Source organism: Mesoplodon bidens, assembly GCF_964165515.1.
Source record: "Mesoplodon bidens genome assembly, chromosome: 5".
Lineage (NCBI taxonomy): Eukaryota > Metazoa > Chordata > Mammalia > Artiodactyla > Ziphiidae > Mesoplodon > Mesoplodon bidens.
In genome coordinates this window covers 2,574,110-2,714,335 of record NC_138161.1, presented here as the reverse complement: position 1 = coordinate 2,714,335, position 140,226 = coordinate 2,574,110, and the positions used below count along the sequence as shown (strand labels likewise).

At 50.0% G+C, this 140,226-nt stretch overlaps 3 protein-coding genes across 9 annotated transcripts; all 3 read left to right on the top strand.

Moving 5' to 3' along the window:
• Positions 1–19,796: 19,796 nt before the first annotated feature.
• Positions 19,797–111,575, top strand: TRAPPC10 (trafficking protein particle complex subunit 10). Of its 6 annotated transcripts, none has more exons than XM_081235854.1 (24): positions 19,797–20,005; positions 49,492–49,573; positions 53,202–53,337; positions 61,867–62,063; positions 64,342–64,533; positions 66,185–66,380; positions 68,555–68,666; positions 71,128–71,375; positions 79,279–79,425; positions 80,031–80,145; positions 81,129–81,205; positions 81,984–82,075; positions 84,381–84,521; positions 84,827–84,939; positions 87,448–87,962; positions 88,784–88,925; positions 90,367–90,525; positions 91,343–91,572; positions 98,834–98,934; positions 100,047–100,173; positions 101,227–101,397; positions 104,923–105,100; positions 107,781–107,975; positions 108,271–111,575. In XM_081235854.1, the coding sequence occupies exons 1-24, from the start codon at positions 19,939–19,941 to the stop codon at positions 108,507–108,509; spliced, it is 3,972 nt and encodes a 1,323-aa protein (XP_081091980.1). In that variant the 5' UTR covers positions 19,797–19,938; the 3' UTR covers positions 108,510–111,575. The 6 variants fall into 6 exon arrangements, with proteins under 6 accessions (XP_081091980.1, XP_081091978.1, XP_081091975.1 ...); XM_081235853.1 differs by lacking the exon at positions 64,342–64,533 and adding an exon at positions 21,582–21,676 and having other exon boundaries at positions 19,964–20,005; XM_081235852.1 differs by lacking the exon at positions 64,342–64,533 and having other exon boundaries at positions 91,466–91,572.
• A 675-nt stretch (positions 111,576–112,250) lies between these two features.
• Positions 112,251–127,687, top strand: PWP2 (PWP2 small subunit processome component). 2 transcript variants are annotated; one of them, XR_014015971.1, is made up of 22 exons: positions 112,251–112,330; positions 113,856–113,968; positions 115,069–115,163; positions 115,434–115,533; positions 116,368–116,511; positions 117,397–117,532; positions 117,708–117,925; positions 118,226–118,369; positions 118,978–119,048; positions 119,400–119,536; positions 119,883–120,031; positions 120,189–120,336; positions 120,584–120,734; positions 121,371–121,551; positions 122,580–122,727; positions 123,306–123,414; positions 123,956–124,021; positions 124,521–124,739; positions 124,893–125,043; positions 125,170–125,244; positions 125,406–126,007; positions 126,935–127,687. XR_014015971.1 is itself a non-coding variant. In XM_081235611.1 (21 exons), exons 1-21 carry the CDS (start codon positions 112,313–112,315, stop codon positions 125,581–125,583), a joined length of 2,751 nt encoding a protein of 916 aa, XP_081091737.1. In that variant the 5' UTR covers positions 112,251–112,312; the 3' UTR covers positions 125,584–126,915. The 2 variants fall into 2 exon arrangements, 1 of the variants encoding a protein (XP_081091737.1); XM_081235611.1 differs by lacking the exon at positions 126,935–127,687 and having other exon boundaries at positions 125,406–126,915.
• Positions 127,688–129,455: 1,768 nt separating this feature from the next.
• Positions 129,456–138,917, top strand: GATD3 (glutamine amidotransferase class 1 domain containing 3). The gene is made up of 7 exons (XM_081234224.1): positions 129,456–129,700; positions 129,897–129,949; positions 131,366–131,479; positions 132,389–132,508; positions 134,843–134,935; positions 137,102–137,258; positions 138,395–138,917. The coding sequence occupies exons 1-7, from the start codon at positions 129,527–129,529 to the stop codon at positions 138,521–138,523; spliced, it is 840 nt and encodes a 279-aa protein (XP_081090350.1). The 5' UTR covers positions 129,456–129,526; the 3' UTR covers positions 138,524–138,917.
• The last annotated feature ends 1,309 nt before the right edge of the window (positions 138,918–140,226 follow it).

The following is a 140,226-nucleotide window of genomic DNA, read 5'->3' as shown; positions in this document are numbered from 1 at the left end:
TCCTTTTAACTTATCTGTGTCTTTATATATATATATATATATATGTATATATATATATATTTTTTTTTTTTTCTGTATGCGGGCCTCTCACTGTTGTGGCCTCTCCCGTTGCGGAGCACAGGCTCCGGACGCGCAGGCTAAGCGGCCATGGCTCACGGGCCCAGCCGCTCCGCGGCATGTGGGATCTTCCCGGACCGGGGCACGAACCCATGTCCCCTGCATCGGCAGGCGGACTCTCAACCACTGCGCCACCAGGGAAGCCCTCTTTCTCATTTTTACCCCCAAAGTCACTGTTGCTCTTTCAGAGAGTTCCCGCTTGCCCGGATTTCCCCGCACCTGCAGCTTCTGGGGTCCTCGGCCCTCTTTCATCTTAGGACCCCACTCTGGGCTCATTCTCCTCGAAACAAACCTTTGGGAACTTCCTTGAGTGGGTCCGGTGGTACTAAACGTCTCAATTTTAGCTTTTCTGTAAATGTCTTTATCTCATCCTGGTTTTGAAATGGGAGTTTAGCTGTGTGATAATTACAAGGCATCATTGCTTTCTCTCAGTATTTTAAGACATTTTCCACTTTTCTTGCCGGGAGGTCGGCAGACGGGATCTTATCATCCCCCCGCCCCCCTCACCGGTTGCTAATCCGTCCTTTCTCTCTGTCTGATCTAAAATTCTCCCTGCTCTTTGTCTTCGCTGTCTGTAGCAGCACTAGAATATGTCTGAGCATGAATTTATTTTTATCTGGCTTGACTTGAAATTTGACTTGCCCCTTGCATCTGAGAATATAGTCTTCTATCAGTTCTAGAAATTTCTCAGCCATCATCGTGCTTCACATATTGCCTCTGTCCCGTTCCCTCTCGCTTTCTCTCTGCAGCTCCAGCCAGGTGTGCTATACCTGCCTTTCCATCCCCAGGTCTCAGACCCTCTTTCTCGTGCTCCACCTCTGTGTCTCTCTGCACTGCATTAGGGGCATTTCTGTCCATCTGTTGATTTGCACATTCTCTCAGCAGCCGCATCTAATCTGCTCTGTAAACTGTCCACCGAGTCTTAAAATTTACATTTTCATCACTATGTTTTTTTAAAAGAGAAAAAACACTTCTCTTTTTCATACAGTATCATGTTTCCGCCTTGTGCTTTTGCTGTTCTTTCAACACTGGAAACATTTTGTACCCACGAAACCACGAGTGGCTAAAAGCCCCAGAGTCCCTGAGTTCTGGAAATACCCGTCCTCACCCAGCACACGCAGGGCCAGGCCACCCTCTGGGGAGGTACCGCCTTTCTTTGATTATGAGGCCACTGGCATGAGGAGCGCTAAGTGACCGGAGGTGGCCATAGCTTTCTTTCTGTGCAATACTTAGTGTATCCCCCACGGAGCATCCTCCACGTTTCCCCCAAACCGGAACCTCTAATCCAACAGGATCTAAGGTCGCAGGGATGAGAAGCACGCATTTTGCAAGTGGGTTTCTGGGATCGATGGTGAGAGGACCCAACCCTACCCCCCACCATGGGTCCCCGATGGCGTATTACTGGGGAGTCTGGTTATGGGGAGACATTACTGAACATTCCGCTATTGGCTAAATACATAGACCGTGTCCTGGAGCTTAATGCCCTAGCCCCGCAGTCGCTGAGCTTTGGCTCTGCACGGCCGTTTTCTGAGGCTGGCTGCCCTGGGGGATGGGGAACCAGTGACAGAGCAGTGGTCTCTGTGGCCACAGCTCTTCTGCTGTGAAGGGAGTTCCCGGTCTGAGGCTGTGACGCGTGAGGTCTCCTGACTGTGAGCTCGGCACTTCAGGAACCCCTGGATAGCGGTGCGGGCCCAGGCCCTGGGGGCGGGGAGCAAGCCCCTGGCCGGAGCTGATGTCACCTCTGGTGGCGATGACTCACTGCCCTCTCCAGTGTGGATGGAGGTCTCCTGTCACCAATCTACCGCCAACTGGCTGGTTGGGCTCCTTGGGAAAAAGACCAGTGTCATGGGGTCAGCATCAGAGCCTTCTGCTGGCAGGTTGGACATTCGGCCACATCATCCCCGGAGAGCGGGTGCACGAGCTGTCTCGTGCAGTGGCCAGTGAGTGAGATGCTGACACCTGCCCGATGGCCCGATGAGCCATCTGTCCACCTGGGTTTTCTCTGCGATGGATGTTCTCTGTGGACGTTGGCGGGACACAAAGATCCACACGTTTTGTGCCACCCCCTTAGACCAATCCACTTTCCCTAAGGCATCCCATGGGTGCCTTTCCCCCAAACCTTCTGGATCTGGTTTTCTGATTTTGCTGCTTCCAGGCAACTGAGGAGTGAGCCAAGCCATTCATCGCTGCCCAGCAGTCCTCCCATGGCATCACCTCAAGCCACCTCTCCCTCTGTCCAAAGGCATGGCACAGTGATCTCTCTAATCTCTGCCCACTGGCCTTCGGGGCTACCTGCGTGGGCTGGGGTGCAGTCGTTGTGCATACTCCTTTGGCGCCATCATACCAGGCTGAGCCACTCATGAATCAGACCTAGGATGCTCCCTGTAGTAGCGTCTTAGGACTTACAGGACACCCCCAAGGGGCAAGGTGTGGCCGAGAGGGAGGTGTCAGGGTGACAGAGGTGACACGAGGGGCGGGACCACGGTCTGTGTAACTTCTTCGTGCTCAGGCTTGATACCAAACATCCCATTTCCATCTTGGGACAGATGCTGCTGTTGCACCTGCCCATCCTATGACCCAGTGGTTTGAGAGCACCTAGCTTGGGAAGGACAGTTCCAATCACACCTGACATCCCATGCTGAGGCCATCAGGATGTACCAGGACCCAAGACCTGCTTTGCAAACAGTGTTTAGTTCCCTAATGCAGAAGGCATGGCATCACTCCAGAATCCTAGGGTCCTGGGCTGCGAAGTTCCTGTGGGGCTGTTCCCGCTGCCACCAGGGAGCTGAGTTTGGTGGAAGCATCCTCGACCACCATACTGGCCGTGGAGGGCGGCCCCCTGAGCTTCTCTGCGATGGCAGTGCCCCACGCTACTGCATCCCCTCTGCCTTAGTGGAGTGGGGGGGACCTCTGACCTTCCTCAGAACACTAGTCAGATGGCAGGTTCTCCAACCGCACGTGTGAATCTGCTAGAACTCTTCCCCTCCTGAGCCTCCAGGGCCCTCCTCCACACCCTGCCCAGGCAGTGCTGGCATTTCCACGTGCTACAGGGCGTCACCATGGCCACGCCCCAGGGCGGCCCGTCCACAGCACGTCAGGAGCACCCCAGTCACCCCACCCGGCATGCGAGTGATCCCGAGCTCTGGGCCAGAGCGCCCGGCTCCGCAGCCTCTTCCCTACCCGGCCTTACGCTCTGCACCCCCGCCCCTACCGTCCAGTCCCCTAAGGACCACTCCCACGCAGGAGCCAGACGCCGCACCGAAGTGCACAGAGCCTGCGTTCCCCTGCTCAGGCTAGGCTCAGGTTCCCCTGCTCAGGCTCAGGCCTGGCCCTCGTGGCTGTTCTGGAATCAAGGACTGGTGGCAGCTGGGGGATGCCTGACTCAGGGAAGGCCTCTGCAGGTCTCCAGGGAAGGGGGGATGCTCTCCTTCATACGGGAGAGGGAGGCTGCTTTGCCGGCCCAGAGCTTGGGGCAACTTGGAGTTCACGACTTGCAGGCAGGTCTGGTAAGCTTTTCCCTCCTGAGTCTCGGGGTCCCATTCCCACCCCATGCCTTGTCCTCAGCACAGGAGACCCATCAGAGTCGCATGGCTAGATCGCCTTGAGGCTGTGCCTCTCTCGTGATTCAGGTGACCACAACCATCCCAGTGTTCCCGAGACTGTCCTGCTTCTAGCCCTGAGAGTCCCACATCCTCGGAAACAAACGCCTCGGTCACGGGCAGTTAGTCACCTGGGCCCGATTTTCAGGACAGGCCAATTACAAGTGGGGTGACTGACTGTCCAGGGACAGAACCCGAGCACCCCGCTGAGGGCCCGGGCCAGTGCGCTGCCTGAAACCAGAACTGGCCGGAACCATCGTCATTTAACTCAGGGAAACATCTCATCACTAACACTATGTTCAAATAAGGGGAACCCGAGGACCCCAAGAGTAAGTAGTAGGTGGTTTCATTGACTTTAAAAATGCCGAATTAAGAATTAACAAATGTACAGGGAGTGAGACTGGCTAGTTCAGGAACCGAGGTTAGATTCACCTGGGGGACTCGACTGTCCCGGGCGCAGCGGTCCTCTCTCTCACTCGTAACCTGGTTTGCCAGCAAAGACTGAGGAGTCGTTTGGGGACACGGATGGAGCGAGGACTAACACAGTGGCCAGTGGCCTGGAGGGGGAGCCACGTCCCGCAGCCACCCAGGGCCTCCCTGGCACCCAGCGGGCGCGTCCGTGGCCACACAACCCACTTAGGGGGTGGCCCAGACTAATGGCCACTTAACAATGCATGACCTCGGCTCCGGCCAGGTGCTGGGTGGTGCTGGGAGGATCGATCCCTGAGGTCTCTCCAGAGGGCCCTGGAATCAGCGTCTACTCCACCTCCTGCCCGCCTTCCCTTCGCCGGCCCCCCCACCCCCCCTCCTCGGGGCAAATGCTGCCGCCCTGAGCTTTGTCACCGGCTTCTCTCATCTCAGGGGTGTCTGCCGAGCGAGTGGGTTTTAGGGTCTGCACGGGCACACGGCCCCAGGACGGACCCCGGGCTGCCAGGGCTGAGGCTGCTGTTTGGCCCGTTTCCCATCCCCCGCCCCCTGCGGCTCCCAGCAAGTCCCAGCCTCAGCTTAGGCTGCAGGGTCTGGCTCTGGCAATCCTGCAAGGCGCCCGGGTATGGGACACCGTGTGGCTGGGGGTTGCAGCTCCCAGGCCGGGGACGGAGGCTCCTCTCAGGTAGGAGATGTCTCTGTGTGTCTCGGCTTTCAGAGCGGCCCCTCCGGTCTGGGTCCAGCCTTCTCTTGCAGGACTTTGCCGTGACCAGCGCAGCCCAGAGCACCCTGCCGTCCCCTCGCGGCCCCAGCCAGCCACGCTCTGCACCCAAGCCCAGCAGGTGGCGCTTTGTCTGAGTACTCAGTCGTCACAGAGCAGAGCCCGCTCTCACGGCGTTCGCTGTGAGTGATAGGAACCCTGACAGTGGCCTAAACAAGGAGCGAGTCATTTGCCCACAGTGAGAACAGAGCCAGGTCCGGGCTGGCCTGCTCTGCCGCTTGACAAGGTCAGGGCCAGCGCGTTGTGTGTGCAGCCGGCGCAGGCTGGAGGGTAGCTGGACACAGGCACGCTTGGCCTGGCAGCGTCCACGGCAGAGGCCGTGACAGGCTGTGGGGTGTCAGCCGACCATCTCCCCAACGTGCACGGCCACCCAGCACCTGTGTTCTCAGGAGGGCTGCCTGGAGGGAGTCTTAAGAGCCCAAAGCCCCCTAGGCTGAACCTCCACTGGTGGAAGTGAGTCCTGAGCAAACTGGCTGGCGAGGAATTTGGGGAGTGAGGGGCCCGTGGGCCCAGGACCCCCCAGTGAGTGACAGCAGGAAGTGAAAGCTGCCTGAGAACGGCGGGCGCAGCGGTTGCCGTGGTTACCATACATCCGCTGCCCGGACGCAGGGCCCGCGCCCCTGAGGAAGGGGCCTGCCTGCTTTTAGAGACAGTCCTTAAGACATCGCTTTGTTATAAAGAACCTCAAACCCACCCAGTGTTATTGAGTGGGATGTCTGTCTGCGTGTAAAGTTCAGATGAGAAGAATCACTCCATTTCCAGGAGGGCTCTTAAATGAGAGGAAAGGTTAAATACAGTCGATCCAGTTTTTCTGAGCAGTTAGTGCACTCGCCCTATAACCCAGCACGCGTGCAGAGGCCCCAGTCTCCCAGGGCCTGTCTACCCGTGTCTCCTTCCCCTACTCCCCGTGGACAGGCAGGCCCGGCGGCCACACACCTCCTCTGAGCAGCTGGCGGTCTGATCCGGTGGTGCTGAAGGCCCTGCCATTTTGATGGACACCTGGCTGCACTTACCCCTTCCACCAGCATTTGCACGTGAGGCCAGTTTCCCACCCTGTCACCCACTCAGTGTGTTGTCAGACTGGATTTTTGCCAGTTTGATGGGTGTGAGACAACAGAAAATGTATATTGGGCTCTGTCCTGGGTTCATGGAACAGAGCTCCTGAAACCCTTGTAAATTCCCAAGTGACAAGAACAACAGAAGCATCTTTTGTCCCACTGAGGTGACTCTGGGTGGCTCCTGGATGGGGGCAGGTCAGCAGAAAGACCGATCCAGGATGAGCGCCTTGGGGCTTACAGCGCTGCCTCCCGTCCTCTTAAGGACGGAGGGGGCTGGAAATGGAGTTAATAATCGGTCACACCGATGTGACGAAGCCTCCTAAAATCCCACCGGTGTGGGTCTGGAGAGCTTCCAGTTTGGTGGACACATCCACATAATTGGAGAGTAATGCACCCCAACTCCCCGGGGGTGGAAGCCCCTGCACTCAGAACCCTCCCAGACCTCGCCCTGTGTATCTCTTCATCTGGGTTTTCATCTATGTCCTTTATCATATCCTTTAATAAACTGGTAAATGAAAATAAGTGTTTCCCTGAGTTCTGTGAGCCACTCTAGCAAATTATTTGGACCCAGGAGGGGGTCACGGAAACTTTCAGTTGGTGGCCAAGTTGGGCAAAAGCTATGGGTAACCTGAGGACCTACTTCTTACAAACTGGTGTGGGGGTGGTTCGTGTCTTCACCTCTTTTTATTGGGTTATTCTTTTTCTTCTTGATTTGTAGGAGTTCTTTATATATTATCTATTAGGAAGATTAGCCCTTTATGATATATGTTACCATTTTTTTTCCAGCTTGTCTTTTATCTTTTGACTTTGCTTATGATATTTTTTCCCAGGCATATGTTTTTATTTTTACCCAAATTCATCAACATTTTATTTTTTGGTCTCTGGATTTTGACACATATTAGAAAGGCCTTCTTCACTCCAGGGTCATAAAGAAATTTGTTGTGTTTTCTTCTAATGATTTCGTGGTTTCACTTTCTATGTGTACATTTGTAAAAATTCATTCATTCATTTTTTGCTGCATTGGTTCTTTGTTGCTGCACACAGGCTTTCTCTAGTTGTGGCGAGCGGGGGCTCCTCTTCGTTGTGGCGCATGGGCTTCTCATTGCAGTGGCTTCTCTTATTGTGGAGCACGGGCTCTAGGCAGGCAGGCTTCGGTAGTTGTGGCACATGGGCTCAGTAGTTGTGGCTCACGGGCTCTAGAGCACAGGCTCAGTAGTTGTGGCGCTCGGGCTTAGTTGCTCCACGGCATGTGGGATCTTCCGGGACCAGGGATCAAACGGAATCCCTGGCGGATTCTTAACCATTGCACCACCAGGGAAGTCCCTTCTACATGTAAATTTTTGATCTCCCTGAGGCGAGGATTTAATCTGATCTTTTTCTACTTGGGTACTTATATGTCCCAACATAATTTATTAAATGTCTGTCTGTTTGATGACTCTTTTTCAAATATCTGATAAGCCTCCCAGAAGCTCTATAAGATTGGTATTGATTCTATTTGATAATAGATCCAAAATGATACAATGGAGATAAGAGCTATTTTGTCAGTGTCTGGGATTCAATTAGATACATGTATGTAAATCCCTTAGCACACAGTAACTGCTAATAGATGGTATTTTTAAAAATCACTGCACTCAATGAGAATCACTCTGAGACACAGAATCACAGGATCAGCCCGGGTGGTGTGGTGACCACAGGGCAGCAGGCAGATAAGTGAACAGGAAAGTCTTCTTGCTTGTAGTGTTGCACTAATTCAGCCCTGTTGCTGAAAACAGTTATAAAAGGAACAGGAGTACAACCTGTACTTCTGTATTCAGTGCCTCTCAGTCTCTCCTTATACCTACAAATGATTTTCATTAAGTCCATTTTTTTTACCTTTTGATTTGAAATTCCAACTTTATCACATACTAAATCCCCATACGTATTTGGGTCTATTTCTGATTTTCTAATTTTGTTCCACTGCTCTGTGGGTAGCACATAGTCCCTCGCACTCGTTTTCGTTATTAAGGCTTCGTGGAACGCTTTACAAGGGTGCTTTAGGGTTTGCTCGTTACTCTTCTTTACAGGGTTTTCCTGGCTGTCCTCTTTGTTTAGTTTTCATATTATTTTTTTGAAATCAGCTTTTCTAGAAGCAGAGAAACAAGCTTGTTGGTACTTTTAATTATAAAGCTTACATTAAATTTAGAAGTCAATTTAGGGAGAATTGGCATATCCACGATGTTGAGTTGTCCCGGCCAAGAGCATGCAAGTCAACTTTGGGTCTTTGAAGGTTTTTCTCATACATATTTCGCACATTCCTTGTTACAGGTATTCACAGATACTTTATCTTTTTTGTTGTTGCTATTGTGAGGTTCTCTCTCCCATATCTTCTATACGGTACACACACACACACACACACACACACACACACACACAATCTGCTGATCACTATAGACATATATGAAGTCTACTGTATATTAACACAATATTAATTAATTTTAATATATTATTAATTTTAATATATTTTAATTTATTTGGGGGGAGCTTTTTTTTTAACTTGCTCCAGTTTATTTTATTCTTTTGTCTGCATTGGGTCTTCATTGCTGTGCGCGGGCTCTAGGTGCGCGGGCTTCAGTAGTTGTGGCACGTGGGCTCAGTAGTTGTGGCTCACAGGCTCTAGAGTGCAGGCTCAGTAGTTGTGGCGCACAAGCTTAGCCATTCTGCGGCATGTGGGATCTTCCCGGACCCGGGCTCGAACTCATGTCCCCTGTATTGGCAGGTGGACTCTTAACCACTGCACCACCAGGGAAGCCCTTATTTTAATTTTAAAAGAAATTTGCTAAACTCTCTTATTATTCGTGCTCATTTAAAATGGATTGTTTATTGAATCTGATTTCCAAAATAGTGATCGTTTTTATGCCTCTAATTTCTTTCTCTTGCCTGATGGTGCTGATGATGGGGATCTAGTTCAGTGTTACACAGGGGTAATGGTATTGAGGATTCCTGTCCTGTTTCTGACTTTAATGGGAGTAAGTCCAGAGTCTCCTCATTACATACAGTGCTGAGTTTGGGGCTGGTATTTATATGAGTACAATGTTATACATGTTGCTAAGTTAAGGAAGAATCCATCAATTCCTATCTTATGAAGCATTTTTTTAAAAATTCAAGAATGACTGATGAATTTAGGAAATGTGTTTTCTGAATTAATAGAGATAATCATAAGGGTTTCATCCTTAAATCTATTAATATGATGGGTTATATGAATAGATTTTCTAATATTAACTTGCTTTTTCACTTTTGCTTCGAACTCTACTTGGTAATAGATTATTCTTTAAGAGTTGATGGATCGGACTTCCCTGGTGGCAGAGTGGTTATGAGTCTGCCTGCCAATGCAGGGGACACGGGTTCGAACCCTGGTCGGGGAGGATTGCACATGCCGCGGAGCCACTAAGCCTGTGCGCCACAACTACTGAGCCTGCGCTCTAGAGCCAGCGAGCCACAACTACTGAGCCCGTGTGCCACAACTACTGAAGCCTGCACACCTAGAGCCTGTGCTCCGCAGCAAGAGAAGCCACCACAATGAAAAGCCCGTGCACCACAATGAAGAGCAGCCTCTGCTCGCTGCAACTAGAGAAAGCCCGTGAATATCAATGAAGACCCAACGCAGGCATAAATAAATTAATTTTAAAAAAGAGAGTTGATGGATCTTATTTGCTAATATTTTATTTAAGCATTGACATTTGTAAGTTACACTGATTTCTAGATTTCTCTTTGTGTGCAGTCTTCATCAGGTTTTGGCATCAATAGTATACTACTTCAGTTAAACAAAGTTGTAAGTTTTCCTTCTTTGTCTATGTTATGGAGTAGTTTAAAGATGGGTAGACTTTCCCTGCGAAACTGTCTGATTGGGTGGGATTTTGGGGTGGGTCTTAAACTACTTTTTCTATTTCTTTTTTTTTGTTTGTTTTTCTTGGGTTTTTTTTTTTTTTTCGGTACGCGGGCCTCCCACTGCTGTGGCCTCTCCCGTTGCGGAGCACAGGCTCCGGACACGCAGGCTCAGCGGCCATGGCTCACAGGCCCAGCCGCTCCGCAGCATGTGGGATCTTCCCGGACCGGGGCACGAACCCGTGTCCCCTGCATCGGCAGGCGGACTCTCAACCACTGCGCCACCAGGGAAGCCCACTTTTTCTATTTCTTATTTGGAAATTATCTGTTTGGTCTTCCTATGTTTATGAGTCAATTTTTTCCTAGAAAATTAAATTTCATCTTGGTTTAAATTTTATTTTAAACAAATATTGCTTAAATTAATTAGTACAAATTAGTCATTTAAATTAAAGACATTTTTTGTCCCTGTGGTTATTTCTCACCTTGTCATTTTTATTTTGTGTATTTGTACTTTCTCTCCCCTTTTCCTTCACCCAATCAGCTAGTCACTTACTTATTTTGTCCAAAGTGCCAGATTATTTCTTTCTACAGCTTTCTATTTTCTCACCTCTTTTGTCTTTATTAACTCCTTCCTTTTTTTAAAAAAAAAAATCCTTATTGAAGTATAATTGCTTTACAATGTTGTGTTAGTTTCTGCTGTATAACAAAGTGAATCAGCTATATGTATACATATATCCCCACATCCCCTCCCTCTTGCGTCTCCCTCTCACCCTCCTTATCCCACCCCTCTAGATGGTCACAAACCACGGAGCTGATCTCCCCGTGCGATGCAGCTGCTTCCCACTAGCTATCTGTTTTATATTTGGTAGTGTATATATGTCCGTGCCACTCTCTCACTTTGTCACAGCTTACCCTTCCCCCTCCTCGTGTCCTCAAGTCCATTCTCTACGTCTGCATCTTTGTTCCTGTCCTGCCCCTAGGTTCATCAGTACCATTTTTTTTTAGATTCCATATATATGTGTTAGCATACGGTATTTGTCTTTCTCTTTCTGACTTACTTCACTCTGTATGACAGACTCTAGGTCCATCCACCTCATTATAAATAACTCATTTTCATTATTTTCTATGGCTGAGTAATATTCCATTGTATATATGTGCCACATCTTCTTTACCCCATTCATCTGTTGATGGACACTTAGGTTGCTTCCATGTCCTGGCTATTGTAAATAGAGCTGCAATGAACATTTTGGTACACGTCTCTTTTTGAATTATGGTGTTCTCAGGGTATATGCCCAGTAGTGGGATTGCTGGGTCGTATGGTAGTTCTATTTTTCGTTTTTTAAGGAACCTCCATACTATTCTCCATAGTGGCTGTACCAATTCACATTCCCACCAACAGTGCAAGAGGGTTCCATTTTCTCCACACCCTCTCCAGCATTTATTGTTTGTAGATTTTTTGACGATGGCCATTCTGACCAGTGTGAGGTGATACCTCATTGTAGTTTTGATTTGCATTTCTCTAATGATTAGTGATGTTGAGCATCCTTTCATCTGTTGGCAATCTGTGTATCTTCTTTGGTAACTCCTTCCTTCTCTCCTATCAGTTATTTTCGTTTTCCATTTACTAATCTTTTAATTCAGTGATGAATTCATTTGTTTTCATTCTTCCTCTTTTAAAAATTGATATATTTGAATTTAAGGCGATGTGTTTTCCATGAAGCACTGCTCACAGGTCCTAACATGTAGTGCTTTCATTATCTTTGATTTCTAGGCATTGTGCAGTTGGCTTTATATTTGCCCCTTGACCCAAGTTGTTTAGGAAAAAAATTGTAGATTTCCAAGTAGGATGCCTTTTCTGTTTCCTTATTTTGTTATCAATTTCTGGTATTATTGCATTATGGTCATCAGAAAATCTTGTATTTTCCTACAGTTTGGAAAGTTATTGAGGTTTTCTCTGTGGCTAAGTATATGGTCGGCATTTGTGAATGTTCCAGGGCCACGTGGAGAGGGGGTGCCTGTCCCTGTAGCTATGCTGGAAATGCCTCCCTCACGTCCACCTTACCGATCATCTTGTTGGGCTGTGAATATGGTTGCATTTGCAGTGGTTCTGCCATGGACTAAGAGGTAGAGTCAACGCCCCTCTTACCAACAGAGCCAGCCTTTCTCTGTGTCTCCTGACATGAGGATGTATCTTTTTGGGGGTATTTTCTGGCCATGCCGCGGCATGTGGGATCTTAGTTCCCTGACCAGGGATGGAACCTGTGCCCCCTAGAGTGGAAGCATGGAGTCTTAACCACTGGGCCGCCAGGGCAGTCCCTGAGGCTGTATCTTAAACAACGGTCTACTCCTTTCCTCCATGCACTAGCCTTGAAGAAAGAACATGCTCTGTCTGAGGTTTCTGGGAGGACAGCGTATCTTCCTTCCCCCTCGCCATCTTATCTGGCTGCCTGGGTCTGTAGAAATCTCTGCAAAGGAAGGGCAGGGGCGAGGAGGAGCCAGGGGTCAAAGGTGGCCGCTGGGCCTGGGGAAGCAGCCCTGGGGCCCACATAGCAGCAAGGACCCCAGAGACAACAGCGAGCCCCTCACTCAGAAAACCTACCTGGGGCCCCTGTGCCAGCTGCGGCAAGAGCAGGGCAGACACTGGCGAGCTCACCACCGACACTATGTGGGCCCAGCTCTGTCGCCTTCTGTCACCTTTGTTCTGGAGCTCCTGGCCTGTCCGGTCAGGGACAGCTGGCAGAGACATGAGGGCGGCCAGGCCATGCCAACTGCCAGGCCTCCTTCAGGGCCATGGTCCTCAAATATTGCTTCCACATTCATTAAAGGATTCAAGGGTAAAAAGGGTTTTCTATTTATTAAGTACTCTTGATGTTCAAAACAAAGCATTTGGGGACTTCCCTGGTGGTTCAGTGGTTAGAACTCCGTGCTTCCACTGCTGCGGGCATGGGTTCGATCTCTGGTCAGGGAACTAAGATCCCACAAGCTGCAAGGCCAGAAAAAAATTTTTTTAAATTAAAAAAAAAAACATTTATTATGCGTGATTTTTCTGAGCCAGCCAAGTTCCTGGTCAGCACACTAAACATGTAACATTTAGGTAGTCGACGAATCACTGCTTTTCAGTGACCAGGCCATGGATGCGTCTATTTCAGACTTTAGAGAAGGATGCCTCCTTCATGACATGGATCAGGCTGCGTCTTAGGTCAGGTCGGGTGTGAACCAGACTTGGTGCAGGTGAGTTTTCTTTGTCGGTGGCCCCAGAAAGAGGAGGAAGAGCGTGGGGCGGGGGCAAGGGCCAGGCGCGCGACGGTGACTGTCCTTGAGCTCACTGTCTCCGTGGGCTCGACCCGCCACCAGGCCCGCTCGGGAGCCGTGCACCCCACACTGTGAGGTTTGCACATTGATCCCCCAACTCATTGACGGAGGGCCTGGTGGTGTCAGTTTCCCACCACTTCCTGCTCAGGCTGCTCTGGAGGCCCCAGCGGGTCCTGGAGGTAGGACCTTACCCGTGCCAGGGCCGCCTAGCTGCAGTTGAATCAGAGCGAGCTGCGGGCATGGGGCCTCGGGCACCCTACGTGTCTGCTGGAGTCTGAGTCACGCCGCAGGCCACTGTGACCGGACGATTACCGGGGAAGAGACACACCCGGAGATCTGGGTTAGCTGACCCCGCCCTTCCTGCTTATGCCCATGGAGCTTGGTGTCTTTGGAGGCTGGCATTCTGGGCGGCTTGGCCTTCCCGCCCACCACTCTCTTCTGCCCCCAGCCCCCGATATTAGGTGTGCCAGTAGCTGGCACAAGAGCCACTAGCCCTGCTCCCACAGCTGACTTCTGACACCGGGGAAGAGGGCGGCCCCCTGGGCTGGAGAACAGCCCAAGCAGGTGGAGGGAGGACATGTGGGGACCTCCTGCACGGTGGTCATTCCGGCCTCTGCCTCCTGTCCGCATCCGGCAGAGACCCAGGTGAGGGACAGGAGGTGTGGGCACGGAAAGGCCTCTTGGGGGATAACCTCAGCTTGAAAGGAGAGGGCGAGAATCCAGGCTGTCAGAAAGCCAAGAAAGAAGCAACTGAGCTAAAAATAGAAGCACTGAACAGAATGTCCGGAAATGGCATCCACAGTGCCAGGTTTGATTTCATTATTGCTAATTATTTAAGTCACATTATGCAGAATAAAACCTGGGAAGAGGATACTGTGTCTATACAAACAAACACGGAAAGTGATGCACAAAGCCAGTAACAGCGAACAGTGAACTGAGCCTATTATTGAGACTAAGAGGAGGGCAGGTGGGCTGGGGCTTCCGCCCGGCTTGTCCCCCAGCTCTGTCCTTCAACCCGCTGTGCCTCGGGTTCCTCCTGTGTAAAATGGGACGAGGTGAGGCACCACCACCCCGAGCTGTGGCTTCCGGGAGCTCCCGAGCAACACTCACCGTGTTCCCCGAGAGGCCCAGCACCGGGGGCTGTTCTCTGAGCTGCCACCGGGCAAGCACTTCCTCTGTCTGTTCCTCCACTTCCCCATCTGTGAAATGGAGATAGGAATACCTGTCTCAAGGATTCTGAGGGAATTAATTGCATAGCACACATGTTTTGGAGGGGAAAATTCTATCACAATTCCTGCTTTCAGCTGAGAAAATTGAGGCTCAGGAAAAGGGAAGAATGATTTGGAATCCAAGTATCCTGCTCAGAATCAGCTACCTAGCCAGCGGTGCAGTACGGCTCTGTTCTTTTTTGTACACGGTCGGGCTCCTTACAGACAAGTGGAAATGCAGATAAGGTGGAAAAAGGGCGAGGAAGTCACCGCCAGGGCAAGACAGTTTGATGCATTTCCGTCCAATCTCTTTTGAAATAGTTTTTCTTTTTCTTTTTTTACTTTTATGTAGTGGTGGTCATATCACACCTTCATGTTTGTTAAAGACTTTTTTTTTTAGCTTTTTAAAAGCCAATGTTTTTTTGTTTGTTTGTTTTTTGCGGTACGCAGGTCTCTCACTGTTGTGGCCTCTCCCGTTGCGGAGCACAGGCTCCGGACGCGTAGGCTCAGCGGCCATGGCTCACAGGCCTAGCCGCTCCACGGCATGTGGGATCTTCCTGGACTGGGGCACAAACCCGTGTCCCCTGTCCCCTGCATCAGCAGGCGGACTCTCAACCACTGCGTCACCAGGGCAGCCCTAATGTTTATTCCTTTTAAAATGCTCCAGAGACTTTAAAAAGGTCCAAAGGCCTTAAAGATATCCAGGTTTCAGATAACAGGCAGGTGCTGACTGTTGGTTTCTCTGTTGCTAAACCCTCAGTTTCAACCTGTTCAATTCTATCCCTCCACGATTCTTCCAGCTGGGGAGTGGTGGATTCCTCTGACTTTCAGCATACTTCATCCAAGGTACCACGCCAATAAGGAGGGGAAAAACAGTGCTGGTAGCAATCATCGTCATGGCAAGGAAAGTTTTATGATCCAGGAATCCACTTTTACAATTAACATTTTACAATTACAATTAACAATTAACATTATACGATTTTCCAGACTATCATAAACACCTTCTAAACACTATTTTGATGGTGACATAATTGTTCATCAAATAAACACAGCATAATTTATGTAACATAGTCATTTTTATTTATTTTCATTGTTTTCCATTTTTGGCTACTGCCAACAACGCTGCCACCTGTGTTTTTATCCATAAAGGTTTGGGAGAGACTGTTTCCTTAAACAGATCTAGAAATGGAATTGTTGGGTCAGAGGATGAAAGGGTGCTACTGCTGTTTAAAAAGGTGGCATCTCAGAGAACCCACCGAGGCAGAGATCCCACTGTCCAGGTGTTAGGCTGCCTGCTTTCCCACACCCTCACCTTCCTCAGCCTCTCCCCACCCCCAACCAAGTTTTTATTAATTTAGTAGAAAAAAAGTTTATATGGCATTTCCTCTATGACTCAAGAAGGAGATTATTTCTCCACATAATTATTACTACTCCTATTTCCCTTTTGTGGACTATTTGCTCCCCTGAGGCTACCATTTAGGGAAGGCTTGGTGAAATGTAAGGAAGCACCTGCCCCAGAGGGTCAGGACCACTCTGCCTTGCCCTGCCAAGTGCTGCCCATGGCGATTTTCCTGAACATCTGGTGAACAAAGGAGGTGCAGTTAGAGGAGCTGGCATGCTGTAGAATGGTAAAAGCAATACACAGTTTACCTGGTGGATTCTTTGGAAACTCGTGTGTTACATCTTGAAAGTCAGTTGAGTTTATCAAACTTCTATTTTGAGACCATGTAGATTCATACGCAGTTGTATGTAGAGCTCCCATGCACCCTTTATGTAATAGGGAAAAACAAATCTGACTTCATACTGGATCCTTCCTTTACTTTAATCTTTATGTTCTATTGCTTTTGCTGCAAGTTAATCAGTAAAGGGATGTTGCCTATAACTTAAGGTAAACATAATGGCCCATCTCTGGGAACCCTGCCTCCCATGCCTGAGCTCAAGCAAAAATACCTTTTCTTCAGTTCACCAGAAACACCCTGACCAGGCCCACCTGTAAATGGCTGCAGGAAAGCAGAAATTGACACATCCCCTCTGGGAGTCTGGCTGAAACCAGGAAATATTTGCAACAACTTAAGGCCTTTATAACTTTACCTCCTCACCTCCCCCTCTTTGCTCTATAAAAGAAACTAGCATCCAAACCTGGGCAAGACACTTTGGGACACTAGTCCACCCTCTCCTCTGTCTGCTGGCTTTCCCAATAAAGTCGCTATTCCTGCCCCAACACCTCATCTCTCGATTTATTGGCCTGTGTGCGGCAAGCAGTACAAGCTTGGACTTGGTAACATTTACCCAGGTTCCCCCAGTGGCAGCGTCTTGTAAAACTCTAGCGCAATATCACATCCGGATGCCGACACTGGTGCCGTCCAGACTCACAACATTCCATGCACACAAGGTCCCTCCTGCTGCCCTTTGACAGCCACATCCATTCCCTCATTACCCCCACACACCCCTTACCCCTTGGCAACCAATAAACTGTTCTCCACATCTATAATTTTTTCACTTCAAGACTGTTCCATAAATGGAATCATATAATATATAACCTTTGGGGGTTAGAGTTTTTTCTTTTTTCTTCTTTTAAAAAATTTTTTGGCTGCGTTGGGTCTTTGTTGCTGTGCGCGGGCTTTCTCTAGTTGCGGTGAGTGGGGGCTACTCTTCGTTGCGGTGCACGGGCTTCTCATTGCAGTGGCTTCTCTTGTTGCAGAGCATGGGCTCTAGGTGCACGGGCTTCGTAGCTGCAGCACGCAGGCTCAGTAGTTGCGGCATGCAGGTAAGTAGTTGTGGCTCACGGGCTTAGTTGCTCCGCAGCATGTGGGATCTTCCCAGACCAGGGATCGAACCCATGTCCCCTGCATTGGCAGGCGGATTCTTAACCACTGCACCACTAGGGAAGTCCTAGAGTTTTTTCATTCAGCATAATTCTGTCAAGATCCATCCAGGTGGTTGTGTGTATCAATAGTTCAGTCTTTTTTGTTGCTGCATGGTCTTTCACAGTGCTGATGGACCACACATTGTTTAACCAGTCACCCGTCAAAGGACACCTGGGCGGTTTCCAGTTTCAGCTACCAGTAATAAACCTGCTGTGAACATGTGCTGGATCACTTTTGGTTTTAGCACAGCCCTCTGTGGAGAGGGCCTGAGCAGTGGAGCAGAGAAAGCCCAGGGGGGCGTCCCCTTAGACAAAGCATCTGCAATATCCCAATACATAATTGAACAGGCTCTCTGCAGCCTGAAGACAATGTAATGGGCTACCAGGAAAGACCATTTGGGCTCAAGTTCCAGCAGCCTTTAAAAAAACAAATGCTGTCTCAGCAGAAAAGGATCTGAAAGAGAGAAGAATGGACATCGATGAATAGAAATAGCATCATTTTCACCAATATTGAAAGGAATTGCTAAACCAGTATGTATGCTGAATTCAAGCATTTTCTAAATTCCCATGTGAAAAAAAAAATCTCTGATAGGTCTGCTGGGGGGAAAAATAGCCCAGGAGTCCCCTTACTGCCCTTGAGCCAGAGTGTTGCCTGGTATAGAGCGGAAGAGCTTTGACCTCCCCTTCCCTCCATCCAGAAAGAAAATTCTTCCAAACAAGAATTGGCCAGTGGGGCCAGGCCACAGCACTGCTGTGAAGGAAGAATTGTTAGCGTCTGTCTTCTCAGAGTCTCTCTGGACTTAGTTCTCTGTTAGAATAGACTAAAGACGTGGAGACCTGGCCTTGGAGTCTACGTTTGGGATCTTCTGTTTCATATTTTATTTTTGTTATTTGAGTAGATGTGAAGCGATATGTCGTGGTCACTTTAATTTGCGTTTCCTGGATACCTAATGGATGCTGAGCATCTTTTCATGTGATAACTGGCCATTCGTGGTGGTCCTCTCTCTCTTTTACCTTTTTTTTTTTTTTTATTTTGGCCTCACCGCGTGGCATGCGGGATCTAGTTCCCTCACCAAGGAATGAACCCGTGCCCCCTGCATTGGGAGCGTGAAGTCTTAACCACTGGACCGCCAGGGAAGTCCCTCTTCGTAGGTATTCTACTGAGGTTTTCCTGAGTCTCTCGATCTGTAAGAATTCGATGCTTTCCATCAAATTTGTGGATTTCTGCCCTCTTCTCACTGTCTTCCTGGTAAGCCCTGTGGACCCTCATCCAGTGAGTGCTGAGCACAGCTGAGGCTGAGCCTTACACTGAGCCCCACGCAGACTTCTGCCTCTCATCCGTACCTCCTGCTCTGCTGCCCTGCCTTACAGGCTCCAGCTGTCCTAGACCCTGACCTCTGCCTGCTCACCCAGCCTCAAAGCACAGCGCTGCACTGTGCACACATTTAGCAGCTGTGTTCACACTCAAACTGTTTCACATACATTTACCTTATTTCATTTGTAAAAGTTACCCCAAACCTACTTTCCTTGCATAAGAAATGTACATGCAGTTAAGATAAGGTTTTATTTTGTGGCATTCCCAGAAGGTGCCTACTCCGTGGAAGGCCCTGTGTGGCTGGGTATTGGGGGTGGGGACATAAGTAAAAGATAGCCCCTAGTTCAAGAATTTTACAGTGTCACGGAGACAGGAAACTAGTCTTGTGGCAATGCAGAGAAAGGTGGTTGCTTCCAACCGCGGGGCAGAGTTTGTGGGAGTCGGCCTCCCAGGTGCACCTTGAGGAGGACCGTGGTGCTGGAGAGTCTAGGTTGTACTGAGAAGGTATATAATCTTGTTCTACTTCACGGCAGCAATATTACTTCATAAAACCAATGTAACGAGAAACACAAGACCAAGAGTGTTGCAAGGGTTAACTGCCATTCGACTCAGTGGTGGGAATTAACCCGGTGTCCTAATGATTCCCCGGAGGCATCAGGCCTCTGGTAGAAAGAACAATGCTAGGCTATGGGCGGCAGTACCACACAGGTGAGAAATGGACACGCTCGTGTCCACCTGCTGATGTCAGTGACTCCCGGGGTCCATGTGTCGGTGTCAGCGACCCCCAGGTGGTCCCCCTGTCCGGATGTCTGAGACCCCAGGGTGGTCCCCGTCTCGGCACGCGGCTGTCAGCGACCCCCGGGTGGTTCCACGGGCCCCGGGTCAGCGACCGCCGGGGCCGTCCTCGACGTCGGGAACTCCTGCGGGCGATACTTGTGGGCGCCCCGCGGCGAGTCCCGGCTGCCCTCCCCACGCCAGCCCTGTCCGCCCGAGGGCGCCGGCCTGGGGGGCGGCTCCCGGCCGTCCAGTCCCTACGGTAAGGGACCCACAGCGGCCCACGTCCGGCCCAGGTGGACTTCGGCCCCGAGGCGCGGAAGATACTTCCGCCGACACTCGCGCAGCCTGGACCGCCTTTCCGTCGGAGGAGCGCGTCCGCGCGGCGGAAAGGCCTCCCCTTTAAGGCGCGCGCCCCGGAAGCGGTACCACCGCGCGCCGGCACCGGAAGCGGATGCGGCCGGCGGGAGGCGACGGCGGGCGGCCGGCTAGGGAACTACCTCGAGCGGCCGGGCGGGCGTCGCAGTCGCGGTTGCGGCGCCGCTTAGGCTCGGGCTGGCCCGGCGCGGCCTCGGGCTGCCCATGGGGCGCAGGAGGCCGGGCCGGTGACGCCGGACGCCCATGGACGCCTCTGAGGAGCCGGTGCCGCCGGTGATCTACACCATGGAGAACAAGCCCATCGTCACCTGTGAGTGCCCGGCGGCGCGGGGCGGGGGGGGGCGGCAGCCGCGGCGTGCAGCCTGGCCCAGGTCGCCGGCCCCCGCGCTCCCGGCCGGGCCGCTTCCTGGAATGGAGGTGTGGCCGGGGCGGCGGCTGCGGCGGGGCTCTGACCCCGCGGGCGACCTCCGGCCTCCCCGGGGCCGACCTCGTATCTCTCTCTCCTGGAGGCGACCTCTGACCTCCTCAGGGACGCTCTTCAGGTTGTCCGGCTGCAGTTGGACAGCGCCCGGGGCGGGCCCCGAGGGGGCCCCCCTGTGCGCCCCGTCCGGCTGCAGGCTCGGCAGCTCGCCCCGCGCGGGCCGGTCCTAACCGGCGGGGACGGTCTCCTCCAGGCGCACTGTTTCCTCTGGTCGCGCAGAGGGTCTCCCGGCTCTCGGTTGCGAACGTGGACGAAGTTTGCGTGCGGTTGTCGTGTTTGTTAGGAGACGGGGGTTTGAACTCAGTCACGTGTTAAGTAGTGGAAGACGCAGGAGACCCGTCGGCCGTGCCCAGCTGCACTTGCCTGGGCACAGCGGCTCTGCCGGGCCGGGACCGCGACCCAGGGCTCTTCCCCGCAGGCCGCTCAGGCACTTCCGAGACGCTGGCACAGAGCAGAAACCCATTTCACAGATGAGGCTGCAAAGGTTCGGTGAGCTCATCCACGCTCTGGACCACTGGACTGGTGCCTCTTCATTTTGAGTGTCGGGTTTTGTTTTTTGTTTTTTTTTTGGCGCCGCATGTACGCATCCACAAAGGAATTGTTTTTCTGTTACAGAAAATTTTCCTCTAATTTTTACAGCCATAACTTCGGAATTAAATACGTTCAGAAACACCGAGCTTATGGAAAGTGTTGAAATGTTGGCTGACATTTTGATGACTTGCAGACAGGTGTTTCAGACTATTAGGATTTTTGACCTCTGACAGTGTTCTTATGTTCAGTTAATTTTTTCAGATGGTCTCCCACACTTTGAAAGGTAGCACTCTTTCTACAGCAACATCTAGCCAGGCACTTAGGCCTTAGTAGGTGGTTCTGTAGGTCTTGAGCCCTCTCTTGTTTCTTTCTCTCTTTCTTTTTCTTTTCTTCTTCTTCTTTTTTTTTTTTTTTTTTTTTGATTAATGGATACTCTCCTTGTATGCTTTCTCTTGTCAGATCCCTGAGAAATTGTATATTTAAAGTTGAAGTCTGTTGCTTTATCTTCAGCTGATAAACTTTCTCAGGGAAATGGACGGTGTCACATCTAAATTTGGACACTTGCATAGTTCGAAGCTGTTTTCTCTTTTCACCAGGACAGCTGCAAGTCTTGCTCAAGACTACACCTTTAGTCGAGAGAACAGGTGTGTGTAGAGCTGATCTGGAGGCCCTGCAGTTAATTCCCAGGTGCTTTCTGTACCCTCAGGGAAGAGGAGCCAGGCTCGGGGTGGTCTTCCTCGGGGTGGTCTTCCTGTTAGGTTTCAGTGTCTTCCAGACGCTGGAGACTCCTCCCCACGTGCCCTGCACACTGAGTGCTGGATCAGTACTGCCTGGAGAAACATTAACAAGTCTAGTTATATCTCATACCCCTTAGGTTACATCTCGTAGCAGTGTTTCTATGGGCGTTATGTAAATACATATCTGAAGAGAAAGTTCAACCTTGGGTTGGGTTCAACCTTGACTAAACAGGTAAATCGTTAGCCTAGTAGTGTTTGAGATATGGGTCTAGTGTTTAGTTTCATACCCACATGCATGACAGACAGCTAAAGGATAGTTTCCTTTCCTACAGATTTATTGTAAAAGCTATGTTGGTGGAGGTTTTTCTGGTGTTTAAAACTGTTGTCTGTACTGATGGTATCTCTGTTTTAAAAGGAACAACCATTCATTCATTGGAGTCTCAGAAAAGAAAGTGGCTTCAGTAAACTTTCAGAGAAAGTTACCTTGAAAATTTAAAAAGATCCCTTTAAAAGTTAAAGATTTTTTAAGTTTTAGGAAGGCTGACTTCATTTTGGTGTGTCTGGGACTGAAGCTGCAGTAAAGCACTTGCTGTCCTGGTTTCACGTTATACTTTCTTTATCTTGTTCCATTCTTTCAGCTGCACATGTGTTGAAGGGAGCCACTACTGTAAGCAATGTAGACAAAGGTAGTAGGAAAATTGCTTTAAAAAAATCCATCTGGAGGCTTTGCTGTTGTGTACATAGCTCCTTTAGTATGCAGCATTTTAGTTTTCAGAAGTCTGTTTAATACTTATCCAGCCATTGCACCCTGAGGAGGTCTGTGTTTGTTCATTGTAAAGTGAGAGCAGAGTTTGTGCTCGTTTTCATAGGATTTAGAACGTTTTACTTTGAGTGAAAGCGAATTGTGCATCAGCCTTTCTGAGAAGAATGTAGAATGTTACCAGTTCAGGTAAACTTAGGAACTGTTCATTTGTGGCCATGAGAAGAGTGGAAAGTCCCCAGAGATTAGGGGTAAACAGAATACATCATTCCTTGAAAACCTTGCTAAATTATTTTAATAATATTCTGAAGGTACCTAAGAGCCTTTAGTCCGTAATTAAAATTTCCCGAAGCTGCTGCCTAACTGCTTCTGGTGCAGAGTGACTACCTCTGTGGAGGATCTGCTTAGACTCCAGGCCTGGTGAAGCTTCTGAATACTGGAGGATGTGTCTGAAATGCACAGGGATGTCCACCGAGCAGTCTGCGGTACTAGTGGTGTGATGACATTGGACGATGAATCACCTGGTCATAGCAATGTGAATACCTGTAGTATAACTGACTAATCATGAAAGATGCACAGTGAAACTGAAACAAATCCAGCAGATCCATTTGATCTAAATTTAAGTTAGAGCTTAGATTTTTTTTTTTTCAACCACTGGAACAGTTCTCTGCTTTGGAATAAAGACTGAGGTTTCTGATCCAAGGGTATGTTAGGAAAGAGATGTTCCTTTTCCAGCTATCTCATTTAGCAGACAAAGCTATTGTAATTCCACTGATTTGTGGCTTTTCTTTATTGGCTGTTGGTATCCTATCTAAGATAGCACATAACTATCAACGTGGAATTGTGTAGTGTCTGAAAAACAACAGTGTTCATTTGAATGATCCGTTCTCACCCACTCACATCAGATGGTGCTGCTTTAATTTTTCTCAATCTCTATATTTAGGGTTCCGGATCTGACATTATGAATTTTCAAAGGGGGGAAAAGGCAACAAAACTGAGCAGATCCGTAATGCTTTTTACCTGGTTGGGTTTTGTTTTTTACCCCCTGTAGGTTAAAGTTTTTAAATTTGTACATTGCAGTTTTCTATCAAGCGTGAAAGTATGGTGCTTGTGATTTAACCACTCTCCGTTTCATTGCCAGAAAAGTAACTTAAAATGTCCTCTTTTTAAACTGATAAACATAAATGCAGGTCTTGGTCCATATTGAATCCTTAAGCCAGTAGGGAATCAGCTATTGAGAAGTGGCAGAAACATTTCTCCTTAGGAAACCCCAGTTCCATGGGGTGTACTTGGAGGGCAGGGACTGAGGCATTAGTACCTGTACTTCCCTTGATTTAGAAATCACTTCAGACTTCCCTGGTGGTCCAGTGGTTAAGAATCTGTCTGCCAGTTCAGGGGACACGGGTTGGATCCCTGGTCTGGGAAGATCCCACATGCCACAGAGCATCTAAGCCCGTGCGCCACACCTACTGAGCCCGTGCTCTAGAGCCCAGGAGCCACAACTACTGAAGCCCACGTGCTTAGAGCCCATGCTCCACAGCAAGAGAAACCACCACAGTGAGAAGCCCGCGCACCGCAACAAAGAGTAGCCCCTGCTCGCTGCAACTAGAGGAAGCCTGCGTGTAGCAACGAAGACCCAACACAGCCAAAAATAAAAATAAATAAATAAATATTTTTAAAAAAAAGAAGAAGAAGAAATCGCTTCTACCTGTGCGTGGTTAGAAACAGGCAGGACTTACTGTGTGACTACTTCCTCATCTGTGAAATAGGGACGGGTGGTACCAGTCCCAGAGGGTTGATATGGGGATTGAATGAATATGTGTAAAGCATGCAGTAGAGTGATGAATGTGCAAAAAGAATGTTAGCTACTCAGGAGAGACTTCTCAGTTTTCTCTGTTCACGGTGGCCTTAGTGTCTTCAGTAATTTTTTCATGGCACCTCTAGGCTAAAAAGAATATTTAATAATTCCATTTATTAAGTAGTTAGGTTCAAATAATTTTATTAAGTATTATGTCCTAACAGTAGTTATTTGAAAAAAAATACACATAAATTGGAAGAAAATTTTTATTTCATTCTTAGATAACCACAGTAACATATTAGGGATGGTTGCACCTGTTGGGCACTGCACAACTTCTCTAACCTGGGAATCAGATTGGACGCTGCTGCTTTGTTTATTTGACAGTGGTGTGGGGGGGTGATTCTTGGCCTTTTATTACAGCAGTTACCCTGTTTTGTGATGATAATGATGTCATTGAAAGAACTGTAGCACGATGTAGTATTGAAGCTGATTAACTCAGCTGGGGCCTGGGACATCTTCAGTATTGCTGTTTCCCCTCAAAAATTTGGAACATCCTTTGGGCCCTCTCTGGGTTTGCTGCGGCACCCTGAAGCACCTGGGCACACATTTGGGAACCCCCATGTTACTAGTATGTTAGCCCAACTCTAGGGTGGATTCAATTGAACCAATAATTCAGAAGTGAAAATCTTCCTTTTCCACTTGAACGTCAGCTCATGTGCCTGATGAACAAGGTGTGTTTCTGAAGAGGTTCTAGTAAAGTTTGGTTTATGCAAATGAGAGGCAGGGGTCTGACTGTCTTTTTTAATTTAGGCACTGATGCATCTCTGAAGTAATCAAGCATGGCAGTCGTAACACATGAGCCGGTCTTTCCCTAGAAAGGACTGACAGCGTGGTGGTTGGTCCGCACAACAGGAGGTGGGAAAGGCCACCTTGGTTACCTTTTATGGAAAAGGCCAGTGACTTACTGAAGAATTGTTCTGTCTAAAGAAACTGTTTTGCCAGTTGACGGAGTGGAGTCTCTTTTCACATGGATTGCACAACTTGGTGCGTGGTCTCCCAGGGGCTCCCTGTTGATCTCCGGGCCCTCTGCTGTGGCCTGGGGCCTTCGGATCTAGATGACAGACCGCGGGCCGGGGACTGCGCAGCCTCCGGTTCTCCCGATCACCGCTCTCTCTCACAGTCTCCCTGCTGGCGTTTGCCCGCAGCCTCCTGGGCTTTCTCTCCTCCCTTTGTATCACCTTTCCTTCTGTCTTTCCTCCCTTCTGCCCCCGCCTGCAATCAAGTCGTTCCTTTGGAACTGCTCTGAACGTGAATTTTAAATGTATTCACAGTATTTTGCACTTAGAGAATATTCGGTTTTTAAATTTAAAATTGATGACCTTGTAGTCATTCCCAACTTTTTTTCTCTCACAACTGACATTCAGTCTACCAGCAAATAGCATTCTGTCTTTGAATTGATCTAGAATTCAGCCCCTTTTCCCCACCTTCACTGCTGCTCCCCCAAACCCCGGCCCCCTTCATCTCTCCCTGGGACCCCAGCAGCCTCCCAGCTGGCCACGCCATTTCCATCCTGGCCCTTGAAGCTCGTTCTGTCTGGGGTTGAAGGCAGTCTCTCTAAGAGAGAAGTACAGCATGTAATTCCTCTGCTCAGGCCCCTCCAGGGGGCCACCCACCTTCTCAGCGTAATATTCCAGACCTTCCCATGGGCTCTGAGACCCTCTGTGGCCTACCGCCCCCTGGCCCCAACACTGGCCTCCTGGCTGTGCCTTTAACCACTCGGTCCCTGCAGCCCCTGTTCCCGTGGTGCCCGCATTGCTTTCCTGACCCCCTGGGTGCTTCCCTCCTGCTCCCTGGGCTGCTCACGTGCCACTTCCCAGGCCTGCTTAGGGTTTGGCATCGCTTCGACTTTATTCAGTCTTATTGGCTCAGCACCCCCATGATAGAACATTTGTTTTTTCATGGTTGATGGTTTCTCTTCACCCCTAACCCAGGCTGCCCGCACACTAGAATGTGAGGTTCAGAATTGCGGGAACTTTATCTTTTATGATCACTGCTGTGTTTCTGGTACCTGGACGATGCTGAGCATGTAGTTGGTGCTCAGTACATATTTGTTGAAGAAATCAAATCAATAAATGAGTAAACATTACTGTAAAGGGAAAACTGTGTTATATGTCATTGAATGCTTTCATAAGGTAGGCGCTTTTGATGGTGTAAAGTTATTTTCTTTAAATATGCGTCTTCATCAAGATCATTTTGTAGAATTTGAATCCTGATCACTCAAACTTGTTTTTAGGTAAACTGCTATGCACTTAGTTTTTTTTTTTTTTTTTTTTTCTCTTTTTGATAGTGGGACATTCTCTGTTTGGAGTTTTTGAATTGAGGAAATACATGTTAATCCAGTAAAAGAAAAGCTCAGTGGTATGGTAGGGACCATAATCTTTGAAATGGTCCTTCTGAGTTGTGTTCAGATATGTTTTCTTTACTATAAGTCAATAGAAATTTAACTATGACCAAAACAAAGCATTCTCGGGTCGATGATTCAGCTTCTGCTGTGGAACATTTAGGATTGAGGGACTGTCAACCTGGCATTTGGATGAAGCCTTGAAAGAAGATATAGCTGTAACTTCGAAATGAAACTTTAACCTTAAATGTGTATAAATAAAAGCAGGAATACATTTTCATTATAAAGAATGGAATCTAGAAGTGTCATTGCTGGGTCAGAAGGGGGAGCAGTTTCAATTTTGAAACCTGCCCCCGAATCACCCTGTGAAAAAGCTATCCTCTGAGATATACCCTGCCCCACTGGGTGGGAGTCATCTTTTTAATTTTTGCCAATCTGATGGATGGCTTTTTCTGAACAGCTTTATTAAGAGCTCTAATCTACATACTATAAAATTAATATCCATTGTACATGCACAATCCTCTGACTGTTAGTAAATATTCAGAGTTGCGCAGCCATCACTGTAATTCAGTTCTAGAACATTTCCATCACCCCAAGAACTTGTTAGCGGTCAATCTCTGCTCCTATCCCCAGGCATAGGCAGCCACTAATTTGCTTTCTGTCCCTATAAATTTGCATTTTCTAGACATTTCAAAGAAGTGAATCACGTAATATGCTGTCTTCTGTCCGGCTTCTTTCACTCTGCAGTGTTTCTGAGGTTCATCCGTGTTGCACCAACTATAATTTGCTCCTTTTTTATTGCTGACTAGTATTCCACTGTGTGGATGGACCACATCTGGTTTATCCATTCACCAGTTGATGGACATTTGGATCATTTCCAACTTTTTGTCATGAGTAATGCTGCTCTGTACGTTTGCATGAGTTGTAAGGTTTCACTGTATTTTCTTGATACATGTCCTTTATCAGATAGATGATTTGCAAATATTTGGTCCTGATCTTTGGTTGTCTTTCAGTTAATGTATTTTGAAGTACGAACATTTTAAATTTCGATGAAATCCAGTTACCAATTTTTTTTTCTATGGATTGTACTTTGGATATCATACCTGAGAACTCTTTGCCCAGCCCAAGGCCATCAGAGTTGTTTTGGTGTTATATACCTGACAATTAATGAGGTTCTTTTTATGTGTTTACTCGTGCTTGGACCTCTTCTGAATTGCCTGTTCATCTGGCTTTACTTTGACATATGAGAAGTATGGCCAAAAACATACCTAAAAGATGAATTGATAAAGCACTAAGAAAGATGTACATTCTATTTTTGTATTTTATACCATATGTATTAGTTTTCTAGAGCTGCTGTAACAAATTACCAGAAACTGGATGGCTTGAAACAACAGAAATTTATTCTCTCACAGTTCTGGAGACCAGAAGTTGAAAATCAGAGTATCAGCAAGGCTGTACTCCCTCCCAAGGCTTTGTGGCGGGGGAGCGGGGTGGGAATCCTTTCTTGCCTCTTTCCAGCTCCCAGAAATCCTTGGCATTCCTTGGCTTGTAGCCACATCACTCCAGTCTCTGCCTTGTCTTCACAGGGCTCTCTCTTTCCCTGTGTTTTCCCTTCTGTCTCTTATCTGACCTGACAAGTGACCTCTTGTCATTGGATTTAGGTCCCATCCATATATGATCTGGAATGATCTTATTTGAGAGCCTGAGCTTAATCACATCTGTAAAGACCTTTTCCAAATAAGGTTCATTCTCAGGTTCTGGGACGTCAAGACGTGGACAGATCTTTTGGGCGCCCTGTTCAGCTCCTTCATCACAGTGTCTGCATTGGCATTCAGGTGCACGTTGGCTGGCATCCATCGTGTGGCTTTGGTTTTACATCACTTCTCCTGTCCTTGGAGCCTTGTCCTCACTGTGCTCCTGATGAAGGAGCAATTCCCTGGTATCTGGAATTTGGGGCTTGAGACGTTGATACGAGGTGGGATGATCGCTTAGGAAAAGATGAGCGTTTTCTGCAATCTCTCTTTCCCTCTTTTTTCCCCTGGGGAAATAAATGCTTTTGTCTTCCTGCACAAGTGTTACATGGTGTGTCATTCCTCAATATTATTTTAGGCCTTTGTTTGCAAAATTTTTTAAAAAGTGAGCAGAGAAATTATGAAGAAACTGACAGTAGGCTTAGACGTTGGTTTCACCACGGAGTGGGATATGTTTGGAAGTTTTCTTATTTTTAACAGATCTGTTTAGTGTTTGGAAGTTGTTGCATAAGTTTCAGAGCTGAAATTTTAGGTAGAGCCTCGGAACTAACAATAATCCCTGTGGTAACAATTTTTACTACATCCGTAGCTCACTGTTTGTAGGCACTCTTAGTCTGGCTGGGTCGGCTCAGAAGTTTCTAGGCATTGAGGTGCACGGTGGGAAGGGCCGTCAGGTCATTTTGAAGTTGAAGACCCGAGGGCCAATTTCGCTGTGCCTGACCAGGACCACTCAGTGTTTGGGAGCGCGTCGAGGACCGGCAGCAAGGTGGCGCCTCCTCCTCCCCCACCACCTTACTTAGGGGTCGGGGTGTCAGACACTGCCCGCCCACACGGAAGGCGGGATTGTCCCTAAAATTACCCCTGAGAGAAAGCCTTTGCCAGAGAGTTAAGTAAAATAAAAATATCACTTCCTTTAGTTCAGCAGTCGAAGAACTGAGTAGGGCAGCCGTACTGGCAATTTTTAGTGTAATCTTACTCATTCTAAAATTAAATTCATACTCTGAGAACTTGACAGCCAGCACCGTCATTGCATCTGCTGTAGGGTATCCTGTCCTTTGGGGGCCCTGAATTGTCTAGTGTAGAACATGAGGGAGTTGGGCTAGATGTGCCATCAGCGAATGTGTACTCAGCATCTCTTCTGTGCCAGGCGCTGTTGCAGGTGCTTGGGTTACACCTGTGAGCAAAGACCCCAGCCCTCTTAGAGCTTACGTTCCAGCAAGAGGAGGTAGACAGTGTACATACATAGTAAATTATGTCATGTAATAGGTGATACGTGCTAGGCCAAAAAGGAGAAAGAGAAGAGGGTAAGAGAAATGGCAGAATTGTTAACATTTCAAACTTTTTATTACAGAAACTTGCAAATATGTAAAAAGAAATAGAATTGTGTGAAGAAACCTTACAAACCTATCGCTCAACTTCAACAATTGAATGAATGTCAATCTTGCTTCTTTATACCCCCCATACCTTCCAATCCTATGTTATTTTGAAGCAAATCTCAGGCGTCACACATTTATCGGTAAATGTATGTGTTACGGACTGAGTATTTGTGTGCCCTGCCCAAATTCATATAGTGAAGCCCAAGCCCCTAATGTGGTGGTATTTGGAGATGCGACCTTCTGGGAGGTCATCAGGGTTGGCTTGGGTCATGAGGGTGGGTACCTTATGGTGGGGTCACTGACCTCATATGAAGAGGAGAGGTTGGGAGGGCACTTGCGCTCTGCAAGTCAGGAAGGAGAGCCCTGCCTGGGAGCACAGTCAGGCGCCTTGCACTCCAGCCTCCAGAACGAGGAGGAAAACAATTGTGTTGTTTAAGCCACTCCATCTGGGGTGTTTTGTCATGGCAGCCTGAGCTAAGACAGTACGGATCTCTAAAAGACAAGGACTTCTAAAAAACATAACTGCAAAACTTTTTATTTTTTTATTTTTATTTTTTTTGCGGTATGCGGGCCTCTCACTGCTGTGGCCTCTCCCATTGCGGAGCACAGGCTCCAGACGTGCAGGCTCAGCGGCCATGGCTCACGGGCCCAGCCGCTCTGCGGCATGTGGGATCTTCGCGGACCAGGGCACGAACCCGCGTCCCCTGCATCGGCAGGCGGACTCTCAACCACTGCGCCACCAGGGAAGCCCCTGCAAAACTTGTATAGCATCTAAATAAAACAATTCCTTAGTATCAAATATTCAGCGTTTACGTGTCTGAAATGTCTCTTTTTAAAAAATTCTTTGAATTATTTAGCATCCAAATAAGGTTTTTAGATAAATGTCTTCAGTCTCTCTTGAAAGCTTGATTTCCCCCCATCCCTCTTTTGTTCCTTGTAGCTTCTTGAAGAGCCCAGTGGGTGTGTCTTGTCCCCTTGCCTGGACTGTGTCAGCTGTGTCCTGTGGTGTCTTTGAACACCATCCTCTGTCCTCTGTTTCCTGTAGGGTGTCAGAGCCTGAGTCTGGGTCAGAATGCAGTTTGGCTTTTTCTGGCAAGACTTGCACAGGTGGTGGTGCGTTCTTCCGTCAGCAGGCGCAATAATGTCTGGTGGTCTCTCTTTTTGTGATGTTAGCAGATATTTATTCTCACATCATTAATTCCCTGAGGGTTGCAAAACCGTGCTATTTATTCTCATTTTACCGTTTCTTCATTTATTATCTGAAAGGTTTCTGTAAAGAGTGTGTATTAGTATACACACACACACACACACACACACAGAGTTTGTTTATGTTATTCGGTTACCCAGTGGTATAGTTTGTATAGGAAAGGCAGACCAAATGCTTGATTCTTCTCCTTTACATAACTTCTCAAAATGAGTTAGTTCACTAGTATTCTTCATTGGTGATCAATTAGCTTTTACTTATTTTTATTTTATTTTATTTTTGCAGTATCATTATGAACTTAAGGATTTAAACATACTTGGTTTGTTTCAGTCCATTGCACTTGTCATCCTTACTGATGGACAAGTTCCCTCTTTGCCAGTGGGCTTGTGAGTGTAGGAATCTTTGTTAGTTTCCCTGCTCTCTGGTATGACGCAATGTTTCAGACTCATTCTGTGCATCTCCTGTCCTGGACCTGGAATAGCCATTCTCCAGGGAGCCCTGATTCCTTCTAGTGGGAGATGGTATTTGGAGACCCCAGTCTGTGTGCTTGGGCTTCTAGTTGCTGCTGGGCTTTTCCAGGGGGCAGAGCTAGGAATTTAAAGGTGGAAGCACATCCTGAGCTCACTTGGATCTTTTCAGTTCAAATTCAGGGCTTCAGGGTTTTATTTAACCGCTCTTTCCTCTGTATTTGCTTTCTTCCTGCTCTTTTATATTTGCTTTCTTCCAGTTTTCAGGGACGCTTGGGGATGATAGTGTTAGCGCGAGGTTCTCAGACTGGATCAGAATCCAGTGGAGCGCTCGTTGGAACCTGAGGCCAGGCCCCGCCCAGAGTTTCTGACTGAGCAGGTACGGGGTGGGGCCTGGGAACCAGCACTTGTAACAAACATCCAGACGATGCTGGTGCTGCAGCTCCAGGGAACTACTTACTCCACCTTCCACAGCCTCTGAATAACACTTTAACTCTGCCATCAACAATGTGACTAGTGAAGATAGACTTAAAACTTTTGTAGTAGTTCTTTGTGGCATTTGGATATGTTACCCCACTAGGAATGGATAGTCAAATTTCTCCCAACTGCACATACATTTAATAACCTCATTTGCTTTATTTTTTTCCTGATACTTTTAGGGAAAGCTTTTTTTAAATTTAATTTGTTTTATAATTATATAAAATACTTACATGCTTCCAAAGGCAAATCTACCAACACGATACATTTAAAACAATCTAGCGTATACCCCTGTCCTCTCTACCGTATCCCTGCCCTTACCTAAATAGTCTCCTTCTACAGGAGACATTCGTACATATTTGTCGTTCCCTTTCTTAGGTAAGAGATTACAAACTACACACACATTTTTCCCGCTTCGCTTTTTTCCCTCAACGTTTCCTGGTGGACGTAGCGTGCGCAGATCTCTCCCATTGCTTTTTATAGTCCCCTAGAACCCTGTCATGTCCATGTGCTGTGGCTTATTCCACCGGTCTCCCATCAGTGGAATTTGAGTGGTTTCATCTCTTGCTGTTGGACATAGTCTTGCATTGAATAGTCTTGCGTGTGGGTCTCTCTTCTCATTTTCCCTGTGTACCTGTCGGGGTAGAGCGCTGCAAGGATTGCTGGGACTGTGGTAAACACTTAGTCTTGCTAGATGTTTTCAAACCCCTTTCATAATGGCGCACCTTTTGAAAACTGCAGTTAGACCACATTGAGAAAGAGAGTGATCTTTGAACAGACCTCAAGGAGGTGAAGGGGAAATCCAGGCAAAGAGACGTTTGGTAACCCTTATGTCCAAAGCCTCAGGTCAGGGACGTGCCTGGAGTGAGCAAGGTCTCTTCCTGAACTTGCAAATGCTGTGATTCAAACTGCTACAACCTTACTATATTTCCTTTATTTTAAAAATATGTAAACCTTCAAAGGCTGATTTCTTCAGTCGTCTCATATTTAGATGCATTTATCCGATCTTTCTTTTTCTTTTGGAACTCTGCAGTTTTAAGTCTAGTGTGGTGTCCGAGTGCTAGAGAAGCTGACTGCTGTCCCCCTGGTGAGAAGTGTGTACTCAGACCTCCTTAACACTTGGCATGTGTGTTAACTTGTCTTTCATGTCCAAAAAGAAAGACTTGGGGACTTTCTATCTTGTGAGTGGTCTCTGTGTGTTGGTTGTCATTCCTTTTCTACAAACTCCCATGGTATGAAACTTGATTGACACTCACACATTGTACTTTGTCCCTTTGGTCACACCTGCGGGGTGGTGACTGTTGCGTAGACTGGGTACCAGGAGTGAGGGACACAGGGTGGGGGAGGGGAGCATGTGTGTCTGTCACAGTCAAGCTCGGGGGAAAGCTGGATGGAACAGCCTAACATGAAACCTAGTGATGACATGGCAGGGTGTGCTGAGTTGTGATTTAAAATCACCGTCATTTTGGAAGGCCTGACGCAGGGGATCTGTGACAACTGACGACCAAGTGTAGGCGATTCCCATCATGTTGACTGGAGGAATTACTTTTCTTTAAACTTGGCCTCTGCGGCGCAGAGCTGTGGAGGGTTTATTTGCTTTTCTTCTCAGTATCCACCTTCCAGTAAAGGGAGTGCAGTGTTTATGTGTAGAAATGGGCCATCAGTTGCCTGGTCATTTTCGGGCACAGGCTAAACCTTAATTTCTATTAATACTTGCAGAATCTGGATACCATCTGGGTCTTTTTTGTTCTTTCTCATTAGCCTTCACTCCCTGCCCCCACCCCCAAATGTGAAAGCCTTTTATGTACAGATACTCTGGGAAGATCCCCTGGGGAGGGCTTCCGTATTCCAGGAGTACACATTTGATATTAGTTTTCCCCATGAAAGAGCTACCAATTTGAGGCATTAATTCAATTTTATTACTACATTGACACTACACATAAATTATGGCAAATACGTTTTACATATTATTGAATAGGCTGCAATGACTTCCCAGTTTGTGACTTTGGACTTTTTTTTTTGTCCATTTGAAGGTCTGTTGTACTAGAAGCTGTTGAGGAGAAATTAAGGAATGTACGGTCTGAGGGTGAGCGCATGTGTGCTTAGGGTTAAAGACAGTGCCCTCCTTAACACTTCCTGTTTTCAAATAGGAGCCAGATGCCTAACAGTGAAGCGTAGCTTTATTTTGTTAACAGCACGCTTAAAGAATGGCTGTTTTTGTAAACTTCTATATAAAGCAAATGTTAGATAAATTATATATTTCCTTTGACTTTTTTTGAAGTAAAATCATAGCATCTCTTGCTTGGAAGGGCCTGAGGTAGGTTACCTAGTCCTAGTCCAGCCACCCCACAGCGGCCTGGTCTCCAGAGACCCAGCTAGGAGATGGTCAGGTGCGGGTGAGCCAAAGGCAGATTCCTCTGTCTACACCACACGCTTCTTCATGTGGAGCCACAATCCACCCGCTAGTGCTGTGGAGCCTGTGGGGCCATAAAGGATAAATCTGACCTTTGTTTTTAGGTTAAGACGTTGCCCACTGGATAGTTGAAGACAGCCATCTTATTAACAGACTAAGTCATCTGGATGCCTTCAACAATTGAAGGTAAAACGCGAGATGCATTTTATTAGAAAAGTACTCTTTCCTTTGACTGAGATTACACTAAAGAATTTGAAGAAGAATTGTACTGTATGAGAGTACCAACAAATACTTAATTTATTTATTTATTTATTTATTTATTTATTTATTTATTTATTTTTGCGGTACGCGGGCCTCTCACTGTTGTGGCCTCTCCCGTCGTGGAGCACAGGCTCCGGACGCGCAGGCTCAGCGGCCATGGCTCACGGGCCCAGCCGCTCCGCGGCATGTGGGATCCTCCCGGACCAGGGCACGAACCCGCGTCCCCTGCATCGGCAGGCGGACTCTCAACCACTGCGCCACCAGGGAAGCCCCTAAAATCTTTATTTAAGATCTTTTATCCAACATAAATCTCCAAATAAAGTTACTGATATTGAAAATACATGGTAGCAGGTGTTCAGGAAAGCTGTACCTCAGCGGCAGATTGGCTGGACATTGGGTTTTTATTTGCCACTTTCTCATGGTTGTAATTTCCTGATCCTCTCATGCTTTTGTGTTCGGACCTTCACAGTTTGTATGTTTAAGTATTGGTAACAGTGGGGTGCCAGTGACAGAAAGGTGCACTCTTGTTGGTGGAAGGTCTTCTGGAACCTGTGTTTTCAGCCAAGCTGTGTCAACACAGCCACTGCAGATTCCTTAGGAAACAATAAAATGAGGAAACAGAGAAGCAGCTCGGAGCGGCAGCCAAGAACGTTGAGTTCAGAGTGGGCTGCCCGGTGCGGCTCGGCCCAGCTCTGGTGCTTGGGAGCCGCTTGACTCAGCTGGGTGGGCAGGCGCTGGGTGCCTGGGCCTCCCCGTGTGGGGTGGCCCTCGGTCCCGGGGCCGCTGGGAGGGCTCAGGGCGCCTGTGCAGAGCGCTGTCTGAGAATGCACGGTAAACAGATGGGCCCTCTTTTGACATTTGTTAGCTAGTTCTTACCTGGGGCCAAACCCTCTGTAGTTTAGCACATCCTCCTGGGTCATCAGATCAGATCACATAGTTTTTTGGGGGGTGGGGGCGGGGGGGCGGCAGTGCAAATCAAATGCTTTTATTTTTCCCTTTTAAGTCTGTCATACACTTTTCATAGTTGTGTCAGTGTTTTTGCGGCTGCTGTAACAAACTACGTAGACTTTGTGCCTTAAAGTAACACAGAGATATTCTCTCAGAGCTCTGGAGACCAGAAGTCTGATGTGGGTCTCATTAGGTTAAAATCAAGATGTGGGCAGGGCTGATCCTTCCCGAGGCTCCAGGGGAGAATCCGTTTCCTGCCTTTTCTGGCTTCTAGAGGTGCCCGCGTCCTTGGCTCTCTGGGCCCCTCTGCCTTCAAAGCCAGTGACACCAGTTCAGTCTTTCTCGTGATGCCATCTCTTTGGCTGTGGCTATTCCGCCTCCCTCTTCCCTACTTAAGGACCCTTGTGAGTACAGTGGGCCTGTCCAGATAATCCAGGATCATCTCTTTAAGGTCAGCTGACTAGCAGCCTTAATCCACCTGCAGCCTTAATTCTCCCTCGCCATGTAATGTAACATGTTCCCAGGCCCCAGGGAGTAGGCCAGTTACGTAGATTTCCAACTGCCCGTAACGTGTCTGGGAGAGAACCATTGGAAGTAATGATTCTATAAGTATGAAAACCCTGTGTCCTTCCCAAATGAGAGGTGACTTTTTTCAGTTTCCCCCGAGGCATAATTGGTAGCTCTGGAGCATTCAAACCACATTTGGTAACTTACGCTACTTTTTCTACAGACTGTTTAGTGCCAAATTCAATCTTATGTCATAACCGAGTGCTAAAATCTTTAAAAAATTATTACATACACATTACAGGAACATTAGCAACAACGAACGTATGGCTTTTTGAACATAGATACAAACATTTTTCTTCTAGACTGAGAATATGTGCCTTTATTTTAGTCTAGTTTAGACATCCCACATTCCTGAGATGCAGACTGTGAGCCCCTCTGTAATCTCCTCCCGCTAATGGAATCACTTTGCACGGTTTGGTTTGGATGTAGATTTTCAGGAGGATGAAGCATTCACTGCCTGTTTATCTGCGGGAGGCATTTTCACACAGAGCAGGGCTGTGGACTGAGTTCTCTGCTCTTTAAGTATCAATGTAAGACTGATTCTGTTCTGGTTGCAATTGCCTGTTAAGATTGAAAATCTGAATTTTAAAAATGCTTTGACACTAAGTAACTTTGTGGATTTGCAGTTCTAGTGGACCCTAAAATAAAAGTTTTGTGCGTAAAATGATTGAAAGTTTTCATTGTTCTTTAGGATGGTGAAGGGTGCAACAGATGATGTGTGACTGGCCCTGGCCACGGCCGGCCGAGGTGGGTCTGCCGCATCCTCATGGGTCTGTCTGGGCCTGTTACTCAGCTTTGCTTAGACTCTCATCTTAGTGATAGCATCTTGGGTCTAAAAGACTGTCTAGCCTACACATTTCTATTTTTAGTTATAATCGACTTCTTTGAAAACTAGAGTTGTTTCAAAAATAGCCAGCTTTTTACTCTTTTAGCGTTGGTCATCTAAAATCCAAATGAGGGAATTCTCTGGTGGTCCAGTGGTTAGGACTCGGTGCTTTCACTGCTGTGGCCTGGGTTCAGTCCCTGGTCGGGGAACTAAGACCCCACAAGCCGCACAGCGTGGCCAAAAATAAACAAACAGATAAACAAAATCTGAATGATACATCTTTATCTGTAGTTATTTATGTTTTGTTGGACACGTGTTAGTGTCTTTTTACTCTGGTAAAAGTTAACTACTTTATAATTGTCCTTCTGTTTTAAAATTTTTAAGAAAATGTTAAGCTGAGTTTGTTGAAATATGATCCATTTATGCTTAAGTCACTGAAATCATCTTTCTGAATTCTTCCCCCCACCCCGTGTTTAATTAGTTCTTATCTGCTTTTAACAAAGAAAGTTTAAAATTACATGATTAATACATGAATATATGCTTCTAAAAATCTCAGAGCATGCAGTCATAATTCAGGAAATAGCGAAGGTCTGCATCAGTCATCTGACTGCATGGAACAGCAAATCTAATCACAACTGGCGTAAATAAGAAAACAGGTTCAGATAATCAGAAACCCAGGGCTCTGCCCCCCTTTCTCGTGGAGCGTCAGATCTGGGCTCTCCTCAGCCTTTGGGCTTAGGCCCAGCCTGGGGTCAGGTGCCAGCGAGCCTGGGCACCATCCAGACGGAGTGCCTGCATCCCTCTGCAGAGCAAGGCCACTGTCCCCTGATGTTTCCCTTTACGTTTGAGGGGCCCCTCCGCCTGTCGTCAGTCATTGCTCCGGCCTGGGTGCTGCCACGCGCCGATGCTGATGGTCCGCAGACGCCCCTGGAGCTGCCTGTGGGTGCCCTAACTGGCCCCATCCTCATATCCACGTGTCCCCAAGTGAGTGACGAGACACACACACACACACAGGGAGAGAGAGGTTTATATTGGGTTGGCTGAAAGGTTCGTTCCGTTTTTTCCGTAAGATGGCTCTGGTAGCGCTTAGCTGTCTTTAACTTCATTTGAAACAATTTTGTTAGATTGTATTGTGACAGGTGTCATATCAGCGTGCATTTAAAAAAAAAACTTACCAAAATTGGTGAATTTTTGTGTAGCCATTTTAATATTGAAGGTGGAAGAAAAACAACATTTTCGGCATATTACGCTAGATTATTTCAAGAAAGGTAAAAACGCAACTGAAAACACAAAAAAAGATTTGTGCAGTGCATGGAGAAGGTGCTGTGACTGATCGAACGTGCCAAAAGTGGTTTGCGAAGTTTCGTGCTGGAGATTTCTCACTGGATGATGCTCCACGGTCGCGTAGACCAGTTGAAGTTGATAGTGACCAAATCGAAACAATAATTGAGAAGCAATCAACGTTATACTATGCAGGAGATAGCCGACATACTCAAGATATCCAAATAAGCATTGAAAATCACTTGCACCAGCTTGGTTATGTGAATTGCTTTGGTGTTTGGGTTCCACATAGGCGAAAAAAACCTTGACCATATTTCTGCATGCAATTCTCTACCGAAACATAATGAAAACGTTCCATTTTTAAAACAAGTTGTGATGGGCTATGAAAAGTAGACACTGTACAATAATGTGGAAAGGAAGAGATCGTGGGACAAGCGAAATGAACCACCACCAACCACACCAAAGGCCGGTCTTCATCCAAAGAAGGTGACATTGTGTATATGGTGGGGTTGGAAGGGAGTCCTCTATTATGAGATCCTTCTGGAAAACCAAACGATTAAGTCCAACAAGTACTGCTCCCAATTACACCAACTGAAAGCAGCACTCGACGAAAAGCGTCCAGAATTAGTCAACAGAAAACACATAATCTTCCATCAGGATAACACAAAACCGCATGTTTCTTTGATGACCAGGCAAAAACGGTTACAGCTTGGCTGGGAAGTTCTGATTCATCCGCCATATTCACCACGTTGCACCTTCAGATTTCCATTTATTTCGGTCTTTACAAAATTCTCTTAACGGGAAAAGTTTCCATTCCCTGGAAGACTGTAAAAGGCACCTGGAACAGTTCTTTGCTCAAAAAGATAAAAAGTTTTGGAAAGATGGAATTATGAAGTTGCCTGAAAAATGGCAGAGGTAGTGGGACAAAACAGTGAATACATTGTTCAGTAAGTTCTTGGTGAAAATGAAAAATGTCTTTTATTTTTACTTAAAAACTGAAGGAACTTCTTGGCCAACCCAATATTAATGGGATTGTGCTTTGAATTACCTTTACAAATTATTTTGATGTCTCCCCCCTCTCACCAAAAAAAAAAAAAAAGAAAGAAAGAAAGAAATCTTAGTTGTTGAAATAAATAGTCTGAGTTGACGCTTTTAATAGGCCTCTTGAGTAAGAAAAATAAACACAGCAGTTTTCTGAACAGGGTTCTCTGAACACATCCATCTTAAGCCTCATTTTTGCTTCTAGTAGCTGTTTTCTAACAACTGAATCCTTACTGGGTTTTCTCATGCTCCTGTTGCCCATGGGATCAAAACGAAGTGGCTCTTACAATTCAGACCTCAGAACTCGAATGGCTTTTCTGCTAAGTGGTTGGGCTATTTTGGGGAGCTACAAAGTATACCCTGTTAATTTAATTACCTATCACATAAGCCTAGATTTAATTCTTCCGGGGTTTTACACCTAAGCTCTTTCCTGTCCCTCTCTTTTAGAGCTCTGGCTCTCTATAGCTCATTTTCAAAGAAATCTCTATTTTTCATAATACTCAATATAAAGACTTAGGAGTAGTATCATTAATAATAGCTATATATTCTGAGAAAATCATGGAGGCTTTTCTTCATGTTCAATCAATGTAGAATTTCAATGGGTGAGAAGAATTTGACCTTCAAATGTAAACCAGGGGTGCTGTATCAGTTGGCTAGGGCTGCCATAACAAAATACCACAGACTGGGTGGCTTAAACAACAGAAACTTGTTTTCTCACAATTCTGGTGGCTGAAGTCCAGATCAAAGTGTCGACAGGGTTGGCTTCTGAGACCTCCCTCCTTGGCTTGGAGGTGGCCAGCCTTCTTCTTGCTGTGTCCTCATGCGGTCTTTTCCCACCCCAGAGTCTGTGTATCCACACTTTCTCTTATAAGGATGCCAGTCAGATTGGATCAGGGCCCATTCTAAAGCCCCCATTCTAACTTAATCATCTTTTCAAGACCTTATCTGCAAATACAGGCACATTCAGAGGTACTGGGGGTTAGGATTTCAACATATGAATTTTGCAGGGACACAGTTTAGCTCCTAACAGGCGCTGAGATCAAACGGTCACTTGTTAAGTCCCCAGTTATTGTCAGCTGACGTCTTTGCCCTTGACAGATGTGCTAATTGACCTATAATCTTTTAAAATTAAATTTAGGACACAGATTAAAGATTTATGTTATGATTGAATATAAGAAAAATTGTTACTTTATAGTCTCCACTTAGACAAGTTTTATATTGTATAACAGGATTTCCTGTGGGGGACACTTGGGAGGGGGCGTGTAAGAGGCACTTCATTTGTTTACTCTGTACATAGGTTTTTCTTTTCTTTTCTTTTTTCCCTTAACATCTTTATCGGAGTATAATTGCTTTACAACGTTGTGTTACTTTCTGCTGTATAACGAAGTGAATCAGCTAGACGTGTACGTATATCCCCACATCCCCTCCCTCTTGCGTCTCCCTCCCACCCTCCCTATCCCACCCCTCTAGGTGATCACAAAGCACCGAGCTGAGCTGCTTCCCACTAGCTGTCTGTTTTACGTTTGATAGTGTATATATGTCCATGCTAGCTGTCTGTTTTACGTTTGATAGTGTATATATGTCCATGCCTCTCTCTCACTTTGTCACAGCTTACCCTTCCCCCTCCCCATATCCTCAAGTCCATTCTCTAGTAGGTCTGTGTCTTTATTCCTGTCTTAACCCTAGGTTCTTCATAACATTTTTTTTCTTAAATTCCACATATATGTGTCAGCATACGGTATTTGTCTCTCTCTTTCTGACTTACTTCACTCTGTAGGACAGACTCTAGGTCTATCCACCTCATTACAAATAGCTCAGTTTCGTTTCTTTTTATGGCTGAGTAATATTCCATTGTATATATGTGCCACGTCTTCTTTATCCATTCATCCGATGATGGACACTTAGGTTGTTTCCAGCTCCGGGCTATTGTAAATAGAGATGCAATGAACATTTTGGTACATGACTCTTTTTGAATTTTGGTTTTCTCAGGGTATATGCCCAGTAGTGGGATTGCTGGGTCATATGGTAGTTCTATTTGTAGTTTTTTAAGGAACCTCCATACTGTTCTCCATAGTGGCTGTATCAATTTACATTCCCACCAACAGTGCAATGAGGGTTCCCTTTTCTCCACACCCTCTCCAGCATTTATCGTTTCTAGATTTTTTGACGATGGCCATTCTGACCGTTGTAAAGTGATGCCTCATTGTAGTTTTTTTTTTGCAGTACGTGGGCCTCTCACTGTTGTGGCCTCTCCTGTTGCAGAGCACAGGCTCCGGACACGCAGGCTCAGCGGCCATGGCTCACGGGCCCAGCCGCTCCGCAGCATGTGGGATCTTCCCGGACCGGGGCACGAACCCGTGTCCCCTGCATTGGCAGGCGGACCCTCAACCACTGCGCCACGAGGGAAGCCCCTCATTGTAGTTTTGATTTGCATTTCTCTAATGATTAGTGATGCTGAGCATCCTTTCATGTGTTTGTTGGCCATCTATATATCTTCTTTGGAGAAATGTCTATTTAGGTCTTCTGCCCATTTTTGGATTGGGTTGTTTGTTTTTTGGATGTTGAGCTGCATGAACTGCTTGTATATTTTGGAGATTAATCCTTTGTCAGTTGCTTTGCTTGCAAACATTTTCTCCCATTCTGAGGGTTGTCTTTTCGTCTGGTTTATGGTTTCCCTTGCTGTGCAAAAGCTTTTAAGTTTCATTAGGTCCCATTTGTTTATTTTTGTTTTGATTTCCATTTCTCTAGGAGGTGGGTCAAAAAGGATCTTGCTGTGATTTATGTCATAGAGTGTTCTGCCTATGTTTTCCTCTAACAGTTTTATAGTGTCTGGCCTTACATTTAGGTCTTTAATCCATTTTGAGTTTATTTTTGTGTACGGTGTTTGGAAGTGTTCTAATTTTATTCTTTTACATGTAGCTGTCCAGTTTTCCCAGTACCACTTATTGAAGAGGCTATCTTTTCTCCATTGTATATTCTTGCCTCCTTTGTCATAAATTAGGTGCCCATATGTGTGTGTGGTTTTATCTCTGGGCTTTCTATCCTTTTCCATTGATCACTATTTCTGTTTTTGTGCCAGTACCATGCTGTCTTGATTACTGTAGCTTTGTAGTATGGTCTGAAGTACGGGGGCCTGATTCCTCCAGCTCCATTTTTCTTTTTCGAGATTGCTTTGGCTATTCGGGGTCTTTTGTGTTTCCATACAAGTTGTGAAATTTTTTGCTCTAGTTCTGTGAAAAATGCCATTGGTAGTTTGATAGGGATTGCATTGAATCTGTAGATTGCTTTGGGTAGTAGAGTCATTTTCACAATGTTGATTCTTCCAATCCAAGAACATGGTATACCTCTCCATCTGTTTGTATCATCTTTAATTGCTTTCATCAGTGTCTTATAGTTTCCTGCATACAGGTCTTTTGTCTCCTTAGGGAGGTTTATTCCTAGGTATTTTATTCTTTTTGTTGCAGTGGTAAATGGGAGTGTTTCCTTGATTTCACTTTCAGATTTTTCATCATTAGTGTATAGGAATGCGAGATTTCTGTGCATTAATGTTGTATCCTGCTACTTTACCAAATTCATTGATTAGCTCTAGTAGTTTTCTGGTAGCACCTTTAGGAGTCTCTGTGTATAGTATCACGTCATCTGCAAACAGTGACAGCTTTACTTTTTCTTTTCCGATTTGGATTCCCTTTATTTCTTTTCTTCTCTGATTGCTGTGGCTAAAACTTCCAAAACTATGTTGAATAAGAGTGGTGAGAGTGGACAACCTTGTCTTGTTCCTGATCTTAGTGGAAATGCTTTCAGTTTTTCACCATTGAAGACGATGCTGGCTGTGGGTTTGTCATATATGGCCTTTATTATGTTGAGGTAAGTTCCCTCTATGCCTACTTTCTGGAGAGTTTTTATGATAAATGGGGGTTGAATTTTGTCAGAAGCTTTTTCTGCATCTATTGAGATTTTCATATGACTTTTTATCCTTCAATTTGTTAATATGGTGTATCACATGGATTGGTTTCTATGTATTGAAGAATTCTTGCATTCCTGGGATAAACCCCACTTGATCATGGCCTATGATCCTTTTAATGTGCTGTTGGATTCTGTTTGCTAGTATTTTGTTGGGGATTTTTGCATCTGTGTTCATCAGAGGTATCTTTTTTTGTGACATCTCTGTCTGCTTTTGGTATCAGGGTGATGGTGGCCTCATAGAGTGAGCTTAGGAGGGTTCCTCCCTGTGCTGTATTTTGGAAGAGTTTGAGAAGGATAGGTGTTAGCTCTTTTGTAAATGTTTGATAGAATTCGCCTGTGAAGCCATCTGGTCCTGGCCTTTTGTTTCTTGGAAGATTTTTAATCAGAGATTAAATTTCAGTGTTTGTGATTGGTCTGTTTATATTTTCTGTTTCTTCCGGGTTCAGTCTTGGAAGGTTGTGCTTTTCTAAGAACTTGTCCATTTCTTCCAGGTTGTGCATTTTATTGGCCTACAGTTGCTTGTTGTAATCTCTCATGATCCTTTGTATTTCTGCAGTGTCAGTTGTTACTTCTTTTTCATTTCTAATTCTGTTGATTTGAGTCTTCTACCTTTTTTTCTTGATGCGTCTGGCTAATGGTTTATCAATTTTGTTTATCTTCTCAAAGAACCAGCTTTTAGTTTTATTGATCTTTGCTATTGTTTCCTTTATTTCTTTTTCATTTATTTCTGATCTGATCTTTATGATTTCTTTCCTTCTGCTAACTTTGGGGGTTTTTTTGTTCTCCTTTCTCTAATTGCTTTAGGTATATGGTTAGGTTGCTTATTTGAGATTTTTCTTGTTTCTTGAGGTAGGATTGTATTGCTATAAACTTCCCTCTTAGAACTGCTTTTGCCGCATCCCATAGGTTTTGGGTCATCGTGTTTTTTTATTGTCATTTGTTTCTAGGTAATTTTTGATTTCCTCAGTGATCTCTTGGTTATTTAGTAACGTATTGTTTAGCCTCCATGTGTTTGTATTTTTTACAGTTTTTTTCCTGTAATTGGTGTCTAGTCTCATAGCGTTGTGGTCGGAAAAGATACTTGATACGATTTCAATTTTCTTAAATTTACCAGGGCTTGATTTGTGACCCAAGATATCTATCAAGATATCTATCCTGGAGAATGTTCCATGAGCACTTGAGAAGAAAGTGTATTCTGTTGTTTCTTGATGCAATGACCTATAAATATCAATTAAGTCCTTCTTGTTTAATGTGTCATTTAAAGTTTGTGTTTCCTTATTTATTTTCATTTTGCATGATGTGTTCATTTGTGAAAGTAGGGTGTTAAAGTCCACTACCATGATTGTGTTACTCTCGATTTCCCCTTTTATGGCTGTTAGCATTTGCCTTATGTATTGGGGTGCTCTTGTGTTGGGTGCATAAATATTTTAAATTGTTATATCTTCTTCTTGGATTGATCCCTTGATCATTATGTAGTGTCCTTCTTTGTCTCTTCTAATAGTCTTTATTTTAAAGTCTGTTTTGTCTGATATGAGAATTGCTACTCCAGCTTTCCTTTGATATCCATTTGCATGGAATATGTTTTTCCATCTCCTCACTTTTCAGTCTGTATGTGTCTCTAGGTCTGAAGTGGGTCTCCAGTAGACAGCCTATATACGGGTCTTGTTTTTGTATCCATTCAGCCAGTCTGTGTCTTTTTGTTGGAGCATTTAATCCATTTACATTTAAGGTAATTATCAATATGTTTTCTGTTTTGTTTTGTTTTGTTTTTTGCGGTACGCGGGCCTCTCATTGTTGTGGCCTCTCCTGTTGCGGAGCACAGGCTCCGGACGCGCAGGCTCAGCGGCCATGGCTCATGGGCCCAGCCGCTCCGCAACATGTGGGATCTTCCTGGACCGGGGCATGAACCCCCCGTCTTCTGCATCGGCAGGCAGACTCTCAGCCACTGCACCACCAGGGAAGCCCAATATGTATGTTTCTATTACCATTTCCTTAGTTGTTTTGGGTTTGTTTTTGTGGGTCTTTTCCTTCTCTTGTGTTTCCTGCCTAGAGAAGTTCCTTTAGCATTTGTTGTAAAGCTGGTTTGGTGGTGCTGAATTCCGTTATCTTTTCCTTGTCTCTAAAGGTTTTAATTTCTACATCGAATCTGAATGAGATCCTTGCTGGGTAGAGTAATCTTGGTTGTAGGTTTTTCCCTTTTATCACTTTAGTTGAATATGTCCTGCCACTCCTTTCTGGCTTGCAGAGTTTCTTCTGAAAGATCAGCTGTTAAGCTTATAGGGATTCCCTTGTATGTTATTTGTTGCTTTTCCCTTGCTGCTTTTAATATTTTTTCTTTGTATTTTATTTTTGATAGTTTGATTAATATGTGTCTTGGTGTGTTTCTCTTTGGGTTTATCCTGTATGGTACTCTCTGCGCTTCCTGGACTTGATTGACTATTTCCTTTCCCATGTTAGGGAAGTTTTTGACTATAATCTCTTCAAATATTTTCTCAGACCCTTTATTTTTCTCTTCTTCTGGGACCCCTATAATTTGAATGTTGGTGCGTTTAATGTTGTCCCAGAGGTCTCTTAGACTGTCCTCAGTTCCTCTCATTCTTTTTTCTTTATTCTGCTCCCTGGCAGTTATTTCCACCATTTTATCTTCCAGCTTACTTAGCCATTCTTCCACCTCAGTTATTCTGTTATTGATTCCTTCTAGAGTATTTTTAATTTCAGTAATTGTGTTGTTCATCACTGTTTGCTCCAGTTCTTCTAGGTCCTTGTTAAATGTTTGTTGTATTTTCTCCATTCTGTTTCCGAAATTTTGGATCATCTTTACTGTTATTACTCTGAATTCGTTTTTTAGGTAGGTTGCCTGTTTCGTCTTCATTTATTTGGCCTTGTAGCTTTTTACCTTGGTCCTTCATCTGTAACATTTTTTTGTTGTTTCTTTCTTTTTTTTTTGTTTTTTTGATGGGTGGTGCTGTATTCCTGTCTTACTGGTTGTTTGGACTGAGACGTCAAGCACTGGAGTTTGTAGGCGGTTGGATAGAGCTGGGTCTTGGTGCTGAGATGAGGACCTCCGGGAGGCCTCACTCCAATTAATATTCCCTGGGGTCTGAAGTTCTCTGTTAGTTCAGTGGTTTGGACTCGGAGCTCCCACCACAGGAGCTCGGGTCTGACCTCTGGCCTGGGAACCAAGATCTTGCAAGCTTTGTGGCACGGTAAAAAAAAAGGAAGAAAGAAAGAAAAGTGCAGTACAATATCAAAGAATAAAAAAATAAAATTGGAAAGATAAAAGGTATATTAGGAAAAATAAAACCATAATTGAAACAACTGCAACAATGAAATAAAACCACAACAGAAAAAAGAAAAAAAAAAAAAGAAAAGGGGGGGCGAACAAACCAAAAAGAGAGATCACTAACAAAGTATAAAGAATAAAATAAAATTAGAAAAAGAAAAGATTTATTCGGAAAAATAAAATTCTAAAAGAATCAACAACAATGAATCAACAAGGTGAAACAACCCCAATCTAAAAGAGGAAAAAACAACAACAACATAAAGAAGCCTTGGCTATGAGGGTGGAGTTCAGGTGGGGGTGGAACTTAGGCAGGGGCAGGGTTTAGGGTGGGGCGGGACCTAGGCGGGTGGGGGGGTGACGTTTGAGCGTGGGGAGGGGCCTCTGCTTAGGGCGGAAGGGGACAGGCAGCACGTGGAAAGGAGGGCCTCTGGAGTGTGGAGCTCGGAGTCTGGAGGTAGGGCCCTGAGGGGGGGGGTGTGGGTGGGGTTTAGGCCCAGCGCATTGGAGCGGGTCTCAGAGGGGGTCTCCAAGTGTAGGAGCGGGGCTTGGGCTCTGCGCAGCAGGAGGGAGGCTGGGAGGGCAGAGGATTAGGCCTGGGAGCCCAACAGGCTCCCTGGTGCCTAAGTGGACAGGGAAAGTGCTGGCCCCGTTCCCTTCCGTTCCTTCACACCCCTCCCCACCATCTCCCCCAGGATCTCCCTTGTGGCTGCTGGACCCCTAACCGTGCGTGGGTGGGTCCCGCTGGGTGTAGGAACTCCTCCCCTCCCCCAGCCGCCCCTCAGGGGTGCTGGTCCTGGAGGTCCGGCCTTTACTTTTGCTCCCCCTTCCCTCCCTCCCATTCCCTTGGGACCCTCGCAGCTGAAGGGGGCCTCGGTGGGCACAGGATCAGGCCCAGGATCTCAGTAGGCTCCTGGGCAGGGGAAACCTGGCCACGCTCCCTTTGGACCCTCTGCCCTCCCAGTGATCCCCCAATTCCCCCCTTCAGGTGTGGGATCCCTTCCCCTCCCCCAGCCACCCCTCAGGGGCACCAGTCCCCTCCCGCCTCCACTTCTCCTCCCTCCTCACTCCCCCCACGTCCTACCCAGTTGTTGGGGGTTCCTCCTGTCCCTTTAGGTGTCTCTGGTCCCCCACTGGTTCCTGGTAGGTGCCCAAGTTGTGAGGAGACGCGAATTCTGCGTCTTCCTAGTACACCATCTTGACTCCGCCCCCGTACCTTTATGTGAGACTTTATTGCGAGGACTATATATATATATATATATATATATATATATATATATATATATAAAACCAAGTGAAAGAGGAGAAGGCTTCTGTGTGTTTTCCCTAATTTCTATTTAGCAAGGTTTAGTGGTCTTTTTTTTTTTTTTGCGGTACGCGGGCCTCTCACTGCTGTGGCCTCTCCCGTTGCAGAGCACAGGCTCCAGACGCGCAGGCTCAGCGGCCATGGCTCACGGGCCCAGCCGCTTCACGGCATGTGGGATCCTCCCGGACCGGGGCACGAACCCGTGTCCCCTGCATTGGCAGGCGGACTCTCAACCACTGCGCCACCAGGGAAGCCCATAGTGATTTTTATATGTTAATCTTAGAACCTTTAAAAGAGACAGCAGGAGTTGGCACTCAAAGATAAGAAATCTGAAGCTAACTGAAGGTTTTCTTACTTTGATTTCTAAGACAACTACCAAGTAAATGAACATGATGAAAAATGATGAGTGAAAACATAAAAGTTGGCTTCCCTGGTGGCGCAGTGGTTGAGAGTCCGCCTGCTGATGCAGGGGACACGGGTTCGTGCCCCGGTCCGGGAAGATCCCACATGCCGCGGAGCGGCTGGGCCCGTGAGCCATGGCCGCTGAGCCTGCGCGTCCGGAGCCTGTGCTCCGCAACGGGAGAGGCCACAACAGTGAGAGGCCCGTGTACCGAAAAAAAAAAAACCAAACAAACCAAAAAAAACATAACAGTTGTTTTCATGTCAACAATAAATTATTAATAGTAACCCTTATTAAGGATTTACTTTGTGTCAGGCCTTGTTCAAGGTTATTTGTGTTGACTCACTTAGTCTCACCATAGCCCTGTTGGGAGCTATTCTTATTTTCCCATTTCACAGATGGTCCCCGAGGCACAGAAAGGCTCGGTGGTCTCCCCATGCTTACTCAGCTGGTAGGTGGTGGACCTCAGGTTGGAACCAGGCCATCAGCCTTTCAGCATCTGTGTCCAGGCACTGTGCCCCACTGCCTCTCTGATAAGCAACTCAGCTGCCCAGACACACCTTCCTCTCAGCAGTCACCTGACAGTGTTATGTGGTTTGGGGAAGGTTTTGTTTTGGTCTTTTTGGAGGGCTCATGATAGCAAAATAAGCAAATGTGTTAATGGCCCACATCAACTCCCAATGATTTCTTTAAGGTCAATAGAAAAGCAAATGGAAAATGGTTTTGCTTAAAGTTAGAGGATCCTCTGAGTATAAGAGTTTGAGTCATCTACCGAAAGGTTCTTTTTAAGCCTAAGTACGATATGGTTATGCTATCTATCATCTTATGAGAGCTAAGTGGATTTTTCAGTTCCGTCAAAGCTAGGATGAAAGAGCTGAATTAACAGCTTAGCACGCGGAGTCAGACACTCCTGGGTTCCTCACTGGTCTCCGCAGCCAGCCAGCTTTGTGCTCCCCCTCTTCGGCCGTGAGGTCAGGTCTGCCTCCAGGACTTCCCGTGTGGACTGGACGAGAGCAGGCATGTCCGGTGTCCTGGGTGGCGTGGGCACAGAGAGCGTATTGTGCGTCTCGGCTCCTAGTGGCATTTGGACGCGTATCGAGCTTATTTTGGTGAAGAAACTCTGTTCACTTGTCCGGGTTTCCTGTTCTGCCTAGAGTTTCATGGCTGTTTTGTCCAAGTTGAAGAGAGCAGCAGCTGTATGAGCTGATGCAGGGGTGAGGCTGGGTGGAGCTGGGCCAGCTCCGCCTCTCCTTAGCTTTCAGAGCCCAGGCAGGTAACTCCACTTTCCTGATCCTCCTCCTCCTCCTCGTGGGGAGAATCATACCCACCTCAGAGAGGCCAGGCGAAGGTTAGTTAGATCACGTGTCAAGTGCTGGCTTTTCTTGAGACCACTTATTTACAGATATGAAAAAATCTTGTGATGTCATTCTGCTAAATTATTAAGTTGCCTAAAAATACCAATTAATAAATTTTAGAGCCCCTTTTTCCTATATTTACCTAAAAATGCCATTTTTATTCCCGTTGTAGGTGCTGGAGATCAGAATTTATTTACCTCTATTTATCCGACGCTCTCCCAGCAGCTTCCAAGAGAACCGATGGAATGGAGAAGGTACGGCGCCTGTGGTTTTCGCTGCATCTCCCTCCTCGTTTTGTAGGCATTTGTGTGAGCAAGTGAAGTAGTAAGAGTTAAAGGCTGAGTTCTCAGGAAACTGAGTGGAGCCACGTAATTGTGGGCCTTCTTCTCTAAGGGATGTGTTGATTTTCTTGACAAGACATAGGACGGTAGAAATGGGACACTTCTTCTGAGCTGAAGGCCCACTTTTATAGGAATGGCTTCTGATTCCTCATGGCATTTTGGAAAGCAGACGCACACTCCGATTCCACATTACAGCAGGTGCCTCTGTCTGCTGTCTTATGAGGCCTTCTCTCTGCCCTGAGCTCCTGGCTCTTCTCTTAAGGATGAGAAAGTGTACAGAAAGATGTTACTTAAAAATTATGAAGGAGAGGCTTCCTTGGTGGCACAGTGGTTAAGAATCCGCCTGCCAATGTAGGGGACACGGGCTCGAGCCCCGGCCCGGGAAGATCCCACGTGCCACGGAGCAGCTAAGCCTGTGTGCCACAACTACTGAGCCTGCGCTCTAGAGCTCGCGTGCCACAACTACTGAGCCTGAGTGCCACAACTACTGAAGTCTGCACACATAGAGCCCATGCTCCGTAACAAGAGAAGCCACTGCAATGAGAAGCCCGCACACTGCAACGAAGAGTAGTTCCTGCTCACTGCAACTAGAGAGAAAGCCCGCGTGCAGCAGCGAAGACCCAACACAGCCAAAAAAAAAAATTAAAAATAAATAAATATATAAAAAAAGTTAGGAGGGAAACCAAATCAATCCTGCCGTTTGCCCTATTGTTTGTAATTGTTCCTCTAATGATTTGTTCTGAGGAAATAATTGACTTCGAATTATCTGACTGGAAGACTAATTTCTGGTAAGCTTAGATATTATTTGTAGAAAATGTTTGGATTGTGACTTGTTAATCCCAGTAATCTGATTTTAGCAAGGTTTCTGAAGAATTTCCTGCTGTTACTCATGTTGATGTAATTCTGATTCTTGCCCTGTTATTCCTTTCTGATCACCAGTTTGTGATCTGCTAACGTGAAGAGCTGACATCCTAGATGACCTATCCAGGCTCTCTTGAGTCCAGTCGAAGCTTTGTGCCTGATGATAGTGTTACGAGGAATGTATTGAATTACCTACATATAATATGAAGAGTGTGGGAGAATTCTCTTACAGAAAAATTATTCACCATCTCAAGAGGCCCAGTGCTGTGAATGAGAGAAAATAGTCCAGCAAACGGAAGAGTTTAATACCTGGAGAAATGGAGTCATCTGTAAAGGGTTTCCAATAGTCTACGTTATTTAAACATTCAGAAAGATAGAAGAAACAGGAAAGGGGGTTATGAGGAAAAAAATGAAATAGAGACACTGCATAGATTTAACACGTATTTTCATCTCTTCACCTTCTGGAAAACTAAATGAGAAAAGAGAATGAGAAATGTTCAAGGACAGAGGAGGGCAGAAGTGGCGGCAGCAGAGACGTGGACGCCTCTTTGGGAGAAGGAGGATGGACAGAGGAATAGGAGGGAAAGCTGAGCCCGTGTGTCTGCAGAGGTGGCTCCCTGAGAAGCAGGCGAGTCCTGACAGGTGACAGGGCCAGGGGCCCAGGACCTTGGAAGGCGAGGGGTAGAAAGGGGTGACAGAAGGCCCGGGCAGGGTTCCCTCTGCCGCGGTGTGTGTGGGTGTGTGGGTGTGTGTGTGTGTGTGTGCGTGTGTGTAAAGCTCTTTAGTACTACTTGACATGTTAAAGTGTATATATATTAGTTTGATAAAATTTTAAATTAATTGATTAGATCTTGGGGGGAAAAATTGAAGCAGAAACTTTACTTGATGCAGTGAACTGCTGTGTAGCTGAAAAGCAAAGTAGTGAGTTGGGAGATTGTGCTTGGAAACTCCGGAGTTGAATGCTGAGAGCTGGAGTTGGAGGCGTGAAAGGAAAGCTGAGCCGTGAAGGCCAAGTCCAGAAGTTTCAATGTCCCTGTAGAAGATGTTTCAGAAGGAGAGTATAGAGAGGGTGGAGGACAGGTGATACTTGAAGAACTGGCGTCAAGATTTTCCCAGCAGTGAGTTCGGAGATTGCAGGGGCCGCTGAATGTCAAGCAGAAGGAAAACAAAACAAAGCAAACAAAAAGCCATGCCAAGCAACAGGGAGAAAAGAAAAACGGGATTTGCAGTCTCTAACAGCATTTAAAATGTAGCATAAAATATAGCATTTAAGAAGAGTCTTGAGGGCAAGTACCTCTGAATCTAGAGTTCTGTATTATTCCTACTCATACAAGCGGGAAGACGGCCTCAGCCTCCCCCGGCCCTTGGGAGAGACAGGATGCCAGCTGGGCCCAGGATGGCCGGGGGCCCTGATCTGCCACTCTGGCCGCACGGCACCACACGTGTTCTCTCCAGAGTGCTGTTCACATCTTATATTTGCTGCTTGCCACCGGATGGAGATCGTTGGGAAACATTTTCAGACATGTATGATCAGAAACTGTACTACTCTCTGTGAAATAATTAAGGAATGTATCTTAAGAAAAAGGAAAATGAACCATGAATTCACAGGGTAAAGGAAGCAGCTGCCAGCAAGCAAGTCATAAATACTATGCTATATTATGGTGTCGTTGCTTTTAAGAATTAAAAAATCTAAAATTTCAGATTGTGGAGGGAAGCAGGGAGAAGACAGTGTACTATCTTGTTCAAGGAGAGGTAGACATTTACTGTAATCTTGGAGAGGGAAATTTAAGTTTATGCATATTAAAAATTAAAATGTAACCAACAGCAGAAAAGAAATAGATGGTTAAACTTTCAAACTAACAGAGAAGAAGGATGGAAAAAGAAAATTTGATTAATCTCTCAAAGGACAGAAAAAAATAGAGAGGCTGAAATAGAAAATCCACAAGTTCAAGCATAATCACATTAAATTTGGTTGGTTTTAGCTTATTAATCACCGAGACTCCTTATATTGGATAAAAAGTACAAAATCCAGCTATAGATATTTAAAAGAGATACAGCTACTAGAGGTGGAAAATAGAGGTATGGAAAAAAGATGTATGTAGCATAATTTATTTTTACAAGTATAATAAAACAGCATCCATACCCTCTGATAGCCATAGGTTAGATGAGTGCAGCTTATGGGATTTCTCTCTGTGTCCTTTGTTCTTGGGTTGAGAAAAAATGGAGGAGGCTGGTTACCACTATTTTATTTATGCTATGTGAACGAAACCTGTTCTTTTTCACCAGACAGTTCTCTTTTTTTGGATAATACCGGTTGTCACAAAAGTATTAGAGCAGTTTAAAGCTTTGATAGCTTCACACAGCACTTTTGACAATTGGGAAACCCTTTTCTTCTTTTATAGTGACTGTAGGTTAACATCCGTTTTTCTCAGAAGTCTGTGTTGCAAGCAAAGTAAAGCCGACAGATTTATGGAGAGCCTTGACATGTCCATGTGGGCTGTGTTTAAACTAAGTTACAGCGTCTTTTTGGATAGCATATGTAATCGCTACAGTTCAGGCTTAGTGCCCTATGTGTACTTCTGAACTCATAGATGTGATTAAATTGTTGTTGTTGTTTTCTCCTTTTCTTTCTGCTAAACATTCTTATTTTCTTCAGTGACTTATTAAAAATTGTTTATAGGTCCTATGGCCGAGCTCCAAAGATGATTCACCTAGAATCTAACTTTGTTCAATTCAAAGAGGAGCTGCTGCCCAAAGAAGGAAACAAAGCTCTGCTCACGTTCCCCTTTCTTCATATTTATTGGACGGAATGCTGTGTAAGTATTCATTTAAAGGGAGAAGTTACAAGAACATGTCTTGGAATGGGGTTAAGATTCAGAGGTCTGGGTTTTGCTAAGACAGCTATACTTTTTGAAATTTACTTTTTAATTTTAATTTTTTGGTAGTCTTCTCTTTTCTCCATCCTTCCGCCAAGCGTGTGGCTTTGCCGTGGCCTATTTTCTGCTCTGGCCCAGCGTGGGGCACTCGTGGTGATCACCAAATACAGTCTTACTTGTGTTTCCAGTTCTTGTGAGCCATCTCTCTGTGGCCTAGTGGGCACTAGGTCTTTTTAATATTTACTTTCAGCTTTGTTTTCGTAACACCCTGTACTCAACCATCATGACAATTACTGTACTTGCGAATCCTTGTTTGTCTTTCGTTCGGGTTTGCGGGCTCTCTGGGGGCAGAGGACTGTGTCTCCTAACTCACGATCTGTGTCTGGTGCAGGAGGCGCTCTGGGACGCCCATCAAGTGAGGGGACGCTGCAGCTGCGGGCACTGCGGCCTTTACTCGTACTTGGCAGTTCTGTGTTCATGAACCCATTCTGGACGGAATTATTCTTTCATGAACGAATAGAAAATTCTGTGGGTCATTTCTTCCTATCTGTTTGACTCTAATAAAACAAGCATTTAGCAGTATACAAAATATATAAATCGTTACATGCTGTGACATTTTAACCTGAAACTGAGGATGCAGAAGTAGTTTTTGTAGTTTTAATGAGAAAGGACTCGAAGCTCACGCCTGTTCTCCCCTTCACCCCGTGCACCTTTTGCCTTTGCTGACTTCGCTTTGTAGCCTTTCCCAGTGGAGTCACGTGGGATGTGCTTCCTCCCGAGAACACGTGTGATAGCACGTGTGGGATGCTGTCCACCAGGGGAGCTCGTTGGAGACTCAGCACCCAGGGTTTTTATTGGGCCAGGCACGTAGGCAGCCTCCGCCTGGCCCACAGCAAAACTCCAAGGGTGGCTAGACTCCCGGGGGAATACACATGTTCAGCATAAGCCATGTTGTTTGCACAGTTTATGCCCAGGGAGGCACCCCTGTCACACAGTGACGGGAACCCCTCCAAAATCCAGACCAGATTTAGCCCCGAGTGATGATTCTTCCTGCACCAGTCATTACCAAGGCTTGCATGTACCACTTCCCCAAATTTATCAGTCAGCACTCTACTCTAGGGAAGAGCCTGTGTGGGCTTCTGTTTTATTTAGTGCTTTATAGTCAATTATCCTTACTTATTTTGATGTTCCAAGTTGCCCCAGATTTGGCCAGTGAGAGTCACTTCAAGCTGGCTCCTGTGTCCTTTTGAGCACTTTCTAATTTTCTGGCACAACAAGGTATTCTGGGTTCTTGTCCCTTTGCTACCCTTGTGCTGGAATCAGCCATTTTTTCCACAGAGCCCTGGTTCCCCTGGCACTGTGGGAGGGTCCCCGCTTCTATGCCTTTTGACTACACGGGGCTAGGGAAGCATGTGTCTTAGAAATCGTGAGTTGATACTGATGCCTCTGATTTTAGCCTAACCCCACAGGGCTTTCTTGCCTTACCCTGTTCCGTGTTTATATCTACCCTGGCTCTGACGCATCAACACATTCACTCACCCGCTCAGTCCTGCAGTATGCATAGAATAGTTTCAGAATTGCTACACCTGTACTACAGCCAGAAACAAACCTGCTTTGAAGAGTTCAGAGTTTGTTTGCAGTTCGTGCTTTCCCTAGACTGACAGTCCACGTTCATACCTGGTCGGGCTGGTCCTCTCTCAGGGGTCATTCTCTTCAGTGTTTGCCTAGTTGCTCTGGCATGTTTATTTTTCCACATGGATTTTAGTTTCAAATTACTTTGCTAAGTATTTTACTTTTTAGTTGCTATTGTCAACGGGGTTTTCTCTCCCATTATATCTTCTAGTTGGTTATTTTTTTTTGTATATGAAGACATTGATTTTTTTCATGTTAACCTTGCTGAATTCTTTTATTGTTTGAGTTAGTTTTATCATTGGTTCTCTAGGCCCCAAAGTCTAGGGTTTTCCAGATATCCTATCCTGTCACCTGCAGAGAGTCTTATTTCTTCCTTTTCACTTCTTATGCCTCAAATTGCTTTTCCTGTTGTAAGACATTGTCTAGTAGCAGTGGAGACAGTGGGTATCTTTTCCTTGTTCCTGACTTAAGTGGGAATGCCTGTGGTGTCTCCCCACAGTAGGGCGCTGACTATGGAAATAAGGTGAATTTGAGTGAGTGTATGAAGGAACTTCCATCCGTTCCTATTTTCTCGAGGGTTTTTATTAGGAATACACTGTTGACTTCTATTAAAGGCTTTCTCATACCTGGTGGAGATAATCATATGATTTTTCCCACTTACATGTACTAATTTGTTGAATTACATTAATGGGTTTCTTATTATTGAACCATGCTTGCATTCCTGGCATATTCCACTTGATCAGAGTATTATTTTCTTACTGTGGTATTGGTGTCTGTTCACATTATTTAGGATTTTTTGCATGTACCAATATATTCACAAGTGACTGATCTGTAACTTTTTTCCCTACTGTGTGTATCAGGTTTCGGTATCAGTGTTATACTTGATTCATAGACATAACGTGGAAGGTTTTGTTTTCTATGTCTGAAGCAATTTACGTAGCACTAGTACTGCCTGATCTCTAGGGTTTGATGGAGTTCTCCTGAGAAACCATCTGGACCTGGTACTTTCTTGTGGGATAGTTCCTTGATCACTTTCTGTATCCCTTCCATGGAAATTGATCTGTTTCAGCCATTTGTCAATCTTGATAAACTATATTTTTCTTAGAAATGATACATTTCAGTTTAAAAATTTCTTTCCATTGAGGTGTATGAAGTGGTCTTTTTTCAACTTTTAAAATATGCTCTGGGGCTTCCCTGGTGGCGCAGTGGTTGAGAGTCCACCTGCCTGCCGATGCAGGGGACGCGGGTTCGTGCCCCGGTCCGGGAGGATCCCACATGCCGCGGGGCGGCTGGGCCCGTGAGCCATGGCCGCTGAGCCTGCGCGTCCGGAGCCTGTGCTCCGCAACGGGAGAGGGAGGCCACAACAGTGAGAGGCCCGCGTGCCGCAAAAAAAAAAAAAAAAAAAAAAAAAAAAAATGCTCTGTGTCAATAGTTATTGCCCCATCGTTATTTCTTATTTTGTATATTTGTGTTTTCTTCCTTGATTAAATTAGTTGTTTCTTTCCCCCCCCAGAGAAACAGGAGTTTTATTTATTAATCTGATATACTATTAGCATGTTTTCTATCTCATTAATTTCTGCTTCCATTTTTATTATTTCCTTCCTTTTGTTTTCTTATAGTTTACTTTGTTCTTTTCCTAGTTTTTTTTAAGTTGGGAATGCATTTATTTTCATTCTTAAATTTTTAGTAATATAGGTCTTTAAAGATGTGAATTTAAATATATCCCCGTTTTCTGTTATTATTTTTCAGAAATTCTCTATTTTCTGTTTGTATCACCCCTTACACTCAGTAGTTTAACAGAAAGTTTTTTAATCTCCAGAAGGAAGTTTAAAAATGTTTTCACTTTAACATTTCTAATTTTATTGCATTGTGATTAGAGTGGTGTTTTTAATCTTTTCTGCTATTAGGAAAAATTTTTTTCTTTGTGACCTAATAAAGTCTTGGTGGATGTTCCATGTGTGCTTGAGAATGTATCTTCTTTGTTTTTAGATTGTAGTATTAAATATGTACCCATAACAGCTTGTACTGATTATGTTGTTGAGGTCATTTATATTTTGTTTTTTTCACTTGATCTATCTTTAACTGACAGTGGTATGTTAAAGTCTTCTATTATTAGAATGTTTCTATTTCTCCTGCATCTTCTGTAGTTTCTGTTCTATATAGGTAGTTGATGTATTATTTAGTGCATGGATATTAATAACTCTTATAATCTTTATGGAGTGAAATATGTCATTAAAAACATGGTTTCTGAGTAGTGTTTCATGTTTAGGAAGGCCTTGTCTATCTGAAGATAATAACTGATTTTCTCCTATGTTTTCTTTTAATATTTTTATAATTTGTGTTTTATATTTGGATCTGTATAGCTTCAAGTTATTTTTGTATACGGTAGGAGCAATGTGGGTTCAGTGTCTAATTTGTTGTCTAAATGGGGAGCAACTTGACCTAATATCATTCATAATAGTCTACCTTTTCCCCACTTACCGAAAATGTCAACTTTATTTTATTTATTTATTTATTTATTTATTCATATTTTTTGGCTGCATTGGGTCTTCGTTGCTGCACGCAGGCTTTCTCTAGTTGGGGCGAGCAGGGGCTACTCTTCGTTGTGTTGCACTGGCTTCTCACTGTGGTGGCTTCTCTTGTTGCAGAGCACGGGCTCTAGGCACGCTGGCTCAGTAGTTGTGGCACACGGGCTTAATTGCTCCGCTGATGTGAGATCTTCCCGGACCAGGGATCAAACCCATGTCCCTTGCATTGGCAGGCAGATTCTTAACCACTGCCCCACCAGGGAAGTCCCGTTACCTTTATTTTAAAGCAGTATCTTTTATGCACATTATTCTGGACACATGCGTTCTGTTGATCATTGTCTGTTCTATGCCTGGACCAGACTTTTAATTACGTTTAATTACATTTTTATAATATGTACTGATATCTGTTCTTTTAAAATAAATCTCTTGGCTAGCATGCATTTTCTCTTTCACATGAATTTTAGAATCCGATTGTTAGGTGTCCAGGTTTTATTTTCCAAAAATGTCTGTACCAGTACCTCCCATCCCACGGGTTCTTCTCTGCATGGCAGTGACGTTCCTGCCATGAGAGCCTGGGTCTGTGTCTCCTCCAGTTGAATCTGGGTGGGTCTGACTGGCAGACGGGAAGCTGTGACTCTTGAGACTGTCCTAAAAGGGAATGTATCTTTTGCCGCGTCCTCTTGGGACGCTTGTTGTCATATCCCAGCCACCATTCTCAGAGGAAGTCAGTGCCCCTGTGGGAAGGCCATCTGGAGGAGTGCACTCCCAGCCCCGGCAGATGCTGTCAGCAAGCGAGCGTCCATCAGCAGACGTGTCACTGCCATCTCGCTCCCAGCCTTCCAGTGCCACAGCTGGCACCATGTGGGGCGGCGAGCTGTCCACCAAATCTCCAGGGTGCAGGTGTGTGAGCAGATCTTCTGGACCACTGCGTAGTGTAGGGGTTTGGTACAAAGCCATAGGTAACTGGAACAGTGACTGAAAAGGAAAAAAACAAAAGACGGAGGTGTTTTGATTGGGGTTGTCTTCAAAAAGTTACACGTTCATCTGAGAAGAATGTTAATGATCATGAATCTTCTCCTCTGGGAACCTGGTTTGTTTCTCCATTCTTTATGGCTTTTTTTATGTTTTCGTAACGTGTCATAGTGTTTTTCATAAAAGTCTTGCATTTTTTTGCTAGGTGTAGTTTTTGTGGGCGTTATGGATGATGGTGTTTTGTTTTCCTTAAACTTGTTTTCTAGTAGGGAGCCTGTGGGGTTTTTTTTGTTTGGTTTGGTTTTGGTTTTGGTTTTTTTGTGGTACGCGGGCCTCTCACTGCTGTGGCCTCTCCCGTTGTGGAGCACAGGCTCCGGACGCGTAGGCTCAGCGGCCATGGCTCACGGGCCCAGCCGCTCCGCAGCATGTGGGATCCTCCCGGACTGGGGCACGAACCCGTGTCCCCTGCATCGGCAGGTGGACTCTCAGCCACTGCGCCACCAGGGAAGCCCTTTTGTTTTATTGATAGTTTTTTTTTAATTTTAATTTTAATTACTTACTTAATTAATTTTTTTGGCCGGGTTGGGTATTTGTTGCTGTGCGCGAACTTTCTCTAGTTGTGGGAGTGGGGGCTACTCTTCGTTGCGGTGCGCGGGCTTCAGTAGTTGTGGCACACGGGCTCAGTAGTTGTGGCACGAGAGCTCTAGAGCGCAGGCTCAGTAGTTGTGGTGCACGGGCTTAGTTGCTCCATGGCATGCGGGATCGTCCCGGACCAGGGCTCAAACCTGTGTCCCCTTCATTGGCAGGCGGACTCTCAACCACTGCGCCACCAGGGAAGCCCTATTGATAGTTTTGATTACCATCTGTTAAGAAAACTTTTTGGAGCAAGTTGACAATGTTTAGGAGTTTAGATTTAAAAGTAAAACTCTTTGTTATGTTATTCCACTAGTTGCTTTATGGTTTATAGCAGCGCTCCCCCACCTTTTTGTCACCAGGGACTGGTTTTGTTGAAGACAGTTTTTCCAAGGACGGGGGGTGGAGTGGGGGGATAGTTCAGGCGGTGATGTGAGTGATGGGAAGCCATGGAGAGCGGCAGACGAAGCTTCGCTCGCTCGCCTACCGCTCACCTCCTGCTGTGTGGCCCGGTTCTTAATAGGCGTGGACAGGTACCAGTCCTTGGCCCGGGGGGTTGGGGGACTCTGGTTTATAGTATACACTGTAAGTTACACCTCTTTCCTTCAAGTCATATTATACTACTTGAGACATAGTTCCTTCCCTTTCCATACTTGTAACTCCCTTCTCCGGCTTGGAGAAGCCGGGCACTCATTATCTTCCATAGGTTTGCTTATTGGAATCATCGCTGCCTGTGAACCTTCTCCTGTCACTGCTGTCCTGCTGCCCTGTGGCGTGGGTGCCCCCCCACCCCCCGCTCTGGGCTGACGCTCTGATGGATCACCCCCTCCCCACCTCATGTGACCCATGACCCCCCTCGGAGGCCCTGTTTGCCCTACTTGTCCTGGGACACCCCGAGCCAGCCCCCAGTCCTTCGTCATCTGCACTGTGATGCCTTCCTCGCCCGGCTTGGTTCTGGCGCCGAGGCGGCTGCTCCCCACTAGGACCCCCTCGTCCCCCTTCCTTCCCTGTGATGGCGTCTTCCTCTCTTTGCTGCGGTTTCCTGAGAGACCCTTAACCTCAGTGGTTCAGCTTGGGTTCCTCTTCTGCAGAGTCAGCGAGTCTTTTTAGGAATGTTTGCTGTTTGCTCACCATCGTGAGTGATGTACTGGGTTCTGTCCTCCCGATTCCGCCAGAACTTTGGGGGACTCTGTCCAGCCGGCTGCTCAGCGAGGCCTCTTCCCGAGAGTCCCCGCAAGCTGCCCCAGAATGTCCCCAGGAGAGGGGCTGGTGTCCCCTTGGGGTGCGGCCACCTCTCCTTAGCGTGGATTCTGGTGAAGGGCGCCCTGAACTGGCCCCGGGACGGCCTTGGAGCTTGTCAGGGCTCCTCACCGCCCCTTGTCCGCCCTGTGATTTGTGTCTGCGCCTTGATTTTAAAGCTGCCGGGGTCTGTGGCTGCAGCCCCCTGGCCTTCTGGTTTCACTTTCCAGGCGTCATGCATCTGGGTTTCGACAGAGGACCAGCATTGTAAAGTCTAAGCTTCCAGTCCTAAGCACGGCCGTTGTATGGAAAATACGCAGTATGCGTGTATGGTACTGTTGGATATTAGTTCACAGAAATGAGAGTTTTGCAGGATGGTTTTCCTTTTAATTTTTAACCAAAAGATCTTTTTCAGATTGTACTTATTTCAAATTTAAACTGAGGACATAGCAGTTTTTAAAATTTTTTAAGTACTGCCTTTTGGAACTTTTCACTTATTAATTAAACGAAAGGAGGGACTTGATACAGAATTTGAGATTTAACTCATTCATGGATCAATCACGTGAGTGTTACTCGAGAGAGACTAGAACATCTAGAGAAAATACAAGCAGGATAGTAAGGAATCTTTCTGTTAAAAGAGGGGGAAGCATATATTTAGACAGTAGCTATGAGTTATAGTTTCCAAAGGTTTTTAAGTGCCTCATATTGAAATGAGTTAAGCATCTTGTTTTTTTCACTCTGAATCCGCTTAGTGGATTTACGGAGCATAACATCAGATGTAAACAGAGTTACAAAGCAAGGGAGACTTCTGTTTCCCTGCTTCTCCCTGGAGGAGAGCCAAGGCTCGCCTCGTTGGTGTTCGCGCAGGCTGCTGTGTGGTGCCCTGAGTCCGGAGCAACTTTGGTTCTCAGGCCCAGGCCTGCTCCCCTGTCGATGCATGGGAACGAGGACCACTTGCAAAAGCCCTAGCGTGTCCTCTTTACTCGGGTTCGCCTCTGAAGCTGCCTTGCCCCCGGCGTGGCCTGCATGTGGCACTGAGGTTAGAGTGGTTCTGGGGGCTCCACAGCCACTCGCCTCCCATCAGGGCGGAGCTGCGGCCGTGTTGGGACCCTCTTGTGCTTGGACCTGTGGCCTCTGGCCCTGCAGACCTGGGTTTTAAAGTCCCGACTTAGTTAGCAGACTGTGTTGCTGTGGGCAGCTTGCTCGGCCCTTTGCCTCTCCACCTCTGCCTCTGTGACGCTGGAAGCCCTCCCCTTGGCCTCCCTGGTCTCGGGGACAGTGCATACCTGGGGTGTGGTGCTGAGCCTGCCCAGAGTGCCAGCCGCCGGGACCAGCGCCGGGCTCTCCGTGCAGTGTCCCCATCCCGGAGCAGGAAAGCACGCTGTCTTCCGTTATTGGACACATTTGCCGTATGAACTAAAGGATATTAACTAACCTGCTTTCACAGTGAATTATTTATTTTCAGGATACTGAGGTGTATAAAGCTACAGTAAAAGACGACCTCACCAAGTGGCAGAATGTTCTGAAAGCTCACAGCTCCGTGGACTGGTTAATAGTGGTAGTTGAAAATGATGCCAAGAAAAAAAACAAAACCAACATCCTTCCCCGAACTTCCATTGTGGACAAAATAAGAAACGATTTTTGTAATAAACAGAGTGACAGGTAAGTGCATGTTTCTTTTGACCTCTTTGGCGGATGTCTGGATGATACAGTTTACTGGCTTCCAGGTAGTAGTAAATATTTGCTGTGTGAGCACCTGTCCGATGCCTGACACTGAGCATGTGATGGGTGCTGAAGAGCAGACTAGGTCCCTCTCCTCGTGGAGTTCCTGGCTGGCTGGCGAGAAACTCTGAACAGTCATCTGCGACGGGTTGCCTGGCAGGGGAGGCCCCGAGGCTTGGTGACCGTGGGAGAGACCACAGTGGGGCCCTTTGGAAGGCCGGTGATGGGTGTTAGCACAGGAAGGGCTCTGAGAAGTCTGCAGCCTGTGTACAGCAGGGCTCCTTGGGCGTTTCTTGGTGCTGGGACCCTGTGTTTTGTTTACCTTAACACCTAGTAAGAGTTCCTTAAGACAGAAGTTATAAAATGCTGGTTGAATGTTCTTCAGAAACTTTAAAAGGGAACCTGAGACTTTGGTGGCTACTTCAGTGCCTGGACTTACTTTCCCCTCTTGCTCAGGCCATGTCTGGGCCCTGTTGTCTCCTGCTGGTAGCTCACCTCCTGTCTCTTCAGTGAGTCCATGCCTAGCTGTGCCGGCTAGTGCATCTCGACACCTGGCCAGTTGTAGTCTGTATCTGGCAGTTTAGCACTTGAGGTGCTGGGGATGCCGTGGTGAGCCTCGTCCCTGCTCTGGTACTGCATGGTCTAGTGGCGGAGGCGGGCATTAGTTCACACCCAAGTCATCACACTTGTGGTCACCACAGTGGCAGATGCTCAGACAGAAGTTTCCAGAGTGCGGCAGCTGGCCTGCTCTGGGGGCTAAGAAATGAAGGACGTGCGAGGAGTTAAGGGAAGAGATCCTGGGTGTGTGCGGCCAGGAGTCCCAAGCGGACCCTGCCACGTGGCTGCCCCTGGCCGCACCCTGTGTCAGGTCCACCTGATGAGCTCACAGTCCATGTGGGGCCCCTCCTGTGTGGCACACGGTACTGGGTACACGGAAGCGTGCAGACCTGCTTCGTTGAAAGCTGGGATTCGGTGTTGCGCGTACACTTCACCTTGGGGAACCGCACTCAGTCTGGACTCGCGGGGATTTTTCTCTGAGGTCTGTTATTCATGCGTTAGTTATCTCAGAGGAGTCAGTTTAACATTCTGCTAGATGCTCCATGACTGAGGGTCCTTTTCCTCTCTAGGTGTACTAACATTTTTGCTCTGGAAGAAGAGTGCACGGCCGTAAGGCCTGTAGGGAAGAGAGCAGCTTTACCATCTGAGGGGAAGTGGGCCGCGGGGGATGCTGAGACGGGGGGAGCCCAAAGTCAAACCCGAATGGCCTCTGAGTGGTGCTTTTTTGTTTTGTTTTGTTTTATTTTTTAATTAATTAACTTATTTGTTTCTTGGCTGCACTGGGTCTTCGTAGCTGCACGCGGGCTTCCTCTAGTTGTGGCGAGCACGGGCTGCTCTTTGTTGCGGTGCGCGGGCTTCTCGTTGCGGTGGCTTCTCTTGTTGCGGAGCACGGGCTTCTAGGTGTGCGGGCTCAGTAGTTGTGGCGCAGGGGCTTAGTTGCTCCGTGGCATGTGGGATCTTCCCAGACCATGGCTCGAACCCGTGTCCCCCGCATTGGCAGGAGGATTCTTAAGCACTGCACCACCAGGGAAGTCCTTGAGTGGTTTTTAATATAACAAAAGAAATCGTATTTGTTTGGGATTTTGTTAAGTAAATAAATGGGTACTAATGGGGTGTGTTAGTCTAAACTTATGAAAAGTTCAAACTGTGTAATGATTTTTTTGAAGTGCTTATTTATTATTTTTGTCTACGGTATAATTTTATCTAATTTCCAAAAGTATGTTTCTGCTAGGCCCATTTAAGACTAACTTGCTTTTAATGACTATTCTTTATACGAAAAATTTAACTTACTAAAATTTTTAACATTTCATCTTCAATATTTAGAGATGCCTACTAACAGTTTGATTTTCGTGAATTTGCAAAGCCACCTGTGACAAATCTGTACTTAAAAGTATAGATTTCACTTAATACAGAATGTTTTCTTTGAACAGTAAATGTATTTCTACACTATTATTGTTAGTTACTATATAGTAGTCCATAGTATTAATGCACTATAAGTTATTTATACAGTCCTCTGCTGGACTTACAAGTTACTGCTTACCTATTATTATAAAATTATAAACATCATTCTAGCTCAGATGTTATCTACATCCTTAATTATTTCCTTAGGATAACTCCCTAAAAGGAAAATTGCTTGGTGAAAGTTTCTGTGCGTTTTCAGGCTTTTGGTAAGTGTTGCTGAGGCAGAGGGTCGTGTGTTAATTGTCTGTGCCCGCAGCGTCCCCGTGAGTGGCGGAGACCCCGGCCGGGAGCTCCTTGCTGTGCAGCCGCGTGCCGTGTGGACGCTGCTCGACTCCGGATCAGACTCCACCGGGCCTGACTGGAGGAGCTGTTTTGGGTTCTCCCTTTCTCAGTTAACTACGCTCGATGTGACTTTCTGAAGCGTAGTTTGTTGTATTAATTAATAAGAGAAGAAGAAGGTGTGGTAGACACAGTACATGTTGAAGGGCATAAGGGGTAGAGAGCGTAATGAATACATTGTCTGATTGGTACGCACCAGGTCACTGAAGGAAAATGCCGTTTTGGTGACTGGTGTTCGTGTCAGTTTCCTGTTTCATCTACCCCTTGTAGGTATAGAGAACTCTGTGTCTGGTCGGGAATAAACATGGATTATAATCCTTGAGAATGCCTTAAGGAGAAACTGCTGAGCTGATAGGCCCTCGCAGCTCATATAGTGAAGGAATACATGTTAGTCCTTTGAGGGAGGGGGCTTAGGAGTGAGCTGACTGGACCCCTTTATCTTTCAGGGGAAGAAACAGAATCTAGTGGGGATGGAATGACTGGATTAAAGCCGGCCACCGACTTAAAAATTTTCTTCTTGGTACTGATTGCTCACCTGGTGGACCACCTAGACTATGGCTGTTTCACCCTTTGTCCACTGATTTATAATCCATAGCTTTAGTCCTCCCTCCAAGAGGTATGATGGAGCCCAGAGAAAATGAAACTTAGAATCTGTTCATTCTGCTCCTTGCTGGTAGTTCAGGTAAAATATTTACAGAGGAGGAATGTTGAAACTCATAGCATCAATATTTAAAAGTTATTTCTGAGTTCAGACTTATTCATCTTTCTGAAGTATTGTTCTCAAGGATGAAGAAGGTTACCTTTTCCAGTCTCTCGGATGAATGTGCTGCCTTTTCCAAATCCACTGGGAACGCTTGTAATTTTATGCCTTTGATATTTTTACACCATGCATACAAAGTCTTTTTGTCGTGAACTTGTATTATACCTACAAGTTAAGCAATATCTCTCTAAGCCTTTATTTATCAAGTATTTATTGACGCTGCTCTCGAGGCGCTCACAGTCTGGTGAGAGAAACAGACCGGCAAAGAGAGGAGGCATTTCCAGGGCGCACCGGCTGCTGTGGTCGTGGAATCCTGGAATCGCAGTGGGGCCAAGCGCAGAGCAGCGGGGGTGGGGCTGGGGGAGAGGCTCAGTGAGGGTGTGTCAGCTGAGCAGGGCTGTGCGGGGAAGGTGCTGAGTAAAAAGACGGGAGAGCGTGAGAAGCTGCGTGGGCTTGAGCTGGAGATGGTAGGAACCCAAGCTGGCCAGTCGGGTTGGTCCGCGTTGTCCTGGGCCTCGTGTGCCGCGTTAAAACATCTACATTTTAGTCTCTGTCAGTTACAAGGAGCCGAAAGGTTTTGGAAGAGGGCAGGGCAAATGGGGTTTGGGAACTGAGTGAGGTACGATCGCCTTATTTTACAGAGAGCCCTGGAGACGGGATCTAAGACTCAAGACTCACCATAAATCCCTCTCCCCCTTTCCAGTCCATTCTACAGCAGCACTCTTGGGAACAGCACTGACTGTTCACGTGGCATTAGATCAGTTCACGATGAAGCCTTTTCCTAACCTGATTTCTCACCACCTGCCTAATGTTTTTTACCCGTTAAAGAAGGAAGAAGGAAGGGGAGGGAGGAAGTCAACCTGCGGCCCAGGAAAGCGGTAGCCGTGGGGCAGCGGTTCTGTGCTTGCGGTGGTTTCTCCACAGTCCGTTCATCTCTCCACAGGTGTGTCGTGCTCTCCGACCCCTTGAAGGACTCCTCCCGAACTCAGGAATCCTGGAATGCTTTCCTGACCAAACTCAGGACACTGCTTCTTATGTCTTTTACCAAAAACCTAGGCAAGTTTGAGGATGACATGAGGACCTTGAGGGAGAAGAGGACCGAGCCAGGCTGGAGCTTCTGCGACTATTTCATGGTGCAGGTACGTGGCTGATCACACAGAACTAGGCTGTTTCCTTCTCCTCTCGGTCCCTCTTTCATTCTCTATGAATAAGGCAGCTCTCTTTTGGGAATTCATAGTGACGTAGTTTTTAAAACCAAAAGACAATACAGTAGGTAACAAATGATGCTTCGTTCTCTTGGCTTCTTAAGCAGAGGATCAGAGATGGTCTCTGCTGAGTAATCATTCCGTCCGCTGCCCTGCTGCTTCAGAGCTTGGCCTCTAGCCTTTTATGAGATGGCCTTGTCCTCAGAGTAGTTCTGGTTTTGTTAGTGTCTCGGGCCTCTTGGGGTGTCTACCGTGGACAAGGCTTAGGCACAGGAGTCCCAGCAGTGGTGATGATCCTGATGATAAAGACACCCACTCCCTGCCTGGCGCTGTGATTAAATTATGACTTCCCAAGAACGTTTCTTCTGTAGTTTTGTTTTATAACCTTGGGTTCCAATAAAAGATTGTCTTAAGCTGGTTTCTTTACTCTAGCTTACAAAAGTATGGTCTGTAATCAAGTCTTTCTTTTTAAAAAATATTTATTTATTTATTATTATTATTATTATTATTGGCTGCGTTGGGTGTTCGTTGGTGTGCGCGGGCTTTCTCTAGTTGTGTCGAGCAGGGGCTGTTCTTAGTTGTGGTGCACGGGCTTCTCATTGCGGTGGCTTCTCTTGTTGCAGAGCATGGGCCCTAGGTGCGCGGGCTTCAGTAGTTGTGGCTCGTGGGCTCAGTAGTTGTGGCTCGCGGGCTCTAGGGCACAGGCTCAGTAGTTGTGGCGCACGGGTTTAGTTGCTCTGCAGCATGTGGGATCTTCCCAGACCAGGGATCGAACCCGTGTCCCCTGCATTGGCAGGCGGATTCTTAACCACTGTGCCACCAGGGAAGTCCCAACTCTTTCTCTTTTAAGAAGAAAAGTCTTAAGAGAACAAAGGGATGTGTAATAGAGTAGTTTGGGGAAGGACACCTTCTTAACACTGCAGAGTGATAATAATGTTGCTCTTAGGATTCCTTGTTCTTGTTCACCATGTTTTGACTGAAAAAGTGTAATTTTATATTTAAACATCACTTGTATATTAATCACTGAAGAAATAACACACTTTGAATAAATAAAGACCAATTCTCATTAGAAATTTTGAAGTTTATCTCTGATGTTTCTGTCTTAGTGGTATTTGGATGATTTTGGTCACATAAGGGAATTTGAATGTGTTCATAATTCCCTGTATGATTGACCAATGACAGATCTTTCAGATTTCCCTGTCTCTTTACCCTTCTAGCTTATTAAACTTATTTTTTAAGAGTAACAAACCAGGAAAGAGGGAGTCTAAATGAACCCAGTGGTGCTGGTTTAGAATCAGTGTGAACCCATGGTTGGATAGCTGCTGGCTAGATAGTCACAAATACAGAGGTATGTGTACGTGAGGCTTAATACATGTACATATATTTCCTTGCTCTCTCCTCTGATGGGGCCTAGAAAGAAATGACACCTCAGTAGCAATGAACAGACTCAGTGCCAAGATCTTGGTTTCTAAACTGCATTCTCCAATCAGAGGTGCCAGGGCTCCTGTGGAAGTGGTTGATTCCAGGGCTGGTGTAGGGAAAATACAGTATCGTGTAGAACCAGAAAGTTAAGAGGTGCACAAGAAAGGTGGAGGTCTGTCAGAAGAAGACATGCACCACTTCCATGAGCCCCCTCAGTGGCCAAAGCGGGAGCAGTTTGTGCAACAGGATAACTACTAAGAGACTTGGGTCTCAACCCGTGAGGTAAAATTCATATCCATGAGTCTATATAGGTATAAATAAACAGGTAAATGGAGGAGAAGGTTCTGCTCTTCCATATAGTGGAATTCTGATGAAAAAGTGTGTGTCTGGGGGCCAGGGAAATACCGAGGACAAGAGGCTGATGACCAGTCAGGCCCAGTCTGCTGGTAGGTCACGCAGAGACTCCGGGGATCACGTTGGCCGTTCCCTGCTTCTTTCTGGTCTTCTCTCTCTGTGTGCATAAATGTTGACATGTGTGGTCATTAAATTGATCTCTTCTTGGTATAGCACAAGCGTTATTCATTATGCTGCATGCTTTTCTCTGTTGTAATCTTTCATAGCTACTTGTTTTAAAACACTGATTTATATTTTTGCTTTTTTTTTTTTAACTTGTTTTGGGTAAATAGGAGGAACTTGCCTTTGTTTTTGAGATGCTACAGCAGTTTGAAGATGCCCTGGTGCAGTACGATGAACTGGACGCTCTGTTTTCTCAGTACGTTGTCAACTTTGGTGCTGGGGGTGAGTAATGAAGTTTTAGAAACAAATTCTTTTCTCAGCATAGCTTTCCCCACTTTTGAATAGTATGGAAGCTGCTGTTTATTTACCTAATGATTAAATCATCTTTTGTTGTTGTTTTTTGAAAAACAGTATGTACAATATATTCCCATGGTTCCTATAGGAAATGAAGTGAGAATTAAGAATTAGTCACTTACACTTGTAGAAGAATCGTGAGTAATGAAAGTGTTTAAGGAGTTGTTTTTTAGATATGAAGTGTCATTTCTACAACCGACAGCTGGCTAGTGATGCTTCTGATTCTGTGCCTCCTTGCTAGCATAAGAGTGGGAATCTTTTTCTTCTGTTGAGAGGTTGTCTTTGTAATATTCGAGGGTTCATTACAGTGAGTCCTACATGACACCATTGTAAAGGGTGTTCATCTTGCTTTTAAACTTTTAAAGGATGTCTTAAAGTCTTCTAAAAATACAAAACTAGCACAGTGACCCACATACAAAGAAAACGTTTATAATTGTGCTCACTGTTCTTTGCTTGATATTTATTTTGAAGGAAATGGCATCATATTATCATGACCTTTGTCTGTAGCTTGTTGTTCTTACTAACAGTCCATCACAGGCATCTCTTCAAGCTAACAGATCAGGTTCTAAGCTATTTCTGATAAGAGCTGCAGAGTGCTTCACGGTGTGGATTCGTTAGACTTCATTCAGCCCACTGGTGCTGGACATTTGGGTTGTTTCCGCTCTTGCTACCACAAGCAGTGCTGTGATACACATCTTTGTTGGGGCTTCTTTTGAGAACCCTTGTCACAGTGTCTGAAGAAAGGCATGATTCCAAGGAGCCACCGTAGTGTCTGCTGGGAGACCCGTAGGGAGTGAGGTGCTGGGACAGTCAGCGTGGGCTGTGGACACCGCCCTTGTCCTGGGAGTGATGAAACGTCTCCCACTGAGTCCCACTCCAAAATAGTTTTTATGCAGTTCAGGTTTGGATCTCCTTACTTTGCTGAGATACAAACATAAGCATATAACCAAAGCAAAGTATTCACCAATTAAGTTTTAAAAATTTAGAAGAGGTAAAATTCCATTTCTTATATCTTACATATCCATATTATACATATATATCTCAGATAGCTCACATGTTTCTTACACTATATTTTACATAATTTCTTTGTTCTCTCAGTTTTAAAATAAACCTGGGGCAATTTAAAATCCAAAAGTAAGCCTGGACCAACTTTAGCAGCTAAATAATATTGCTCATTTTTGTTCATTCATACAACAGATACTTCCTGAGAGCCCACTCTGTGCCAGGCCCTGTTGTAAATGCAGTAGGGAACAAAACAAAATTCCTTCTTTTATGGAGTTTACATGAAGGGGAAACAGAAACAGAAAAACAAAAGTGTGACTTAAAGTCAGGTAGTGAGACCAGTAAGTGTGGCCTGTGGAAGAGGACACAGGTGCAGGGGTAGGTGACGGTAGGTGCTGTTTAGTGTTAGACAGATGGCCTGGGAGGCTCTCCGAGGAGAAGCCTGACTGAAGTGTGGGGGGAGCCAGGAGAGCGCTGGGGGTGGGGGCCCCGGCAGAGGGACCTGCTGGGGAGGGGGCCCAGATGGGTGGGGGACACCTCACTTAGTGGGCACTGAATCAGCTGAGTCTCAGTTCAGATCAGTAAAGGATGCTCTGCTGCCCTGGGCACTTCAGACACATAGTAACGTCAGCGTGCCAGTGTCGAGCCACTTCCGGGAGAGAACGTAGAATTAGATGGCGTGACACCTCTCCTTTGGAGTGAGAAGCGTAGATTAAAAATTTTCTCATAAAGGTCGAGTGACTTGTTATTGTAGATTCGTATATTTGTTTTAAGACCACATTTGAGTCTTAGGGCTGTAAGTTAACATCGAGGAGTCTTACTGGAAATGTTTGACAGAGAATCTTTCCCCTCCGCTTCCTGCTACCACGTCTGCCCTGTGCCTGCCGTCCCTTCCTCTAGGAGCGTGGCTCGGGTATTGACGTGGTTGAGTTGAGACAGGCGTGGGGCTTAAATAGGTCTGGAAAACTGCGGAGATGAAGGAGGATGAGCCGCACAGCACGCTCAGCATGCTCCCGCCCGGGCCTCGCCCCTCCTCCTGGGACCGGCTGACCGCAGAGCCTGAGGTGTCCCTGACCCTCGGCCTGGCCGTCTCTGATTGCATCCTGACCTGCTTAGGACCTTCTGGGCCTGGTACGGCGTTGTGCCCCGTGGCCGACGTCCTGTCCCTTAGTGCTCATCACCAGGTGCCAGGTACCCAGTGGGTGTCCTTGCGGTCACCACCCTTTCCCGCATCCCTAGACGGGGGTCCCCGCAGACAGAGGGGTGGGCCGGCGCTTCTGGCCTATCCAGTAGCTGAGCCGCCTGTCGGTCCACGAGGGCTCACGGTCCTGTGCAGTGAGGTGGAGGGATCTGCAGTCAGCGCCTTTCACGATGTGTGTTTGTTTAGATGGTGCCAACTGGCTGACTTTTTTCTGCCAGCCGGTGAAGAGCTGGAATGGATTGATCCTCCGAAAGCCCATAGATATGGAGAAGCGCGGATTGATACAGAGGCAAGAAGCCACCCTGTTAGATCTGCGCAGTTACCTGTTCTCTCGCCAGTGCACCCTGCTCCTCTTCCTGCAGAGGCCGTGGGAGGTGGCTCAGCGCGCCCTAGAGCTGCTGCACAGCTGTGTGCAGGAGCTGAAGCTCTTGGAAGTGAGTGGTCTCTTTTCCCCATTTACCCGCTTCCTGACTGTTGGCGTAGAAAACGCGGAACCTTCGATCCCAGGCATTGAACTGTATGTGCTTAGGAAAGAGTTTTCCTCTTGTGAATGTCCTTAATTTTTACCATATTATTTGCATACTTACTCTTTACACTGATGAATTAATTGCTCGAAAATGTAATTTCTGCTCTCAACCCGGTGGAGCTCACTCACGTTGTCCCAAAGCGAGCCTGTTAGATCACTTTCTTTTTGAGGTAACTCTGGCTTATTCTGTGGGAGCTGGTCTTCACCGATAAAGATTAATTACCTGGTGGACACACAGAATGAGGTTTTGTAGGTAGACGTTTGTTTTATTTCAGAACTGTCTTTTCAGATAAATGATTTTGCACATGAACATGCCGGTAACAATGTGAGTGATACACAGCAAGCTGTGCCATGTTAATTAGTAGCACGAAGTTTAATGGAGGTACGTTATGAATACGTGTGTGCATGTGTGTATGAAAGAAACCCAGTTAGCGAGGCTTTAAGTTGTTTATTTATAGTGAAATATTTGTCTTTATAGACTAATATCCCTCAGGGCTACTGAACTCTTTTCTTGCCCATAGCATCATAAACATTTTAGTGAGGTAAGGGAACTTTAATGACTGTCCAGTCTGAGGGTTCTCACCTTTTTTGTTTCAGTGACCTCTTTACATGGAAAAATGCACATACAGAATGTTACATATAATTTCAGAGGATTCATAGGCACCCCCATTCCCTGGTTAAGAACTAAGTGGATGGTCTGATTCCATTTTATAAATGAGGAAAGTGGGTCTGGAAGTGGTTAGATGACTTATAAGTAACATAGCTAGGCACAGAATCAAATCCTCCAAGCCAGGCTACTGTCCTTTCTGTCGTGCTCCACACCAGGGCTCGCAGGGGCACAGTTACAGAAGACCCAGGGTAACTGGTGGTAGGGATAGTTTTCAGGTTATAGTAATTTCTGTTTTGTGTTCCCTAGAAAACTAAATAACAGGCTCAACACTTAGTTTGAAATGACCTTAAGAGATCTACACATTTTTTTTTTAAAACCCAAATGAAGAGAAACTGTTTTAGTTAATTTCTAAAGAAGAGATGCCTAGCCTAGCTGAGTCACAAACTTGAGAATTTAAGACTTTTTATCAAATTGTTTTTTTTCCTTGGACATCTAATCAATGATTATGAGGAAATAATTATGAGGAAAAATAACATTTTCAACCTTGAGATGATATTCTTGTGGCTGCCTGTCACCGACTAGATTTCGATAATCTGCTTTGGCTACTCCTATGTAGCTGTACAGACTGGGGTGAGCGGGGGCTTTGCTTCTTTAATGGGGCAGGGCCGCCTGTGTTCATGGGTGCCTAGAGAGTTTACTGACTTAGAGATTTTGTCTTGTTACTGGATTGGGGAAAAACATGGGATGTGTATTAGAGTCCAAGCAGTTCAGCCGTGGCACTTTCAAATCCGGGTCACCCCAGGAGGGACTTTTAGGACGTGCACAGATGGGGGGCAGGTGTGGGAAAGCACGGATGGTGGTCGGAGCCAGCCTCTTCAGTGCTGGGCCCAGCCGGTCACAAACTCTCTTTTTCAAATTCTTTTTCTTGCCTTAGATGGTTGACTAGTCAGTCAACTGCCAGGCTGCAGAGAGGAGAGGGAGCACCAGGGGGTCTCTGGCCCTGCAGGAAGGAGCAGGGTGCCGCCCACACTTCTTTCTCCTCCCCCCGGGGACGGGGTACACTCAGCTCCCAGGCAGGCGGCCGGGACAGCCAGTGTGGATTGGATGCCACTAGCATCTTTGCCAGCCGTGTGTGGGGACAGTGTCCTACTCATTTGCCGTGCAGTGGGTCACCTGGCTTGGCCTGTGTCCTGAGTTCTGTAGAAGTCGCTGGAATGGGTCAGTTTTTACCCTCTTGGCTGGAAAGGGAACCGAGTGAGTGGTGGCGGGTGGCGTGAGCGGGGAGGGGTGAGCGGGGCGGGGGCAGCGGCCGGGACGCCTGTCCTCCAGGGCCGGCTGCCCGGTGCCTCCTGCAGATCCCATCCCGGCTGGCGCTCTTCCCTTTCCTCGCTCCCTGCGTGAAGGCGCTCCCCACATCTTGGCGCTTGTCTGCTTCTGCTGCAGAGCGAGCAGGGTGCTGAAGTTGGGGAGGGAGCCACACTGTGGTCCCCTCCTCCCCGAGGGAAGCCGTTCCCTGTCCCCCTCGTGCTGTGTGACCGTGCCCCGCTTGGTGTCCCCTGGTGTCAGGGCAGCATACGGGGCAGCTGGGCCCGTTGAGGTGCCTCCTCAGCCACCGTTGCTGATCCCGGCGGGCGCCTGGCATGCCCTGGGCGTGGCGCTCCTGTGGGGCCGCCTGTCCTGTGTGCTGTGCTTCAGAGGTGCCTTGCGCTCTCGCCCCAAGCTTGGCTCCTGTCCCGAGTCAGGCACCCTTTGTGAGGGGCAAGCTGCAGGGTGACAGTGCAGCTCAGAGGCCAGCAGTATGGGCCCCGAGCAGCCCGCTTGCACGGGACGCCCCCCACCTTCCTGCTCGGCCCTGCAGATGTGCGCCCAGCAGTGGCTGCCTGTGGGTCGGGGACCCACGAGGTGACGCGAGTTCAGGGCGGTCAGCCCGTTGTCATCCTTCAGGCAAGTGAGGACACTCCTTACTGGCGTCTTCTTGGCTCTTTCTTTCAAAAGATGACACTGCAGAGGGCACGCAGGGCTTCACACACAGAATTCTTCTCTCAACTTTCTCAACCGAAATTCTTTCTCTAGGTAGTTTGGGGGCGGGGGGTTGTTAACATCTTAAGCTTTGCAGTTGGCAGTTAACCCGAGAAGTTTATTCTTAGAGTTTCTTTAAATTTTTACGGAAACAATGAAAATTCAAGACTCAGAATTGTTTACTTTTTCTGTACATTTGATTGTACCCTCAAAACTAGACTCATTTCCTATGTCTGGCTAGCTTTCTGCTGATTGTTCACAGTCACGTCCACGGCCAGAGGCCGGCATGGAACCTTGGGTTCTGCTGCACAGGGCCGGGCAGAGCCGCGCGGGCACATAGGCCAGGGCGTCAGGCAATGCGCAGGCTGAGCCAGTACGTGGTTCTTCTAGGGTTAGGCTACGCTTGTTCATCCTTTTAAAGCCAAAAGCCTAAGTATTGCAGCTGTCTTGTGTGTTTCTCATTGTAACATTTCTTCTGCAGAAAATGCTGTGTGTGTTTGCTCTTGTGGCTTGTAAAGCATGCCCTGGTAACTTCCTGGTTGGCTTATCAGTTGATTTAAAGTATCTTCTCTGAGTAGGAGGCACTGTGGTGGCCAGATGCCAGCTCTGGGGTGGGGCCTGGAGTCACACCGCAGGGGTGTTACCTAAGGCCTGGGGCCAGCTCCCCAATTGCAAATGTGTGAACATGGAAATTGTACCTACCCGGTACAGCTGCTGGGGTCAAGGAGTAACACCTGGAAAGTTATGTCAGTTCTGTGTGAGCTCCAGTGACTCCATTACAGAGTATTTCTTTTTGTCTGCAACATTTAAAAGGTTCCCCCCCACCCTTTACCAAAAGTTGAGTATATTCTCTGTATAAATTTGGAAAATACAGACAGATATATAGAAGAAAATGTCATTGCTTATTCTAAAGCAAGAGGTTCCCTTTTTGGTCTGTGGCCTTTCTGTCTGGAGAAGAGCTGCTGTTTATCTAATTGGTCCTGTTTCAGACATTTGGATTGTTCAGCAGTGTCTGCAGTTGCAGGAGTGTGTATCCTTGTACACATCTTTGTGCAGCACATTCATACCAGTAGAATGGCCAGTTCAAGGATGCATGTGTCTTTAACGCTTTTAGTGTACATTGCCAAATTGCCTTCCAGAAAGATCTTCCCATTTTTAGTTACACTAGCAGTGCTATTTTCCTGCATCTGTGGTAAGAAAGAAAGAAATTTCTGTGTATATTTTGATCTTTACCAGATTGGTAAACGAGAACAATATAAGGAAGATATTTTCTAGAAGGCCGTTTTATTTCTGTTAACAGTGACTGCCCAAAAGATTTCTGTTTTAATGTGTTCGCCTCAGTACTGACTTGTCTTTTATCAGCTTAGGTTCTGATTATGTTCACAGACAGGGCAGGCCAAGAGGGATCGGGACTCTCCAGGATCTAGAGACAGGCCAGTGCCGTGTATGAGAGGCCACTGCCCCAGCTGGCCGTGTGAGTGGGGCCGTGTGGGGTAGACACTCCAGGCTGACCCGGAGGGATAAGGCTCGCCACCCAGGCCTGCCAGCTGGCATTGCTATTCCAAGGTTCAGGCCCCGCAGAGGACAAAAGCAGAGGTGTAGCCCAGGGGCGTACCTCGGGGTCGTCGCGTACTTGCTGTGTACCAGACACTCTGCTGGGCTCCTCCCCACGTGGATAGGTGGGGTCCTTGTGGGACCTGGAGCCCTGAGGACCTGAACCGGGAGAGCAGTGGGAGCCGACAGGAGGAAGTAGCGGCGCGAGGCGTCAGCACCGGTGAGAGCCAGTGGTTCGCAGGAAAGGGGAAGGCGTTCGAGGAGGAACTGCCCAGTACCATTCAAGAAACAGTTGCTTACCTGCTGGGCACTGTGGTAAACACAGTGGTGGGGGAGAGGGCCCGCAAATGCGGAAGAAATGGGTCCCACCCACCCTCAAGAAACCCACAGCGGGGCGCGTGGGGCCAGCAGGTGAGCAGGCTGTCAGCGCCCGGGGCCTGCAGACGTGGTCTCGTGTGAGCTAGGCTTTCAAAGGTTCATTCATTCAGCAGTTGTTCGCTGAGCACCTGTTTTGTGCCAAGCAAGCATTTATTCTAGGCGCCGTGTTTTTAGCAGAGAGCAAGACAGACCACCCCCTGCCCTGTGGAGGAGCTTTGGTTTTCACGGGCTGAGTCAGGATCCACCAGGTGGACGTGGCTTGGGCGGCAGGTGCAGAGAGAGTAGAGTGTATTTCAGGCAGAGAAACTTCACTGTTACTTAAAGAACTCCGAAGGAGCTTCGTCTTGCTGGGACTTAAGGGGTGAGGCAGGGCGTGGAGGTGAGGCCCCAGAGGTACTGGAGGGGAGGGTTTGAACGGGTACGTCATCTGGAGGGTTGGATTGTATTCTGCAGCTATTGGGAAGCCGTCGTTGGGTTTGGAGCCGGGGTGCGTGCCAGGTGTTAGGACCTGGAGGTGGAGGCGGACAGAAGCGAAGGGCTAGGAGGAGGCGTGGGGAAGAGTCCGAGGAGAAGCCGAGGCCTGAGCCCAGGCGCTGGGGTAGAGCCTGGGTACATGAGGTGCAACTCACTCGGTGAATACACGGTTCCGAGTCAGCCGAGTCTCACACGGGCCACGAGTGATTATTATTCTATGAAAGATAAAACAACAAAGCTTCTGCAAGATGATATGGGAGAGCATCCTTACGTCCTTGAGGTTACCAGGTGTTTCTGAAACAGGCCAGAAAGGCACTGGCCATAAAGGAAGTGCATGGCAATCAGAGCTTCTCTTCATCCGTCAGCACCACGGAGCGGGTGACGGGGCAGCCACGGCGGGGGTGACGGGGCCGCAAGCTGTGCGGTCAGGAAGGGCTCTTGCTCAGGATATGGGAAGAGCTCCTGCAGATCAGCTTAAAAGACTGACGAGTAGAAAATAGGCAAATGAAGCTATCCAGATGGCCAGTAGGCATATTGAAAGGTGCCCCATCTCATTAATTATAGTGAAATGCAAACTGCCACCCCAGTGAAGCCCCCCCTCCCCACCCCGGTGGCTGAAGTGGAAAGACCTGACAAGTGTCAGTGACGGGGGAGGAGCCGGAGCTCCCTCCTTGGCGAGGAGAGTGGGAGTTGGCGCCACGACTTTGGAAAACGGTTCGGCGGTGTCTGCTGGAGCCAGACCTGCGCGTGCCCTGTGCGCCGGCAGTCTCCCCCCAGGTCTGCACGGAGGGTGTTCGCAGGTGTCCAGGAGACAGTGCCGGCATGCTCGTGGTGGCGTCATTTGTGACTGCTAGAACCGGAAATAACCCAAATGTCCATCACGTACGAGGGAGACGGTGACTGCCATCTGTTCAGACAGCAGACTGGCGTCTGGCGGTGGGAACAAATGAACCCGGAGTCTCATGAGCGTAAAGATTAGCTGGAGCGGTCAGACACCGAAGAATACCTACCTGTTGATTTCGTGTACAGGTGCAAGAGGAAGCACAGATGTTGTGTCGGGAAGCATGTGGCGGCCGCGGCCCTCCAGCGGGGCGGCCCCGTCAGGGTTCACGTTAGGACGCTGGGTTTTTCAGTATTTGGCTTATATTTTAAAAAGTAGTTTTAGCAAAAGAGAATGAAAAGAATGCCTTTAATCGTATGCTTGGAAAATGGTAAAGCGGCTCTTGCCGTGACCAGTAACACTGATAGCAGAAGAAGAGAGAGGCTCGGAGAAAACTAAAGGGCGCATGATAAGGAATCAGTTTTAAAAAGACTGTTGTTCACGAAGGAAGTTGTCCAGAGGGACCCGGAGCCCATGGAAAGGCGCCCGCACCCTTCCTGTTAGGGTGTGCGAGCTGTGAGACGCCCAGCGCGCCGCACGGTTCCGGCCGGGGCTTGGCCCTCGCGCGGGGGCAGGGTTTGCTCTTTGCCAGGTGCAGGCAGCCTGGGTGTTGGGGTGGGCGGCCTTCCCAGGGACACGGGCTGCCGCTATCTGTAGACGTGTGGCTCCTGGGTGAGAACCTTGTGGGCCGTTGGCATCCTTGTGTGTTTGTTGGAGTGCGTGCGCCCACCTCGGCTGCGCGCCCTGCGGAGCTCACCTAGTTCAATTGCAGGGAGGCACGTGCTCTGTCCAGGGTCCCCGAGCTGCATCCTCCCGACCAGCTGTCTGTGCGTCCCTTTGAGGGTGCTCCACTCTGGGCAAGAGAGTCAGTTGTACCACTTGATGAAAGTTGCTTCTGGTCATGTAATTTTTTTTCTATACTGCTTTTTTTCAAAGGATCTAAGCAGTTTGTCTCATTTTTCAAAGACTGGGCAGTTTAGCGTTTATAGGAACATTAATAGCATTCTCTGTTCTCTCCAGTTGGTGCCACGTCCTTTTGTCTGTGCTCAGGGTGTGTTGAAAGAGTCTTCTGACATAAGTCAGTCTCATCAGCTTCTGCGGCTCTTCCCTTGTCACCTGATGTAGCAGCCAGCACCTCTTACTTTCCCACTTTGAGCAGGACTAATCAGCGTGTCTCACCAAAGCTAGGACGCCAGTTGTGAGATACCTCATGATAGTAGTGCCACCAAGAAGACAGTCTGCTCTGAGTGTTAAGAGGCTCTTAAGATGACTGTGAGGCATTCCTATGTCAAAAACACTGAAACGTAGAAAGAAAGTCCATTTTAGAATCAATCACATACAGTAGATGCTTTTGAATTTCTGATAACATTTTATTGTATCTCTAAAGCAACAGGTGCTCTTTTTTACAAACATGATTACACTTAAATAATTAATAGCAGTTCCTAAATGTCATCTAATATTTACTTAATATTTATATTCCTAGCGTTGAACATGATCTTCTGACATGTGACCAAGTAGTCATCTGAGGTCTTACTAGCTTCCCACCGTCACCTTCTATGCTCTTTAAACGGAGAGGTGACCAGTGTTCAGAAGTAGACTAAGTGATGACAGTCGGCCTTTTTGTAGAGGCTGCTTTTGTTAATACGCTTTTAAAGTACGTGACTGCAAGTTACATCCCTGCCGAGTCACTCAGCATCATCAGAAATATGGCACCAAATAGTGTACTTGGACACAGATCGCTGCTTTCCTCCCATAGGTGGACTGCTGTACAGGTCCCGTTTCTCTTTCCTGTAGTTTTGCAGAGACTGGGTAGCTGCTTGGAGGGGCAGAGGAGGGTGAGCGGGCGCAAGTGCTTCCCCCAGCGCTCTCCTCACACGCCCGCGCCTGTGCCCCCAGGTCTCCGTGCCACCCGGTGCCCTGGATTGCTGGGTGTTCCTGAGCTGCTTGGAGGTGCTGCAGAGGATAGAAGGGTGTTGCGACCGGGCACAGATAGACTCAAACATCGCCCACACCGTGGGTCTGTGGAGCTACGCCACAGAGAAGGTAACTGCCCCAGTGCAGATGTGAGCCTCGGCCGGGGCTCTGCCTGTGGGGCTGGGGGACGGAGTTAGCTGTTTGGAGAAGTGCTGCTCACTTAGTCCCTGCACAGGCAGCTCTGGCTACTTCAGGGTGCATCTAGGAGCAGCATGGATGCAGTCGTTCCCTGCCGGTATCACTGTATCTGGCAGACGTCAGGCACTCGCTGCGCTCGCTGCGCTCGTGCTGAAGGAGGGCTTCTGCTCCAGGAATGGGTGGGGGGACAAAGCAGGGTGAGCGTGCAGCCGTGTGCAGAAGTGCAGAGAATGACCCGCGCGCAGCAGGAAGGCCTGCTGGGGGAGGGGCTGAGGTGGGGCAAGCTTGGGAGAGCATGGGCGAACAGCACCAGCTGGGAGTGACCAGCGTCAGAGCCGCTCTGAGGATTATTATGTAGAAGGTTTGAGTTTGAAATGATCCCAGTAAGATATATTTTCACATCCAGATGAGAATCATTTGGATAGGAAAGCTAAATTTCTCCTAGTATTTAGATGGTTTTAACTTTATATTTAAATTTGTAAATTCTCTGCTGACTCTTATGGCAAATTAATTGAAATTTGGGGTTATCTCAACAGCTAAAGTCCTTGGGCTATCTGTGTGGACTTGTATCAGAACAGGGACCTAACTCAGAAGACCTCAACAGGACGGTTGATCTTTTGGCGGGCTTGGGAGCTGAACGGCCTGAAACAGGTACTTTTTGAGATGTCCCTGTACATGTGGTGGAAAGCAATGAGAATGTAGGCTGTAAGTGGCACATATAATTTGGGTCCCGCGATATAATTACTCACCATTTGGGAAATTACACTCATTATTAGCTGACCAGATTAATACATAGGATATTTTACCTTTTAATAGCGTAAAGAAATGTCAGAAATAGTTTAAGAAATTGTGGGACTTGCCTGGCGGTCTGGTGGTTAGGACTTCGCGCTTCCACTGCTGGGGGCGTGGGTTCCATCCGTGGTCAGGGAACTGAGATCCCTCATGCCCATGCGGTGTGGCTAAAGGAAAAAAAAAGAAAGAAATTGTAATGATGCTTAAAAATGTGTCTGAGTTTCTTGTAGGCTTAAATGAGCTGGTCATGCCTTTTTACAGCCCACGTGAAGTTTAAATGCACCAATCTTCCTCTGAAATACAGATGATTATTTTTCTAATGATAGGGCCAGACAAATCCTTTTATTGAGTAAATTACCCCTAGGTAATAAAGCACTTTGAAAGGAACGTTACTAATTCTTTTAGGTAGGAACACCGTGATGAGTATGATTTAGCAAAACTGTTGTGGAAGTAGAGCGTACCTAATGGCCTGAGAGGCCTCTTGCTGGATTGAATCAGTTTGTCAGGGAAAATGCCTTATGTGTATACTACACTGTTTCCACCTGAGACCACATCAGATCATTTTGGAAGTAATTTAATTCATTGTAGGATTTGTAACACATACTTAAAAAATTCTAGTCTCAATTAAAGATAAAAGTATTACTTGAAGGGTTTAGACTATTTCATGAGTAAATTAATTAGACAAGAATGTAAGTAATAACGTAGTTTCAGTTGGCATGGGTTGTTTGTGATTTCCATAAACATCAGACAAAGCCCTTTACCTGTGACATTTGAGGCACAATGTAAACTCATATGACTGGACATGATGAAGATGAATAAGGACTCATTTCTTTCTGTTTAAGCCAATACTGCTCAGAGTCCGTATAAGAAACTCAAAGAAGCGTTATCATCAGTAGAAGCTTTTGAAAAGCACTACTTAGTAAGTATTACAAATCTTTGCTGTACCCACGGCAGAAAGCCCCTCTCTACTAGACTTTGCTACTTTGTGACCTCTTGAGTTGGGAATGAGCTGGTATTTGGAACCTCCTTCTTGTTGGCCTTTGAAGTTTCTTTGGTACCCTAGGGCGTTGTGCATGAAACCTGGAATAGTTGGTTTATTGGTATCCATGGGCCATAATTAGGCATAAAAGCATCTTTGGATATTTATAATTTTGTTCACAATGGTGTTGCTCATTCAGTAGAACAGAAATTGTGAGAAAGGATGGTGAATGGTTTTCTGTGTACAGAGGAACAGTTTGAACCTGAACAGAGCTATTGTCCTTGATTTTAAAGGACTTAAATTTGGACAATCTTAGAAAGCAGTGCAGTAGAAGCTCGGTGGACTGTCTGCCTTCCCGAGTCACAGTTAATTCAACAGCATTTGACAGTAGTTTGTAATACTGTCTCTGTCATCCGAAATGTGAGAAAAATATTTAAAATGTTACCCACAGATGGAAAATACTTTGAAAAAAATTATTCTGTGCCTGCTGAGTTCACGTTTCTTTTATTATTATGATTTATAGTTTATGTACAAGTTAATGACTTTGTATAAATCACTCTTACATAAAAACTCAAATAACACAAAACGAGATACAAAGTAAAAAATTACGTTATATTAATAAGGAAGTCTTTTGCTTCAGCCTTGGGTAAATAAATGTCGGATTTGTCTAGCATTAAATTTAAAGTACAGAATTATTTGGTTCTTTGCTTTTCCGCAGGACTTGTCCCATGCCACCATTGAAATGTATACAAGTATTGGGAGAATTCGATCCGCTCAGTTCGTTGGAAAGGATCTGGCAGAGTTTTACATGTAATTGATTGTGAACTTTTCTTTGAATTTCAGACATGTCACATGTGTAGTAAGAGGCTTGTGACGTAGGAGTTAATATGAAGTGTACATAACTTTGTAGAACAAAAAATGTGAACTGTTAACCAATCATCATTTCTTAAGCAAATTTCTTTGAAAACCAGAGTGAGTTCAGCTTATTACCCTTAATAATTGTTACTGATCTTTGTGTTTCTTTCATCTAATTAATTTAATGAACTTATATGAAAATATTATATACATGTAGATAATGTTATATGCGATACATAGTATGTGTTCTGTAGCATTTTCTCTAGTTGCTGTTGAACGCCTCCTCAGAGGATTGAAAGCCTCGAGGTCAGTGACGTGAAGCACGTGATGTGTCAGGTCCGTGAGAGAGGGCTGAGCCGTGCGTGCTTGTGAGCTGGGGTGTGCAAGCACTGTGTGCATTTCTGGTCTGGCTCCGGCTTTGGAATGGATTCCAGAGAAAAGACTAAAAGCGTGGCATATCTCTCACGCGTTTGGTAAAGAACCCCTGCTGGCAGTGTAACTGCTAGTTCAGAGCTCTGGGAAGAGGTACAGATTATGAGGGAAAAGACGTTCACATTTCCTCAAGAGAAATGTGTGTTTGAAATGGTATCTTGAAATCTATAGTCAGTCATTTCATTAGATGAAACAAGAAAGAATAATTTACTTTAACTGATTGCAGGGCTCCGAGGGGATTTGTAGATCATCTAAGTGAACTTCCTAGTGTCTCAGGTGTGGTTGGAGCAGGCAGTCAGCTGCACCGCTGAGTAATGCTGGGGCTGGAGGTCGGCTCTCCTGAGCCTCCAGCTAGTGTATCTGATGACTAAATCAGTAGCCATGTCCTCAGGTGCTGAGAGCTGAGGCTTGGAGCTGCAGTGGGGTGATGCTGCCCTGCTAACTGGAGACTTGGGTCCTGGTTCTGGCTTGACCATGGACTAGCCGGGTGACCCTTGGCCTGGGTCTACGGGGACTGGATGACAAATGGCCTCCCTTCCAGCTCTACAGTGTAAGAATCTTTGGCTGGAGATAGTAACTGAAGAAGTATATAGAAGGTTCTGACCCCTTTGAAAAATGGGGGAGGACTTCCCTGGGGCACACTGGTTAAGAATCCCTCTGCCAATGCAGGGGACACAGGTTTGAGCCCTGGTCTGGGAAGATCCCACATGCCGCAGAGCAACTAAGCCCGTGTGCCACAACTACTGAGCCTGCACTCTAGAGCCCGTGAGCCACAACTACTGAAGCCCATGCACCTAGAGCCCGTGCTCCACAACAAGAGAAGCCACTGCAATGAGAAGCCCGTGCACCGCAACGAAGAACAGCCCCCGCTCGCCGCAGCTAGAGAAAGCTCGCACACAGCAACGAAGACCCAACGCGGCCAAAAATAAATTTATTTTTTAAATTAAATAAATAAAATATAAAATAAAAAATGGGGGAGAGGACCATAAAAGGTCTAGAGAAACCGACACATGTAATTGATAGGTTTAAAATTTATTTGAGAACTTGGGAACTCTCACTGCTTCAGAAGTCAGCCTGGGATGTTGTCCCAGGATGCTTAGAGAGCGAGTGCTTGTTTGGTATTGGCCTTCGTCCCGTGAAGTCAGTAGCCCCAGCCCTCTGGGAAAGGCCAGGGCATCCATGTTGTCACCGAAGCTTTGGCAAGCTCTCATTAATTGGGTTTTAAACTTTGTTATATTCTGATCGTCTTGAGGGTTTAAATTTGGGTGATAAGTGTTGATATTTAAATTCCTCACAGTTCTCTGTAAATCTTTGAAACCTGCTCAGCACTTCTGCCTGAGTTTCCAACTTGAGTCAACTCCCCTGTCGGCTGGCCTGTGTAGACCACTCTGTGTTGGCCTGTCTTCAGCAGTTAGTATGGCCCCGAGCCCAGGTTTCAAAGCTTCCTCCATAACTAGTTGTGTACCTGTGGACAAAGCCTTCCGCTTTCTTCACGCTTGGTGTTCTTATGTCAGCTTGCAATCGTGAGTGATGCCCTCACGTTCTTATCCGGAGATTCAACTCTGAAGGCCCTTTGGCTAGTGTAGGATGCTGGGCAAACAGCGTGTGTGGGATTCTCAGCCGGAGCGCATTTCTCAGGTCCAGTTAGGCGTTCCTGATTTCTTGTTCTTTCTCATATGGGGGGATGGTCAGAGAAGGACTGTCTGCAGATGGCACCAGTTTCCTGGTGTGGGGTTGTCAGGGGCGGAGAGCAGGCTGTGAAAGGTTATGTCTGAGTTTGTTGATTATCACGACCCATAATGAAAGCTTCTGTTTGTTCATTTGCAAGGAGGAAGAAGTCTCCCCAGAAGGCAGAAATCTATCTTCAGGGAGCCTTGAAGAATTACCTGGCTGAGGGCTGGGCACTGCCTATCACACACACAAGGAAGCAACTAGCTGAATGTCAGAAACACCTTGGACAGATTGAAAAGTATCCTTTAAGTTGATTGAATACGTTCATGAAGTAGGAGGCTTGCTTTCTCTTTGTACGGCAGCAGCGCCCACCATTGAGGGTTTAATGAGTACCTGATAAATAGGAGAGAAAAGCCTGCCTTGACACGCGTACTGTGTTGGATAGAAGCTGCTGCGTCGTCAGCGTATCTGACCTCTGCTTGAGTTCCTAACACCCTAGAGAAAGGGGAACACCTGTCAGGATGCACCCTCTGGGGACTGGAGGGGCTGTGTGCACAGTGCCCCAGCGTGTGGTCCTCTCAGGCCCCTTGACTCTGCACTCAGCTACCTTCAGACCAGCAGCCTCCTGGCCAGCGACCAGCACCTGACTGAGAACGAGCGGGAGTACTTCTGCAGAGAGATTCTCAGCTTCGCCAACCGGCAGGCAGACAGCCCAGGTGAGGCTTGTTTTCAAACATTACTATGAAAAATTTCAAATGTCATAGAAGAGCAAAAACGATGATACAGCGTGTGTACTCTATACTGACCACCTAGATTCAGCGGTTGTTAACATTTTGCCGGGTAGCAGACGTGTGTCTATATCTTTCTTTTTTCTTTTTGCCGAACTTCAGAGCAGCTCCAGACCCTGGAACAGTGTAGCATCTTCTGAAAACAAAGGTGATCCCCTAACCACCCTGCCCACAGACGGACAAGGTTCTAAGTCGGGCTACCCAGTTAGCCCCTCTTCAGATCTCCCCCATTGTCTTGAAAAGTGTTTTTACACATGATTTTATATTCAGAATAATTGGACTCTACTAGTCCAGTCAGGGGTCACACGCTGCATTTGATGGTTGTATCAGTTCTCCTTTAACTTAGAACAGTCTTTGCATCTCATTTTCTTCCTCTTTTCCAGACACTGACCTTTTAAAATACAGCAGCTTTATTGAGATAGGATTCACAGCGTGTGGTATAGGACTCTGTGGCTTTTGGTGTCATCACAGACATGTGCGCCCGCCCCACAGTCAGTGTCAGAGCATTTTCATCACCCGAAAGAAACCCCACGCTTATTTCCTCCCAACCTCCTCCTACCACCCCCCATCCCCCCAAGTCCCCGGGAACCACTAATCCACTTTCTGTCTCTGAAGATACGTGTTCTGGATATTTCACGTAAATGGAATCATACAATATGTGTTTTGTTGTGACCAGCTTATTTCACTCAGCACAGTGTTTTCAGGATTCAACTATGTTGTAGCGTGTGTCAGCATTTCATTCCTTTTTGTGACTGAATAATATCACGTGGTACGGATGGACCACACTGTGTTCATCCCTTCAGCGGTTGTTTGACAACAGGGTTGTAAGGCACTGACTTTTTAAAGACATCGAGCCACTTGTCTCATAGGCTGTCTCACTGTCTGAAGTTTGTTGAGTATTTCCTTATGGGAATGTCCGACAGCAAGGTAGATCTCAAAGCCTTAGGTTCAGGCTAAATGTTTTGGCAGGTATACATTAAGAATTGCCGTGTAGTAAGATTAACTTTATTGTAATATTTAGCTTCTCATGTTCAGTTTATCAGGAAGAGTATTTATTTAAAATAGCCACTGTCTTAGTCAGCTCGAGCTGCCATAACAAAATGCCTCAGACTGGACGCTTCAACAGCAGGTGTTTATTTTCTCACAGTTCTGGAGGCTGACACCTGAGGTCAGGATGCCAGCAGGGTGGGTTTCTGATGAGGCCCCTCTTCCTGGCTTGTCCCTTCAAGGCAAGGGGTGGGGTGGAAGGGAGGTGGAGAGAGAGACTCAGAGAGAGGGAGGGAGCGGGAGGGGAGGTGCGGGGAGAGATGGGGGAGAAATGGAGAGACTCAGAGAGAGGGAGGGAGGAAGGGAGGGGGAAGGGAGGTGGGGGGAGAGATGGCAGGGCTGTGTGGTGCGTCCTCCTACAAGGGCGTGCATCCCTCGTGACCTCATCAAACCCTGACTCTCTCCCAGAGGGCCCACTGCGGGGTAGGGCTTCCACTTAAGAATTTTGGCGGGACCACATTCAGTCCATAGCGGTTGCTAACTGCTTGAAAGCCAGTGTTTCCAGAGGTTTTGGCTTTGGGTTGCTGTGGTCGTTGCCTGCTGGGGTGCGCGTCACGCACATCGAGCCATCTGCGTGGGTTTCTCAGGGGCAGCGTGGCACTGATTTGTGTTTTAGAGCCTTTAATGTGCCCAGACTGGTCACTGTAGAGCTGTGTGCCGAATCTGCTGTGTGTGGCACGTGCGTGAGACTGTGCAGTTACGCTTCTCCTGCCAGCTTTCCGTGGCGTCTCTGTGAAGAAAATATTCCGTGATTGTCCCTGTTTTCTTGTGATTTTATGGCATCAGTCTCGGCACCACCTCACCTACCGGTCAGTCCAGTGGCCTTGTGGGTGTTCTAGACACACCAGTGCTTGTGGAAAGGAAGTTGGAGGATGCAGTGGGTTCTCCCCTGATGGTGCCTCTGGGGCTGGGGACCTGCTGCCCTCCTGGCTCCTCCCTTCACTGGCTGGCCTCACAGGGTGGCACACACCTGGGTTCATTTCCAGATGCACAGGGAGGTTTGGGCATCTCTACTGGAGAATCTTTCTGTGCGTGGGGAGGTGATGGAATCCCCTGAAACAGCTCTAGGAATTGGACTTTACAAACCTTGTTTTGAAATTGAGGAGTTAGTTGACCTGTGTTTCTCTTGGGTTTGCCAAAACAGGAGTTAGAAACCTTAATTCTTCAGGTTTTATGATTTCCAGGAGTTATCTAGGCGTGTGTTTCTGTTCTCTTTTTGACAAAATAACTCTTTTTGGTGTGTGAAGATGGCGCAAGGTTGGGAGGGTCTGAACCATCTCTTTTGCACGTTATTGCTTCCTGCAGGCCCAATGGTGGCCCAGCCCTGCAGTCTCTGCAGCATCTGGCAGTGTGACTTAGGAAGTAGAACATGGCACTGTGTATTTACAGGTCACAAAATAGTACTCCCTATGCATTCTTTTGCACAACTGCGAGATCTCCGTTTCACGCCTCCCAATGCTGTGGTCCACGTGGGTGGCGTCTTGTCCGTGGAGGTGACCGTGTGCAGTCAGATGCCCGTGCCTGTCCTCGCGGAGCAGATCGCCGTCAGCGTCCACTTCAGCGTCGAGAAAGACAGCTACCGGAAGACTGCCGAGTGGCTCACCAAGCACAAGACGGCCAACGGGGTTGTCAGCTTCCCGGCAGAGACCTCGCCTTTCCCCACGTCTCAGAACAGCCTGCCCGCGCTGGAGCTGTGCGAGGTGTTTGAGAGAAGTCCTTCCGACAGTTCCTTGCACACAACGGGGATTATCTGCAAAAATGTCCACATGCTGCTAAGGAAGCAGGAGAGTGGCGCGTCCCTGGAAGCGCCCTCGGGTGCCGCTCTGGAGGCTGGGGCCCACATGCTGAAGCGCACCGCTGTGACCCTGGAGCCAGGGCCCAACGCAATCACGTTCAGGACTCAGGTGTGTGTCGGGCGGGGGGTTTCTTCAGGGGAGGGCGGGAGCGGGTGGCACGTGCAGGAATCCTCTGAAGGAGCTGGGAATCCAGTAGACATCTCTGTCCTGTTAACCTGACTTTGATTTTTATCCTTAAAGAAAAACAGACTGATGTTTTGAAAAAACCTTTTGTACTTAAATAATTATAAGGCAGTTGATAAATTTTGAATGAAGTTCTTGACATGGGTAATTATTTGTGTTCTCACTGGATTTAGTTAGACTTTTTCCCTTTGTATTAGAATACACCCTCATTTGCTAAAATGAGGAAGTTTCAGAGAAGATGGCACTTTCACGTGAAACTCTCTTCTCCTTCTGTGGCTGCATGGATGGATGTCCAAACAGTTGTTTCTGCCCTGCTCCGATACAGATCTTCCTCCAGTGCAGCGGCTGCTGCTAGTTCCACTGACCCAAGAGGCCAGTGGAAAGTACAGCTCTTTGCCACGTGTGTTTTCAGTCTGGTCTCAGAGCAGGTCTTAAATTCCATGCTCCCTGTCTCCATTAAATACCTTTTCCAGAAGAGAAAGCCACAGATAAAGCTTATTAAATTAAGAATGCATTATTAGGCGTAAAGTCAAACTTAAGCATCCGTTACTCAGAAAATCCTCGATTGAGAGATGCCGAGGGATCTTCTGAACAGCCCGCGCGCGTGTAGACGTGTTAGCACAGAGCGGCAGGGTGAAGAGGGTGTGGAAAACGGTCACTTCAGAGATTGTGGCTCAGCCTCCCCTTGAGAAGCTCGTCACTGCAGGAACGGGGACGGCTGTTCGAATGCTCGGTTTTGCCCCCAGGCCAAGGAGCCGGGAACCTACACGCTGCGGCAGCTGTGCGCCTCGGTGGGCCCTGTGTGGTTCGTCCTTCCTCACATCTACCCGCTGGTGCAGTATGACGTGTATTCGCAGGAGCCGCAGCTGCACGTGGAGCCGCTGGCCGGTGAGTGGGCCGCGGGGGCTGTGCAGGGGTTCTGCGCTGCACTTGGCTCCTTTACTCTAAGGGAGCACGTGGCAGGAGGGCTCTCTGCAGCGTCACGCTTGCGGCCCTCTGTAGCTGTGTCCCTCTGTAAGACACACTTTGGGGAGCATCGTGGTGATTTTGCCTGCGAACTGACTCTGGCTCTTTTGTTCATCTCAATATTTGCTTTTCTCTAATTGCTACTTTCATGTTTTCTAAACATTAGCTGAGAAAAATGAGCTAAATCTCAGCTGATGTCTACTGCAGAGAATTTAATAAGTAAATACAATTTCCTGCTTAGAGTTCCATTTCAGAGGCTGAATGCTAGATTAGTTATGGTCTGTGCTCTGATCAAAAGTCTTTTCCTTTGAAAGTGTGGATTAACCTTGACCCCCGGGCATGGCATTTGAGAAATTCAGTGCTGCCTTCCTTTTTGTTAAGTCCTACAATTAGGAGGAGTTGGTGTAAACAAATTATTGAAGACCACATGGCACTTCAGCAAAACATGAATGAGTGAGTGTCTCTGTGGTTTAGGCTAGAAACAATGTATTTATTTGCTTGCTTCTTCCATTTGGGAAAAAAAAATCAAGGAAAAGGTTTTTTTCTATTTAATCTCTCTAACTACCTATTTTTATGCTTTTAAACTTCTCCCCTGGCTACCTGGAAAGGCCCTCAGGTGCGGAGCACAGCAGTCTCTCAGTGGTTCTTCCCTCAGAGAACCTTTTGTGAGAAAGGCTGAGCCCTGCGGCTGGGGGAGCCTGGGAGGTGCTGGCTCATGCCTCCGCCCTGCCCTGGCCGCCCCGACCCTCACTCCCTTTCTCACCTCCCGCCTCTCCTCCCTCTCTCTCTCTTCTCTGTTATTCCTCCTCCTTGTGTCTTGTCTTTTGCCTTCTTCCTTCTGCCTTCCCTGGAACCGATTCTTAGAAAACCTCAGCCCATTCCCGCCCTCCATTTCCATCCAGGAGAAAGTGTACCGCATCTTCTATCGAGCTGCTCTGAACCAGAGATCTGGAAGAGGCCTAACCTGGAAAGGCCAGAGGAAAATCTGAATAGCAGCAGCACATGCGGTTTCATTAGTTTTTTCTTTAGTGTCGTTATCTGAGTTTCTGTCAGTAACTGGCTAGCGGGTCAGTTTTGAGACCCTCGTAGACACGGTTGCCACCACAATCCCTAACTCTCTCAACTGAAGTGGTGATAAGGTCCCTGAGGCTCCCAGATTCTCTTGTGCCTGGCGAGGACCCCTCAGCACTGCAGACCACGAAACTGAGGTGAGCGGCGAGGGTGGACACTGAGCCACTTTACGGAGTGTGTCCAGTGAACAGGTCTTCTCCAGTAGAAGAAACAGGCTCTTCTCACTCACGCTAGGCCTTCCGTCGGCGCCCTTGGTTGGTAATGGTGCTCACTGCTGTCTTTTTCCCTTTAGATAGCCTTTTGGCTGGCATTCCTCAGAAGGTCAAGTTCACTGTCACCACTGGCCATTATACAGTAAAAAACGGGGACAGCCTTCAGCTCAGCAATGTAGAAGCCATGCTTATCCTGTGTCATGAAGAGAACAGAGCAGTGATCTATTCCAACATGAGAGGTAAGGCAGCGGTCACCTGGGGAAGGTGGACTCTTAGCGTTGTCACGCACCACGAGGATGTAAGGCGCCTGTCATCCCTGCTGTCCTCAGGCGGCGTCTGAGGACCGCTTCTCCTCGCAGCTCTTTCATGGCCACGTTCCACCCATAGGTGGACTGTAGCCCTTCCCCTAGGTGGGGCGTTACATTGGAGGGGAATAGACTTAGAGCTGTGCACGTGCTCAGTGGCCAGGTGGTGCTGACCTTGCTGGGGTCTCGTGAGGCAGCGTTACCGCCTGGGCTCACCCTCCGCGGTGATGCCCTGCTGGCCTCCAGCCTCCTTCCACCCTCCTTGACTTTCCTCAGCAGAAAGAAAATGCAAATCAGCCTTTTAAGACACTGGTTGGAAGCCCTAAAAAAGTCCCATCTCCCACAGTCCCCAGCCACGAGGTCTGGAGAGGGGAGGATGCAGCTCCCTTTCTCAGTGGGAGTTGGTCTGGCGGTGGGCTGGAGAGGGAGCATGTCCTGTGGGGACACATGCGGTCTCGGGCGGGCTGTGTGAAGAGCGTCTCTTTTCTGTCTTCAGACTGAGCACAGTGACAGTTCTCTGAGCCGAGCTCAGCTGCACAGCTTTCGTGCAGTGCTGCTCTGTCTTCGGGGGTTTTGCTCTTGATTTTCCTGTCTCCCTCCCTCTTCGATCCTTCCCAGTTACACTCTTGCGTGTGTGTAGGAGCAGCAGGAGCTGGGCTGGAACTTCACTGCTGGGCCCGTCGCCCGCTGGAGGGGAGGGAGCAAGGACACAGGGGACTGTGTCACAGGCGGCTTTTCCTGTCTTCCCTAGAAAAGGCTTCTGACGCTGCGCTCCGGGTTCAGTCGTCCGACAAGGTCACGAGCATCGGCCTGCCGGCTGCGCCTGCATACCACATGATCGAATTTGAACTGGAAGTTCTCTCTTTACCTTCAGCTCCAGCAACTGGAGGGGAGAGCACCATGCTGGGGATGACAGAGCCCCATGGGAAGCATAAGGACACACAAAAAGCTGGCCACTGCATGGCTACCATGGACCACAAAGTAAGGAGGGGCTGGGACGGTGCAGCCCTGGGGGCAGCCTCTGCGTGTCCCACTTGCTTTGAAAGACAGTACATACAAGATGACTTCTTTTGGGGCGGCAGGTTTCCAGTCCCTGTACCACAAGCTCGGGTTGGGTTTAGCATTTATGGCTATGAATCACCCCTTCTTAGATGAGGGGTGCATCTTGCAAAGACAAAGACAGACGGGCTCTTAACTTTTCTGTCCCAACTCGAGGAAGGACAGTTTATTGTAAGAGATACAGTTTTTGCTTAGAGGGCAGTGACTTTGCCTCTGTGGTCCATTTGTCCTGGTGATTAGGCTAGAGGGAGTTCTGTGTCTTGGTGTGCTTTACTTTTTGTTCCCTGAAATATCACATCATACTTAGCAAGGAAGAAGTGCTAAGATTTTATGCTTTGGTGCTGGTATTTATTGACAGTTATTTGAGAGATCCATGACTTTGATCCTAAATCCACAGTCCGTCAGCTCACAGAACCAGTCACTAGCATCGTGCTTTTTCTGAGTTTGTCCATGTCTTATAATACAGATATCAGTTCCGAGGGCTTTTGAACAACCCAAGGGTAGAAGTGTGTGCTTGTGGTCCCATGGGACTGTATTTTTTGCATACTGTTAAAAGCTGCTGCCTGAGGCTCTGGCTTCCAAACAGCCTGAAGGTAGTTGCTGAGACCCTCCCCTTTGGGACACAGGTCTTGGCACACCCTCAACTCCTGGGAGCCACTAGAAATACCATAGGCTGCTTGGACAAGCACAAAGGTTTGAGAGGCAGCCAAGAGCTGGGGCAGAGTTGAACAACAAGGTTTATCTCCTACACGAGGCCACTCCTTCAAGACTGGGAGAGGTGGTGGTTTCATGTACTGTACAGAAAGTGACACAGACAAGCAAAGTGCAGAAACAGAGGAGTATGTTCCAAACTGAAAGAACAAGATAAAACCTCAGGAAATAACCTTAATGAAACAGATGAATAATCTACCTGGTAAAGAGTTCAGAGTAACGTTCACAAAGATGCTCATCGAACTGGGGAGAAAGATGGAGGAAAACAGGGAGAACTTCAGCACAGAGATAGAAACTTACAGGAAAGTGCCAAATAGAAGTCTCAGAGCTGAAGAGCACACTAACCGAACTGAAAGATACACTAGAGGGGTTCAACAGCAGACTAGATGAAGCAAAGAAAGGACCAGTCCACTCGAAGACAAAGCAGGGGGGTTTGTCCAGTCAGAGCGGAGAAAAGATTGGAAACAGTGGAAGATGGCTTAAGGGACTTACGGGACAACATCAAACAGACAAACATTCACATCATAGGGGTCCCAGAAGGAGAAGAGAGAGAGCGAAAGGGGAAGAAATTTTATTTGAGGAAATAATGGCTAAAAACGTCCCTAGCCTGGGGAAGGAAAGAGACATTCAGATCCAGGAAGCCAGAGAGTTTCAAACAAGATGAACCCAAAGAGACTCACACAAAGACACAGTATAGGTAAAATGTCAAAAGTTAAAGACAAGAGAACCCCATAAAACTATCAGCAGATTTTCAGCAGAAACTTTGCAGGCCAGAAGGGAGTGGCACAATATATTAAACTTGCTGGGGGAGGGGGTGGGGGACAAACAACTTCCAACCAAGAATACTCCGTGTGGCAAAGTTATCCTTCAGAATTGAAGGAAAGATAAAGAGTTTTCCAGACAAGTAAAAACTAAAGTTTATCACCATAAGCCAGCCCTACAAGAAATGTTAGAGACTTCTTTAAGACGAAAAGAAACTGTGCTAATTAGTAACAAACACATGAAAGAATAAATCTCATTGGAAAGGTAACTGTTTGAAAAATGTAGTGGATTAATCACTTATAAAGCTGGTACGAAGGTGAAAAAAAACAGTAAAAATAGCTATGATTACAGTTATTAGTTAAGGAATGCACAAGATAAAGATGTAAAATGTGACATCTCAAAAACAAAATGTTGGAGGGGGGAGTTACAATGCTGAGTTTTAGAATGGGATCAACTTAAGTTGTTATCAACTTAAAATAGGCTGTTACAGATGTAAGTTACTACATATAAGCCTCATGGTAACCACAAAGCAAAACCTATAGTAAATACACAAAAGATAAAGGAATATAAACATACCACTAAAGACAGTCATCAAACCACAAGGAAGAGAGCAAGAGAAGGAGATAGGAACAGAGAGGAACCTTAAAAACAGCCAGAAAACAATTAAGAAAATGACAATAAGCACACACCTATCAATAATTACTTTAAATGTAAATGGCTAAATTCTCCACTCAAAAGACAAAGTGACCGAATGGATAAAAAAATCAAGACCCATCTATAAGCTGCCTACAAGAGACTCACTTTAGATGTAAGGACACACAAACCGAAAGTAAAGGGATGGAAAAAGATATTCCATGCAAATGGAAACGGAAAAAAGCTGGAGTAGCTACACTTACATCAGACAAAATAGACTTTAAATCAGAGACTGTAGTAAGAGACAAAGATGGGTGTTATGTAATGATAAAGGGGTCAATCCAATAAGAAAATATAATGTTCATAAGTATCTATGCACCCAACATAGGAGCACCTAAAATACAAAGCAAATATTAACATACCTAAAGGGAGAATAGCAGTGTAATAATAGTACGGGCTTTAATACTCCACTTACATAAATGGATAGAACCTCCAGACAGAAAATGAATAAGGACACGTCGGCCTCAAATATGTTAAACTAGATGGCTTTAACAGACATTTACAGAATATACCGTCCAAAAACAACAATACGGATTCTTCTCAAGTACACATGGAATATTTTTCAAGATAGATCATATGTTAGGCTGCAAAACAAGTCTTAATAAACTTAAGAGGACTGAAATCATATCAAGCATCTTTTCCAACCACAAAGGTATGAAACTAGAAATTAATTACATGAAGAAAACTGCAAACTGCACAAATATGTGGAGATTAAACAACATGTTGTTGAAGAACCAGTGGGTCAAAGAAGAAACCAAAAGAAATAAAAATCTACCTTGAAACAAATGAACATGGAAATGTAACAGATCAAAATTTATGGGATGCAGTGAAAGCAGTTCTCAGAGGGAAGTTCATAGCAATAAATGCCTTCCTCAAGAAACAAGAAATGTCTCAAATAAACAACCTAATTTTATACCTCAAGGAACTAGAAAAAGAACAAAGCTCAAAGTTAGTGGAAGGAAGGAAATAACATGATCAGAGGAGAAACAAATGAAATAGAGACTAAAAAGATAATAGAAAAGATCAGTGAAACTAAGAGCTGGTTCTTTGAAAAGATAAAATTGACAAACCTTTAGCTAGACTCACCAAGAAAAAAAGAGGACTCAAAATCAGAAATGAAAGAGATGTTACAAGTGACACCACAGAAATACAAAGTGTCATAAGAGACTGGTACTATGAACAATTATATGCCAATAAATTGGATGACCTAGAAGAAATGGATAAATTCCTAGAAACATACAACCTACCAAGACTGAGTCATGATGAAATAGAAAATCTGAACAGACTGATTACTAGTAAGGACATTGAATCAGTTTTCAAAAAACCTCCCAGCTAACAAAAGTCCAGGACCAGATGGCTTCACTGGTGATTCTACTAAACATTCAGAGAATTAATACCAGTCCTTCTCAACCTCTTCCAAAAAATAGAAGAGGAAGGAACTCTCCCAAACTTGTTTTACAGGCCTGCATTACCCAGGTACCAAAACCAGACAAGGATGCCACAAGAAAAGAAAACTACAGGCCAGTGTCTCCGATAACCATAGGTACAAAAATCCTCAACAAAATATTAGCAAACCAAATTCAACAAAACATGAAAAGGATTATACACCATGATCAAGTGGGATTTACTCCAGGATTGCAAGGATGGTTCAACATCCACAAATTACTGTGATACACTACATTAACAGAATGAAGGATTAAAAATCATGTGATCTTGTCAATAGGTGCAGACAAAGCATTTGACAAAATTCAACATCCATTTATGATAAAAATTCTCAACAAAGCTAGAATAGAGGGAACATTCCTCAACATAATAAAGTGCATATATGGCAAGCCCACAGCCAACATTGTGATCAATGGTGAAAAGCTGAAAGCTTTTCTTCTGAGATCAGGAATAAGACAAGGATGCCCACCACTTTTATTTAATGTAGTATTGGAAGTCTTAGAGCAATTAGGCAATAAAAATAAATAAAAGTCATCCAAACTGGAAAGGAAGAAGTAAAACTGACACTATTTGAAGATTATATGATGATATATAGATAAAAATCTGAAGACTCCAACACAAAAAACTGTTAGGACTCGTAAGCAAATTCAGTAAAGTTACAGGATACAAAACCAGTACACAAAAATCTGTTGCATTTCTTTACACTAACAATGAACTGTCAGAGAAATTAGGAAAACAATTCCATTTTCAATTGCATCAAAAAATAAAATACCTAGGAATAAATTTAACCCTGAAGGTAAAAGGCTTGTTTATTGAAACCCAGAAGACATTAACGAAAGAAATAGAAGAAGACAAAAATAAATGGAAAGATAGTCTATGCTCATGGGTTGGAAGAATTAATATTGTAAAATGTCCATACTACCCAAGGCAGTCTGCAGATTCAGTGCAATCCCTATCAAAATTCCAATGGGAATTTTCACAGAAATAGAAGAAACAATCCTAAAGTTTGTGTGGAACCACAGAAGACCCCAAATAGCCAGAGCAATCTTTTTTTTTTTTTTTTTTTTTTGACTGCGTTGGGTCTTTGTTGCTGCCCGCGGGCTTTCTCTAGTTGCAGTGAGCGGGGGCTACTCTTTGTTGCAGTGAATGGGCTTCTCGTTGCAGCGGCTTCTCTTGTTGTGGAGCACAGGCTCAGTTGTTGTGGCACGCGGGCCCTAGAGCACGTGGGCTTCAGTAGTGGTGGCGCACAGGCTGTAGGGCGTGTGGGCTTCAGTAGTTGTGGTGTGCGGGCTCTAGAGCTCAGGCTCAGTAGTTGTGGCACACAGGCTTAGTTGCTCCGCGGTATGTGGGATCTTCCCAGACCAGGGATTGAACCTGTGTCCCCGGCATTGGCAGGTGGATTCTTAACCACTGAGCCACCAGGGAAGTCCCCAAAGCAATCTTGACAAGTACAAAGCCGTAGGTATTATGCTCCCTGATTTCAAACTATTAATATATTACAAACCTATAGTAATTAAACCAGTGTGGTAATGGCATAAAAACAGACACATAGATCGATGGAACAGAATAGAGAGCCCAGAAATAAATCTACCCATATATGGTCAATCAATTTATGATGAAGGATCCAAGAATGTATAATGAGGAAAGGACATTCAGTAAAAGGTGTTGGGAAAACTGGAGAGTCACATACAAAGGAATGAAACTGGACTTTACACTGTACACATAAATGAACTAAAAATGGATTAAAGACTTGAAAGTAAGACCTGAAGCCATAAAACTCCTAGAAGAAATACAGGTAGTAAGTTCTTGACATGGGCCTTGATGTTGATTTTTTCAATCTGACACCAAAAGCAAAAATAAACAGATGGGACTCCGTCAAACTAAAAAGCTTCTACACAGCAAAGAAACTATTGACAAGATGAAAAGGCAACCTACTGAATGGAAGAAATATTTCCAAATCATATGTCTGATAACTGGCTAATAAACAAAATGTATCAAGAACTCATACAACTCAATAGTAAAAAAAAAAACAAGCAATCCAATTTAAAAATGGGCAGAAGATCTGAACAGACATTTTTCCAAAGAAGATATACAGAAGGCCAACAGGTACATGAAAAGATGCTCAACATCACTTAATTGTCAGGGAAATGTAATCAAAACCACAATGAGATAATCATCTCACACCTGTCAGAATGGCTATTCTCAAAAAGACAATAAGTGTCGGCAGAAAGGGAACCCTCATGTATTATTGGTGGGGATGTAAAGTGGTGCAGCCACTGTAGAAAACAGTGTGGAGGTTCCTCAAAAAATTAAATATAGAACTGTCGTACAATTTAGCAATTCCACTTCTGGGTATTTTTCTGAAGAAAACAAAAACACTAACTCAAAAAGATATCTGCACCCCCGTGTTCATTGCAGCATTATGTATAATAGCCAAGATATAGAAGCAACCTAAGCATCCACTATGGAAGAATGAATAAAGATGAGTGTGCACACACACACACACACACACACATGAATATTATTCAGCCATAAAGAAGAATAAGTCTTGTCATTTGCGACAACATGGATGGATCTAGAGGGCATTATGCTAAGTGAAAGAAGACAAAGACAGATACCATGTGATCTAACTTATATGTGGAATCTAAAAAGTAAAAAAGACCAAGCTCATAGATAAGGAGGACATACTGGTGGCTGCCTGAGGCGTGGAGTAGAAATGGATGAATTGTTTTTTTGTTATTTTGTTTTTGTTTTTTAGTTTAAATAAATTGAATAATCAAAAAAAGAAGAAGTGAACGCACAAAAGCGGTAGGATAAAAGGCTAATAGAAGCGGTCATTTCAAAGGGGTTATGGCATAGAGTACCAGGCAAGGCAGGATCTCAAAAATAATGTCTTAATTTTCAGCCCTTGAAATTTCTTCCCTCTTTATCTGATACAGAGTTCGGGAGGCAAAGATGATACTAATAACAATAAGCGCACGTTCTCTACTCAGTATATTCCTTTGTTCCGTGGGGGGAAATAAAATACAAGTTTGGGAACTGGTTTCTGCCCTTAAGGAAGTTAATAGCTTATTGGTCCACACAACAGCCCCAAATTGGTTTTCAGTTATGTATTCAGTGTCTTGTGGATTAAGAGTCTGGGTATGTGCTCCGCAATGGGAGAGGCCACAACCGCAAAAAAAAAAAAAAGAGTTTGGGTAATTCACTTGATTTGTAATAGTTAATGATTGATTAGTATCATCTGCACACGAGTGACTAAAAGCACTTTGTCCTAACCTTCTGCACATTAAAAACGTGTTTGGCGTTGCGGCCACACGCCCATGAGAAGAGCAGGGTAGGGTCTGTGCTGCGGGCTGCGGCGTCTGCTCGGAGCCGTTGATACCGTGCTGATGGCTCATTTTGCTCTCCTTTGTTTGTGTGTATGTTTAATGGGGTTTATCCCTCTGGATAAGAAACGGTAAAGACGTCAAACGTCTAGGAAATGGGCAGCCACCACAGATCTGGATGGATGGTGGTGGCGGTGCCTGTCCCGTGTGATGAGGGCTCTGAACACGTGTCCCCCGTCTCTCCTCAGGTGTCCATCGATTGCCCGTGGTCCATCTACTCCAGTGTCATCTCGCTGACGTTCAGCATGCCCTTCAGGACCGCGCACTCCCTGCTGTCATCCGGAACACGGTGAAGGACCCCAGGCCCCTTTCCCAGGCTCCCCTGCCTGCAGGCCCTACTGTCCAGAGCTTGGCTTTGGTGACACTGAGCATGTTTTCTCATAGCCATGATGCCACTGTCCACCTGTTAAAATTTGCAGTAATTCCCTGGGTCCTATAGCGCCCAGCCCATACTCAGGCTTGGTTTGTAGGATGTGGGGTTCAAACACAGTCCTCTCTGTTTCTGAGATCCCTTCTTATCCCTCCTCCCCTTGTTTTCAAGCCATTGGCCCATTGCCAGACTTGGGTCAGTTGGCATTCTGGATTCCCCTGGTCACGTCCTCGTGGGTTTGTGTAAGTAGCTCCCTGTCAGCTGCTGTGTGTCACCTCTAGAGGGGGGCTTGCAGTCTCAGCACTCCCGACGCTCGGTCAGATCCCTGCGTTGTGGCTGTTCGGCAGCACCCCTGCCTCCCCCCCCCGCCCCCGCTTTCTGCCAGGGGCAATCCTCGCCCTCTGTGCCCTTAGTGTGAGCCACAGATGTCTCCAGACATTGTCCCCAGGTGAGATCTGCTGCTTTAGAGGCTTGACTAGGTTCAGATTCAATTTTTGGACAAGGAAGTCTGCAGGTGTCATCCTGTGCTTCACCTGTCCCCGCATCAGGAGACTCAGTGTATGGTGGTTAAGAACACCAACAGCTCTACAGAGAATCTGGCTTGCTTTATTTGAGCCTGGCTTTTCAAAACTCCTCTTTACGTGTAACAGAAATTCAAGTGAATTCTGTACTGACCTTGTTTCTCAGTGAGTAATTGTTACTTCTATAGGTGAAGAGTAATTGTTACTCTTTCTTCCAAGACTCATTGCAAGCTATTGTATGTTTAGGAAAATCAGTTACAGTCGTGTAATAATATATCCAAAATAGAATATTCTTTGACCCATTTTTCCTAAGAGATAGCTTGCTTAGAAAGATTTGGTTTTTTCTGACACTTTTACATGTGAAATTAAAAGTAGAAATACATGTTAACAAATGCTTCTTATTTTCCTTTGTCACTTTTTTGATTCCTTACAGAACGTCTTCTTAATACAGCCAAAATATATTTAATAAAGTTCTTAAATGGCAAAATCTTATTTGTTTTTCTCCTTTAGGAAATATGTTCAAGTGTGTGTCCAGAATTTGTCAGAACTCGACTTTCAGCTGTCGGATAGTCATCTTGTGGATACTGGTGATAGTACCGACCTGCAACTAATACCGCTGAACACGGAATCCGAACAGGTAACCGTTTCCTAGAACCGAGCACAAACCTCTCAGCAGAACACAGAGGAGAGCAAGAGTGTAGTGATGTTGATGGAAGTGACCGTGTGCTTCAGCTGAGCTCTTCCGTGTAGGGAACGGCCTTGCTGGTGGTCAGCGGGAAGCACGCCCTGACATGCAGCTGTGTTGCTGCGATGTGCATGTTTGCGGTTCGCTGTGGGCCGAGTGGCACAGCACATGGAGTAAGAAATAGGTTGATATTTGTATTTTTAGAAAAATTAAATCTTACATTTGTCAGACTCCACACACAGGTTTATTCCAAGCTTGTCCTGATCAGTCTCATGCTGATTGCGTGGACGCCATCACCCCCAGAAACAGTGGCTGCTTGTACGTGCCTGCGTTGCCCAGCGACGGGCTCTCAGGTGCCGGGGTAGCTTTGTAAAGGAGTCACGTTCGTGTTCACACTGCCTGGCTGAACCCTGGCCCTATTTTTTCTATTCATTGGTTGCGTGTGTTTTTAGACAGTCAGTGCCGAGTGTTTAGAAGATCAAAGGTTTTCTTAATGGATATCTGACCTTTAGCATTTTCAAAGGATCTTTCCCAACATTTGACCCATTTCAAATGCTTCCCGGGTCTGTTACTGTGCTTATAGGTATGGACTTGTTGCCTGAGGTGGTGCCAGTTCCCTTCCTCACTTCACTTAGTGGCAAATACAGAGCAGCTGGCGTGGGTGTAAGGATGTCCCTGTAACTGTTTGATGACATTTCCCACTTTGGGAATGTATGGGATACTGAATACTAGTAATTGCTCTTTATGCTTTTAAAAATAATCCCCTGTGTAGAGCTTATGGAATCACAAAGGCTGAGACGCTTTTGACCAGCTCGGGGCAGTCTTCCTCGAGGGCAGCTGGGGGCCGTGCTGGGGAGGCGGGTGCGGCAGTGCAGGCGGCGTGTGGGGAAGCGGGCCCTGGGGGACCGCCTCCCTCCGACCCTCTCGCCCCCCTGGCGGGAGGCGCCCCCTGGGACTGAGCGCCTGTGTTGCGTGCGCGCGCAGTGACGACCGACTCTCTTTCAGCGCATCCACAGCAAGCAGGCGGTGTTCTTTGTCTGGGAGCTGAAGTGGACGCGGGAGCCTCCCCCCTCCCTGCACTGCCGGTTCTCCGTAGGATTCTCCCCGGCTTCTGAGGAGCGGCTGTCTGTCCCCTTAAAGCCCTATACTTATGAATTTCAAGTGGACAATTTTTTGGTATGTATTGCCTTATTTTCTGGTGGCGCTGTGTGGTGGCAAGCTGGAAGAAGGCATCACATTCTTCACCTTCTGTGAACCAGACAAAAGCTTTCAATATAATGAAGCAACCAGTCGCCGAAAAGAGCCAGCACTTGGGGCGTGGAGGCCCTGACTGGCTAGTTAGAGCCCGAGGTCCGGTCAGGGGGCGGGTCTGACACTCGTGCCCTCCTGTGCGGCTCCCGCTGGGCGCCATCGTCTCCAGAGACAGGACCCCCGCCTCTCCTCCCTCTTCTCTGCCTTACGCTGCCTCAGTCGAGTCCTGCACCCGTTTCTTAGAGTCCTTTTATCTTGAGCATTAGCTGCTGTGTCTCTAGTTTTTTAGAAGAAAAACTGACAGTATTATGGAAACTTACTTAAAGCAGATTTTCTTTAACCTGCACATTAGGTGTGGAGCTAAAAGCAGCCTAGACCGAGGTGAGTAAAGGCAGTAGTTGTGTTTTGTTTCTGTAGTGAGATGGTTGGGTTTGGTGTTAGGTAAATCAAAATATGGATACACAGCTTTGGGGTGTTCCCTTTGCTTCTCTTTACGACTGAGGTCGTCAGACACTTTATTTGAGAAGGTGTTTGTGTAGCTCTTGATGTTAGCAATTTTTTCAACACCTCCTTCCAACCCAAAGACTATTTGTTTCGACCCCCCTGCTCTCCTTATTAGCCTTAGAGTTAAATGTAATCACTAGCGTAGCTCCTCTTTTTGTTGGACAAACAGGTGCCTTTTTGATGTTCAGTAGCAGCTGAGCATTAAGTTCTTCACATGGTAAAGAGTCTGCATAAATTTAATCTGGTTTCCTTACTGCAGATGACGATTAACACTAGTTAGCAGTTTCCACTATTTTCTGTCTTTCTTGCTTCCTTTTCAAAATGAGCATAGGAAAAATTTTCCTTTCGAACTGAACAAGCTTAGTTAAAGGCCAGAGAAAAATACCTGGTGGATTGCTCTCTTCAAAACCAGTATTCTGAGGATGAGAAATACAGATACCACTTTTCTTTTTTGGCTGCGTTGGGTCTTCGTTGCTGTACGTGCGCTTTCTCTAGTTGCGGCGAGTGGGGGCTACTCTTCGTTGCTGCTCACGGGCTTCTCATTGCAGTGGCTTCTCTTGCTGCGGAGCAAGGGCTAGGCACGTGGGCTCAGCAGTTGTGGCTCGCGGGCTCTAGAGCGCAGGCTCAGTAGGGGCACATGAGCTTAGTTGCTCCGCGGCATGTGGGATCTTCCCAGACCAGGGCTCAAACCCGTGTCTCTTGCATCGGCAGGCGGATTCTGAACCACTGCGCCACCAGGGAGGTCCCCAGATACCACGTTTTTTAAAAAGCTTCATTGAGATTTGATTTCTATACCATGAAGTTCACCCGTTTGGAGTGTGCACGTCAGTGAAGTTAGTGCGTTGACAGAGCTGTGCTACCAGCACCGTGATCGTGTTTTAGCACACTTTTCATCCTCCCAAGAAGAAGCCTGTGCCCCATTCACACTCACCCCCTCTCCTTCCTCTTCTCACCCTGGGCCACCCCTGATCCAGAGGCAAGTGTGCCTGTGCTTTGCCTGTTCAGCTGCAATCGTGTTATGTGCGATCCTCTCAAGGCTGGCTGCTTTCACGTGACAGGATGTTTCCAGAGCTCACTCGTTTCACAGCATGTTCAGGACTCCATTCTTTGTTGTGGGTGAATAATATTCCATTGTGTGGATAGGCCACATTTTGTTTTCCATTTACCTGTGGCTGGACATCTGGGTTGTTTCCACCTTGGGACTATAATAATAGTGCTGTGAAAATCCTTGTGGAAGTTTTTATGTGTATGTATGCGTTCCATCCTCTTGGGTAAATTCCTTGGTGGAGTTGCTGGGTCATATGGTAGCTCTGTGTTTAACTTTTTGAGAAGCTGTTAAACTGTTTTTTAAAGAAACATCACTTTATATCCTCTCGGGTGACCTGTGAGGGTTCCAGTTGCCACATTCACACCAGCACCTGTTCTTGCTGCCCCTTGATCATAGGCATCCCAGTGGGCGTGAGCTGGTCTCTCACAATGGCCCATGATGGTCAGTATCTTTCCTGTGCTTTTTGGCCATTTGTGTGTCTTCTTGGAGAGATGTCTATTCATATCCTTTTCCCATTTTTCAGTAGGGTTGTCTTTTTATTGAGTTGTAAGTGTTTCTCTGTATGTTCAGTCCTTTATCATACGTATGATTTGCAGATATTTTCTCCCATTCTCTGGTTGTATTTTCACTTTCTTGATGGTTTCCTCTGAAGCACAAAAGTTTTTAATTTTGGTGAAGTGCAACCTTAGTCTCTTATTTCTTGTACTTTTGGTGTAGGATCTAAGAAATCATTGTTTATCCCAAGTTCAAAAAGATTTTCTCCCATGTTTTCTTCTAAGAGTTTTATAGTTTTAGCTTTTACATTTCAGTCTATGATCTACTTTGAGGTAACTTTATGTATGGTGACAGGTGGCGGTCCAGATTCATTCTTCCCATGTGGTGCCCCTGTACCGTTCGTTGAAAAGACCCTTCTTTCCCCGTTGGATGGTCCTGGCACCCTTGTTGAAAATCTGCCGAGTTGATTTCTGGGGAGCTTACTTCTAGGCACTGTACCCGCAGCCTCCGCAGCTGCTGTCAGCGGGCCCCTTGCTGCTGACTTAGGCTCAGCCGCCCCTCCTTCCCGAGAGCAGCCAGGAAGCCGTGTGTGAGGACACACACTTAGGAGCGCAGCCGCCTCGTCACTCTGTCGCTTGGAGCTGCCTCTCCAGCTCTCAGCACAGTCGCGCTCGTCTGGCTGCCCTCGCGGACCGTGCAGGCTCCGGCCGTGAGCATCTCGAGCCAGGGCCTCTTCCATCGGCCCCTTTGGTGTTGCTGTTCTCTCCTTCAGAAGGGGGGCAGCCACGTGTGGGGGGCCCGGGCTGTGCTCCCTTGTACGGGCTTGGGGCCTTTGTCCCGGGTGGTGGGCAAGTGTGAACACATGTGACTACCAGACAGGTCACGGAGAAAGAAGCATTATGGAGAAGGTTCATTATGGACCTTTCCAAGGAACTCCTGTTAATTTCGCTGGTTGTGATAACAACATTGTGTTTTGTTAAGAAAACGTCCATACTGTTTAGTAACACACCCCGAAGTATATATGGATGAAGTGAGAGGTCTGGAGTCTGCTTTGAAGTGACCCGGGCAGGTAAATCCATGTGGATCGACGGGTAGCGGAGGCTCATGAAGCAGGATCTGACCCTGACTGTGGGTGACAGGCCCATGCAGAGTCCCGGGCCGTCCTTCCTCCTCCTGAGATGCCTGGACGCGTTCTCGTTAGGAAGAGAGTTTAAGGCTCTTGAGGTGGGGCTTCCCGAGGGCATCATCTCTACAGGGAGCCAGCGGTCGGGGGGGCGAACGCACAGCTCCTCCTCTGGCCCGTTCTCTCTCGAGTCTGCGGGGGGCACCGTGGCGGCCCCAAACAACATTTCTTCAGATGGTTTATGTGTCTCCTTTGCCCTTCTCTCTCCTTTCTTGCCCAGACCTTGTACACTGTGCGAGCGGAGATCTCGCCCCCTCCAGGGACGGAGCTCTGTAAGACGGGCTCACTCTGCTCCTTGGAGGTATCCGTCACGCGGCTCTCGGACCTCACGGAGGTGGACAAGGATGAGGCACTGACGGAATGTGATGACTATTTTTCAACGAAGCTTATGTATGAAGGTGGGTCTAGAGGCTTCTTTGCACTGGCGGTTGTGCTCATCCCTGCCATTCACAAAGTGTAGTGTTCCTCGTCTGAAGAGAGAACATTCTAGAATTGAAAGAGCACGTTTGAATGTTCCAGTGTATGATATGGTCCTGGGCCCACAGGATGCTGAGCCTGGTTACTGTGGAGTCGTTCTCCTAACAGGCATGCGAACAGCCTTGGGGCTCAGGGCTGAGCACACAGCGGTGCCTAGAGCTGCCCTGTCCTCTCTACCCGTGAGTCAGGCCCATCCCCCCGAAGCAGAGCCCAGACCCCATCGCTGAGCAGGCCAGGCGTCCTGTAGTCATGCTCCTGCCCTTTCCCTCCAGGCTCCTTTCACTCCCTTTCCCCTCACCCCCGGCCTGGACCCCGACCCTGACATGCCCGGGCCCTCCACCCTCGCCAGTCTCTGCCAGACACCCCTGTGCAGCCCCCCTCCTCCTGGGCCTGGGCCTCTTCAGTAGTGGTTCTCAGGTTTTGGCGTCAGGCCATTAATGCTCTAAAAGTAATTAAGGAGGCAAATATTTATTTACTTATTTTAAAATAATAGGGAAGCCATTACCTGATAATACTCTTGAAAAAGAACTATTTTCCAGAACAGTAAATAGAGCGAGAAGAATGGCGTTTTGCAGCCTTTCAAATCTCCTTAATGTCTGGCTGATGGCAGGTACTGAACTTTCCCGTCTGCTGCATTCAATCTGGTGATGTCCCGTACTGGTTAAGGTAGATGAAGAAACTCCAGTCTTGCACAGATTTGTAACTGGTAAAGGGAGCATTCTCTCAACAGCCTTCAGATAACTGTGGATGTTCTCTGATACGCCACCAAAACTCAACAAGCGGTAGTTTTTGACAGGCTGGTTACAACGTGGAATCTGAAATCACATGAGTGAGCGTTTCGTGCCGTTTCATTCAGTCCTTTCATCTGCCTTGCATTTTGGAAGGATCTTTTACCCGGGCACATTTTGTAGCCCCGCGCCTCCGTCGTTTGCGAAACACGGTTCCTGAATTGTGCAGCCCCTTTCCGTTGTTCAGGGCCACAAACTCGTGCTGGTCTCAGGCTCATGCTGGGCCCATCACAAGAGTCTCGGAGTGCCAGGACCCTGCCAAGCTCACAGTGGCAAAGGCAGGTTTTCCAAAATGCTAACTTTTGATCAGAGTTTTGAACTGTATCATGGGCAACTTCTCTGAAGTGCCAGGCTTATGCCATTCATTTATAAGCAGGCGTCTGCCGGATGCCTGAGGCTGACGAGCTCGCTGGTGAAACCCCAGCAAGCTCAGTGGCCTGGCGACCTGTGCTGTGCCCAGGCCCGCTTCCCATGTTATGGGAAGCAGGGTGACGGGTGCACGGACCTCTCTCTACTATTCTGCAAGTTCTTGTGAGTCTCTAATCATCTCAAAATTAAAGTTAAAAAAAGAAGGCTTCCCTGGTGGCACAGCGGTTGAGAGTCCGCCTGCCGATGCAGGGGACACGGGTTCATGCCCTGGTCCAGGAAGATCCCACATGCCGCGGAGCGGCTGGGCCCGTGAGCCATGGCCGCTGAGCCTGCGCGTCCGGAGCCTGTGCTCCGCAACGGGAGAGGCCACAACAGGGAGAGGCCCGCGTACCGCAAAAAAAAAAAAAAAAAAAGATGTGTATGAAAGGGTTGAATTAATAAAATTAAATTGATTTTGACTGCTTCATGAGGGCATGCTTAACTAAAACTGGCGGTCTTTTCCTGCAAGTTTGTGGTGGCGAAGAACACAATGCCTTGACTCTGAGTGCACGTGGGGCCTAGGCTCACACTCAGGCCCTCGCGTTTCCCCCCAGAGGGCGTGTGAACACTGAGGAAGGCAGGACTGTGCCCTCACGGGTGCCCTGAGGACCAGCTCTGAGAACCACTGCTCCGGTGCGCCCCTCCGCGGTGCTGCTTGGCCTCTGCCCGTCCTCGAAGGCCCCCCCGGCCCCACCTGTGGGGAGTCCGCCCTCTGCCACCCCTTCTGTGCTCGTGGAGCGTCTAATCACGTGCTCCTGGGCTCTTGCGTTGTGTCCCATGGCAGGGATGCTCTGACCTCTGTGCAAGGTCACCTGCTGCTCGAGGACAAGCAGCACCTGTCTTACCTAACTTCTGAACGACTGCTCAGTTAGGTGTTTGAATCGCACTGACTTACACCCCAGTTGTGGTTTAAGCTAGTGTTCGTAACAGCACCTGCCATAGAGTAAAGCCTCTCCGGGGTGCGCGTAGAGGAGCTAAGCGCTTGACCTGCATCTTTTCTTCCCATCCCAGCAGAGGCTTCTTTGAGTGGCAGAGTTGGGGTCAGACCCGCCCCCAGAGGAGCCAGCTTCCCTGCCCCGCCCCCAGTCCGCAGCTGGAGTGACCGCGCTCTTGAAGCATCACACGGCGCTTTCAAGGGGATTTGAATGCAGGATTGACTCACTGCTCATTTATTAACTTGGGGAGGAAAAAGTGGTTTTTCCCTGTGCCCCCAGCCTGTATCTTCCTTATTAAATCAGAGGTGTTTTACTTTGAGGTGCAGTTACAAGGCATCGAGATACAGAGTATACGCTCCGGTTCTGGACTTCACATTGTGGAGTGTGAGACTGTTGATGTTTCTTATTTTGGCGTGAACACTGAAGGTCCTTTTTTGGGGTGAAAACGGTGCTTTCCCTCTTTGTTTCAGTTGTCGACAACAGCAGCAATTGGGCAGTGTGCGGGAAGAGTTCCGGGGTCATCTCCATGCCTGTGGCTGCTCGGGCCACTCACAGAGTCCACATGGAGGTGATGCCCCTCTTTGCGGGTTACCTGCCCCTCCCCGACGTCAGGCTGTTTAAATACCTGCCCCATCACTCTGCGCACTCGTCACAACTGGATGCTGGTAAGGACTCTGCAGTGAAGGCGCCGTCCGTGCGGAGCGGCCACAGACTAGCATGGGGACAGGCTTGCTGCTTAACAGCCCGTGTCCAGGGCCAAACACTAGTCAGGGTTACACGTGTTGGGCCCTGGTCTGGAGAGCAATCCGCCCAGGACCCAGGCGCTAGATTCTCTTCAAAGGCGAGGCCGCCTTTGACATCCTTGTGCCCTGAAGGGCGACTCGGGAGGCTCGCGGCTCCCCGGGGTGGGGAGAGGTCGGCGCGGGGCGGCCTCCATCTCACTTCCTATGTGCTTTGCAGATAGCTGGATAGAAAACGACAGCCTCTCGGTGGACAAGCACGTGGACGACCAGTTGGACAGCGGCAGCGTCCAGAGCAGGGGCAGCACACGCTCGGTGGCCAGCAGCGAGCACAAGGGCTTGCCCATGCCCCGGCTCCGGGCGCTGCCCCCCGGCCAGGCCTTCAACGCCAGCGCGGGCACGCAGGTCCTGGTCATCCCCAGCCAAGACGACCATGTTCTCGAAGTCAGCGTCACGTGACCACGCCCAGGGCTCACACAGTCCCCAGACCGGCCGTGCGCACGTGCGTGCATGCGCACGCTTGAAGGGATCCTGACTCGATTGTAACTTTCTCGCTCTAACCAGACTTCTGGTGATTCTGCGTGGCCGTGGGCGCATCAGAGAATTTCAGTGTACAGCTGGTCAGCTGAATTGCACCGTTGCTTGTGTGCTGCCTGGGGTGTAAGATGCCTTGTTGTTTTCTCACCCCCCCGCCCCTGTGCTGCGGTCCTTCCGTGTCTGCCCAGAGCCCCGCCTTTTCCCTCACCCTCTGCTCGGGAAAGAGCTTCTAGTGCTCTCACCTGAGCAGCGTGTCATCTGCTGATTCTCTACGGAAGCCCAGGGGTCTCTCAGGTAGACTCAAAGCAGGCCTTGCAGGCTTATTAGTGACACGTGTGTGCCTTTCTGGTCACACGGCTGCCCGATTTCTGGACCAGGTGGATTTGTATGTCTCCTAAGGGGTAAAACACAGTCCTTTACCCCCAGATCCTCTAGTTGTGCTTTTCTAGAATAACACCCTTTCTGGGCAGGGGGATGGCGCTGGGGGTGGGGGTGGGGAAAGAACAAAACCCCTTCTGTGCCTTGGGCTGTCAAACTGGGTGACCTGGAGCGTTCATCAGCTGGAGCCATTTTAAAGGTACTTTAAGACTAGACCAGGGCATGAGAAAGAACTCGGTATTGAAATGACTTGGAAGTAAATGTTTCTGGAACCCTTTCTCCCTTCTCCCTCGATGTGGATTAGGTATTATATGCACATGGAATTAAATATATATTTATTTTAATTGTCATTGTGTCTGTGGGGGTTAGTACGTTGTTTTTCTCTCACCTTTAAACTTAGTCTTTACGTGTAACTGTAACTGTGTAATGAATGTTTTTCTTCTGCACCTTAAGTCTCAGAAATTAAGAGGTTCCATTTCAATGACGATTGGGGGGTCTTCTCAGTGTACTCCTAGTCTGGTTGCAGGAAGGACGGAAGTCTTGGACTGTTACTCTCTGCTGTCCACTACATTGCGGTCATACCATGCAAGTGGGTTAATTTGCTCTAGGTTGTAAATTTAATTGTACATATGGTCGATTTATTATTTTTAAAAGTACAAACTAACTGATGTAATGTTTAACTTGCACCAAAAATCAAGGACAAAATAAACGTGTGTTAGTTTTTATTGGTGTGAAAGTCACAGCTTGTAAATAAGTGTTGTACGTATTAAACCTTTTCCAGCTCTCCAAAGCGATGTATTTTTGTACATAAGAAATAGAGAACTCTTAATTCACTGGGAAAGTGTGCTTGGAATTGAACTTGACCAGATTAATGCGAGTGTAGCCGGTCCAGCAGAGGGTGGGGCCTCATGAATAACCTCAAACGTGTGAGCGGCAGGGAAGAAAGGGCCTTCTGCAGCAGCTGCCACTGTCCTGGCATGCCGCTTGCTGGAGGTGCGGGGCAAGCGGGCACAGGGCAAAGTGAGCATAGAGCGGAGCAGTTGCTCTCTGTGTGCGGTCTTCAGCTTGCTTAACAAATGAAGGTGGTGATCCCCGCCCCCCTCCATGGTTTTCATTTGTAGAAATTGGAGAAGTGTACAAAGATAAATGCTTGTATGTTTAATTAAACTTCTCAGAAATTTACCTTTCTTACGTGCAGTTTAAAACTAATAAAGTAGGCAAATTAGCTCAGAATCTAATGATAGTTTAGGGTTTCTAATGTTAAGTTTGTTTTATTGTAAAAATTGATGATTGCCCTACAGATCCACCAAGCCTTGTGAATGAAGACATCTTTGATATTTGATTCTGTCAGAAAAGCCTCATCCACGTGGTGAGCCTCGGAGCCCAGGGAAGGCGCCCTTGCTTCGTGTGTAATGTACCGTTCCCTCTCACCTTCTGGAGGGGGAATGCGAGTCAGTGCTTCCCTGATTTTTGGTTGACTTGTGCTGGGTTCTGATCCCAGGATGAAATTCTCTAACTACTTACATATTTAGAGGAGAAAAAAATGGAGGGGAAATCCAAAATGTTTATGGTGGTTTCTTATGTCTGGAAATTGAATGAAGTCAAATTTATCGCAGGTTTGTTTTTTACCCCCTAATTACCCAAAAGATCTTTTGCAAACTAAGTTACATGGGTGCCTCTGTTGTTGTTGTTTTTAACAGAAATGAAGAATGTCACCTAAAACTTCGTCTTTTTTTTTTAACTAAAAGGCTGTAATTGGATTTTTGTTTTGTTTAAAATAAGGCTTATGTGTTTGAGACACGCTACACTGGTTTTGTTGGTAAAGGTGTAGCAGCAGTTAAACAATTGTGAAGCCAGGTACTGAATGTGCATCTAAGAAGCAGAATATGCAGCCATTTTACAAATATCTGTGGAAGATGTAAATACTAGCAAATGAAAAAGAAAATAAGTTATAATTTTGGTGAATTTCATAGGGTCTCCTATGATTGGAAAAATTATAACTCTTCTGATTGTAATGTGGAAATTGTATTTAATCTGAAAATGACTTCTACCTACAGTTCCATTGTCAGCCCAGCCTGTAGTGGGTCGGGTTCCCATGTTCGTCTTAGTTGATGGGGCTGGGTATCCCATAAAGGGTTAGTGGAAAAAAGACACACAGGCTTCTAGTCAATTTTTCTTTAGCGTTTAAAATAAAATTGAGTTATAAAATGAAATTAAACACTCCAGGTGTGTACATAAAATGAAAACTTATACAACTTTTTATAAAAGAACAAACTAGGCTGATCAAAGTGTTTTGTTGTCAACTGTGATCTTTAAAAGAAATCTCCTATGTGATTTTAAAATTTGATTTTTCATGAAAATGCCCCTTTCTCTAAATTATTCATCCTGTGCGTCAGGCTGTAAGACCCAAAAGCATTGTTGATATGGTTTGCTGGGATTCTGTGGCTGGAAAAGGTGACAAGTTGGTGACTTTGATACTGCAGGTATTAACTCCATTTTCATGGTTTGCTATGAAAGTCATTTTTCACATTATTCTGTAATATATTTAGACTAAAGCCATTGTATTAAGACTGTTTAAAATGTAAGCATTATAATTCTGAAAATACACATTTTAAGAAGAAACTTGCTGTGAACTTCATTCTTTTGCTGTGGAGTGTGAAAATTGAGTGTTTAAAGTTAAAGAACTTTCTTGTTTTCTTTCCCTAATCCTTGTTCTTGACTCTTAAGCATAGATTATTTACTTTGGGGGGAGCATTAGGGATTTTTTTTACAACTTATTACCCAATAGCTCACTAGAAGTAAGACATTTCAGTGTTCAGAGTTCTCGAGTTTTTTGTAGACCTATTTGCCAGCCTGAAGTTTGACAAGGTAAAACTGCCTCTGTCATGTTTGGTAGCATCGCTAATACAATTTATTTTCTTTGGAAAAGGTTTTCAGTTTATTCAGTCTCGTTGTTTTGGTCCCCACTTCATAATCGAGATCTTTCAAACGGATAAGCGTGGGGTTGGACCTTCTCACCCTCCTTGGTGCCCGAATGGCTCGTCAAGGCCCGGCCCAAGCCCGTGAAGCTCCAAGCCTGGACTGCGGTGGGCGGTGCGGGCGGGCAGAAACCCAAGCCTCGGGGGTAGGGGGGCGGCGGGCTGGGGCTCCGCCTCGTGGGGCGGGGCCACGCCTCGGGGGCGGGGCCGGCGGGCTGGGGCCCAGCCTCCGGCGGCGCAGCTCTTCCGGGCCCCGTGGGGGCGCTGTGGTGCGTTGGTGCGGGAACCGCTCTCCTGCCCCGGAAGTACTTACTGCGGGCCGGGAGGCGGGGCGCAGAGGCTGCAAGCAACGCACGTGTGGCGGCCGCGATGAAGTTCGCGTACGGGGTGAGCGCGGGCCGGGGATGGTGTGGGGTCCTTAGCCCGGGGTCCCGGTGGGGCCGCTGCTCGAGACTGCTCCTTCGGGGCCAGGGAGCCGGGCCTGGGCGGGCTGGGTCCGGCAGCACCGGTCGGTCCCTCACCGTGCAGCCTGAGACAGGCCGGGCGAGGGGCCGCAGCGCCCTGGACTGGGACCGAGCGGCGGGCGTGGGCGGGAGGAGCAGGAGCGCTGCGGGAGGGTCCGGCTGAGCTCCGAGAGGGCAGCGAAAACCAGCCCGGACGGAAGTCCTGGTTCCCAGAGCCCGCAGCGCGCGACGTGGGGAGGACGCGGGGACACAGGGAGGGGGGACAGGCGCCGAGCCCCCTGGAGCGCTTCTGCATCCTCCCCACGTCTCGGGACCCTTGGCACAGCGGGCCACCCGCTGGTTTGGAGCCCTGGGCGTTTGCGCGGCCCCGCTCGTTGCTGCCACTCCCCTGAAGGCTGTTCCTCCGCAGGGCCGCCGCCTCCGGCCTTTCCGCCCTCCGTCGGGTCCCAGCTCCTTACAGCCTTGGTCTGGCCCTGGCCACAGCGCGGGCCTCCAGCAGCTGCACCCCACACCCACGCTGCCCCCACCCAACCTGGTCTTCCCGCTCAGGCTGCTTCCCCACTGTGACCCAAACCTCCTGCTGACCAGCTCCTCTCGGGCCTGATTTCATCCACGCTCTCCATTCCTTGGGTCATCTCCCCAGTTCCGACACCATTGCCTTCTGTGCGGAATGGCACCAAAGGCTCACCGACTCTCTGCATCTCCTCTGGCTCCCAGGGTCACTTAGCGTCACCTTCGAAAAAGGGGATCGATCATGGTTCACCTCTGCTTAAAACATGGGCTGACCGGGCTCTCCTTGTGGCCTCCTTGGGGTTCCCAGGGCCCTGCCCGCCTGCAGCTGCAGATGCTCCTTGTCATCTGGGTTCCAGCTCAGGTGGCCCCTCTGAGGGTCCTTCCCTGACCACCCTCTGAAGTTCCTCTCCTGCCGACGGTGTTGGCTGTCTGGGCAGCACGGCGCCCTTGCAGGCACAGCTCTCTCTCCATCACCCGCCTGCCCGACGTGGAACCTGAGGGCGGCTGATGGTTGAATGAATGATTGAATGGATGGGCTGCAGCAGGTTACCCTGTTCAGGAAGCCTTGAACCCAGGATGCACTTGGGATGCTGTTCCATTGTCACAGCTGTTCTCTTCCTGCAACGTGGGTCCTGTCCTGTCCTCCACCCGGCAGACACCCTGTCTGGACGCTTCCCCGCGCTCACCGTGCCCCTTACCCACCCCAGCGGGAGCTCAGGGCCCCTGGGGACTGGACTCACTTCTTCCTCTCTCTTGCTCAGGGCCTCCTGGCCTTGTAGGTGCCCAGGAAGTGTCCCGGGGGGTGGGGGGTGGCTAGCGGGACCCCAGGAATGATCAGGGAGCCTGCGGGGGTCTCTGCGCCATCGGAGGCCTCGCTTAGCCCTTTCCCGGAGTTGTGTTTTCTTTGTGTTAAGACAGCTTTGTTTTCTTTTCAGTTTTCAAATTTGCTGGGGACAGTCTATCGGTGTGGAAACTTGAATTTTACGTGTGATGGAAATTCAGTTATCAGTCCCGTGGGAAACAGAGTCACTGTGTTTGACCTAAAAAAGTAAGTTCACTGAAATGACGTTAACAGCTGTGATCACTGTAGTTGGCAGGTAAAAACAGTGTTTTCCTCACCTCTCTTTTTAATAGCACACCTGTTACTGTTAAACAGGCGATGGAGACAGCCCCCTGGTAGGGGGCTACGGGATTTACATAGTGCCGATGGGTCAGCAGTGGGACTGGCAGTAGGGATCCTGGTTTCTTCCTTCTCGTCTCTCAGCTGAACCCCATGTAATGAGGTTGTTGATGTTCCCTTCAGCGTAGTAGCTGCGTGTCGCTTGGCTGAAACGTTTGGGAGGGGGCACCTGGGGCGTGGGAGCCGCCCTGGACTGCCGTCCGGCCGGGACCAGCTCTGTGTGCTCAGGTTCACTCTGTCTCCTGCTGAGCAAGCACGTGGCTCCATTTCTGTCTTCTCGGGGGGAGGCTGTCACCCCTTTGCAGACATGTGTGGTCTGGGCGAGACCCTCCTGTTGCAGAGGCTGCCTGGGTCTCTGCAGGCCTCCGTTTCCGAGTCTGTAAGATGGGGCCGTAGTACTTGCCTTGCTTGTGAGTTGTTTCCTGAAGTGCAGGGCGCACCCAGGGCCAGCTGCTGGCGGGGTCGTCACCGGTGTCGATAGTGACGGTGCTGTCTAGAGGAATGACCACAGGGTGGCACTATATAATAACAACAAAATTAGAATGTAATCCGGTGGTTGTTTATTTTTACTTAGCTTTCCATTTTTCTGTGTTTTTGCATTTCTGCAAAAAGCTTTACCGGGCATGCTGTCCCTGAGCTCACCCTCCCGTTGGACAGCTGGCTTGTTTCTGGTTTCCTGACTATATGTTTCCAGGGTCCTCTCAGGATGAGGTCCTGGAAGCAAAATTGACACGTTCGAAACCCACTTTTAAGGTTTTTACATGCTTAGCGAAATTTCCTCCAGGATGTTGTCTTATTTCTTCTCCCTCTCAAGGGAGGGGCGGTTGAGGAGTCCGGGGCTCTGGCAGGCCTGGAGGGGCGGGGAGACAGGTGCAGGGTGGGTGCTGCTGGTCCAGGCTGGCCCGGTCCCCCACCCCCGCCTGGTGACCCAAGAGCAGCAGCTCAGCTCTGTTTTTTTTGTCTCCCAGCAACAAGTCCGACACTCTGCCTCTGGCCACTCGGTACAACATCAAGTGTGTGGGGCTGTCCCCGGACGGCCGCCTTGCCATCATTGTCGATGAAGGTAACCGCCCTCGGCCGAGAGGTGGCAATGGCATGGGGTGGTGACTGCCGGGCGGGCGTCCAGCTGACCCGAGGCTGACACTAAGACCCCTGAGGGTCCAGGCCCGCATGGTCCCCTCCGCTGCTTCCGTGTCTGCGGCCCCGGTGGGCCTCGGGCGGGCATGCGGGGTGTCCTCCCTGGCCGTGTGCCGCTGGCCCCGCGGGGCTGGGCCTCACGACCTGACGCCTGCGTGTGGCGTGCGGGGCCTCCCTCTGCTCTCCCTTCCCGCAGGGGGCGACGCGCTGCTCGCCAGCCTGGTCTGCAGGGCCGTGCTGCACCGCTTCCACTTCAAGGGCGCTGTGCACAGCGTCTCCTTCTCCCCCGATGGCAGGTACACCCCTGCGGGCGGGGCGGGAGCTGTGGAGCTGCAGGCTCCCTCGCACCTGGTGGGCTCAGACATCACCGCGGCGGCCACAGACAGCCCCCGAGCCCGTGCCCCTCTGGGTCCCCCCTCTGGATCCCGGCTGCACAGGCCCCTCCTCTCCTCCCCCGGGGCTGGTGCTCACACCTCGAGTGGCAGGTTCTGCAGGTTCCTGTCCAAAACTGTCTCCAGGGAAGCTGTGCCCCCAGACAGCGGGTCATGGAGGAGCCCCTGTGCTGAGCGGCACCGACCCGCGGCCTTGACCCCGCTGGGAGGAGCACGTGGCGAGTCCTGGGCCTGCTCTGGGCTCCAGGGCTGTGGGAAGGGGGGCTGTTCCCGGCTGCTCACGCCCACGCTGGCTGGCTGTGCCATGAAAGGGGCGGCTACACCAGTCAGTGGTGAGCCTCGCCCCACGTCCACCCTCAGAGACCCCGGAGAAGCCGTCCTGGGCAGGGGCCGCGCCCGGGTCCTGTCACAGGGCCTGTCTGTGTCTTGCGTTCGGTTCCACCCGGGGCTGTCTGAGCTTGGTCTGGCCTTGGTGACCACCCCCTGGGCCGGCGGGAGAACCTGAAGGGTCTCTGCTCCGGGGCAGAGGTGTGGCAGGGCCCGGGGTCTGTCCACTTCTTCCTGACTGTCCGCCCAGAGAAGGGGGGACTCAGGGCCCATGAGAGGCAGGGTTAGGGCTCCAGGTTTGCCGCCTGTAGGGCTGGCCTCGGAGCAGGAGATCGGCCCTCTCCGGAGCTCTGAGCTGGGCTTGGGGCCCTCACTGGCGTTGGATGTTGATGGCACCCGTTTCTGCGGCAGGAAATTTGTTGTCACCAAAGGCAACCTTGCTCAGATGTACCACGCCCCTGGGAGGAAGCGGGAATTCAACGCGTTTGTTCTGGACAAAACCTACTTCGGGCCGTACGATGAGACCACGTGCATTGACTGGACAGACGACTCCCGGTGAGGCCTGGTCGGGGTGGGGCTGGGCATAGGAGGGGCCCGAGGGGAACCTGTAAACAGCACCTTGTTGGGGAACTCGGGGTGACTTGTCGCATCCCCGTCTTGTTTTCAAATGGTCTCTCACGAGCCTCGTGTGGCACAGGGCGCAGGCCTGGCTCCTGGGTCTGAGTCAGGTTTGTCTGGCCCTTGTCACCGGAAACCAGAGCAGAGCGCAGCCCTGGATGAGGACCGCGATAAGCCAGCGTGCGGTGGCCCAGCTTCCGGGGCAGCTGTGGGCAGGAGGAGAGCTGGCGGGCGTCACCCAGCCTGGCTGCCGGGCCCGTGCTCTGGCCCAGCTGTCCCTGAGAGGGGCTGGATGTGTCTCCGCTGCCCTGGGTTCTGTGCGCCGGGAGGGGGAGGGAAGGCTGCTGGTGGCTGCCACTTCATGCACCAGGTGGGCTGTTCTCACGTGGTTGGCCACAGTGCGGGTCACGCAGCCCCCAGGCGTGCAGTGCGTCCGCGGGAGATGCAGGTGGGCTCCTCGGGGGTGGGTCTGCGGGGAGGACCGGGCGCCCCATAGCGAAGCCTTCCTGTCCTTCCGCAGGTCCTGGGATCGAGGGCGGGTCAGGGAGGCATGAAGAGCTGGGTCCCCAGGCAGCCCCCCACGGGCTCAGTGGTCGGTTCTCAGGCTCCCCTGGGCTGCCCCCCGCCGGGAGACTCCTTTGTTGGGAGGGACAGTGACACACGTGCAGTGAGGCTCCTGGTCCCGGGAGAAGCACAGGTGGATGCAGCAGACCAGAGGTGTCCCCGCCTGGAGCCTTGGGCTTCTCCCCTGTGCCCGGGGACCCCACGGGGAGGCTGACACCTGCAAGCCCGAGGCTGAGCTGCAACTCCCCTGTCCCCCAGGTGCTTTGCGGTCGGGAGCAAAGACATGTCCACGTGGGTGTTTGGGGCCGAGCGGTGGGACAACCTCATCTACTACGCGCTGGGGGGACACAAGGATGCCATCGTGGGCTGCTTCTTCGAGTCCAGCAGCCTGGACGTACGTCCCCGGTCACAGCCTCGAGCGGGCGCTGGGCCCTCCCCTGAGGCTGCTCCCAGTTCCCTGGGGAGGCTGGGGCCGCGGTAGCCGGGGCAGGCTTGGGCGGTGTCTGTGCAGCCTGGGCACCGTGGGCTGGGGGTCAGGGTGACCCAGGCTCTCGCGTCTCCCTCCGCAGCTGTACACGCTCAGCCAGGACGGCGCCCTGTGCGTGTGGCAGTGTGACACCCTCCCTGAGGGCCTGAGGCTGAAAGCCCCCACGGGCTGGAAGGCGGACCTGCTGCAGAGGGAGGACGGGGCGGAGGACGAGGCGGAGAGGGAGACCACCGTCCATGGGAAGGCCGCGCCGGCCGCCGAGGAGCAGCAGGGGAAAGTGAAGTACTCGCGGGCGGCCAAGTAGGTCTCCCGCCTGCGCGGGGTGGCCTTGCGCCCTCTGGGGCCACGTTGTGATTCCTGCCCCGGGGCCCCAGGCGGGGGTGGGCGATGAGGAGTCGGGGGGTACCTGGGGAAGTGCGGTCCCAGGCAGACCAGGGTCAGGAGCTGGGCGCGCAGAGCTGCGAGTGTGAGGACGGAGGAGTAGGTGGTCCTCAGGAGGAGGGGCGGCGCCCTCTGCATGCCCGGGGGTCGGGGTGGGGCTGTGAGGCCAGCTGCGCTCTCTGGTCCTCTTCCCACAGTCCTTGTGTCCCTGCCTGCTAGGTACTTCTTCAATAAAGAAGGAGATTTCAACCATCTGACAGCTGCAGCGTATCACAAGAAGGTCCACCTCTTGGTCACTGGTTTTGCTTCCGGAATCTTCCACCTTCACGAGCTCCCCGAGTTCAACCTCATCCACTCCCTGAGGTCAGCGACTCTGCTCTATGTGGTCACGTGTGTGCATGCGTGTGTGTGTGTGTGTGTGCATGTGCACGCACTCTCAGTCCACCGGCGGGCAGTGGGGGAAGGTGGAAGCCGTGCTGTGCCCGTCTGGACCAAGGGCCGTGGAGTGGCCAAGAGGCCCGGCCAGCCGCACGGATGGCTTCCCAGGACACTTGCACCTTCCTCTCTCCTGGATTAGAGAGACTGGGGGGCGCTGCTGCCCTGCCCCCATCTCAGACGTGCAGTCCCCTCGGCCGCATCCACCCCCAGTCAGAGGGAGCTTTGGTTCCACGTGTAGATCACACTGTTTTTACTTCCTGTTCTCATTTTTCTTCTGCATCTTTGGAACGTTGAGAAAACTAAAAGCACTGGTTTCCCGAGGTCACGCAGCTTCGAGGTTTTGAACGCGGGGCAAGAAAACTCTGGGTTTCCTGATGCGCTCAGTGAAGTGAATTGTCTATGTCTAGTAAACGGGTGGGGAGGAAGTGGGTGCTGCTAGTGGGGAGACCTGGCCCTGTCCTCACTCGCACAGCCACCCCGGGGAAGGGACGGGGGCCCTTGCTGTGCTGACCGCGCCCCGTGTTTCTCCGCAGTGTCTCGGATCAGAGGGTCTCGTCCATCGCCATCAACGGCTCTGGGGACTGGATCGCCTTCGGGTGCTCAGGTTGGTACCTGGGTCTGTGAGGACAGGAGTGGGACTCTTCCTCCGGGAAGCCTGCCGGCCATCCCGCCTCCCCCCAGGGCGCCGCGCCAGGCCAGCAGCCAGGTGCCTCCCTAGGAAGGAGCAGCCGCCGAAGCTTCCTTCCCCAAGCTCTCCTCTGAGCCCTGAGTCCTGTTGCCGCCTGAATTCTGGCCTCCCTCGGCAGCACCCGGCCTGTCGCCTTGGCCTCTGGCGGGCGACGCGGGAGGCTGGCGTCTCCGTGCTGGGGCCCCTCGTTCAGGCGGAGGCTGACGGCACCTGCCTCGGGCCGAGACGGGCGAGCGGTGTCACGAGCAGTCCCCGTGTGCCCCGCAGGCCTGGGCCAGCTGCTGGTGTGGGAGTGGCAGAGCGAATCCTACGTGCTCAAGCAGCAGGGCCACTTCAACAGCATGGTGTCCCTGGCCTACTCCCCTGACGGGCAGTACCTTGTGACCGGCGGGGACGACAGCAAGGTGGGCCGTGGGGGGCGCCAGGGGGAGCCGGTGGGGTCCTGCCCCCGTCCTCCTGGCCTGGCTGAGGCGGGTGCGGCACCGTGGCCAGGCCCTGACTTGGGGCTCAGCGTGGAGCTCCAGAGCCCACCCCGCCTCGTCTGGCTTCCTGAGAAGCCGTTTGCAGACTTGCCCGGTCTGAGTGGAGAGGCCTTGGGTGTCTGTTTCCCCCTTTTTGGCTCAGTTTTCTGGGCACGCCTGAGGGGTCCATGGTGCCAGCAGCTGCTCTCAGATGTGGGAGGCTGCCCCCCTGTCCTCGCTCGCGGGGCACCCCGTGGGGTGTCCTGAGCCGGGGTGCTACCCGCCACAGGTCAAGGTGTGGAACACCCTCAGCGGCTTCTGCTTCATCACTTTCACGGAGCACTCGAGTGGGGTCACCGGCGTGACCTTCACCACCACTGGCTACGTCATCGTGACCTCTTCCATGGACGGGACCGTGCGTGCCTTTGACCTTCACAGGTGAGCTTCCTGCGGGGAGGCCTGCCCCACAGCCTCTCCCCGTGTGCCGGGCTGTGAGAACGAGGCTGAGGGTTTTGGGCTCGTCGGTCAGACACGGGGTGAGGCCCACGAAGGCTCGTGGCCCTGGGACCGTCCCGACCGGGCTGTCCTCCTGCAGGTACCGCAACTTCCGCACCTTCACGTCGCCGCGCCCCACCCAGTTCTCCTGTGTGGCTGTGAACTCGAGCGGGGACATCGTCTCTGCTGGGGCCCAGGACTCTTTTGAGATCCTCATCTGGTCCATGCAGACGGGCAGGCTCCTCGACGTAAGGGCCGCGAGTCCAGGAGCCGCACTTTTGGCCAAGGGCTGGGGTGTGGGGAGGGGGCCTGGCTGACCCGAGAGGAGCGGGGGGCAGAGTCGCATCCCGGGCACGGGGAGCACTGTTCACACGCGTCTCCTGGGCGGGCTCCTCTTCCGGGCCCACACCGCAGCCCAGCGGCCACGGCCTCTGCACGCCGGGGCGGCCCGCTGGGTGTCTCTCATCCTCAGAGCTCTTTTCTGAACGGCCGTAGGTTTTGTCCGGCCACGAGGGGCCCATCAGTGGTCTGTGTTTTAACCCAATGAAGTCGGTCTTGGCCAGCGCCTCCTGGGACAGGACGGTGCGTCTCTGGGACATGGCGGACAGCTGGAGGACCACAGAGACGCTGGCCCTCACCTCTGACGGTAAGCGGCTGCCGGGCACCGGGGGGAAGGCCCGGTCTCGGTCGCGTGGTTGGATAAACCCAGGGCTCCGAGCGCCGTGGGCTGTTAGGGTTGGCGGCCTGGTTTTGTCACTTGGCATCGGGCTCCCCAAGGGGAGCAAGCCGGGGGCCCTGCTGTAGCAGCTTCCTGGGCCTGAGGCCCTGTCCTGGAGCCCCACCGCCTGCACTCAGGGGCAAAGCGTCCTGGTGCGCAGCCGGCCAAGCTGCAGAGCTGATGGGTCACAGCGAAGACTGTGCTGCCCGTGTCTGGCCCTCATGGAACCCGGTCGTTGGCCCCGGGGCTCGTGGTCTCTGTGGTGGTCTCTGCTTCCTGCCACCCAACCTGGCTCTGATTCAGGCTTTTAGCCACTGGCCCCCTGCGTCTCCTGGGGGCCTCTGTACCACCCCCGCCTCCAGCTAGTCCGTCTCTAGCCCCGCCGTGACCTCCACGTGACACCTCCCGCTCAGAGCCCTCCACTGGGCCGCCCCTGCTCGGTTATGCCTTGTGCGCGTCCTGCGGCCCCCAGGCCCTCAAGGTGCCGGGATGAGGGCAGCTCAGTGTGGCCCATCGGCCGGAGCCCAGGGTCTTCCTCGGCCCTAATTCCGCGCCTCTTCTCAGCTCTGGCCGTGACCTTTCGCCCTGACGGTGCTGAGCTGGCTGTGGCCACGCTGAACTCACAGATCACCTTTTGGGACCCTGAAAACGCGGTGCAGACTGGCTCCATCGAGGGCAGGCACGACCTCAAGACGGGCAGGAAGGAGCTGGACAAGATCACTGCCAAGCACTCGGCCAAGGGGAAGTGAGTGCTCGGTGGGGCTGTCCCGGAGCCCAGGAGCTCCTCAGCGGGGGCCCCTCCCAGAGGGAGCAGGGTGTTGGCGGGGTCCGTGTGGATGGACAGGCTTCTGCATCCTCCCACCCCGAGGACCAGAATCTGTGGGCCCATTTTCAGTTCTCGGGTGCATCCCTGCCAGTGTCATTGCCGGGCCCCCTGGCGACTCTGTTTCACCTTTTGAGGACACCCCCCCCCGACTGTTTTGCAAGGAGCCTGCACAGTTTACATCCCCCCAGGGCAGGGGCTTCCGCTGTCCCCACATCATTGGCAATGCCCCTTCCTGCCTGTTTTTAAAAATCCCAGCTGTTCTGGTGGGTGTGAGCTGGCGCCTCATAGTTTGGGTTTCCATTTCCCTGAGCAGTGATGTTCTTAGCGTCTTTTCACGTCCAATGGACCATTTGTGTGTGGGCTTTGGAGAACTTTTTCTGCAGAGCATCTGCCTGTTCTAACGGGCCGTCTGTATTGCTGAGTTTTTAGAGCTCTTTGTGTACTTGAGACATGAGACCCTCATCAGATATACACTTCGCCAGTATCTTCTTCCTCCTGTGGCTCATCTCCACTTTCTTGAAGGTGTTGTTTGAAGCACGTTTTTAATTGTGACAAAGGCCCACTTGTGTATTTTTTCCTTTGTCACTTGTGCTCTCGGTGTTGTCTCTAAGAATCCTCTGCCCAGTCCAAGGTCACCGTCTTGAGTCCTGTGAGCCAGCGGGGCACTGAACGCCAGGTCTCTGGTCCTGCGGGCCCGAGCAGACGCCCTTGTGTGTGCTGCCGTGAGCGGGGCGGGCGGGCGCCCCCCCGCGGCCCTTCTGGGAGCCGTCCTGACTCTCGGAAGCTGCAGCGTTGCCCCTCGTCCAGGGGCCGTGCTGCCCAGAAGGAGCCTGGTGACTGGGCCAAGGTTCTGACCCTGCAGGGTTTACGCCAGAGCCCTGGAGGATGCTGGGGAGGGTACTGTTTGCCTTCTGGGTGGCATCTGAGTCGGCGTCCACTCTGTGCAGGGCCTTCACCACTCTGTGCTACTCTGCGGACGGCCAGAGTATCCTGGCGGGAGGGATGTCCAGGTTTGTGTGTATCTATCACGTCCAGGAGCAGATTCTCAGGAAGAAGTTCGAGATCTCCTGCAACCTCTCTCTGGATGCCATGGAGGTGAGCGAGCGCTGCAAGGCCGCAGAGCAGGGCCCGGGGCTGCACGGGACCCCTGTGTGGTCCCTGCTGCAAACGCCCGGGGCTGCCTGGCCTCACCCATGGCCCTGCTCACGCGCCGGCTCCACGGGGACCTTGGGTGGGGGGTGCCTCTGGACAGGTGCGCCTGCCCGGGTTCACCTGCTCTGGCTCCCCTGCCGGGCGAGGGGCTTCTGCGTGCGGCTGTGGGCCCGCCCCTCCTGGGTGTTCCGGGGTGGGCTGTCCTCGTCATGTCCCCGGGGACGTGCAGCAGGACGGGCTGTGGCCGGTGGCAGCAGGCGGCACCCACATGCGGCTCCCTCGCAGGGTCACGCGCGCCCTTCGTTCGGCTGTCGGGTTAGAGAATCCGCCCACCACGGGGCTGGCTGCGGGAGCCCAGGGGAGGCGCTGCCCTGTCCCGTCTCAGGCTCCGTGTGCCCCGTGGGGTTCCAGGCAGGGCCGGCCGCCCCCCAGCCTGTGTTGGTGGCACAGGAGGGAGGGGGGCAGACGAGTGCGCACTCCCTGCACCTCCCGCGGTGAGATGTCCGGGTTTCGCCCTTTAGGAATTTTTGAACCGAAGGAAAATGACAGAGTTTGGCAACCTGGCGCTCATTGACCAAGACGCCATGGAGGAGGGCGGGGTCCCAATCCCGTTGCCGGGCGTGAAGAAGGGTGAGCGGTGGGTCCTCTTGTGTCCCCCTGGCCAGGGCACGGCAGGCCGCCCTGCTCACCACCTGCTTGTCCTGGGGGGTGGCGGGTGGCGTTGCTCTCGTCGGGGCCGCAGCAATTGACGTCCAGGAACTCTGGCGCTGGTGGCCAGGGCGCGGGGTCCCCCCTGCAAGTGGCTGGGCATCTGGCCGGTGCCCAGCCCTGTGCCTTGCGCCTGCCCCCATGTGGGCTTCAGGGCAAGCCCAGTGTCGGGCTGGCAGCCTCCCCGGCCTGAGGGCCCTGAGGGGCTGGAACCACCTGCCTCGCAGCCTGGGCCGGGCAGGGCTTTTCTCCGGAATGGACAAGCCGGCTGCTGGCTAGACTGGAGCCCAGAGACCGTCCGCCCTGAGGGCTCGTCCGCGGAGGCCCGCAGGGCCCACGAAGCAGCACCTGAGGCCCCAACACGGGGCTGCTGCTCCTGCTGGCTCTGCAGGGCGGGCCTCCCTCTGTGGGGCGAGTGGTGAGGGATGTGCTGCCCTGTGACGGGCGGTGCCTCTGTTCCCAGGTGACATGAGCTCCCGGCACTTCAAACCTGAGATCAGGGTGACTTCGCTCCGCTTCTCTCCCACCGGTGCGCCTGGGCATCAGGTCATTGATGTGGGAGGGGTGGGCTTGGTCCCGATGGGCTTCCGGGCCTGCGGTGTGCACAGTGGGCCTGTCAGCCCCCTCCCGGGGCGAGGGCGGCATGGAGCCTCTGGCCGGCTCTGGGCACCACCGACCCCTGGGGGTGAGACGTGGCCATCTTTGTCCCCACTGGTGGACGGCCATGGAAGCTATGGCTTCAGACACGCCCAGCTTCCAAGCAGGGAGGTGGGCACCTGCCCTGAGCGCCCTGCCATGTGCCTGTCGGGCCGCCCCAGGAGTGTCCGGCAGGGGAGGGAGCAGGATGGGGCTGCGGCAGGCTGACCCTCATGGGGCGCTGCTTCCCAAGGGGCCGGCGTCCCCCAGGCTCCCTCCCGCTTGTCGCACTCAGGACCCCGGGGACATGTTCAGTACCTGTTCTTCAAAAAATGGGGAAAAGTGGAAATAAACGTTCAGGAAGCCTTTGTTAAGTCTGCTTAATTTCCCAGGGCGCTGCTGGGCAGCCACCACCACCGAGGGGCTCCTTATCTACTCCCTGGACGCCCGGATGCTCTTTGACCCGTTCGAGCTGGACACCAGCGTCACGCCTGCGCAGATCCGGGCAGCGCTGTGCCAGCGGGACTTCACCAGGGCCATCCTCATGGCCTTCCGGCTCAACGAGAGGAAGCTGATGCAGGAGGCCCTGGAGTCGGTTCCCTGGGACGAGAGTGAGCCCAGGCCAGGGCTGGGGAGGCCCGCGGGGCCGAGGGGACCCTGTGGCCACACGCGGCGGCCGGGTCTCTGCACGTGCAGAGCTGTGAGTGCGTCTCTCCTGACAGGTTCTTTGCGGGCTGAGTGGGACTTTCCTCCTTCTCTTCCAGTTGAGGTCGTCAGCTCCTCCCTGCCTGACTTGTATGTGGAGAAGGTGCTGGAATTTTTAGCTTCATCCTTCGAAGAGTCTCGCCATCTAGAATTCTACCTCATATGGACTCAGAAACTGCTTATGGCCCACGGACAGAAGCTCAAGTCCAGGTACGACCCGCCCGCTCCCTGAATCAGCTGTCTGTGTGGACGCACAGACCAGGGGAGGCTTTTACAAGCGTACAGCGTGGAGCAGGTCCGGGTGGCCGCCCACGCTGAGGGACGTTTCCTTTCCAGAGTGGGGACACTGCTGCCGGCAGTTCAGTTCCTTCAGAAGAGCATCCAGCGCCACTGGGACGACGTCTCCAAACTGTACGTATCTCGGGAGTGGCTGATGGGCAGGGCGGGGCTTTCACTGTCACCAGCAGGTTCCAGTTGGTTCCACGCCAGGGCCGCTCTCTGTGTTGTCTGATCTGGGGACAGAAGGGCCCAGCGTCGGTCTTACTAACGTGAGTCCCGTGTGCCCTCGGCAGCTGTGACTGGAACCGCTACAATATGCAGTACGCTCTGGCTGTCTCTAAGCAGCGGGGCCTGAAGCGGCCCTCTGAACCACCGGGCAGCGAGGAGGAAGCAGACGCACCTGAGGACGACGACAGCAGTCTGCACCTGCTCAGGAGCGGACCTGGGGATGGAGACGGGCCGCTGGCGTAGAGCTGGCCGCCTGCAGCCCTGCTGGCTTCGGTTGGGATGTTGGGCAAGGTGGGCCCTCCACCGCGGGGGTCAGCCGGGACGCAAGGGCACTGTCACCACGACTCTTCTGCAGGAACCAAACGCGACCATGGGGTCGGTGCCTGAGCTGACGGGTCCCTGGCAGGCACGGGCTTGGCACCCAGGGCCCAGGAGTGTCTGCCGTTGAAAGCACCTTGCGGAGAGCTGAATGGGCTCACGTGTATAGACTCAAACTTTGTATGAGTTTTTATGTTTTTAATATAAAGCTTTGATAACGTGTATCTCTACAATGTAGGTATGAAGTCTGACCTCTGAATTTGAAATGGTTGTATTGTATCCTGGGTGTGATTGTCGTGCTGGGGGATCAGGGCCACCTGCCTGCTGGCACCTCTGTGCCAAGGAACAGGTGAGCAGGGCAGGTGGTTCGCCCTCACGGCCCCAGCCTAGGCTGCCAGCCCCATCATCCCTGCACAGGGTCCGGCAGGGGACATCTGCTTGACTCTGACCTTGGAGAGGGCCTGGGCCTGGGCCTGGACAGGCTTTCCAGGGAGACCCATCAGACCTGCCGGCCAGCTCTGAGAGGAAGACTCCGTCCTGCGATGCCCCTCGGGAAGGGTCACTGTGAGGGCAACCTAGAGCACAGCCAGGCCCCCGGTCCCTTGGTAGCTACAGCTTCCAGGGCCAGGACACAGGCCCCAGCCTGCAGGTCACCAGAGGTGCGGCCACGAGTCACTGGACCACTATTAGGATGGATGGCGGGCAGGTTCTTGCTAGTCTGGTGGGGCTGTGTGCTCTTCTGTCTGCTTATGAAACTCACGTGCTATCTTGGGAGGGAGTCATTTACTTCGTAAATATGATAATGTCTATCAGAGCCTCTTCTATTCTTGGGTATTAAGGTAGAAAATAAATACGTTGATAGTCGTGTATTTTCAGATGCAAATAAGTCATCTGTAAACTACCCCCGTGGTCCTGAAAGGAACCTGGGATGGACCCTGTTTTCCTCCTCCTCCCATCTTCCTGCCAGGGGTTGCCACACACTGAGCTTGGGACACAGACACTCTGACTCACCTCTCAAAAGCCACTGCAGCAGGGGGTGAAAGGCAGTGTTGGGTCTGTCATCCTAACCCCCCGCTGGGGAAAGATACACTCAGCCCTGCCAGCCCTCTCCCAGGCTCCCCCACTAATGACTACAGGAGGACTAAATAATATAACCTTGACCTTCCTCTAGAGGCTGCCCTAATGCCCGCTCCCGAAGCAAAATTCTCCTGTAATTTGACCTCCCCTTGTACCCTCTACAGTTCACTTAACGATGTACTCAAATGCCTCCCTACAGAGCTCGGACCACCGTTCATCCACAAGCCAGGACACCCTAGCAAGTGGGAGCCACTGAAAACTATAACCTTCCAACTTGTAACTAGTGAGCAGAGGAACTGACCCAAACCAGAGATGGTCTAGCCTTCCAAGGATACTCCCAACTTGCCTGGAGGGCCTTAGAACACACTGGCTACCAAGGGCCCATCAAATGGCAAAAATGGGTCCAAGCACACCAAAAGAAGAGTTGGTGTGATAGGCCCCCAAACAAAGAGGCCTGCAGCTCACCAGACCCTACAAGCTGGCCCCATTCTCGCGTCACTCACGTGCCACTAACTCATCTTCGGCCCCAGCCCGTTGGCCTCTGCAGAAACACGCATGGATGACGATGTGGACACCAGGAGGATGTGTTCCTCTGTGGGGCCCAGAGAGCCCCAACCTAAAGGAAATGTCCCCAGCAAAGCCCACTGGGGTCCCCGGAAAAATAAGATGGAATCCAGGTGATACGGTCCAACCTCTTTTGTGTTTATTCTAGTTTTACTTGCCTGTAGGGGGCCGTGTGCAGAGGCTTCCCACCTAACATGTTGGATTAGTGTTCCCAGTGCAAACCGGCTCTGCCTGACAGCCAGACTGGGTGAGCCGTGTGCAGAAGTGCTGCACCCGCCTGACCCACAACGACTCCACCCCTCCCTTTGCCAGAACCCTATAAAGCAGCACCGGCCCTGGGCCTTTCAGGGGAGACCCTGTGCTACAGAGCAAGCTCCCATCTCTCCGTTCTTCGATCAAAGAATAAAGCTTTCCTTTGCTTCTCAGCTGAACTTGGTCTCTGTCTACTGGCGCGAGCGACACTGAGGAGAAGGACGCTTATTGGTGCCCGACTCAAAAGGGTCGGTAATGTCCACCCCAGGAGAGCAGACAAAAGGAAGGCAGCCTCAGACTTCATCATCACGGGCACAGGCTTAGCACCAGGATGAGCAGCCCCACGGGGAGGGGGTGCCTATCACGAGGCCACCCTTCAAAATCGACCTGCCTCAGTGGAGGAACTGGCCAAAACGCCTGCCTCTAGTTAGACGGACCAAAGATCATGGTGAGTTCCATAGCCACTGTAGTAATGGATAACAGAACAGCCTTCGGTTACCCCCTGGCAGAACAAGGCGGCGCCTGTGTGGTTGTAACACCTGCTGGTGCATGTGGACAAATACCACATACCACCCAGTGTAAAGGAAATACCACCAACAGGCCAGCTGGTGACCCAGCATTGGTAATCGCGCCAGAGGCATGGAATTCTGTAAAGGGCTTTCTCCCCGTCAGTCGGCCGTTTACTCCATCCACCGACAATTCCTCTAGTCACAGCGCTACTGATTCTTCTGTTGGGCCTATAATTCTTAACTTTCATGTCAAGTTTGTCTCTCAAAGACTGCAGGCCACCAGATTATTCCTCTGTCGTGTCAACCCTCAATTGGGGGCATACCGACCTCCAGCAGTCCAGTTTGAATACCCTAGAATGTGTACAGCTAGACGTCAAGCTGTTTCATTCCTCAAGCCCCTGCTGGGCCTTCGCCCTTAGCAGCAGAAAGCGGCCAGAGTGGTGGTCACCCCTCATCCCTCAAGACTGAGGAATGATCCAAAGACAGGCATGGACTGAAATCACCACCTGTGAGTTACAAGGCCCACGAGGTAGAAACAAAATGACATAGAGAACACCAAGCTCCTTCTGCAGAGGACCAGGGAAACAAACTTGCTGACAGCCCCGCCGACTGAGCATTGCGCAGGCACACTAAAGGACTAGAACGAAGGACTACAATAGTGACCTTTAGACGTCACGGGCCAAAACCCCACCGCATGTTACACCCCGCACCGCCAATTTGCACCTGCGACTGGTCAGAGGCTTAACTAGGAGCCCCAGCGCCTGCGCAGGAGAGCTCTTGATACTTACGCTGAAACTTACACTTACTTTCCACCAATCATATCCGAGCCCCCCCCCCTTCTTGCTCCCTACTTCCTGGTAAATATCCCCTCAGCAGCCCCCGGGGACACAAATCTGAGCTCCGCTTCGCACCGCACCCCTACGCCCGTTCTTGCTTGGCCCCACTGTGATAAACCTCTTTCGCTGCAAAGACCTGGCCTCACATCTGGCCTTCCCTCTGCACAACCAGCTGGGTTAAAAAAGGACCCACGTCAATAGAAAGGCGAAGAGCAGCAGGGGGAGGGGCGCCGGGCCGCCGCAGCGGGAGGGCCTCACTCACTCCGGCCTGGACTCAGCGGCCGGGAAAGGGGGGCGCAGATGAGAACCGGACACTTGGGCACCGGCCACTCGGTGTCACGGAGTCACGTTGAGGCCTCATGACGACACAAGTTAACTCCCAAGCCCGTATCTCGGCGTAGCGCTTCTCGGCAGCCGCGACCCTGCGCGCCTCCCTGCAACGCCGCCGCGGGGCGGGACGGGGGCGGTGCCCGAAGCCGCGTGGACCCGCTGCGGAGCCACGAGCCCTTGCCGGGCTGAGCGCGAGCCACGGGCGACTGCGCAGGCGCGGCCCCGCCCACCGGCGCGCTCCCGGGCAGGGCGGCGGCAGTACGCAGGCGCGTCCCCGCTCACCGTGACCCTGCGACCCCGATGTCCTCGCGCAGGATGGCGGCCATCCGGGCTCTGGTGGCGTCCAGGCTGGCGGTGACCCCCGCCTTCGCGCCGCGCCCCGGCCTGCGTGCGCTGCCGTTCGGCGGACCGGCGCCGTCCCCGCGCGCGGCCCTCCACGCCTCCGCGCCGCGCCCCGTGGCCAGGGTCGCAGTGGTGAGCGGACGGGCGGGGCGTGGGGACGAGGGGCGGGGTGCCGAGGTCGGCCTTCCCACCCTCCCCGTGCCCGCGGGCGGCCCCTCCGCCCCCCACCGCCTCCCTCGCGCTGACCTCCCTCTCCTCCAGGTCGGCCCCTCCCCCCGCCCGCCCGGTGGACCGCGTGACCCCCGTGACCGGCCCTCCATCCCCGCAGGTGCTGTCCGGATGCGGGGTCTACGACGGGACTGAGCTCCACGAGGCCTCATCGTAAGCCCCTGGGCGGCTCGCCCTCGGGAGGGGCGGTCCCCCTTTTCCTGAACCGTTCGGAGAAGCCTTCGTGCTGGTTAGGAAGGCAGAGAGGACTGCTGGACCAGACTCAGGGAGGCGCGAAGGACGGCGTTTAAGCTCAATGCGTGTAACGTACAGGGAGACACAAAATGAGCTTTTTAGCATCCCCTGAGATGTTGTCACACGGTGGTAACCACTTACATCTACTCTGCTGTTTTCCCACACCCACGTGTTGTAAACATTGGGATCACACGGTCCTGCGTGTTGGAAATCGGAGCTCCTTTCCGTCTTTACAGCATGATTTTTAAGGGCTGTGCAGTGACCTCGCTGTAGGCCGATGTCATTGGGGTAGACTGTCAGCAGTTGCCGAGTAGTTTGTCCTTTGATTGATTGATTTAAAAAGTGCCTGTGAGCAGGACTGTAGGGGCTGTCAGGTTCAGAGTTAGTTGAAGGGGAGAGTTAGGTAGTGGTTGGGGAGCACACGCCTCCCAAGCGCGGGGCCTGGCTGGTCCCCGGAGGAGCCTGAGGCTGGTGGCTGGGGGTGGCCGCTGGGCGTGGCCAGCGTGTGCTGGCGGTGGCCAGACAGAGAGTGAACTTTAGAGCACGCTGGGCTGGTGGGTGGAGAGGGCCAGGAGTTTCCTGATGGGGGCTGAGCGGGGTGGGGCAGGAGAGAGGAGGCAGCGAGGAACAGCCAGCAGCTTGAAACCTCCCGGGCAGAGCAAGGAGTTGTAGGTCGAGTGCCCGCGAGGTTCCGAGGAGCTGAACCCCAGTCCAGGGCTCCCACCCCTGCCAGGGGACGGCTGTGATCTTTCTTGGGGTCTCGTGTTTCCTCCCTCTCTCGAAGTGGGTGGTGACAGCGCTGCCAGGGACAGATTTCGTGCCAGTGTTTGGACTCGGACCTGCCGCAGAGCAGCCCTTGGTAGATGCTGGCATCGTCAGCAGCCCCCAGGGTCGCCTGCGTGTCTCCCGCCCCCCAGGAGGGGAAGGTTGGGGAGACCAGGAACTGAACTTACTTTGGAGACTAAAAGCCCTCCTCAACCCCTCGAGGCCATTGTCAATTGGCCCATGGGAGGAAGAACACCCAGAAGGAGCCTGGGAATGCAGACATCCAGGCTGTGGCAGTTGCCGGGTCACCCATCCCTACAGCCTGGTTTGTAAAGGGAGCTTGCGGGGGTTAGCTGGTCTCCACAGGCCAGTTCAGTGACAGCGAACTCAAATAGAGGGCATTTGGGTCGTTAGCAAGCCAACTGTGGCTCTTTGCAAAGCAAGGAGGTTGTTAACCTATGTGAGAAGTGTATACCTGTCGGTCACCTGAAACCCTGTTTTTAAACACCCGGTGGCAGGTAAAGCCGGGCCAGGCACGTGTCAGAGTCTGCTCTGATTCCCCCTGTGCAGGGTGCTGGTTCACCTGAGCCGCGCGGGGGCCGAGGTCCAGATCTTCGCTCCGGACGTCCCCCAGATGCACGTGATCGACCACACCAAGGGGCAGCCTTCTGAGGGCGAAACCAGGTACGGGCCCCTCGTCCTTGTCCTTGAACGTGCACGGGTTGAAACTCCCCGAGAACCTGCGCGTGGTTGCTTCATCTTAGCTGGGAGCCGAGGCCACGTTTAGGTGGACCGGACAGCAGTGGTCCTGAGGCTGTGCTGGACCCCAGGCCGTCCCTCTCCATCCAGCACTGTAGGAGCAGTGGAGGAAGGTTCCCTCCTGAGTGACCTTCTCACGCCTTCATTCTCACTGAAGGCACGTGCGTTCATTTGGTCTCAAATCTCGTCCACCCGTTTAGACCCACGTATCTGTGAGCAGCTCCCACCAGCATTTCTGTTCCTGAGGGGAGTGCGGCCCTGGCCTCGCGTCCGCTGAGACCCACCTCCCCGCTCCGGCCTGGCCCAGACTGCAGGGCGATGGCCCCTGGGGACTGTGGTTCCCAGGTGCCCTCCAGCGGGTGCAGACAGTGAGAGACGGGGCGGTGGGAAGGAGCCGCGGTGCCGTCTCCTGGGGCTGCGGCCCAGTCAGGACCCTGGCCCTGGGCCGCGCAGCCGGAGCTGGGAGGCGCGCCCTCTGGGGCCGGTCCGGGGCTGCCTCACTCGTCCCTCGAAGTTGCTTCTTAACGCTGCCCCTGCGGTTCCATCACCGTCCATTCCCAGCGCCAAATGCTGCCTGGTGGCCCTGCCTGACCCAGGAGTCTGGGTGACTAGGCGTGGTGGTTCGGAAGCACCCATCTGAAAGGGCTCCAGAGGACGTTTCGAGCACAGACTCGCTGTGGTCACTGTCACTGTGTCGCCTTTTCTAGGGAGTGACCCGCGCTGCCTGTGAGCCGGGAGGACAGGCCCTCTCGTCTCGCGGAGGCTCCTTCCTGCCCCGTCCTCCCATCTGTCCACACGCTGAACCTTCCGGGGCCTCTCTCTGCTTTTCCCCAGGAACGTTCTGACCGAGTCCGCGAGGATCGCCCGCGGCAAGATCACCGACCTGGCCAGACTCAGCGCTGCTGACCACGACGCGGCCGTCTTCCCCGGGGGCTTCGGAGCCGCCAAAAACCTGTACGTGTTTCGGCTCGGGGCTCTCCTGCTTTTCCCCTGGACTGTTAGATGGGGACGCGGTGGTGATGGGAGCAGCTGCTGGGGGGTCTGGCCCAGCGACGACGCAGCTGCCCCATGACAGGGAACCCCGGTGGGAGGAGGCTCCTGGGACCTGGCCATCCAGGTGTGGTGCTAGGGGCCTTGTCACATCAGAACCCATCCGTGTACGTGTTCCCCGCAGACACCTGCTCTCCTGTGGACCTTGCAGCGCAGAAAAGTACCTTTCTGGTTGGGCCGTTTGGAGGATGGTCCTGACCAGAGGAAGGGAGATCTTTTTTTTTGCTGTTTGGGTTGTTGGCACGGTAACTGGACCTCAAGCCTAGGAGGCCGTCACACCGCAGCTGTGATGTACTTTGGGTTTCAGGTTCTCTTTTTGTTCTCTCGTTCCTTTCTTCTCTGCGCTTCATGGAAATTCTCTTGAGCTGGCCTTGCTGGCCCAGCACATCCCTTCCGACGTGGCGCGAGGCTGCTGCTCCCGTGACGGAGGGGGCTCGAGGGCTGCAGGAAAGCACCCAGCAGCTGCGCCCCGCGGCTTTGGGGCTTTAAACACGGTGCAGCATACGTCACAGCCTGGACTACATGCGTTTTGGTTAGTTGACCGCTTGGTCATTGAGGTTCCCGCAGCAGTGCGGGGGCTTCCCAGCTGGCGCTCTGCACCCAGGAGCGGGGGCAGAGGCGGTTACATTCCCTGAGGTCCACCTCTGCGCTCGGTCCTTCCACGTCCTGACATCTTGAGGCTCCTTTCTGCTTGCGGGCGTCACCAGAGCACCTCTTTTCTCCACGTTCCCACCGGTTTTCCCACAGTCCTTCCTCCCGCCTGGACCCCTGCCCCGCCTCATGTCCACCCCCTCTCCCAGAGCCAGCCTGGGAGAGCTTTCCCTGCATCGCCATCCTCTTGAGCCCCCTGGCGGGAGATGGCGGATCACAGTCTGCGCTGCGCTTGTCCTTACGGGACCAGGTTTCTTTCTCTGAAAGATGAGCTGGATTCACAGACCCTGTGTCTTCCCTCAGCCCTTAGACCTCGCTTGGCGTGAGGGTAGCTTGAGGGTTCATTGGGGTTATGTCCCTGGCGTGGCTGACAACCTGCCTCCTGTGACTTAGTGGTGGTGCGTCTCGGTGTACAAGGAAGCGGGCCTTGGGTCAGCATCCATGTCTGTGACCTCCCAGACCCCTGGGGGAAGCTGTGATTTCTGGCCACTGATCCCAGTCTTTCTGACGTTTCCAGAGGAAAGGCCGGCTCCTCATCAGCGGTCTGCGGTGCACAGGGGGCAGCGGGCGAGGTCTGTATGACATATTCACTGTGGAAACCCAGTTCTTCCTGCTTGGGACCCCAGGATCACCTCTGGCAATGCTGCCAGCTTTTCATTTTCCGAGAGATTCACGTATATGTCTGCGTTAAAAATCCAACCAGATGGTAGCCTCTCATTCTGCACTTTGTGTCTTTCACTTAACGCTGAGGCTTGTCCCTTAAACGTCTGACAGCCACACACACAGATCCCGTTGTGTAGGCGACCCAGTGCTGATGGGACTCCAGGACTTCCTGTTTTCTCTTTTATCTTACATCTTTTGGAGGTACGACTGATGTACATGTATTTAAAGTATATAATCTGACCTGTTTTGAGACGCATACGCACCCTGAGAAACCACTTCAGGGTAGCCAGCATCCCTCACACCCACAGGTTGTCCCGTCGTGCATGCGACGCACCGGGTGCCCCGGGGCAGAGGCATCAACCACGTGAACAAGGCGGAGGAAGCCCGGAATGGGGCTCCTGGCAGAGAGGCGTGGCCTTTGAAATGTGATGGGTCTGAGTTTGCCTTCCAAAGAGATGGTACTGGTGTGAGCCCACCGACTGGGAGGGAGACCATTCCAGACACCCCAGCGGTCTTGCTGTGGTGAAAAGACGGGGTCTTGTCTGATTTGGGTTTCTTTTCCTTGTTAGTGAAGTGCAGGATCTGTCACTGGTTTTGGGCCACTGGCACGTCCTGCTGGTCCTGGGTGGGCCGAGCTCACGGCCCGAGCGCCTGCGTGTCAGCGTCCCCTTCACCTCTGCTGGCCTCCCTGCCTGTACCCTCCCGTGCTGCTTTATGTTTCAAAAAATAGAAAAGAATACACACGTGTACGTGTAATTACATGAAAGGCCGTGCACACGTACTTGCGCACACGTGTCACTTTCTGCAGTTGCTGAGGAGTCTGTGGAGCACGCAGGGTCCCGGGGGGTGGGGAGTGGGGCTGGGGGCTCCCCAGGCAGGCAGGTGTTGAGCCCTGCGGTCTAAGGAAGCCTCTTCTCGTGGCAGGAGCACGTTCGCCGTAGACGGGGGCGACTGCAAGGTGAATAAAGACGTGGAGCGCGTCCTGAAGGAGTTCCACCAGGCCGGGAAGCCCATCGGGTACGTGCGGCCCAGTGGGCCGGCAGTGGTGGAGGGAGGGCGGTGGCGGAGCCCGTGGCCGAGGCCGTGGCTCGCACAGCCAGGAGCTGGCGCCTGGAGCTGTGTGGTCTGGGAGCCTCTCAGCCCCTTTCCTTGTTATAACTGAGGGAGTTTCGTGTGATCTCACAGGTGCCTTCCAGCACTGAAAATTCTGTGGTCGTGTGGTTACGTTAATTTCTCCTGGTGACTTAGGAGGGGAGGGGATGGTCCTCTCAGGGTCTAGAAGGCTCCCACGTCCTTCCGTGGCCCCCAGCCTTTGCTGGTCCTCTCCCCAGGCCTGGCCTCTGCCTTCCCGTCCTGGCTTGGAGCAGCCCCTCGGCTAGCTGGCCCCTGTCCCTCCTCGTGCCGTGGCTGCCGTGAGCACCATTCCCGACCCCTGGCGCTCTCAGCTGCTCTTCCTTGGGGACCGGATCCTGCGGTGGCCACACGCGTCCTTCCCAGACCTGCGGCCACTCACTGGAGGCTCTGCCCGCTCAGCGTCCTGGGCACCCCCCATCAGCGGCCGTAGCCCAGGAGCATGCCTGCCCTTGCAGCGCCCAGCCGATCACCTCCCGGGGGCCCCTCTGGGGCAGCACTGGTGTGTGGGGGCGAGCGCCCAGGGCGGGGACCCAGCTCCCTTTCTCTAAAAAGTCAGCACGACAAACGGGACGGAAGCCCAGCAGATTGGCCACCTCACGGCGGGCACCCTGTCCACTCGAGTGAACAGATGCCTGTCAGCTGAGCTGGAGAAGAACCCGGGTCACCCTGGGGTGGAGGGTGCGGGACGGTGACACGGTCCTGTACCGGCTGCCGTGTCGCTGTGGGCAGCTCCGTTCAGCCCCTCGTGCGGCAGGCTACGTGTCTGTCTCTAGAAGCAGCAGCGTTGTCTGGCCACGTGCAAAACGCCCTTTCCGGGTCAGGGCACCTCGCACCTCCTTCCGGGCCGCCTCGTCACTCCTTGACCTGCTCGTCAGGAGCACAGACAGAGCGAGGGGTCCAGCCGGCTCTGCTGCCGGGCCCGTGCTTCCCCCCCCACAGTGCGGAGCCCCCAGCCAAGGACGGGCAGGCAGCCCAGCCCTCGTCTCGGGCGTCGCCCACAGAGTCAGGTGCCTGGGGACCTGGTGACATGAAAGATTCCCGAGACGGCCGTTCCGATGACGCTCACCTGCTCGGGGCTGAGGGGGTTTGTCTCGTGGTCCCTGAACAGGAGTTGTGGCAGTCGTCTCGGCACTGGACGAGCGTGTAGGTGTGTTCTCGCCACGTTGTGTTGCGGTCAGCTCAGAGGACCAGTTGAGCAGACGGGGTGGCGGGGCACAGCCCAGAGGGGTGTGGACCCCAGGGGAGGGGGTACCAGCCCGGCTGGAGCAGCTGTGGCAGGTGTCATGCGTGTTCTCGCCGGGGGCAGGGCACTGGTGAGGCCCAGGCTGCTGGAGGCCTCCGTGTTGGCTGATCCAGGGGCTCAGGAGCTGCTGGTTGGGGGGCCCCCCGGTGAAGAGCAGGACCTCGGAGGAACCCCGAGGGCCGGCGTCCAGCGTGAACCTGCAGGGCTCGGACGTCTCCGGGGACAGCCTGCTCACGGGGGGTCGGGGGAGGGTTTGGCACGCTGCTAGGACAGGGCCCTTGGCTCCGCACCGACAGGTCAGGCAAGGCTGCTGCTTGGACCATGTTCCCCGGCCTCCTGCGCCCCCTCCAGAGAAGGGGACCGGGTCTCAGCCGGTCAGTACAGCTGGGCTTCTCTGTTGCTGTGCGACAGACCACCCTAAAGCTTGGGCCAAAGATAGCGCCGCCGTCTGTGGTCATCTCTGCGGGTGGACCTTTGCACCCTGGGCACCATGTCAGGTGCCTGGTGCGTGTCTGGCAGCCGGGGCTCAGCTGGCTGCCCTCCGCCGCTCTCCAGCCTGGCGCCGGGTGCCTGGAGGCCCCCCCATGCTCCACCGGTCACAACTGCCACGGGCAGCCCAGGGGCAGGGGCAGGCTCCAGCCCACGGAGCTGGCAGAGGCTCTGGCACTGGGTCCTCCGTCCCCACGGCACTGGTGTCTGTGTCCCTTTCTGAGGCTGACCGCGTTCTCTAAGCATGACTTGCCGGGCCCCCGGCCTGGCGGCCACATGCACAGCCCTGAGCTGACCCTCCCTTCCTCGTCTTTCAGCTTGTGCTGCATCGCTCCCGTCCTCGCGGCCAAAGTGCTCAGAGGTGTCGAGGTCACCGTGGGCCACGAGCAGGAGGAAGGCGGCAAGTGGCCCCACGCCGGGACCGCGCAGGTCATCAAAGCCCTGGGTGCCAAGCACTGTGTGACGGGAGTGACCATATCCTTCCAGCAGTGGGGGCGACGTGGGAAACGGTGCTCTGGTCCCTCGGGGCCGCCCTGGGGTGCTGCACAGCCGGGGCACCCAGGGCATGTGCGTGGAGGGGCGTAGCGCCCGAGGCTGTGACCCCTCCGCCGTCCAGTGGCCACGTTCCCAAGTCCCCGCAGTGACGCTGGCTGAGCTCAGCACACCCCAGGCCCGGGGCTCGGTGGGTCGGGTGAGGAGGCGGCCGTGGGCTCGCGGGGGGTGGGGTAGGGAGCTGCCTGTGACGGAGGGAGAGTGAGTACCCGGTGCCAGGCCAGAGGCTGGGGTGGGAGGCGCGAGGGCTGCTTGTCTTTATCTGGTGGCAGCGTCCTGGGTGGCACAGGCGGAGAGCCACCCCCGGCAGCCTTGTCGCCCCCATTCCTCCCGCAAGCGTGTCCTCTGTGTCCTGAGGTCACCAGGGTGCGCTGCGGGTGTAGAGAGCCTCAGGCCACAGGCTACCGGCCTTCCAGCTCTGCGCCTGGACCCGAGGGTCTCCATGGGGGCCAGAGTCAGCAGCAGAGGCGCGGGGCCCCAGGAGGCGCAGGAGACCAGCCCGTTGCCCTCCGGGCGTCTGTGCTGGCCGTGGCGTGCGCTCCTCGGCGTCTCTACTTGCAGGTGGGTTCAGGTGTGAATGTCCCTCCCTGTCCAGCACAGAGCGGCCACCCCGGGCCTGGGGCTTGGTCTTGGCCCAGGAAGCAGGTCTCACGGAGGAGGTGAGGCGCCTCTGTGCGGAGGCTGGGGCCCGGGTCCGGTTGCCTCGTGCTCACAGCGGGCATTCGGACGAGCCTCTAATTCAGTCTCTTGACGCGAAGGATGGCAGTGCTGCCGCTGCCTTCACAGTGGCCCCAGGGTCCCGGCTGGTGCTCGGGCGTCCGGCCCGCCTCTGCAGTCGTGGGTCCCGTGAGGCCCGCTGCTGGGACGTGTGTTAGGAAGCGGCCTGTGGGGTCAGGTTCCAGGGTCTTCAGTTAAAGTAGCGCAGGGGGTGCAGAAAGCCCCTTCCAGGTGACATTGGGGTGGGGGTGGGATGCGCGTCTGGGAGGGGGTGGGCGGTGCTTGACGCCGCGTGCTCTCTTCTCCCGGCCGTGCAGTGTTCTTCCATAACCTGTGTGCACGAGGCTCACGTGGACCGGAAGAACAAGGTGGTCACGACCCCAGCCTTCATGTGTGACACGGCCTTCCACCACGTTCACGACGGGGTCGGGGCCATGGTGAGGAAGGTGCTGGAACTCGCCAGCAAGTGAGGCCCTCGGTGCCGGGGCTGCTCGCCTGTCAACTTGGAACCGGGCAGGAATTGATTTCTTCGCTTAAACCTGCAGGCATTTTCTTTGTAAGGAGGACGCTCGCGATACGCTCGGGGTCAGGGGTAGACTCCCTCTCAAGGAGTGAGGCCAGGGCGGCAGGGCCCACCCTCTGAGAGGGGCGCTGGCACCTGGACTCATGTGCAGCTTCAAGCTTGAGATCAAGTCTGCTTTTCTGCGCCAGCAGAAGGGAGAGAGAGGACGGCAGTCCCAGCTCGGGCTCGCATCAGAGCACCTTACTTAGTATTTGGAAGGAAACATTCTTTAAGTTTGCAAATCTAATAATCAGGAAACCAGAATACCATCTCATCGACAATTAAAGCTTCTGTAATCTGGAGTGCGCACGTATTAATTAGAACAGTCAGTGGCTTTCTAGAGCAGGCAGGCCCTCTGGGGAGAGGAAACTTCTTCCCGAAACAGACGTGGGCAGTTCCGTTCCAGGCCCCCTGAGCCCAGCAGGTGAGGGGCACACACGAGGCTCCGTACCTTAGGCTCAGGTCTCCTTGTTTCAGGAAGGGAGGGTGCAGGTGCTCAGCCTGTGTGGACCTGCAGGTGGGCCCAGGCCCCGGGAGGGAGCGATGACGTGTGAGCCAGCAGGCTGGCTGGCGCCTTTCTGTGGGCGTGTGGCTTCTGTCCTGGGACGGTTCACTGGGGGCTTCGCCTGTCACGGCACAGCCCCGCTGGCCTGTCCTCCGTGACCCGGGACAGCGCTCCGGGTGCCCGGTGCCGCCACGTGCTCATCTGGGCCTGAGAAAGCTGCCGGCGCCGACGCAGCGGGCTGTTTAGTTGGGTCCAGTCCACGCTGAGCTGTGTCCTGGTGGCCTGGGGGTGGAGTGTGCCGCCCCTCACCCCGCTCCACCAACGGACGCGCCTCTAGCAGTTTTCCAGGGTCTGAGGGAGCTCGGGGAGGGCCGGGCCTGTGGGAGGAGCCGTAGAGCCTGAGAGCACGCTTACCTGATCCACGTAGCTCCCTTGGTATCTCACGTCAGGCAGTCTTCCCTGCACGGGAACTCTGTTCTCTGGTGGCCTGTCCTTCTCCCACGACGCTGGGTCCCATGGGACACAAGCCCCCGAGGCACACCTGCAGGCACCAGCCATAGTGGCCAGCATCATCCTTGCTCAAGAGAGCCTTGCAGGGCCTGTCGGAGGTCAGGGACCTGAGGTTAACAGCTCATCCTGAGAAACTTGTTCAGTGAAACATTTTTTACAGATTTGTGTGTGTGTGTGTGTGTGTACATGCACGTGCACGTAGAAGAATGCAAAATCACAGGTGTGCACCTCGGTGAGTTTTCATGGAATGACCTGCCGTCTGGATCCAAAGACCACAGCATCACCAGCCCGGGTCCGCTTGGCTCCAGAGGGATGCCCAGGCGATGGTGTGTGTCCTGGCTGCGTGACTTTCTTTTACAGGAACGTTTCTGGAGGGTTCTCCACTGGCCATCCATGTCCCATGAGCGTGGCCTCTTGGGAGCGTGCCGAGGGTGTGGCCCCTGGGCTCCGGGTGTGGTGTGTTGGGCTCCTGTGTGCCTCGCCCCAGGATACGGGCATCTGGCCCTGGGGTCTGTTGGACCTTCTTTTTTCATTCCTACCACCTCGGTGGCTGTGGAAGGTGTTCCCGTGGTTTTCTCTGGCCTCTCCCTGATGTC

Bases quoted from the DNA above. Each gene is read 5' to 3' on its own strand.
- GATD3 (XM_081234224.1), top strand. From the start codon at position 129,527: ATGTCCTCGCGCAGGATGGCGGCCATCCGGGCTCTGGTGGCGTCCAGG. The intron at 132,509-134,842 runs GTACGTGTTTCG...TTCTCGTGGCAG, and splicing joins TTCGGAGCCGCCAAAAACCT to GAGCACGTTCGCCGTAGACG. The intron at 137,259-138,394 runs ATATCCTTCCAG...ACCTGTGTGCAC, and splicing joins ACTGTGTGACGGGAGTGACC to GAGGCTCACGTGGACCGGAA.
- PWP2 (XM_081235611.1), top strand. The intron at 120,735-121,370 runs GTAAGCGGCTGC...GCCTCTTCTCAG, and splicing joins GCTGGCCCTCACCTCTGACG to CTCTGGCCGTGACCTTTCGC. The intron at 124,740-124,892 runs GTGAGCCCAGGC...CTTCTCTTCCAG, and splicing joins GTCGGTTCCCTGGGACGAGA to TTGAGGTCGTCAGCTCCTCC.
- TRAPPC10 (XM_081235854.1), top strand. From the start codon at position 19,939: ATGGACGCCTCTGAGGAGCCGGTGCCGCCGGTGATCTACACCATGGAG. The intron at 64,534-66,184 runs GTTAACTACGCT...ATCTCTCCACAG, and splicing joins TTTGGGTTCTCCCTTTCTCA to GTGTGTCGTGCTCTCCGACC. The intron at 90,526-91,342 runs GTAAGGCAGCGG...TGTCTTCCCTAG, and splicing joins GATCTATTCCAACATGAGAG to AAAAGGCTTCTGACGCTGCG.